The following is a 103048-nucleotide window of genomic DNA, read 5'->3' on the forward strand; positions in this document are numbered from 1 at the left end:
TGAGCTAATCAAGACATAAAAACAGTTCATTACATGAGTCAGTCTGGATGATGAAGCTTTATTGCTTCAGGCACAGCACAGGTAACTGTTACTGGGGGAAAGCAGCCTCACACTGTGGCATCGCAGGGTGCTGATGCTTTGAGATTAAAAGCCTTTAAGGGCATTTGATCCCAAAACAGTCACAAATGGTCTTGAGACAGTTACACATCTCTTACATTGTCTGGTGTTCTGACCCACTATGCACACACATCTTATTTAAAAAGAGTCTTAATGGTTGTAAAAAATAAATGCATCTAGATTAATAGTATTTTTAATTTCAAGCTTCAGAAACATTATAGAGCCAAAAGTATGTGGACTGTAAAACATATGTAAGTGTACTTTGGATCTTTGAGGTGATACAATTAACTGGTTTCCATTTTTCTCATGCTACTTAATATTATAATCTGCTACATTTCAGATGAAAACATGGCACATGGTTTATTTGTCAATTTTAATAATTAGTTATAGTACTTTTCAGATCAAAAGTTTGACAAAAAAGTATATGACCAGATTTAAAAACATGTACTGTTGTAGATTAAACTACCAAAATGTATACGAAACATTTTAACAACTCAGGCAGTTTGCTTCTAGCTTTGTGTCAACAGTTGGGGAAGGCCCTTTCCTGTTACAACGTGACAGTGAATCAATACACAAAACAAAGTGCTTATAAGAAGTGGTTTTCTAGGTTTGGTGTGGAAGAACTTAACTGGCCTTCATAGAGTGAGGACCTAGACCCTATCACACACTTTTAGATGAACTGGAATTCCAAATGTGAGCCAGGCTGTGTCGCTCACCATCAGTGACCCACCTCATTAATGCTGCTCCTGTGGCTGAATGGGAGCAAAGTAACTCTGATACTAGCCCTCAAACAATTTCAACACTGAAAACCTGAATATTAAACAAAACCAGCACCAACATTATTATTCAGTCTAGATGATGGTAGTTCACTGTGACATTGTTTGAACAATGGCCTTTCTTTGTCCTACACCTGAGCCATTTGAAGCTGTACATCTATTTATCTTTACATCCACAATCAATGTCAGTGTGTCATGATCTTGTCCTTGCCACAGTGTGCATAATTTGTTAAAGCTGTCACACAGCCTCTGCCAACACGTGCAAGTCTACAGGATGATAAGGTGCCTATAGAGATAACTTTTCAAATTATGTCAGTTAGAGGAAGATAAACGAGGTGTCCGTGAAGCTGTGTGAGGCCTGTGGAAGTGGATACATGGAGTCAGTATGTCTCCCACCAGGACAAATTACTGCAAAACTAGAAAGCATAGAAAAACCAAGGGAGGTCAAGTCATGGCCAACTAGCAAAAAAATCCTTTCAAGAAAATCTATTGATGAAATTAGAACATCTATCACCTCTGGAAAACCAGTCACACTCACGCACACACACTCTGCTTGACAGTTTCTTATCTCCTTATCTTCCCCATCTAACCATTGATGACAGGAAATATTCCATTCTTGTGTGCACATGAACAACTCAGATCACATCAAGAAAGAGAAAGTTGACATTGTTTATTTCAAACTGAGAGCTAGTAATTTTCATTTTAGTCAGACTGTCTTCTACATTTAAAAGCCCCATGTTTTGTATTGTGTAGTTAAGTATGCGCTAACGATTAATAACTAACATGAGAAAATATACCATTTAGTTTTCCTCAAACATTTGGTTTGTTAGAAATGTTCATTAATATGTTCCTTAATACTACAGAAACAAAATGGTTTGTACCCCACAAAAACATGAGCTTGCATTTTCAATAAAAAGTATAAAAATAGCAACTTTTCTCTGGCAGGCAAACATGCGGTCATGATACACAGCTTCCCCCAGATACCAAAAACGTTGGCAGAATATTTTGCTTGACTGAAATTTGGGGAGATAAGTCAAAACTCCCAAGGTGCACTGCAGTAAGAAACCATCCAATCACAGAATTAAAACTCTGTTGTGTGTGTTTCTAAGCCCTGACGCAAGTTGTAAAAATTATTCCATTATTCTGTGCTGTTAACATGCAACACTTAAAAGTTATTGTTATTTAATGATATTTTTTACTTTTTAGAAACCAGTTTAAACCTTTTAATTTTTGGCTTAAGAGTGAATCCTAGATCAAGTCATCATTTGTGGTGCAATTTATTGTTCTTTAATATAGTTCTCAATTGCACTTGTATCTTCTCTATAAGAATGGCTGCAGAAGTTGCAAATAAATACTTTAGATTTTTCTCAACAATCTGACTGAAGAGACATAATTTCTTACTACACCACAATACTAAGCTAATATATTGTTGTTGTCTAGTTAACACCTGTGTTTCTATGTTAGGGAACATTACAAAAAGATTATCATTAGAGGAAAACTTAAAAATGCCCATTTGCAAAGGAGAACACACTTCCAGAACCCATAACTCAGCCCATTTTGCTACAAGGAGTGAGCAAAAATAATAAAAGCACCTTAAGTTCATAAAGGGTGTAATTTGTCCTGTCATTGAACAAAATGTCCTGCTAGATGTAGTTTATTCAGTGTTTATGAGTGTCTACTTGTGTTCCTCTTTTCTAATGCAGCTTTGTGTTAGGTTGTCACTATCTTTTTTAGAATTCATCCTTCTTCTTGTTACAATAAAGCTACATGTTTTTAAAATCATGATTACAAAGACCTACCCAACTGAGTCATAGTAAGTTGAATTCTAATAAACAGTATGTATCAGCTTTAACAGTGTCTTTAACAGCATCTAATCATCACCATTTATATTGGTGATTTTTTGAGGCAACAACACTTGGCACAGGTCTGCAGGAGCTGCAGAAAACAAACACACAAAGTATTAACATGTAGACAGAAAGAGGCATGCACAATGAAAAATGGGCAGGCTAGGCAAAAAACATCAGACGCAGAGCAGCAGTAAGTACCTACATGGGACTAAAACAAACACTCATGACCACTCAGACCAAAACTAAATCAAAACCAACCTGTTTCTTTCAGTTATTTTACATATCTAAAATGAAAAGAAGACATTAACACTGAACATTACTCTTTGTTTTCTATGTTACTGGAAGCATATTTGCCTCTAAATCAACAGCAGAGCTGGTTTACCTTCCCCTTTCACTTCCCTCTTGGACCTGACCATTCTGGACTTGACTGCTTTCAGAGGTGCAACATTCACTGTTTTCTGAACGTCATCATTATTGGCTGGTTTGTTTTGTTCAACCTCAAATATTTTCTGTGTGAACACATTCGGACACACACACACACACACACACACACACAAACACAAGATACACATGCTTAGAGACCACAGCAAACAGTCAAGACATTCAGTAGAAAAGGAAAAAAGAGAAGAAGACGTTAATGTGATGACAGTGTCACAATCTACACTATCAACATGAAAGCCACAGACTCAGGATGGTGTGTACTTCTTATCAGGCTGAGAAATATGCACAGTAAACACAGTCAGATAATGTTATTGAATGAGCACAAAGTGAAATGCAGACACAATATGAGACACGCTTCTCTAGCACAAATTGAATTATGTACTGTTTGAATAAACCAAATTGAGACATTAGAAAAAAATTGACATGACATCTTCTGTTTCCACTTGTGATAGATAAGTTGGAAGCATATACAGAATATGAATTTAGTTACTGTAAGGGTCACTGTTGGGAGACTAAAATTATATAGTAAGAAATCCCAGTATATGTCAACCTGATTCTTATTCTTATATTTTTGTCCATTGTGATGTGTGATCTTAATAACATTTTACTCCATTAAGAAAAGAGATTAAGAAAACCCACACTCTCATATAGTGTCAAAATAGCCAGTCATATTTAGTCATAAAGTACAAAAACATGATATTAACACTCACGCTGACACATTTTTAAGTTTAAGTCATTTGGTCATTATGAAACTCTTCCTAAACAACTGTGCTCAAACTTGATAGCAAAATTTAATCAATTGAAAAAAGGCACCCAAAACCATAACAGCCAAACTCCCACTGTGTGATTTTAATGTTTGATTAAAGGTATCCTGTGGAGTTATTGAGCACTAACACCTCCATTAAAGAAAATAAACTACTTTCATTATGTGTATTATTATTACTAAATGAGGCAGAGGAATAAATGTACAAACTGAGCGAGGGAGAGACAGAAGTCATCAGTAGCTGCTAAACAAACTAGCAGATCTGAATAGAATGTAAACAACAGAAAATAAGCAACCAGAAATTAGACAATACGGTTACCGCAGCACAGGATTAAAAACCCTTTTAATAACTAAAGGGTTTCTCCCCTCTGAAACGCTAGAGGGCTTTTAATTTGAAATAATTACAGGTGTTGAATTTGTACTAACATGTAATGCAGTAATTTAAACTGGCAAATGGAAAACAAGGCTTTCTACTAAAATATCGCTTCGACCAATTACACATCTCAAGCAGAGGTAGTTAGAAATAAAGACCTTCCTCAAATTCAAGCCTGTATCTGTTACCTTTTGCAGTTGAAGTAAATAAAGGCTATTGTGAATTTTAAACAGAGGCTGGCGGTCCAGCCATATGACCTGGTTTTATTTTTTCTTTACATAGCTATTTCTGTCACTTAAAATGTGGACAACCTAGTGCAACACTATGAATGTCTTCCAGGAGAGACTGTTTGAAAATGAGCGCAATTATCACAACATCTATTTTACAATATTGCATCTCCCCTCTCTCTTTGGCAGCTGGCTTTTCACTTCCTTCGAGTTCCACTGAGGCTGTTTGGAATAAGTACAGAACACTTTTGTAGTTCTGCTTGAGCATAAACTGAACCTTAAGGATATAGATGAAGCAGATTGGTGAGGAACTGAAAATATAAACATGGCTTTGTTTGGTTACAAAAACTCCACATGGTACCTGGTCTCTTTTATTTTGGGAACATATATTTCACTTTCAAGCCAAAAACAGTCAGGTTTTTAAGACAATTCTTTAATTCTGCAAATATTTGTGGGAATAGGCTGGCTTAGAGAGTGCTGTGTGCATCAGAAAATATGACTTTGATGCATGATAGCAATGGACATAATATGAAACACACAGTATCGTCACTATGATTGGCAGGAGGAGTGAAGTAGAACAGTTCATCCAAGGGGTCGTCATAGCCCTTGGTGGAGTAAATGTGTTCAGAGTCTGGGTCATTGGTGTCATTCAGTCTGGGCCATTCAGTGGTACGATTTTTATAAATTGAGCATACCATTCAAAAATTAAATGTGTGAAAGCACCTCCAACTTTGACCTGTCAGTGGCACTAGAGTTCTTAAGGCAAAGACATGAAACTTAGTGAAAAGCATTGCAGGAGTGTCCCCAATCAGGGGACAGAGGAAGTATAAAGAAGAAGCAGGTAAAAACACAATGGGTGTCTGCACAACTTTAATGCTTGGTGCCAAAAAACAACTCAGGCTTGTCTTTACAGACTGAATTATAGTACAACAAGAATTATAGAACATTGTTTTTGTGTGTGTGAATGATCGTGCATTTGAACACATTTGCTTAATGAGGGCAAATACGCTCCATTCTTTGAAAAATACGTAATACATGAGACCAACTGCTCTCACTACAGACTCTGCAGCAGCATATGTGGTACAGTATACTGCTGTGATCCATGCTAAATCACAGCCCTTATGTCCTCCTTTCTCTCCTCTGCTGCAGATGAATGGCTCACTCACCTCCACACGCTGAGGATCAGACAGATGGACCGGAAGAAAGCAGAAAGAGGGAATAATAAAGGTCACTTTAAAGAGTCATGGCAATGCAGTAGTTCTCTACAGCTTTTTTTTGTATTACACAGTGACTCATGTCCTGTGATTACCATGTGAAGTTAAGCATGAGGATAACACCTATGAATAGACAATGCAAGATACATTAAAAACTCACAGTGCTGACTGATCTCTGAGTGAATGAAATCTTTGATTTCATCCTCCTGAATTCAAAATAAAGAGGGAAACAAGAATGCACTTTCAAACATGACCCCAATACCAACTCTGTGCATGTGTCACCGTCTTTAGATTGAGGCCTGCAGTAAGGATCAAGCACTGATCGTCATGCCTGGCTCTCCTCTGTCTCCCTTGGCTCCATCTGGGCCCATGTCTCCCTGCAACATAGATATTAAGATGCACACAACCCACAGAGAGGCTTGCGGCACAGTAATTCATTAAATTGAGACCAGGTGCAGCATCAGGTTTGTCAGTCTTGATATCCTGCGTCTTTGTATGTTGTTCCTATCAGGTCCAAAAATTCAGTTAACGCAGCTTTAATAATATGTGGTTGTCATTTTAAATAACAAGTTTTTGGTGTACACAGATTTAACTGTAGTAATTCAGTGCTGTGTGATGATTTTCAGATATTTTTTTATAAGTGTAACATAATTTTGTCTGACTTCAGAAAGTAGTTTCTCTTCTAAGATGGTTACCAAGAAAACAAAATACAGAAGGAGACTAGTGTGACACCTGATCTCCTCTCTCCTCGGATACCTGGGATACCGCATGGGCCAACCATGGCGGGACCAATTGGTCCTCTCACTCCCTGACACACAAACAAGACAACATGATAATATACAACACATCTATAGTAGATGCATGAAGCATAAAGCTTACACAACAAGTAAATAAAAAAAGTTAGATGTAAAATGTTGAACACAAGGTTTTCACACAGCAACAATGTCCCATGCATATATAATCTCTGTACAGGTGGTATTAACCTGCCTAGTTCAAGTGACAACAAAGGAAGACTTGATAAATTCCTGCTCTTCTGTCACCCACTTTCTTTATTTACTTCATGGTGAAGCAGACAAGCCAGTCAAATGCAGAGCCCATCAAACTGTCAATCATCACGAAGCAATACACAGTAATCACACAAAACTGCCAGGCAGGTGAAGAAGAAAGAAGAGAACAAACTAAGGAGAAATACAAAAAGACTGTGTTCTTTTCATATCAGTCTTACATACACATCATATTTTTTATGTCAAAACTGTCAAAACCAAAAGTTTTATTTTTTGTTGCCATTGTACTGCTCAGACACCTCTGACAGCTGCTATTTTGTGCACTAATTTGTGATGTAATTCATACTTTTGTCTATTCTTGCTTGTATTATACAGAATTTTCCTTCGCAAGATCTACATGAAATCTTTGCACAGTCATAGCTGATGCTGGTGTGGGATTGTTGGGATTGTTGAAATATCACTAAGGCTGCCCCCCGAATAGTCAACCAAATGCTAGTGGGTACTTATCTTGCTTCAGTTCCCATCTTGCTGGACCTACAGTGAACCAGTGCATCCAGCTGCTTGCACTTTCCGACATGGGCATCTCGGACAAAGCAGTTTCTTGGTTTGAACCCTATCCCACTGGATGTTCCTTCAGTGTGTCATGGAAAGGACAAACATCTGTATCCCATCTTCTCCCCACAGGAGTGCCCCAAGGATCTGAGTTGGGACCCCTTCTCTTTGCAATAGACACCCCCCCCCTCCCTGTCCAGTTATCCGCTTGCATGGCCTCTGATATTAATGCTATGCAGATGACACCCAACTATACCTGCTCTTCTTGCCAAATGATCCACTGACTCTGCACAGATCTCGGCATGTCTCTCTGATATATCTGCATGGATGAAGGAATGCCACCTCCAACCAAACCTCTATAAGACCTAACTCTTTGTCATCCCGGCCAATCAGTCTCTCCATCATAATATCAATATCAAAATCACCTCCTCATCTCTTACCCCAAACAAGGTTGTGAGAAATCTGGGTGTCATGTTTGAGGCCAACTTTCCTTCTCTGACTACGTTGCATCTGTCTCCCAGTCATGCCGCTTTGCACTATACAGCATAAGTATTAAAATCAGGCTTTACCTGACTCATAATGCCACCCAACTCTTGGTCCAGGCCATGGTTATCCCTTGCCTCGACTACAGCAGTGCCCCTCTGGCAGGCCTCCCTTCATGCACAGTGAAACCATTACAGGTGGTGCAGAATGCTGCAGCCCATCTGATCTTCCACTCCGCTACTCATCAACCTACACTGGCTACCCATGGCCACCCAAATCAAATGTAAGTCATTAATGCTCGATTTCAGAGTTACTTCTTGGTCTGCACCCATCTACTTGAACTCAATCTTACAGGCTTATGCTCCTTCTTGGCCACTGCGTTTCTCCAAGGAATGTTGTCTGGCATTGCCATTGCTACACACAAGCTAATCGCAGACTAGACTGATACCCAATGGTGGAACAAGCCAAAGAACCAGAGCAAGGACTTCCCTCTCTATCTTCAAGAATCGCTTGAAGGCCCATCTTCTTAAAATGCACCTCCTCTCCTAACACCCTGGACACCCTAACTAGCACTTACTATGCACTTTTGGTGCACTTCTTTAACTGATCTCCTTGCACTTATTGAATGGAAGTAGTACTTACACCATGGTCTCCTACTACACTGAATCTCTAGTGTTATCCCTCACTTGTAATACTGTACTCGCTTTGAATGAAAGCATCTGCCAAATTAGTAAATTTAAATGTAGTCGATGAGAAAAGTTTTGGTCAATTAAGTTTTGACTGGTCAATTGGTCACAGGAAAAAAATGAAATTCCACAGGAACTGGCGACTCTCAGTGAATCACAGAAAGATAATGTTTATACGGCTGGTCCCTGCAGTAATTAGACAGTAATGTAACTGAATGTCTTGACATCGCCTAATTGGGTAGATTTAGTAATAGAATAATAAACTGGACATAGAGACATAGTACAATGAACAGCAGAAACCACTTCTTTATTTTTACTAACACTCGTGTGACAGACGAGACTCCTGCCTTACATTACTCTTTGGGGATTCATTATTTAAAATATTGAAATGAAGTTCTCCTTGCTGATTGTTCCGACACGTTCAGAATCATTTTTGCTTTTGACAGTGTCGTTAACAGGTGGCTCTTTTCGTGCATACACACATACAATTTCACATTCAAAATTTTCATTATTACAATTTCTCTGTAATGTAGCACAATGTTAGCAATGTTACTTATTAACATTCTTTCTCAGCTCTTTACTCAAGCCATTTTCTAATGCCCCCTAAAAATATACATTTAAATAATTAAATGAACATCATAAATATGTGACGGCTAGTTGACTAATGACTGTCAACTGGGAAAAACTTTGGCCAGGGGTACCCTAAATGCCACTGTACCCCATTTTATCTTCCCTTCAATAGACCTCTATCCCCATAGATAAATGTGACCAAAGTATAGAATTATCCATCATCAAGCCAAAGTATGAATAGTCACCTTCTGTCCCTGGAGCCCCTCAGAGCCTTTAGCACTAGCTGGGCAGGGGACCCAATCACTCCTCCTCACTCCACGGTCACCCTACATAAACAAAAGAAAGCATTTAGATTTCACATTCAGAGACTGTTACTGTTTAAAGAAAAGTTTGTTATAATACAGTACACACCTTAGGACCAACTAACCCCTCTCTTCCAGGGATCCCTGGGGCCCCAGGATGTCCAACATTCCCCTGGAAAACACAGAGCACGCCTGATGATGACCAATCTTTAAGAACTGCACAAAGACATAAAGACGTGTAATATACCATGTGATGCCTGTTTTTCTACAGATATGAGTCATACCTTTTCTTCCAGGTTATTGTTATTATTAGTGTTATTATTACTTTACATGTGGAAATTGCATTGTGCTTCTTCCTGTTCTCTTTTTCTCTCCCTCTTTCTCTGTCAACCCAATCACTCAAGGCATATGGCCACCCCCCCTGAGCCGAGGAAAGAGTGTGGCTGGCAATTTTGTACATATCCCCCAAATATCAGTTTGGCTTATATTGCTATGCTGGTGAGGAGATGTTTCATCAGTATTGGTGTGTGATGTCAGAGCCATGGAAATCAGAGTTAAAATGCCTCATCAACCTCAAGGATAAGAAATGATCAAAAACTCCAGTGTCAGAGGAGATTGGGCTTAATTACAGTTGACAATTTAAAATTGAAGGTCTAGAGACTGTAATCACAGCAAAATGGTTCATTAAGGTAAGATTCAATAATTGGACTTGGATTGCTTTAAAATGCATGGTAAAAAAAAGGCAAAACTAAGAATATATTTACTTCACTGTAGGAATTCTGAATAACAGAAATGTCATGCCACCAGAACAGAAGTTTAAGTGGGTTGTGATTACATGAGTAGGATGAGTAAAACTTGCATTTAGGGCTAATTACAGCACATGCCTTTCAAGCGGAAACGTATGAAACATCAATGTGCTGAGCATGATAATCTTAATATCTTAATCTTAATATATAGATAGATAGATAGAATAAATAGAGCTTATCAAGGATGTTACATGAAAATTGTTGAGTAACTCGCTTGTTTTAGCTCTTGAAAAGTTAATTAAAAAGTAAAAGAAACAGTTATTAATATATATATATATATATATATATATATATATATATATATATATATATATATATATATATATATATATATAATAAAAATAATAAATAGCCTTAATAGCTTCCACACCTCTGAATCACCCCCCTCATCTTTATTTGGTTCAAATAGAATTCAACTGTCTTCTATCTGTAGAAAAACTGCCTTCAATTAAGGCTGAGAAAATCCCCATTTTAAGGTATTAAGAATCATACAATAATGTTGAGGTGAAAGCAAGTATTCTGCCTGTATTTTTGTGATAGAATTTGTATTAATCCTCTGCAATCATATCAGTTTTATTCTACTATAGTTTTGTGACTGAATAAACAAGCAAAATAAAACAAACACAGTCTTATGCACACACACAAACACTGAAAATACCTTGATTCCTCTTATTCTTATGAAACCTTTCCCTTCTCCCCCTTGAGTCCTGCCAGCTCATCTTTTCCTCGTAAACCTTGGAAGAAAAAATAGAAATCCTCCACAGTTCTGTCAACTAAAGACAGATAACCGTGATGGAAGTAAAAGCACAGACCGATTCACCAGGTACTCCAGGTTCTCCCTGCAGAGAGGAAACAGAATTTCAGTAATTATGGCGGTGAAATTATTACCTGCACTGATGACTGACTGGCTTTGCTATTAATTATGATACTGATTTAATCACAATTAAATGCAGTGTCACTTGCCTTCTGACCACCGGGGTCATTGATATTATAATATCAGTACAATGACATTTCATGAAGGGTTTTGGTTATTGCAAATCAGAATATCACCTAGATGTCATCTTTCCTGCTTGCATTACAATTAAGTTAAATAGCAAGTCGATGCCTCAGATTGCTTGTTAGTAGACAATAAGTTTAACTGATTGTCGTAGACAAAAGACAATAAGTTGAACTTATTGCTTAAGTCATTGTCTACCAATGTACCATTTCTGTTCTGTCTCTATTCTCTATTATTGTTCTTTATCTTTTGGAGTTGGTGTTGTATTTATGTGTCATGTGTATTTATGTTTTTATGAGTACTAAATGCATATATCGCACTGCTTCATGCACAATTAACCCACTGGTGACAAACAAAGTGACTAATTACTTGGCCATCTGATCCTCATGATATATGATTTTATGTTATGTTATGCCTCCTAATTTCCATTAAATATAATACTAAAAACTATTTGGTGTTGAAACAATTAATCAACTCGCATAAAACAAATCAACAACAATTTTGATATTGAGTTATATGTTTAACAAGACAAAAGTCTTTTCTGGTTTTAGCTTTAAAACATTCACTTTATATACTGTAAAACTTAGTATCTTTGTGGTTTGGACTGCTGGTTGGATAGATGGATGGGTGGATTTTTGTTTAATTTCAGGCAAATTAATAAAACACAGAGCAAAAGCTCACCTTATCTCCTTTTGGCCCAGGAGATCCCTGTTCCCCCTGCATGAGAAATAAATGAATGGAGGTGAAACAAAGATTTTGTGTTTTGGGATTTTTTTTTTTTTATTTGTTTATTTTTTATTTTTCTATTCTGTTATATGCTGAATAAAAAAATCTATTAAAATGCTGATTTTTCTATTTATTTAAATAGTGAGGCAAATTAATTTTAGTACCTAGATAAATTGGTCTAAAAAATGTCTTGAGGTTTCACTGTTATTTCAGTTCCTTAACATGGTTAACATTTTTTTCCAGGTAATCAAATATGATATCATATTTTGGTTCTGCAATGTCACAGAAAAAAAATGATATTCACTGAAGTATATCAGTGAATAATATTTCAGCCGCAGAAATTTGATATTTTATTTAATACAGTTATAGCTATTATTGGTCGCACCACATGGGGCTGGAGCCAATCCTAGCTGACACTGGGCAAGGGTGATGTACACCTCAGACAGGTCGCCAGTCTATCAGAGGGCTGACACACAGGGACAAACAACAATCCCCAACACAACTATGGCAATTTAGCACCACCAGTTAACTTAGGCTGCATGTTTTTGGACTGTGAGGAAGCTGGAGTACCCACGCAAGCATGGGGAGAACATGCAAACTCCACACAGAAAGGTCCGCTTCAAGCCAGGGTTTGAACCCAGAACCTCCACCGCACCATCAAACCGCAACCAACCCAATCCTAAATTTAAGACAATATTTTTGACTCATTCAGCAGCCAAACACACTCATGATGTTCATTCTACAATGGATTTGTTTATGCCTTGATGCCTTGTAAGTCATCGACAAAGGTTGAGGCCAAGTAGGAACTGTTTGCCTTAACCTTCAAGTCTTCATGTACTTCCTTAGTCGTAGGAAAGATGGAAGTTTTCCAATTTCCCAATCCCTGAAAAAAAGAACAGTTTTTCATGATTTTTCAGTTTTTGGTGACCTAAACTTATTTTTTCTTTACCTTAGGCCATAGGTGTCAAACTCTGGCCCGCAGTGTAATTATATTTGGCCTACGAGACAATACCAAATGACTACTAGAGCTGGCCCGCCGGTATTATACAGCGCATGTATCTCTAATACTACTGCCATGCTCTGGGACAAACGAGCGGAGTGCAGTACGACACGATAACTACAAATCCCAGAATGCTCTGCTGGTGTCTTGGCGCGTCAATCAGGACAAGACCCATAAACACCCTCTCCTCTGTTGACAGTAGTCATAGCGACCTCATGCTACTACTGGCACCATGCTACCCCTCCCAAAAATGGCAAAAAGAAAGGCAGAAAACAGGAATAACATTATTATCAGTTAACTGATTTATTGTTGTTATTTTATTTTTAAATTTATTATTAGCCTGTGGAAAAAGGTTACTGTTGAAATCTAAATCAGAAGGCTCCAAATAAAAAAAGAGGCATATGATTTTTATTTAAATTTTATTTAAGAAATGAATGCCATTGATGTGTTTTTTTTATTTGAAATTCAATTTTGCATGTGTGCAATATTAAGTTATATATTGTATAGTATTAAGCTTTGCTTGTTCCATATTCATTGTTTAAGCAAAACTTGTTTGGGTCCATATGAAAAGGTTCATTGTTATATCTGGAGGAAGATTTTTTTCAATAAAATACTGTCAGCCGCACTCAGCTTCTGTGCTCTACTTCTTCATATATGAGATTTTAGTTTTTGGCTGCATTAATTGAATATACTATGCACCTACATTCAATACTTGGATTGCAACAGTCAATGCCACAGCTAAAATGGATAAAAAGGTTGAGGAAGTTATGTCAATATTGCCATTTACAGTGACTCACTTTTTCTCCTTTGGATCCATGGGGTCCAGTCACTGCCTGCAAGAGCAGTTAAATGTCTTTTTAAAGGCCTTTCTAATTCAAATATCATATCAGCCAAACAATGAGCTTTTCCAGCTCTTAAAGATTAAGGGGCTTAATGTCTTTGGCAAGGACGAACAACAAGTGCACAACTCCTACTGCTTAACCATAGCCCTGCACAGACTGCAAATGCTGGAAAAACTTTTCTGCTTCCTTACCTATTGTACTTGAAAATAATTTTAAAAAACACCAGGCTGTGATGATTAAGTCAATGCAGAATTTTATATCGTCACTCAGGAGTTACTTTGTAATGTAAATGCCATTTCTTGGCTTCCCCACACTTTTCTGCAGTGCCTTGGCAGAATGACAGCTCCAAGAAGCGTTGTCAGGGTCAAGAGTGAATGAAAGAAGCAAAGTGGAGGCTGACAAAAAAAATGTATACAGCTGTATTTAAGAAAACTTGTGTGTGTGTGTGTGTGTGTGCGTGTGTGTGTGTGTGTGTGTGTGTGTGTGTGTGTGTCTATGTGTTTGACAGCAAATGGTGGAGCTGCTGAGCAGATGAACATGTGTTACCTGGCTATTTATCAAACTGGTGAACTCACTGACAGTGTCACTGTGGCTCTGTCCAAGGTGCTGAACCTGAGGCCGTCAGCAGTGAGGGAGCTGTTTCAGATGCTCGTAACGATTTGTGTCAGCTTCACGAGGAGCAGGGATGGAAGTGAATACTGAATACTAGCTAGCTCCATCAACCAGAAGCTTCATCAACCAGACTCTTCTAGCAGTGATGAGCTTAAAAAATAAAACAGGATGGGATATATGGTGGCTTAGTGACATATGCTGTGATCCCATCATCCCTTGTTCAATTCAGGCCAGGGACCTTATAATCTAATTTTAATTTAGCAATGTAGAGCCATTTTCACATATGAACTCTGGACAATGTCAGAATGTCAGAATCAGATCCGAAGACATGCTGTGCACAACTGGACATTGTCTGTGTGAGATGTTTTCTCACTTGATGTAAATAGTTTATTTTAGGGGAGTGGCGATGCCTGGGTAGAGCATGCAGAAGAAGTTATTTAAAAGTCATCAACATGCCCACATGCTCGCTGTGAATTGGGCAGCTGGCAGGGTAATGTCAGTTTAATGTCAGGTGCTACCACAAATGTAATCAAATGTGAAAGTTTTTTGTGAAAGATTATAATGACATATTACAAGCAATAAGTTCCTAGATAAAGGGTGCACTTAGACGCGGGGGGATTTCTTGTAACAGTACAGCTACAGCAAATTACACTTAAGTGTGTATCATTTTACAAGATAAGGTCAGGTGCATGCAAAAGTTACTAATAGTTAACAAGATAAAATCAGTCAGTTTGAAAGGCACAGCCAGACCAGCTTGTGCCACCCTATAGGCTGGTAGAGTGCTTTAATACTACACATACATTTATACAAGGATTAAGCTAAAATTCATATTCATGGTTGGCTCCATTGTTATCTTTAGAGTATAAGTACAATGAGCCTCCACAAGATTATTCCTTATTTCACTAAAATTCTACAAAACACAAACTCCAGGGCTGTACTGCACCAGATAATATAGACGTATGAGCGCAGGACAGAGTGATTTGTTATGTTTCAGTCGTGTGAAAACTCATTTTACTGGGTCACCAAGTGCCAGAGAATTTGCTCTTTGAATGTCAATCAATAACAGTCACATAACAGAGAGATATCCCACTGAGACAGCTTGCATGGAGAGATGAAGTTCTTGTATTACTGCCTAATCCCAGCTCAAAAAACAACCAAATGCCTGGGAATTTTTATGCAGAATATCTAATATTACTTTAGGTATCTCACTGATGGACAATTAATTTAACACTGGCAGTTGGGAGAAATGTGTCTTGTGTGTTTGGCTACATAAAGTGGAAGTTAAAATGTCAGAGATTATAGTGACAGCTAGCAGTAGCATATAAATCACAACATTGGGAATCCTGACCAACTTTAAGTTTACCAATTGCAGGGATGTGTGCATGGCACGGCACACCATTTGCAGTACAGGTGGCTCCAGCCCCAGGTGGACACTTAGTGCTGTGCATCAGATGGAAACTCTCACAGTAGGAAGCTAATAATAGCACTACATTTACGTTTTTATCACTTCAGGCAGAAAATCATTCTCCAGCCTGGATCATATCCAATAAAAGCAAAAACACAGTTTCATTGAGGACCGCTGTCTCCCTGCTCTCCCTTTAAGCCGGGCTGGCCTGTAGGTCCAGTAATACCCTAAGAAACAAATTACCCAATGATACTGAGGAGGACCTGATACACAGTACAAACCACATATACACATGATGCAACACCTGCACATACCGAGGCGCGTGCACTACCGCATGCACACACACACACACCTGATTTCCTGGTAATCCATCTTTGCCAGGCACCCCATCTCTTCCAGGATCACCAGGGTTACCTGCTTCACTCTGAGGAGCAGGATGTACTTCAGTATATGTGATATGCATTTAATAACAAGCATGTGCAGTCACATTTCCATTTGGATGTAGTAAAGGAGTTTCAAATCACTGAAAATCGTTGCAACTGTCTTCACTTCTGTGTCCATTATTGCAATAATGACAAAACATGGATTATGAAGATTTCACACAATGTCCATAAAAGGAGATAAGGTTTAAGTCAAGATAAGTTTTTTCCTCATAGGTTTTAAAAAAAGGCAATTTTATTTAACTTTTCTGTTACCATTTGTACTAATTCTCAGGCTTGGACCCCAGAACAGATTCATGCACAGAGAAGCTGGTGTAATAATAAAAGATGTTTATTGTTTAACCACAGCAGTTCACAATAGTCAGAGTCTCTTTTGCATGGAATGAGCAGGGGAGCCAAGGAATCCTGCAGGTGTATGATGTGGCAGGTAATGGCGGCAGAATGTGGAGACAGTGGGCGAGTTGGAGTTGCAGGAAGAGGATTAGTTTCTCAGCAGGAGCAGGCGGCAGCGCTGGAGCAGAGGTTCTCACGTTGGGAACAATCTGGCAGGGAGTGAGCGAGCACCCAGGGCTTTTCAACAGGTTTGACTGAGTGATGAACTGCAGGTGTGTCAGCCTGCCAGTGCTGCGGACACACCCCTGCTGGGAGAGAGAGGGAGAGCACACACGCACACACACACACACATACACAAGGGAGGGGGAGACATGGGGAAAAAAAGAGTCAGGGACATGAAAAACTGGGGATCGGGCTGAGGTCCAAGCAGAACCCTGACATTTTCAGGCCAGATTCTCCAAACAATGCAGCAGCTCACAAGTGAATTTTCTAGTTTGTCAATTATTATTAAGGACATCACTTGTTACTTTGATAGATTCATGTTATAATAGAGATATCTTACAAACAGCCAAGAGTTTACAACAACAATCAGAGTGGAAACAAATAAGTGGTGGTAAAACTGTTGGCTGCAGTGGTCACAAAAAGTGTGCTTTTAATTTTTTTCAGCTGAAGGTACAACAAATCTTATTTATTCATGAAATCTTGGTACATGTTTTGGCATTTCCATTTAATTACCTTCTAATTTTCACTTACAACTGAAATACCTCAGGCTATAAACATTTCCTCAATTTTACACTTCCACTCTGTGCTCCATTGTAGCAACAATAGCTGCCGGATCAGGAATGCATACTCACCACCTGCCCTGGCAGTCCAGGAGGGCCCTGTGGACCCTGCTGGGAGAAACAAATACAGTAGCATGAAGGAATACAATAGCGATACACAACATGAGCTTTCAAATGAATTTCATGAGAAAACATAAAAACTGTTTTTCCCTGAAGAGAAGCAAAGATTAATGGAAACACTTACCACAGCTCCTGGGGGACCTGGTGGTCCTGGCAGACTTGTGCCCCCCTGTGCACCAGGAGGACCCTGCAGAGAGGAGAAACAAACTCACACACTGCTGATTTGTTGAAATGGACAGAGATGAGGAGAGAGAGGAAGTTAGAGAGTGAGGTGTTAGCTGCACAGCTGCAAAAGGTTACTGTCTAAGGATCTATGAAGCCTCAGCCCAAGGAGGTGAAAAGAGAGCTCCATCTGCTTCACACTTGCAGCAAACCCAGTGGTTTTATTCTGCAGGTCAAGCCTAAGAGAAGACCCCTTTGCTGGGTTACTGGTTACTCACTGGTTGCCCTCGAGGACCAGAGGGCCCTGCTCCAACATGGAGGGAAGGAAGACAAAAAATATGAGGAAGTTCCAATATCTCTCCTCTGTTCTCTTCATATTTATTCATGCATCCATACATAACTGTTTGTTCTTCATAATTTCCAACAATATCACTATAATTTCCCAGCAGTGTGTTTGGGCTTTTTAGTAATTACAGTGAAGGGTATGGTAAGGGAAAAGATGAAACCCTAACATGTCCATTGATGAGAACAGGAATCCTGCTGGTTTCATTTTATTTAGAAATGTAAACAGGAGCAGTCAGCATGTCAGTGTCAATGTCATTTAAATAAGAAAGCTTTGTAGTTTCATTTTAGGAGTTTGTGATTATTAAAATATTCTCATCTAGACTACATCTGAGAGCTAGCTCACGATAAGCCATCACATCCTTTTTCTCCAGACTCTCAAGACCTTGAGGTCCCACAGAACCCTTTAAGACATATTACGAAACACATGACTTGAAATATAATAGTTTGGATATGTTATTTTGTATGATTTGTATTATGTGTAAATCTTACACAGTCTATTTGGATCCTGCTGCACCAGGCTCTCCCCTCTGTCCTGCAAGCCCCAGAGGGCCTCTTGCCCCAGACTCACCAGATTCTCCCTTCAGTACATACACACACAAATGTTTGAATCCATTCTATATCCTATATTTCATAAATATTATATATCACCAATGTTTCACTACATCAACATGACATAATATTAGAAGAGTCATGTTTAGTCCAGGATAAACTTTAATTTGTTGATACTCAGCTCTTAACTTCACCTTGTCTCCTGGGCCTCCAGACTCCCCCATTTTCCCAGGAGGCCCTATAGCACCCACAGGTCCTCGTCCCCTTTTTACCCCTTTGCTCCCCTCTCTCCATGAGCACCCTGGAGTTCAACAGGAAAAGGAAAGATGATAAAAAAAAAAATCACAACACTGTGGGAGGGATGCAGTAGCATACAAACACAGATGAAGATAAAGGGCACAGATCAGTAATGACAACCTATTACTCCAACTTTTTCACTGTGTGTACATCAGATTCACATGTCCAGAGGCACCACTGTTACCAGGTGGCCCTGGAGGACCAGAGAGGCCCCGATCTCCTTTCAGCCCATCATGGCCCTGGAAAAGATGCAATTACACACCTGAGACTTTCTCTACACAGTTACTTCCTCCTGTGCTAGAGGCTGAACTATAAAATCAAAGCAGGTGCTGCCACCTCTCCACTGATGTTCTAGAGATAATTAATGTGAATTTGCACATGAAAACAGCGCGCTGACATTTGGTGCGCCTTTGGATTCTCAGAAGTGGCTGACACTTAAATGCTAAGCTTGATCATTAGTGGCTGGTGAATATATGAAGCTGCTTCTGAGAAGCATTTTAATGTCAATACCTTAGCAAGCTACAGTTGTTAAATACATACTTGTCGAGAAAAATGATAAGGAGAAAATGAAGGAGGAAGCTAATGTGTAATACAATAATAAGTCAAGTAAACATAAGTAAATAATAAGTCAAGGATGCTAGGATGCAAACAGGACGGAAGGGGTGAGATAAGGCAGGTTAAGACTGACAGGCTACAGTGTAGAAACAAAGTAACAACAAGAACACATAAGGATTTGCAAAACTGACATCTTTTCCAGCTGCTCCTGCTTCTCCTTTCTCACCCTGTAGATTAAAGAAAATAGTGTCAGAAGTAGAAATACAAACATAATAAATTTATTATGAATATAAACAATCTTCATAATAAATTTTATAATAACGGACTTCAATAAAATGAAGGTAGACATATCTTGCTAAATGATTTTGTCTAACTAAAAGTATCAATTTTGTTTTGCCATGCCCTATAGAATTAAAAGCACCAGTGAGGAATCAAAACAATGTCAATATTTTGTTAAATATGCTGCACTTTAGCAGGTTTGGCACATGACAACATTGAGAAAACACTGAAAAATAACATATCACATGAATAATATTGCAAAATATTTCTGCTGTTAGTCATCAAAATTATCCTTTTTTAAGCCATATCTTAAAACACTTGACTAAAACTGATCCTGCCAGTACAAAGTGATCTTATAGACTGATACTATAGACAACTTCACCTGGAACGCTATCAACACCCAGTCAGTCAGTCAAAAAAAATACAAATGCCATACAGAAACAAATTAATTGACAGTCTACTCTAGGAGCACTCACATAATTCTGTACTCCAAAGGCTCACGTAAGACAGCCATTATACAGCAGACCCTGAAATAAATGTCTGCACTTCTTTTGATCAGTAAGCATAATTTACAGGAAGGGGTATGTGAAGTCCATTACCAATTAAAGAATGATAGAGACACAGTAAGAGAAACAAAAAAACACTACTGACTATCGACATACTGTTACTGAAGGGAATCTATCAAAAATATGTCAGTCAAATCACTAACAAATGTGCAACCTGTCATATTACACTATATCAGAAGAAGAGTATATTATATTCAGGATCTAGGAATATGCCAGCTGATAAAAGTGCTTGTAAGGAACTACAAGCACTTTTATCCAGGCCCAGGTTTGCCATCTTCACCTGCTTTACCCTGAAATATAATGACGATACACAGAGTTATCAGACTGAGAAACAGACCAAAATGTAAAAAAATGAAAGGTTGAGGGTAATATAACAATACCTAAATACAAAAAATAATGTTTTAGGCTATTAACAGTACTAACAGGTACACAACACACCACAGCAAATGGTTTAATTTCACTTTTCGTCCAAGTAAATATCTGGTAAGATAATACTGATTTAAAGTTAGTCATACTTTGCACTGTGTTGTGGGGAGGTTCACTTATTAGTAGTGTTATAATGTAGTTGCAATGAAATGTGTAGCATTTGTTCAACTTCCAATAAAATTTAACATGAATAGCAAAGTAATCTCAAGAATTCTGCAAACTGCAATTGTAAGTTGTGTAGTTGTGGACTTCTAGGATCATTTTTATGGTCAATATTGCATAATAGTCTCCTGTGAAACTGGAACAGCATGGACGCAACTTTCCCTACAGTTGGCTGGTACAACTGACCACAGTAGTGAAGACTGAATTTCAACGTCTCCACAGTGCCCTCTGCAGCATGTATAGTTAATGTGCACATATGTGGTTGCAATTCAGGGGCAGACAATCAATGTGCTTGATACAGATAATGTTATCAAAGCCTGGAAATAAAACAGTTCTAAACAACTAACTAAAGAAATACCAATCTCACTACTCATGTGAACATAACACAAAACCAGCGATCATCTTGTGATGGGATCAAACCGGCTGTGAGGCCCGTCAACATGCTGACGTTCAGACTCATTAATACTCAATGGTGTGTAGTCATCACAAGGCGTGGAGATGATGGCTCATTGCAGAGGGACCAGGGACCTGCAGTGGACTCTAAAGGTACTCACTGTGGTGTACGGTTTTATGTAGCTGTAGATGTAAGACTGATGTAAGGGGAAATTACAGACTTTAAGGCAGAACGAGATAAACGCGGATCGCAATGAGGTGAGAGTGTGTTTCTCAAGGGGGTACAGAGGAGGTGGAATCAGCAACAACACAAACATGACACAGATAGTAACCCCTTGGAGGAGGTGGTTTCTTAAATTGATTATTTTAAAAAACAACACAGTGTATGAGGCGCTCTGCTGCAAATATTTTAACAGCCAAGGACAAATAACTGAACACTATACAGGTTTATCCCTGCATTTGCTGACAATCTGACCCCCTCTTGCTGCTTCAGCTGCAACAGCAGGACTTTTTGAAGCCTGGAAATATGCTATAGTAAATATGCAAAACAAATGAAATGGGTAGCTAATCCGATGGGTCGGACTTTCCCACATGTTCTCAAGTATCTATGTACTCCATTTGGCTGATACCTCTGGTCCAGATTCAATTGCATTGAGGGGGCAAAAATCAGCGCCAGAGTTTACAAGTTTAAGAACTAACATTAACATTGTCCACTTGCAGGAGCAGTCGATATTGACAACCATCCTTCATCACGATTCAGAGTGTGCACGGAGAGGAGGGGCTGTTAACAGACTGGTGCGAGGTACGACGTCAATGTGTTTTGAGAGAGAGAGAGTGAGAGAGAGAGAGAGATGGGTTGGACCACAGCCATCTCAGAACTCTATCCACAGACATATTAAAACCTGCCAAAGTACTCAAACTACCTCTGTGGAAGGTGTCTCCAGGACTACATCTTGAAATAACACACATTCATTTTTTTTTTTTAAACCATACTCAATCTAAAATCACGCAGCATGACAGATAACCTCTTATTTCCTGGGTTCCAAGAGAGAACAATATGACCCAGAACAAATGATACAGCAAATAAAAACCCATCTCACATAAAATTCAAACATTTCAAACAAAAACAACAGGTACAATGTAAAGGCAGACGACTGAAGGGTAAAGGCACCAACTATGAACTTGATGACCAAATCATGCACAGATGCAAAATACAACTTCCCATAAAACAAAATAAGAAAAAAAACTCGATGATGACATACAATCAGACAGTTTCAGTTTCATTATTGCAAGACACATACTGAAACTGTAACAGAACAGTTAAAGTTGCTCACGGAGGCTTTCTGCCAGGCCCTCTGCACTTCTTCTCACCGAGAATCTACTGAATGGGAAACAGAATGAAGGACAGTGAGACCTGCCACTCACCAGAAAATCCTTCCAGTTTATTCTCTTCATACATTCATTCATTTATTCATTCATTCATTCATTCATTCATTCATTATCTATACCGCTTATCCATACAGGGTCACAGGGGGTGCTGGAGCCAATCCCAGCCGACATTGGGCGAGGGTGGGTTACACTCTAGATAGGTCGCCAGTCTATCACAGGGCTGACACATAGAGACAAACAACCAACCACACTTACACTCACACCTACGGGCAATTTAGAGTCAAAAATTAACATAATGTGCATGTCTTCGGACTGTGGGAGGAAGCCGGAGTACCCAGAGGGAACCCACGCAGACACAGCGTGACAGTGCTAACCACTGCACCACCATGCCGACCTTCATAAAATTACATGGGTCATTATAGTACAATAGGTGAGATTATTGGGACCATTTCACACTGATTGATTTCAAACCTTCTCTCCAGGTGCTCCTCTTTCTCCTGTGTCACCCTGGAAATATTAGAAGTGAAAGAGATGTAAATAAATATAAAAGGCAACAAGAAAATGATTCAGATATTTACACAAATCTAGTGAATTGAAGTAGAGATGCAGTGACAGAAAACAAACTTGTCCCTCAGGACCCTTTATAGCCAGCAGGGAAAGAACAAGAAGTCACAAAGGATCATCAGTCACGCGTAGCAAATCAACAGGGAGAGGGGTCAGCGTGTATACAGATGCATATACAGCGGCTTATCAGATGCTCACAGAAGCATTTACAAATTGCAAGAATAGAGCAAACTCACTCGTAGGCCTGGGGCTCTGGGAGTCCCTGCCTCGCCTTTCTAACCTTTGCTGCCATGCTCTCCTGGGTAGCTGGCATTGCCCTGGGAATCATAATGACGTACGCTGTTTTAGCCGTGCTACTTATTTTTTAATCCAATTAATTTTCATTTTATTTTAACTTTGAGGTAATCAGGAGATTAGGATTTTTTTTGGGCACAACAGCTGTGATAAGATTGGATGTGGATACTTAATTGTTACAGGCTACAAATAAACATCTACAAGAACAGTGCATACTTTCTCTCCTCTCTCCCGCTCAGCTGGCCCTGGATGTCAGCCTGTGGAGGAAAATAAACATGAAAGATCACACATATTTCTGCCAATTTTGTATTATCAGAATTGGACTGTAGTTCATTCAGTGTATTTAGAACATGACATGACTGTAGTTTTCCTTACACTTGTTTATTTGAGTCCTTTGAAGCAGAGACATTTTAAATCCACAAACAGTAGATACAGTACAAATTTCGAAAAGCACTTCGTAAAAAAAAAAAAGCAAGACAACAAACCTGTAGGTCCAGGGCTGCCCTATGATCGAACAAAGATCAATAAAGATGCTGAGCAATTGACCTTCCTCACTCTCTCCTCTCTCAAGGCCTCAGTGGAGTAGCACAAGAGCATATTGAAAAGCTGTCTGTATGATGACGCATAAAATGTTTGTCTCACGTTTTGTCCATGCTCTCCAGCGTCTCTCATATCACCTTTTCTCCTGGTCACCCAGGCTGACCAGGCAGTCCCTGAGGACAGTCAATAAAAATGTCTATTCAGTGAACTTTCTATTGAATTAGCTGGATAGTTAGAAAGTTTTAATGACAGAACCTGACTGTAAATTGTATCAAAGACACTTGTTGTACCCTCAGTCCTCTTTCTACTGGTTTCCCTGGAAGGCCAGACTCCTCCTGATGAAAAACAAGTTTGTAACAGAAAGGACATTGACAGGGACATCTACACACCAATGAAAGTATAGAGACAATAGAGAAGCTGGAAGCAGCTTCTCTATTGTTAACACCCCCATACACAGTATGGCAGATTGTTAGCATGCACACTAACAACCATACCCATAAAAATAATTGTACTTACCTGTTCCCCTTTCCTTCCTGGCAAACCTGGAGTCTGCATGATTTGAACGATACAGTAAAGACTGTCACACACAAAGACTGCCATGGACATTAAGTGCATATCCAAAATGAAAGAACAGTTGAAGTATGTCAGTACCTGAGGACTCACACTTCTTCCAGGCTCCCCTCGTGCTCCATCATTTCCCTGGTAATAGACAGGTTCACTTGTTCTTCCATGTTTACTTAGAGATTCATTCCATCAGATTATGAAACTTTCTGTGATGGAATCACGTTGCTATTGCCCTGCTGCCTCTCAGATTGTAACACTTAATTGAATCAGTCTCACCTTTTCTCCTGGCAGTCCACTGGGCCCCGGTAAACCCTGGGGACAAACGGGCAGACTCATTCATGAGACCCCCAATGCATTTATATCAGTCAGATCATGCAACAAATATAAAACCAAAAGGCATACTCATGTCATTAGCCAATACTACATGACAATCTGCCACTCACTCTCAACCCTGGTGTTCCTGGGGGCCTGGCCTCCCTGGGTCCCCCTGAGAAGACAACATTATTCACAAAACAGCACAAAATAATAAAATAATAAAATCTCACTAAAATGAAAAATATGCCAACTGTTTAACAGTCACAGATAATTTAACCTTATCTGTGACTGTTTCTATTGTAAGTGGAATAACAATAATATCTGCATCTCACGAAAAAGGGTTGCAGCAAATGTGAAAGTTGGTGTATATGTGTATATTCATCTCTTAAAATTATCTTACTGTAAATGTGCTCCAGTTACTTGGGACAGGCTGTTACTAGAAATTATTAGAGCTTCTTAATTTGCACCTACAAATAACTATTATGTGGGGAAAATCAAAGGACATAAATATATTTTTCTGATGCAAAGAGGAAGCCTTTACTTTATACCTTTGCTCACAACTCAAGAATGGGGAAAGATAGAAGAATAATTCTTTCATCCTTGTGCTAACATGCATAGACCACTGATTTTATGACATATTTTGCCATTTTATCCAATATTTACCAAATGTAACTGTAAAATCTCCACCTCCAGCCACCTCTTGTAAAACACCCCCTGTAACAGTTTTGTAATTGTTAACCTAATTGACATAAGTCACCATAATTATTGAAGACATTGTGTAATTGCAGCCATATTTTCATGGCATATGCACAAATAAATATTTGTGAGAAATAATTGTGAAATCCTGCAACTATAATTGAGGCAACAGCATTCTGATGAACTCAAGTAACTACAAAACCACTTCCAGTAGTCCCACTTGAAATTTGGCAGAAATCATTCCTTTATGAACTGAGGAGTTCTCAGGATTTTGGAAACATGCAAAAAGCAGTAAGATTGTCAGTAATGTCTTTTAATGTGTGATGCAGCTCTGGATCCAGATGCAGACTTCAAACATTTGAAATAACAAATTTAGAGGATTGTGCAGCCTTAGCAGAGGTGAGTGCTATCAGTCCTGAGAAGTATTTATTGTATTTATACTCTGCAAAAACTGGATTTATTATCATACCATCAGCTATCTACTTCTACTATCTACTATACCCTGTCTCCAGGCTCTCCTTGCCTGCCTGGAGGTCCAGGAAGCCCATCAGCACCGTCGCCCTGAAAAACAACCACAAGCCATTTCATACTCTGAATCAATCTGCAGCTACCTTGTCTCCTTTGCTGCCCTGTGGTCCTGTTGGCCCTCTAGGACCTTAAGCCCCTGTAGGTCCTGGAGTACCCTGATAATAAAAACATAATTAGTAAATGCAAAATACACAGCTGTATACTCATCTGGAAACTGAAAATGTCAGCACATCTAAGGTGTTTGACAGTGCTTACTGAGGAGCCCTTCTCGCCCTTCACGGCCACCCCGCTGCCTACTCCTGGAGGTCCCTGTCAGCAAAGAGAGATAAGAGCTGAGAATCATTATGCTTGCATGCTCCTCCGGATATTTCTGCAGTCAGAGGACAAGCTGGTGATGGTGTGACTCACTCTTTCTCCTGAGCTGCCCTTTTCTCCCTGCAGAAACAGCAGAGAGAGAGACATGGAAGACATAAGAGTCTTTATTGTCATTGTATAGCTGTGCAAAACATTACCACCATGAAATTATAATCACACTTCCGGAGTTTAAAACAATATCAAAAAAATTAAAGACAAAAGAAGTCAGAAAGAGCAAAGGGATGCTGAACACTGTTGTTACAAAAGTATTTGTATGATAATGTGTACAATATATACACATATACTCACAGATCAATTCATACAAAAAACTGGAATAACCACTTCATGTGAATTCAAGTTGCAGTTTACATTAATGACTTTCTAGAGTAATGCAATATATGTAGTGATGACTTTAAAGGAATTTAGTGTATTTCATCATAATAAGTTTTCTTGAGTTATGGTCAAAAACGTGTTTTGTGAGGTCACAGTGAACTTGGCTTTTGACCACCAACATCTAATCAGTTACACCTTAAGTCCAATTGAATGTTTGTGTCCAATTTGAAGAAATTCCCTTGATCCATTCTTAAGCTATTCTGTTTTACAAGAATTGGATGGACAGACGGACGTGAAAACACAATGTCTCTGGCCATGCTTGTATCTGGTGCAGAGCCATAAAAACCCACCTCTCTGATGCTCCATATATTATCTCAAGATTAAGGCAAACAGGAAAACTGATGACAACATAGTATCAGAAGAAAAAATAATTATCTAAATAACAGAAATAAGTAACTGATCTGTCTTTTTAATCCACAGAAACCCTGTTTTCATTCGTAAGGACTTAAAATTGACAAAATGCTAGTTTGATTGAGTTGGTGAAATGAGTCTGAATAAGTTGGTTAATTTGTTCTAACAAGAATCAATATCTCTATTAGAAATACCCTCAGTATCTGTCTCAACTATCACATAGAGACATTGGGTTTTGGATGCACTGGAAAATATAAAACAGTGAAATTCAAAATAATCTTGTGTAAGAAAAATGACCTCTTAAATCTTCAATCAAGCCTCCACTAAAGAAATATGAAAGTGACTCAATGCTACCATCAAGTGTGTGTGTCTGACAATGACAGTTTCATCTTGGAGCACTGGCTGGAAACAAAACACTCCATTCAGAATTGATTAAAAAATCTGAAATATCTCAAGAAGTGAGTGGAAAAGTTTAATACACATTTATTTTGAAATGTATGGAAATTTAAATGAAGGATAGCATTGAGTGAGCATAATGACAGTAATATCCAATAATAGCCAAAGCCAGTTAACAACAATAAGAATAAAGATGACAACACATACATTTTTTTTTTTATTTTCTTAGTATTAAACAATCAAAAAAATGTCTTTGAAACTATAAAATGTTTTCTTGTATACAAATCAGAAACACATGACTCTTTACTCAGTACATCCAAAACATCTTGAAAGCTACACCTGAGCTCTCTGCTGCAGCTGGACATCAGATGAGTGTGGAGGTTTTATGTGTATTAGGCCCACTGTGGGATTAAAGGTTAAATGTGACCATACAAAACACATTTAGAAGTGTGATGATCTGACTTATGGTTGTTTAAAAACATTGTGTGTTAACTTTCCAGTTTGTTTCTTACTAGTATCCCTGGGGTGCCTGGTTTACCTTTCCTCCCTGGAAGACCCCCTCTAGATATAGCTGAGCCTGGTTCACTCTTAAGCATCAGCAAAGAACCATAAAGGGACACACTTCACACATCATCTTGCTCTCTTGTCTCTCTCAAACAACCAGACATGAATTACTTGTGAAATGCAATAGAAATAATAACTTAACTAACCCTAACATCACATACATACAAGTAGGGATGTATTATTACTATGTGCTATAAATATGTACTATAAATATTAATTTTAAAGACCAGTACATTGCCACATAGAACCATCACTGTCAGTGTTAAAGAATGACTCACAGGCTCTCCCTTGCGTCCATCTGCACCATCTCTGCCCCTCTCATCCTGTAGAGTCAAACAACAAGTGACACCTTAACAGATGAAAATACAATTCAAAGAGCAGTGGTAAAAACTGCACCATACCTTCTCTCCATTGAAGATGGGGGAACAGAGGGTAGAGACTGATGACGTTTTCTGTATCAGGCTGAAGTGACTCCAAGGTGAGTGATGTGGAGTCTACAGACAGAGACTGCTCCAATACCTCAATAAGTTCTGTTACTAAGTTCACAAGTGTGTGCGTCTGTCTGTCTGTGTGTGTTTATGTGTGTGTGTGTGTGTGTGTGTGTGTGTGGCTGCAGCTATGTTTGCCACCAGTAGATTATTCTCTACTTTAGATTCTTTTCCTCCTCTGTTTTTACTGTAATCCTTAATTCTGCAAATTCGTTTCTGTGAGTTTTCTGTAAAGGGAATATGTTGCTGATGTCCTGTAACTGTTACAAAAAAAAGAAATTCACAGTTCAGGTGAGAGACACACACAAAGACATTGCAGGTGTGTGCCTATGATAAGTTCGAAATAAAGGGTTCTGTCTTGTTTGAGAAAGGTTGTGTTAGCATTTTGGCAGATGTCTCTCGGCTGACATTTGAGTCCTTCACATTTTACTCACTGGTTTGTTGGTTGACAGAAGCTCCCACATTGTTGGGGTAATGGGCAATGATAGCCACCAGGTAGTCTGTGCCTGACCTCAGCTCTCACAAATTGAAAGAACTCCAGCTAGCACAGTCAGTCTCTGCTAGAGACACAGTTCATCTTTGTTAACATTTCTGCCTAAAACAAGTCTTTGCAAAGTGAGTGACTGAAATAGATGGCTGAGCCATGATATTTTTCTATCTTCATTTCTCTTCATTCCAAACTTTAATCTCTACAGCATCTACAACTTTACTCTCTGCTGGCATCACAATTTAAGAGAGATTGGTGAGAACTGGACTGTGAATGGACAGGAAATGGCAGAAGGAAGTGACGGATCAGGAAGTGAATTAGGAGACATGGAAGTTGATAGCAGGAGTTTTGTAGAGTGGGATATAGCTATAAAAAAATAATGCAAAAACAAACATAAGAACAAATCAGATGAAGTGATTGCAACAGCGCACCCTCAGGACGATAGAATCTGTAGTGGATCATTCAAAACATCTCCAACATCACGGATGTAGGTAGAAATGGGCAAAGTGAATGCACAAGGATCAAAATTGCTGATGCTGGAGCACCTGCTGTTAGTCATGTTCTTTGCCAAGAAAGCAAAACCACAATGCCAAATTAAAAAAGGGAACGAAAGTCAAAGAAAGCAAAGTGAGGGAAAACAGCTTTTGACAAATTTCTTTAATCATACTAATACATTTTAAGAATGATTTCTAATATCTGCAGTCTACATTGAAGGCAGTCTGCCAGGAATCTAGCTTGGAGCATGTAGTTAATCAGAATTATAAATTAATCAGCATGACAGCTACAATGTCATACGACATACTGTATCAATCAACATTACCTAATAATAGCAATAGCTTAACATCATCCCAGCTGGCACTGTAAGGGGTATCATTTGTGCCATGTGACGTCCATTGAACTTTGAACTGTATTTCAGGTGTAACAAAACAATTTCACAAACAGATTACCTGTGTCAATTGCTCTCCTGACAAAACATCTGTCTGTGTCAGTTGAACTTCAAACTATACTTTAGTCGTATTGTTGCAGTCCCTGTCGTTTGACTGTGTTTGGTATGTCGTCCTGATGTGTCATTTGACTGTGTTGTTGAAACGCCACACCAGGATGACGCGCAGCATGACAAGGAACCAACACCACATCTTGGTCGTGTCTGACTCCATCAAACTCCCGCCTAATCTAAAGATGGGCAAGGTGTTAAGGAGAGTGTGGAGCAGAGACTTCAGCGCCTGCCGGTTTAATAACTGTGGCAAGCACACAACATAGCTGGGCGTCTTGCTTGAAGGCTAAACCTAGGTTAATTAAATTAGCTAGTTAACGAGCTAAGCTAACATGTCAGGAATGGTGTGCGCAGACACCGATACCTGCTAATTAGTGCTAACACATAAATAAAATACTAGAATTTCACTCACCTCAAAAACCAGAAGCACACTCCACAGATCAGCTGTTGCATGGGGTGAAGACCTAAATCCTATCATTTAGAGAAACTGGAATTCCAAATGCAAGCCAGGCCATATCACCCATCATGAGTGCCCCACCTCACTAATACCATCCCAGAAGATTGGAAGCTGTACACTTTAAATGTTATAGTTGTGTCACTCAACCTCAAGTCGGAGTTGAGTCTAGAGTACCCAGTGTTCATGTCTGAGTCCAAGGTGGGTTCTGGTGCTCCACTCTGACTGCTTTAATCTTGTTTAAGCTGTCACACAGCCTCTGCCAACACAAGCAAGTCTACAGGATGATAAGGACCTGACTGAGATAACTTTTCAAGTTAAAGGAGCTATTTAAGAAATGCTGCCAGTTCAGCATCAAACTTCACTCCTTAACTTGCCAAGAGCTGACTCCGGTGGTGGAAAGCAACCCTCCTGTGCTGCTTCTATCTCATCACATTTTTTCTTCAACTTAAGTTTGCATGCTAACCAGCTAGTGCTGTCCCAGTCGGCTCATCTCCGCACTTTCCGATACCAAGTCACTGTAGTGTCCAGTCTGCCCTGAAGAAGTAGCTGCTTAGAGGGCGTATTATAACCATTTGTTTTGTAAACACAATGATGGCTGAAGCTCTTGGCAAGAATGTTAAGTAAACAGCTGTTAATGCTGATGTTGGCTATGCAGCAATAGCAAAACTTACAAATAGCTCCTTTAAGTCAGGTAAAGAGGAACAACGTGTCAATGAAGCTGTGTGAGGCCTGTTTAAGTGTGGGGACATGGATATTGAGTCAGTGTGTCTCCCGCCAATCAACTGAGGGCAGAGAGTTTGAAAAAACCAAGGGTGGAGGAGTCATGGAAAACAAGTATTAAGTCCAACTTTGTTTTTCTCAGACATTTAATTTATTAGAAATGCTTGTTAAATGTCCCATAATACTACAGAAATAAAATGATTTGTTCCCCATAAAAAACAAAAACTTCCATATTCAATAAACAGTATAACAATTGTAACTTTTCCCTGGCAGATAAGTATGCAGTCTTGATAAGATACACTTCCCCAAATAAAAAAAATAATATATTTGTGCTTGCATAGTTATTGTGCGGAGAGGTAAGAGGGGTTATTTCCAGCGTTTAACATTCAGGGGGTAAAAGCTTCTCCATAGATAACATTTGATGACTTATACTTAAAGAACTTTCAAGGCATTGGAGTTATCCAGTTGGATTTATTTATTTCAATTCTCTTGAAAAAAATCAGCCTGCTTGATAAAATGTCAAAATGTAAAGGCTTGTGCACATAAAAATACTAGGAAAGCAGTCAATCACAACTCCTAAGGTGCACTGCAGTAAGAAACCAGCCGATCATAGAACTTAAAACTGTTTGTGCTGCTAAGGGCTGATGCTAGTTGTATAAATTATTTATTTTATTTTCTGTTTTTGTTCTATATTTATATAGATTAATCTAGATTTATATACTCTCTGCCCTGTTAACATGTAAAAGTTAAGGTTATTGTTTTTTCAATTCTGTTTTTTTGCTTTGTTGAAACCCGTGAATACATTCAGCAGTTTAAATCTTTTTGGCTTCAGAGTCAATTCAGGATGAATTCATCATTTATGGTGCAGTTTATTTTCTAACTAAAGGCCATTGAAATACTAAGCTAATATGTTGTTGTACAGGTACCTCCTGCGTTTCTATGTTGATGCACATTACCAGAAGATTATTATCAGAAGAAAACTTAAAAATGCTCACTTACAAATGAGAACATACTTCCAGAACCCATAACTCAGCCCATTTTGCTACAAGGACTGAGCAAAATAATAAAGCACCTTATTACATAACATCCTTGTAGTAAGTACCGGTTTGGTAAATTCATAAAGGGTGTAGTTTGACCTGATATTTAACATGTCCTGTTTGATACAGTGTTGCCCATTTGACCCTGTGTGTTCCTCGTTTCCAATGCAGCTTTGTGTTAAGGTAATTTTTTTTTAGATTTTCTACTTCCTCTGGCATGTTACAAGTCAGACAACGGCCACTGTTTAATTGTCATGATTTTATCATGATAATTACACAACTAAGTCATAGTAACTTCCTATAAACAGATGTCAGCTTGAAAAGGCATCTGATCATCACTATTTTTACTGGTGATTTGATTCTATTGGATGGTTTTGAGAACACAAAACAAGGAGGCATATTGGTATCCCCTCTCAACCTGGATTGGTAAAGTTTGGTTGGGTTTAAAAACACAAACAAAAATCAACAAATCCTGACATTTGACTAAATAATAATGTATAAAAGCTATATGAGGGCAAACATTTCTGTGGCTTAGGAAGAAATGGCCACAATCATCGTGCTGTCTTCAAGGGAGGAGGACCTGCACAACAGATCATTTGTTAGAGTGCGTACATTTAATATCTGACATAAACTAGTGTATGTATGATTGGGTACCTTCAGTCTCCCCAAGGCAGACCTCCTCGCACTCCTCCAGGTGGAGGAAGCGGTTGTTGTTTCCTTCACAGCCGCTGTAGATGAAGGGCCTGCAGACCCGAGCCTGACTGTTGTAGTACCAACACAGAGTGTAACGTCCACAGCTCCCCTCCTCCATAGGGAGCTGGCACAGGTCTGCTGGAGCTGCAGAACACAAACACACATCAAGAGTATGGACACGCAGATACAAAGAGGCATGCACAATGAGAAAAGGCCAGGCAAAAAAGGAGCAGAAGCAGAGCATCAGTAAGTAACTACAGGAAACCAAAACCAACCTGTTTATTTCATTTATTTTTAATCTATTTTTAAATTAAAAAAGAAGACATTAGCAGTAATATATTATGTTACTGGAGGCATAATTGCCTCTAAATCAACAGCAGAGCAGCTGAAACCCTGAGACATACAGAGAGGGCCAGACACCAGGAAGGCAGGATGACAGAATTAACCCTTAATAAATCCCAAACCAGGATGATGGCAGATGAGCTGGTTTACCTTCCCCTTTGACTTCCCTCTTGGACCTGACCGTTCTGGACTTGACTGCTTTCAAAGGTGCAACATTGACTGTTTTTTGATCACCAGCTCTTGGCGTTTTCTGAACATCATCACTGACTTTAACTGTTTTCTGTGAGTCCTCTTTGACAGCCTCACCTGTCAACACACACACACACGAAACATACTCAAACAGACACACAGCCAGCAAACAGTATAGATAATTCATTAGAAGCAAGAAAAAGACACAACATTGGTTTAATAACTGTGGTGAGCATGTGTTTCTGATTGCATCGTATAAGCCAGGTATGGTCGACACACTCCTGGTGGTCATCTTTTGAATATCTTTGGGCATGTTTTTAATGTTGCATTTCCCAGCAATACAAGAGGGGTGCTTTCCACTGCTGCACATCAGAGGGCAGATTGGGTTGTGTTGGAGGCTAAAACCAAGGGAGTGGAAACTAATGTTAAGCCTGCTGCATTTGCGGTGCATGTTTAAGACTTTTGTGATTCTGAGGTGCTTATGAACCTGTGAACTGGATGATTGGTAGCTTATGCTCCTTTCATTCGAGATGGGTCTGTGTCACTGGCGGGAAATGATCTGAACATCCAGATAAAAATTCTGAAGGATACACAGACCAACATTATTGATTCTGTCTTCTGTCAGGGAAACTGATACCAGTAACTGTGTTCTCAGTTGTCGGAGGGGTTGAAGATTCTACCTGTTCAATGGCACAGGATGGTTTGTAAACGGCCACTAAATTACTTGAATATTCCCTTATGCAGTGACTGTTTACAGGGGTTGTAATGACAGATGATGCAGTGCTACACTGTCCCCTTGTGGCCTGTTTCACAATTATTTAGGAGACCTCCATGTTTTTCTTTGCTGTTGCATTTGAGAGTCTGGTGCAAGGCTATTATCGATGCATCACGTAAAGTATGGCAAAAGGCATGAAGCCGAGGTGATTGTTTATCCTGTTCATATGTTCGCATCCCGTAAGAAACAAATTTATTTGTGATTTTCCACTTGGTATGTGCCCTTGGTATGCGGAAAAAAGTGGGCACAATGATTTATATTATTTATATATTCATATCAGAGGTGTCATTTATGTTCATGCAACGAAATGGGACATTTATTATTTGATTTCTTCATATGACTAACACATGTCGTCAAGCTTAAAGCTGTGGATTTGTCGAGACTTTGAATGTGAATTTAGTAGGGTTTACTAAAACAATTCATATGGTATTTATGTTGCTACTGCTATGTTTCATGCTCACTGTTGTAATTTAAAGTGGCATATTCATGAGCCCACCATAATGTTTTTTATTATCAGTCAGTCTAATACATGGTTTATATGTGAATTCTGGAACTACAAATAAGTTATTTGTTTATTCCTCAATATTTTTATGGTGCTCCAGTGAAAGGGGAAGAAAAATAAATATAAAGGCACCCATATGAAACTCTCTGTCTCTTGCTTATTTGAGCCAAGGGGCCCCTACATGGTTCTTGATAGCCAGTATTGCCTATCCAAGGTGTACACTTTTGTTTGGGCAACAACTTGGGTAGCAGAATTTGGGCAGGCACTCCTCCGTCTCCTGTGGTCACCTTTTGTTCCTGACATGTCACCTGACAGTAACACTGTTATACTGTCGTCTCTGTCTGAGTAAAAGTAAGGTCTCGACCCTATAAGTGCCATGAGGTAATGTATATTATGATTTTGTGCTATACAAATAAAATTGAATTGATTGAATTGAGTTCCCTTTGTCACTGTAACACAGTGAGGTAGTAAAGGTACAATGTAATGATCCCTCTCTGAAAGAAATATCTGAGTGTGTTTTGCCTGCCTCTGAGTTAAGTAACGCTGCAAGTAGATATTTTTTGCATAATGAGTTGCTGTTTAGAAAATGCATTGTTGTGGGTGAAGATAGTGGGAAAATGATGTTTCCAGATTGTGGTGCCAGCAAAGCTTCATTCCCTGGCCCTGAAAGAGGTGCATGATGAGTGTGGACATTTCGGTGTTCAGAAAACATATCTTCACATTTTGAAATATTTCTGGTATTTTGGCCACATGACAAAAGGGATATGGCTGCATACATTGACACCGTGTCATGTGTGCCAACTAACAGGAAAGCAAAATCAGAGTATCATGCCTAAGCTAATGATAAATATCTGTTTATGTTGCGGTGTCAGCCAACTTGTTGGTTCACCTGCCAGTATCAAAACAGGCCGAACTGTCAGACTTTGTATCCTTGCGTGTTTGATGACATTCCTCAAGGTGGATATTTATTTTAACAAATTGCATCTCCCCCTCTCCATGACCACCTGGCTTTTAACTACCTCCAACTTGCAGTGTGGCAATTTGGAAGAAGTCCATTTTTGAAACACTTTTGATTTTTTGTCAGAAATCAGCCACAGGTGTTTTCCCCAAGGGATTAATAAAGTATCTATCTATCTATCTATCTATCTATCTATCTATCTATCTATCTATCTATCTATCTATCTATCTATCTATCTATCTATCTGTCTATCTACCTACCTACCTAACTACCTACCTATCTAATGAACATTTGTGAGACCAGGCTGGCTTAGATAGTGCTCAGTGCATCAGTAAACGCTCCCTCACTGCATGATAGCAATGAATATAGTATGAAATATACAGTACCGTCACTATGATTAGCAGAAGGAGTGAAGTAGAACAGTTCATCCCACGGGTCGTAGCCATAGTCTGGGTTGTTGGTGTTCACCACCAAATGCAACTCATGACCTGAAAGAAGAACAGGTCAGAGATCTTTCAACTCAGCCTGCCAACCTACTAGTCAGGTACAGAGAAGGCATTTACATAGAGCCTACAGTATACCCTAATATATGTGTTTGTCTGGATATAATCAGAGATATAAAATATATAACGCATCAGTCAGACACATGAAACACAAATGGAGTCCTCTGTTTTCTTGATGAGAAACCCTGCCAGTATTCAGGGGTCTTCAGACATAACACTAACAGCTTGATCCTGTTTGTTAAAGATGAACATGCAGAAAAATAGAGGGAGGCCAACAGGCATAGGGATTGACAGACACACTCACCCTCCTCACCTTCTGGTGCACGGCGAGCCCTGATCAGCCTGTACGGGCCTGAACCTGAGAGAGCCAGATAGGACAGGGAGGAGCAAATAGGGACACCACGGGAGCAGAGACAGAATTCATGGAGCGAGAGGTACCAGGTAAGTGTTACACAGGAGGAGAAAACAGGAAGCCAGAAAGGTAAAATTATTTCAAAAAAAGGAATGAATAAACATTCTGGTAGAAAAACTTAAGACACATGAGCCAATATCGACCTAAACAACAACACAAAAAATCATTCCACATGAGGTAGCTTCCAAAAATTGGTTGTAATCCTTTTAGTCACTGCTGCTTGTGTTGCACTCGAGCCAAACATTATTTGACTTGAGTCCAGGTCAAATCAGCACTCATTCAACTAAAGGCTTTGTTGAAAACTTTTAATTTAAGGAATAGACTCAGTGGATACTGTGGACGATTTGGCAACCTCACATTTGGTTTTAGTTCAGTTTTGACCCGATTGGTTGAACGCACCATTCACACATCAGTATTATGCTTCGACCACAGCTGTTCTGGTGTATTAACATGTCCTCCACCAAGGCGCCTTGGTTTTCCTCAGGTCTGAATGAGCTTTGCATCATTTTTCAAAATGGAATTGTTAGCACTTGTGGTTTTGCTACCATAAATGCACCACACAGAATCTTGATCATAGTCTTGTTGCCTGAAGTAAAAATCAACGGATTATCTGTCTCCTGCCGTTCAGCTTTGGTTGCGGCCAGCATCTTTGGCCCAAGACCTTTTGACTCAAAACTTTTGGGATCTGGACTCTAATAAATTCCTCCCACTTCTTAATGATTTTCGTCACAGGTTCAGCAATATCACCCAACCAGTATAATTCTTCATGCTCAGCTTGAGCATCAGAATCAGAATCAGAATCAGAATCAGAATCAGAATTAGAATCAGAATCAGTTTTATTGCCAAGTATGTTTTCACATTCAGGGAATTTTTTCTGGTGATCGGTGCAATTGAGGATCAGGGGGATCAGCAACAGTGGGGCTCTCTAGCCTTGTTGATAAGGCTAATAGCAGATGGGAAGAAGCTATTTTTGTGGCGAGAGGTTTTGGTCCTGAAGGACCGCAGCCTTCTGCCAGAGGGGAGTGTCACAAAAAGTTTGTGTCCAGGGTGGGAGGAGTCAGCTACAATCTTCTTTGCACGCCTCAGAGTCCTTGAGGCGTACAGGTCCTGGAGGGATGGAAGATTGCAGCCAATCACCTACTCCGCAGAGTGGATGATACGCTGCAGTCTGTTATTGTCCTTCTACATACATTTGGAAATCCAGTCCAGATCTGTCAACATAAATTCCTTGTGGCGAGCACCAAATTTTAACTTTCAGTTTACACAATGCATCTCTTCCTAGTAAATTAACCAGAGTTTGGCTCAACACTAAAATTGGTATTTTGATTTTCCTACCACCAACAATTAGTTTCACTGGAGGCGTTGTTGGAATCAATTGCCACAATCCCGAGAATCCCATCCTCATCGCAAATGTGTTGAAAACTTCTAATTTAAGGAATAGACTCAGACACCAAAACACAACAAGAGAGAGACAGCATTCAGCAGCAGCCTGGTTTTATTGCCAAATTGACACACTTCTTTGACAGCCAAATCACGACCCAGGTCCCTTTCATGACCTATACACACTAACATACATTAGTCTATTATTGTATATATCAGCCCTCCACCAATTTTCCACCACATATTCAGACTCAAACCATTACTGAATTGTTAATTATGAAACATGTACATTTCTTGAGTAAACAACTTGACAAAGAAGAACATCAAGGCAAGAACATCAACAATCACACACAGTAGCAATTATTTCTGGCCAATTTTAAGATTATATTAAGATTATTCAAGATTTATCTGAAAGGGACCTGGTCAAACAGTGCCTTTCATACTGTTGTGTTATGCTATTCAGACAAATGCAAACAAACATGAATTACACTAAATTGTAATCAATTTTTTTGAAAAATATATTATATATGACACTGAATGCTCTCACTATAGATTCTGCAGCAGCATTTGTGGCACAGTATACCACTGTGTCTCATGCTAAATCACAGCTCTTCTGTCCTCCTTTCTCTCTTAGGCTGCAGTCGAATGGCTCACTCACCTCCACAGGCTGATGATCAGACAGATGGACCAGAGAGAAGCAGAAAGAGGGAATAATTAAGGTCAGTTTAAAGAGTCATGGCAATGCAGTAGTTTTCTATGGCTTTTTTTTTGTATTACACTCATGTGTTGTGATTACAGTCTAAAGTTAATCTTGGGGACAGCACTAATAAATTAGCAATGCATGCTGCATTAAACACTCACCACAGTGCTGACTTATCTCTGAGTGAATGAAATCTCTGATCTCATCTTCCTGAAATCAAAATAAATGGAAACCAGACAAAATACACTTACAAACACAAGCCCCATATCAACTCTGCGTATGCGTGTGCTGGTTGCTGTTCAGATTGAGCCCTGTAGTAAGAATTAAGTACTGACCGTCATGCCTGGCTCTCCTCTATCTCCCTTGGCTCCATTTAGACCCATCTCTCCCTGGAACATGAACAGGGGTAAGGACTCGTTATGGTGAAACATTTGCATGTGAGGAAGCAAACACTATAATTCCAATGACTAATTCCCCATAAAGAAAAAAAACACGAAACGCTGTAAGAGACATAAGTTGATTGTGTGATTACATGATCCAAATCTTCATCCAAAGTTTTTTCTTCATGAGTGTCAAGATGTCTTGAGATTTTCCAGAATTATTGATTGTCATTATAAACTTCAAAAAGATTAGATACAGTTCCCTCCATGGAGATTGTCTCGAGCAATGTTTGAAATGACAGTCCCTCTTTTAGCTGACCTGTGTCCTTCCAATTCGTTGCTATCAGTCTTTCAGATGTCTTACATCAGGTTGTTTGAATTTGGACCAGGTTCCTTCAGGGGTGTAATTCAGAAGGCACATTGCTGGATCACAATGAACAGTATAACCAACAATCTTTTCCAGGGATTACGTGACATTTTCCAATTAGGTTTTTACTTTTGTGCAAGTGCAAAACATATAAAAAGTTCCTTAATCTTGTTTATAATGCAAAGATCAGTATCTTTTCAATCTAACAGGGGTGAAATATGTTTTATGTATAAATTATAATTGATCATACTGTTCTTCACTGATTTAAATACTTTGTGAAGTGTTTTCCAGACTTGATCCCATTCTTCAGTTTGTATGGATATCCCCAATTTGCTTCCCATTTTCTTGAACTGCATTCCAATTTTCTCCATATTTTTGTTCATCAATTTGTATAATTTGATGCAATTTTGTCATTTTCTGCCTGGGATGCTAACTCAGAAGTTGTTGTTGATTCCTGTAGTGAAGGGGATTTTGAAAATGGTAACAGGGGAAAAGAATGCCACCTGAAATAGGCACTCAATGACTGGCTAAACCCTCAGCCTACATCCTGTGAGTCAAACTAGTGTGACAATAACCTGCTCTCCTCTCGCTCCTGGGATACCAGGGATACCACGCGGACCAACTATACCAAGACCAACTGGCCCTCTCTCTCCCTGAAAAACAACCAAAACAACATTAATTACAATATACAACATATTTACTGTAGACATATGTAGCATAAAACTTATTCTACAAGTTAAAAAAAAATTAAAACAGTAAAATATTGGGCATAAGGTTTTCACATAGCAACAATGTTCTATAATCACTTGACAGGTGGTGTTTTCCTGAAAACAAAGAAAGACAACAGTTTGTGTTACACCTATTTCCATTGGAATTATTTCTCCAAACAATTTGTTATACACTGTACTTATGCTGCTTCAGTACATGCATAATATCCAAATGTGATTTCATTATGATGTAAACATCAAGGATGCAGAGAATACCACTTTCATACTGTCGCAATGCATTTCTGATGCACACAGTATGGCACTGATGTATTAAATATACCACTTATATGTGTAAAATAACTATTTCTTTTTCTACAAAGCACATCCAGTGCACAGAAGTCATATAAATATCCTCCCCAGGTGCACTGATAAGAAAGACTCATTAAGTTCCTGCTCTCCTTTGACCCACTTTCTCTACTTACTTGACAAGCCAGTCAAACGCAAGACCCATTAACTGTAAATTATCATGAAGCAATACACAGTAATCAAAGAAGAAAGAAAAGAACAAACTAAGAGAAACACAAAAAGTCTGTATTATTTTCATATCAGTCTTACATCATCATCATCTTCCCTTCAATAGACCTCTACAATAATAACAATAACAATAACAATAATAACAAACTTTATTTCTCTAGTGCTTTTTAAAACCAGATAAAGCATGAGCAAAGTTTATAATTATCCATCATAAAGTGTGAATTGTTACCTTCTGTCCCTGGATCCCCTCAGGGCCTTTCGCACCATCCAGTCCCCTGGGACCAGGTACACCAGACAGACCCTACATGAAGCACAGAGACTGTTAATTATTATGAATCTCGCGGTTTTCTTGTGGTTGTGAGGATGAGTGATGCTGTTCTTGTGCTTCTGAAAGCACTTGGAGAATAAGAAGATTAGGTACAATGCATAGTATGATTATCAAGAGGTTACCTGTATGTATGCAGTGCTAAAGAAGTTAAAGTTATACATTCACCCTTTCACCTCTCTCTCCCTGAGCTCCTTTGGGTCCTGTAACCCCAACAAAACCACGGTCACCCTAAGCAGGCAAAGAAAAGCAGTTAGATTTCACATAGAGAGACATTATTGTACAATGTTTGTTATAATACAGTACATACCTTGGGGCCAACTAGCCCCTCTTTTCCAGGGGTTCCAGGGGCCCCAGGATGTCCAACATCCCCCTGGAAAGAGAGCATGTCCGATGATGATCAATATTTGAGAAATGCACAAATACATGTAATACACCATGTGTTCTGCTTCCTGCACATTTAAAAGCAATATTTAGTTCAAGAAGAAAAAAAGGGTTATTTTTGGCAGATAATTTGTAAATGTATATTGTTTTAACTGGAAATGCGTAAGATGTAGAAAGTCAGTGTTTTGCGGTTGTTTGCATCATTTCTGCCACTCATATGATGTATGCAGCTCTCTTTGCTAATGCTGAGCACAGCCTGTGGGTTACAATATCATTAAGATGCACTATAGGTTTTGGGTTTGTGTTGACAGTTTGTTGTAGATGTTTTGCTGTATAAAAATGCTAAATAAGACTCCTTAAGTTTGTTGATAGCATCACAGTGCTAGCTTGGCGTGCTGGCATTAGCGTGCTGGCATTAGCATGCTAGTGTAAGCCTGCTAGCCTGCTACTTAGCTTTGTTGCTCTTGGCAGTGATACACTGACTGATTTTGGTACACAGCTGTACCTCTGAAGTACTTTGTTTACAGACTGTTTGCACTGTTAAAATTGACACTCATGTGTGCAAACATTAAGGATATTTTTACTGCTGCAATTCATTTCTATGTTTCAGTTTTCACTCTGTTGATCAGCATGTGTTGTCAATGGAAGAGTTAGCTATCTGCATAGCTGCATTTGGGAAGCAGTGAGGGCAGAATAGTGAAAAAGGCTCATCAATAAGAAGCAAAGACCACCAAACAACAGCAAAGCAGAGATATTTGCAGAAGCACAATGTCAACCACCAGCATTGCAGTAGAGGAGAGCCGTGCAAAGGCGGGAGCTGCTCGCACCAGGGCCACATTTGCATGCAAAGAAGTTGAGTTCAAGTAAGACAAGCTCAACTGAAAGTTGAAGAAACACACTTAGCAGCCACTGTAGAGGCTCTGAAACAAGAACAAGAGGCAGAAGCAGCACTTGCTGTAGCCAATGTGTTTGAAGCTGCTGCAGCGGAAATAGAACTTCAGAGCGACGTGCCACTCACCACAGCTAATGAAGAGCCAGTAAGTGAGAAACAGCTTATCATTGTATCAGAACAGTTGGAAAAGGACAAAAAATACTTTGCACGGGACAAACCACCCACACAGAGGGGCCCTGCTCCTAGCCCTAGAACGCTTGACAGTCATGGCCCACAGAGAGCAGCTCATCTCAGCGCTGCCATACCCTTGGCTGATAACACACCCACTGGTTTTCAGCGTTCCACAATCACCAACTTTATGAGTCCTAGAGTAGCCCACTAATATAATACTGCTATCGCAGGGATCTCACCACCCCAGCATAGATCACATGCAGCTTCACAGGGGAGTGAGTTTGTTGATCTTGCAAGAAACCTGGCAAAGAGAGATTTAGTCACAGAAGGTCAAACTAAATTCAGTGATAAACCAGAAGATTACTGGGCATGGAGGGCCTCATTCAAAAACACTATTAAAGGATTAAGTTAAGAGCCCTGTGAAGAACTAGATTTGCTGACACGCTGGCTTGGTAATGAGTCTTCCAGGCACGCCAGCGCATTCGTTCAGTCCATATCAATGACCCCATGGTGGGCCTGAACAAAGTCTGGAATGTTACAGTATGCCTCAAGCTATAGAGAAAAGCTCTCTTGGAAGAACTTTAACATTTTCTGAAGGTCTCTAATAGAGATGCATACAAGCTTCGAGAGCTAGAGGGGCCTCCTCTCAGAAGTAGAGGCAGCTAAGGAAGATGGCTTCCTACCAGGCTTACTGTACTGACACTGTTCATGGCATTGCCCTGGTTGTTGAAAAACTGCATATTTACCTTCAAGACAAATAGATGTCAGAGGGGACTAAATATAAACAGAGATATCGTGTCAGCTTTCCACCATTTCCTTTCTTCTGCAGCTTCATCAGGGATGAGGCAAGAATGAGAAATGATCCCAGTTTCAAGGCAGGAAGTCCATCCACATCCACATCTCTCCCAGCTAAGGAAGAAGGCCAGGTAGGCATGGTAGGCCAAAAGCTTTACTTGCAGTACACAAAATAGAAGTAGATAGAACAGCACACAAAGAAAGCTCAAACACCTCTTCTGAAGCTCCTAACAAACAGTGCCCTATCCAGATGAAACCACATCCCCTAAAGAAGTGCAAGGGCTTCAGAGAGAAACCTTTAGATGAACATTACTCAAGGAGAAAAATATTTGCTTCAGGTGTTGTGATTCATCCAGTCACCAAGCAGGGACCTGCAAGGCAGAAATCAAGCGCTCAGAGTGCAACAGTGAAAAGCATAGCACCATGGTTATCACCAAATGTTACCTCCTCAGGCCATGGCAGGGACCAAAGCATGGGCACAGTCACAGAGGACGCCACCACCACATGTACTCAGGTGTGTGGAAATCAAGTTGGGGAGTGCTCCTGCACTAAAATATGCCTAGTTAGTGTATATCCAAAAGGACAGCCTGATAAGAGAATCAAGGCTTATGCTATCATGGACGACCAAAGCAATAGGTTGTTGGCAAGATCTTCCCTTTTAGATGCCATCAACATCTCAATGGACAATTCAGCTCCGTACACACTCAAGACATGAACTGGAGTGTGTCAAACCACAGGTTGCAGAGCAAGTGACTTTATTACAGAGTCAGCTGATGCGCAGTCCAGCTTGCAACTGCCAACTCTTTGAGTGCAACACATTACCAGACAATTGGTCTGAAATTCCAACCTCCAAGTTTGCTCATGCTCACCTCAAGCGTATAGGAGGAAAGATTCCCCCACTCGACCCCAAAGCTGACCCCCTCTTATTACTTGGATGTGATATTATTCAAGCACACAAGGTACAGGAGCAGTTCAATGGTCCTGTCAACACTCCATTCGCCCAGAAGCTAGCCTTAGGATGGTTCATAGTGGGTGAGGTCTGTCTCGGTGGGGCCCACAAGCCCCCATCAGTGGGTGCCTACAGGATGAACGTTTTAGAAAATGGCCGTCCAAGCCGCTTTTCATCTTGTCAGAATAGCTTCAAAGTCAAGGACCCAATTTCAGCCTCACCACCAACCATGGAATATGCATAGCTCTTTACAATCGGAATACAATCCGGAGCTCAATTTTTCAGCAAAGTGAGAATGATGAAAAACTGGCACCATCTCATGAGGACCAGGCCTTCTTACAGATTATGGAGGGAGGCTTCTGTCAGGATGATTCAAATAGTTGGGTGGCTCCACTCCCCTTCCGCTCACCAAGATGTCGACTCCCTAACAACGAAGCACTAGTGGCCTCCTGCTTAAATTCTTTACGTTGCACTCTGAAAAGGCAGCCAGAGATGAACAAACATTTCATGGACTTCATGCAGGGGCTGTTTGAAAGGGGTCACGCAGAGCCAACTCCACCTTTAAAGATGGACGAGGAATGTTGGTACCTTCCGTTCTTTGGTGTGTACCACCCATAGAAGCCAGGCAACGTAAGGGTGGTGTTTGATTCCAGCACAAGATACCAGGGAGTGTAAGTGAAGGACGTGCTGCTCACGGGACCAAACATGAATAACAGTCTGGTAGGGGTGCTTGTCCATTTCAAAGAGGAGACTGTGGCAATAACTGCAAACATCCAACAAATGTTCCACTGCTTTCTCGTATGTGACAAACACAGGAACTTCCTTTGCTTCCCCTGGTACCATGACAATGACCCAGAGAAAGACATAGTGGAATATAGGATAAGAGTTCATGTGTTCGGCAATAGTCCTTCTCCAGCCATCGCACTATTTGGCCTCAGAAAGGCAGCATGTCAGTCAGAGACGAAGAAAAGTCAAGATGCCAGATGTTTTGTGTAGAGACATTTCTATGTCGACAACGGCCTTAAGTCAGTTCCCACCACTGATGAAGCCATCTCTCTTCTTGAAGGGACTCAAGAGTTACTTGCTGCCTTGAAGCTACACAAGATCACCTCCAACAGTCCTGAGGTGAGGACCTTGCAAGTGGTTTGAAGGATTTAGACTTCAGCACTGAGTTTCCACCTATGCAGAGAAGCTTGGGGGTGAGTTGGGACATTACTAATGAGACATTCACATTTCAAGTGTCAAAAACAGAGAAACCATATACTCGAACAGGAGGTTTGTCTACCATCAACAGCCTCTTTGTCCCTCTTGGGTTTGCAGTTCCAGTGAGTATACAGGGTCGAGCATTGTTGAGAGCACTTACCAGTGAATCCTGTGAATAGGACAAACCACTTCCAGAGGCCAAACGCAGAGAATGACAAGAGTGGAAAGACTCTGTGAAACACCTTGAACACATAAAAATCCCAAGACTGTACACCACCTTTTCTCTTTCAGAAGCTCTACACAAGGAGGTTATAGTCTTTGATGCTTCAACAAAGGCCATAGCTGCTGTGGCTTATTTAAAGGTCAACAGTGAAAGCAGGGTCGAGGTCTCATTTGTGTTTGGTCGAGCCAAACTTGTGCCAAAGCCTGAGCCAACCATTCCTAGGCTGTGTTGTGTGCAGCAGTTTTAGATATTGAACCTTCACACTCCACTTGAACAGCAATAACTTGAACAGCTTCACACCAGAGGGGGCCAGTGGCACTTGCAAGGGCTGGCATATGTGTGATGAAGTCTCAGTCTCCGATTTTGAGCAGGCCAAGATGGTGATCATAAGGGCTGTTCAACATGAAACCTTTCCAGAAGCGCTAAAACTCATCAAAGTTGGGAAATATCTCTTTAAAAAGAGTCCTCTTGTGAAACTCTCACTCTACCTTGACAATACAGGCTTACTTAGGGTTAGACCTTCAAAGTGAAGAAAGGAACCCCCTCATCATGTCCCAGCAACATCATGTTACTGACCTGGTGATCTGATACATGAAACAGTTCAGCATCAGGGACGTCACTTTACCGAAGGAGCCTTAAGGTCCGCTGGATTTTGGATCCTCGGTGGGAAACAACAAATATGTAGTCTCATTCATTCATGTGTGAAGTGTCACAGGTTCAGGGGGACAACATGAAATCAGATCATGTTAGACTTACCAGCAGAGCACTTGAGCGCTGAGCCACCTTTCTCCTATGTTGGGGTTGATGTGTTTGGGCCATGGATGGTCACTTCACGCCACACTTGAGGGGGACTCGCAAGCAGTAAAAGGTTGGCGGTGATGTTCAACTGCATGAGCACTAGAGCTGTCCATCTAGAGGTGATAGAGTCTATGGACACATCAGGTTTTATCGACGCTCCTTGCAGATTCTTTTCTGTCAGAGGCCCTGTGAAACAGCTAAGGTCTGACTGCAGCACAAATTTTGTTGGTGCCTGCAAAGTGCTTGGAATCAATACAAAAGACTCCACTGAACCAACCATCAAAGGGTTCCTTAAAGACAGTGGGTGTATCGAGGTGTTCAATCCCCCACACGTTTCACATATGGGGGGAGGTTGGGAGTGAATGATTGGGGTTGCCCAACAAATTTTGGACTCTCTGCTGGCACATGTTGGGTGTCATTGCTTTACTCATGAGGTCCAAACTACATTCATGGCAGAAGTAGCTGCAATCACGAATGCACGCCCACTGGTTCCAGTATCAAGTGATCCGGAATCTCCACTCATTCTCACACCAACAAGTCTTCTTACCCAGAAGATTGGAGTACCTCCTGCCCGTCAATATGAGAGAAAATGAAATTTTATTTTTGCATGCAACAAAAAACATTTTGAACATTTTGAACATTTGAATATCTGTTTGAGTCCTCCTCGTGAACATGAAACAGCAGCAAACTTCGGGTTCCGCCACTGGGCCAGAACGAACCCCAGGTGCATCCAGTGAGTCAGATACAATCTGGCTCTAGGCATCCCCAACCCCTTCCAACCCCAACGCAGGCCTGCAGACAGACGGCAGCAAACGAAAAACACCGTCTGCTTCTGTGTCATCATTGTATCGCACGTATGGAGCATGCAGTCAGCTGTTGACCTGAATAAAAAAAGGTCTGTTTCACTGATCAATGTAAAATATATATTTGCAAAATAATAGCTAATTATTTATTTTACCTGGTTAATGCAACTTTTGCTCCTGAACCTCAGCACACAGTGTCTGGACATCAGGGCGGTAAGACGTCACCTTCATCTTTAGACAAGATTGTACGCTGTCGTCTGTGAGGCGTGAGCGATGTTTTGATGGTCAGGGGAGTGACAGGAAAGGACAATTTGTGTTTTTCCTCTCTAAACTCAGAGAATCGTTCCCCAAACGATGTTTGCATTGCAGTGATTGCAGACTGCAAATACTCCGAATTGATATTGTGAGCTTGCTTGAACTCCTTCAAAGAGGGGAAGTGACACAGTGTACCTCGCTGTAAATCTCTGGCAAACACTGTCAACTTGTGCTCGAATGCCAAAAGCTCCTCCAGCATGTGCAGGGCTGTGCCTCCTTTCCCCTGAAGAGTGGTGGCTTTTCCAGCCACTCTGGCTGTTCCAGCTCAGGAAATGTGAGCCCTTTACTGCCCAGGAAAGTTTTCACCTCTTCTAGACACGACAAAGCGCTTCAGCACCTCCCCTCTGGACAGGCACCAGACTTTGTTGTGCAGCAGGAGATCAGAATACGTGCTGTCCACCTCGTCCAGTAACAAATGTAACTGACAGTGATTTAAACCCTTTGCCATTATTTTGTTGACAATCTGAATGACAATGTTCATTACTTCTGTGCATTCTGGAGGGAAAGTTTGAGTGCATAATGCCTCTTGATGCAGGATGCAGTGAAATGTCAACTCAATCAGTTCTTCGTGTGGCCCAGCAGAGTTCACATATCGGCAGAACAGCGCTATTTGTTCAATATCACCTTTGTCTTTGGACTCATCACAGGCGATTGAGTGCGCCAAAGCCAAATTGATGTCATTAATTTGCTCTCTGGTGATGTTTTCTGCTATTTTTATGGTTCTGTCTTTGACAGTCTTCACAGAAAGAGGCATATCTCTGATTTTCTGCACAATTTCACTCTTGTTTTTGAAGTCCGAGAATAGATGTTCTGAAATCTTAACAAATGATTCTTTTATATATTCGCTATCTGTGAACGGCTTCCCGTGCCTGACTATTTCCTGAGCGGCCACAAAACTAGCATATGTAGTTGAATTTTCAGACTTCATCCACTTCTTGAAATGATTTTGCTCAGATCAGTCTTCTGCATCAGTTCAGAAACGGCCTTTTTTCTCTGATCTCCTTCTGGATATTTTTCAGCAAAGGCTGAATGTTTATTCTGGAAATGTCTTGCAACATTTGACTTTTTGTTGTTTGCCAATTTCTCACCACATATCAAGCATACTGGTAAACCAGTGTCGTCAGCAGTGAACGCAAATTAATCTGCCTAAGTACTGGCTGCGTGGCCCACAATGCAATGGGGCAGGCTCGAGTCAGCAGCGGTAGGTCAAGTTGCATGCCTTCCTATGGAGACAATTATGCTGCCACCCTCGGGGTGAAAGGTGGGCTGAAGGCTGACACCTCCATTGCTGCAATGTTTCTGTATTCTTGTGCAAACCTAAAGCTGCGACACCAGTAAAAGGAGTCCGGTACTCGAGTAAACCTGCAAACGTGTGGTTTTTGTGGCCCCGTCAGTCGCAACACTCATATTTTCGGAAGTCACAGAGAGCCACAGCAAAAGAATGAAAGAGCCACATGCAGCTCTGGAGCCTCGGGTTGCCGACCCCTGTGCTAGACTGTTGCATCTTTTTTGCACTTGATGATTTTTGTCAGCGTGTCCTTTGACTTTCTTCTGCCACATGCTCCCAGTAACTTTTTCTTTGTCTACATGTGTGACCTATTATTTTTTAAGCCAAGTCAAACCAACTGAACCAAGCAGCAGAAGTTTTGTAACTTTCAAATTATGTTCACAATTTCATTTTTTTGGGAAGATTTTTGAAAAAATAGTCATCTGGTTAACGCCACTATTCTCTAAAGTTGGGCCTAAAGTTAAGTTCTGTTATTAGAGTACTTTGTTATCTCACATCAATCTGCAAGAGATGCAGGCAGATAACATGATCTGCCCATGACTGCTGCAAAGAAGCCAACCAAGAAATCACGAGTGAGCATCAGACTTCAGTGAAGCTGAAGCCACTGAGAGACACTGGCAGAACTATCGGTTGATAATGGATGATGCCTCTGCAAAGATCAACCTGAGTCTGGTTGATATTGAGATAAAAGAATATTCAATCATCAGATGTCATTCGTAGTAGTAGTAGTGGTACCTTATCATTTAGTTGTATAGCCGTATTTGTAAATAGCCACAACATATTCTCACCTACCATTGCCCAATTCACTACATCAACATCCTAGTACTAGATCTTGCATGCAGCTCATGAGACAAGACATGCACATTAGGCTGATTGGAAGTTCTAAATTGCCCGTAGGTGTGAATGTGAAGATGACTATTTGTTTGTTTGTCTGTTTCAGCCCTGTGATAGACTGGCAGCCTGTCCAGGGTGTACCTCACCTAATGTCTGCTGAGACTGGCTCCAATCCCCCCGCAAACCTATAAGGATAAGCAGTATAGCTAATGGATGGAGTTCCAAACCGATAATTTGCATCAGTATTGGCTAATCTCCTGTTTAAGGATGGTGCCCTGTGGAACATTAATTCCAAACTAAAACTAAATAATCTTTAATTAATAATCAATAATTTTAATATTACTATTTTGTTAATTTCTGATGCCAATAATTGATAACCTATCAATGCCCAACATGAGTCATACCTGTTCACCTTTTCTTCCTGGTAGACCTGATGTTGCATGAATACCAGCATCCCCCTGAACACAAAGAAATTTGTTTATTTCATTTTACTTACCACGCAAAACATGACTCATACATACAAATTATGACTCACATACCACCAGCTGCTTCTGTTTGTTTGTTCATTAAATAATAGAAACCCCAAAGCATGAAATTTTCACTATACATTTTTTTCATTCTTTTCTTGTCCTGTTCCTCCTTCCATATCCCAATTTTCTCTGTCAAAATCTCACCTTCTTTCCTTTGAGTCCAGTATTTCCACAATCCCCTTTGGATCCTCTGTCCCCCTGGAAACACAAACATTCATCATTGAAAGAGACATGAAGAGGCCTGTGAGTTACAAAGGGACAAAATGCACTAAACCAATTAGACAGAGCTCATCCATATACAGACAGTCCTTTCACCTGCCACTCAGCCTGAATCACCATGTGCATGAACAAGCACTTCCATGCACAGTGAACATGAACCATTTCGTTCCCAACAGCAGCGGATATGACACACCATCAAATCATAATGATGCTGCACCCACTTGCTAGTGTCTTCCTTTCAGCGGACCTCTACCCCCATAGATAAAGCATGACCAAAGACCAAAGAATTACGGGCAGTCCACACCAAAAACTATATAGATAACTATGAATATATTGTTTGAAAAATTGTGATCATTCTACAACACAACTATAACGACAATGAACAATATTGTTGTGATCAAAGTGATTTGAAAAATAACAGGCAGGCAGAACCTGTGCTCTGCTCCTTAATAATAACATCACTGGGTCAATACACCAAGCACCGCTCCTATATGCCAGCCTGCTACAGCAGCTCCAGTAGCAGGCATGGACCTAGTGCCTGACAAGGTAAGAAGACCATCCGGCTGACGTCAACACATCATATTCAACAGGCAAGTGTTTTGTGTTTTACTTTAACATAACTGGAGCACACAGCTCGTACTTGACGTCACTGTTAACAGAACATGATTGTTCACCAGTGTAGATGCTGATATCATCGTCGTTATAGTAGTTGTTATACTTACTGTTCTTTAGCCATCATGAAGCCAAAGTATGAATAGTCACCTTCTGTCCCTGGAGCCCCTTAGGGCCTATTGGACCAGCCATGCCCTGAGTGCCAGTCTGGCCAGTGGGCCCATCCACTCCTCTGGGACCAGGAGGGCCTGGCACAGCAGGAGGACCCTACATTAAGTACAGAGACTGTTAATTGAGACTGTGACTGTTGACTGTGAGGATGAGTGATGCTGTGCTTTTGACAGCACATGCAGAATATGAAGACTAGGTACAGTGCTTAGCCTGATTATCAAGAAGTCAGTTTTAGACCTATTTATACAGTACTAAAGAAGTTAAAGTTATACACTCACCCTTTCACCTTTCTCCCCCTGAGATCCTTTGGGTCCTGCAACCCCATCAAAGCCACGGTCCCCCTACATAGACAAAAAAAGCAGTTAGATTTCACATTCAGAGACATGTGAAAGCACACATTACTTTATCATCAGCAGCTCCACCGACCCTCTCCCCTCGTGGTCCTGAAGGTCCTGGTTGTCCAGTTTCTCCTCTCAGACCAGGCTGCCCAGAGTCACCAGACTTCCCCTGTGGTCCTGGAGGACCAGCTGGACCTTGAGGGCCTGAATCCCCCTGAAATGAAGGCACAGTTAGATTTTGGCCTGTGGCACCCCTGGCCCTTTTCTACCTGCAACACATGTTTTTTCATAACAGTCACATTGATTTGTTTTCATATCAGGCTAAATGATCTAGAATTACCACCTTGCAGTTGTATGCTTCCACCAACCACTCCAGCTGCAGTTAATTAGAGTATGAATTTTTGAGTTATGGTCACAGTGACCTCGACTTTGACCACCATGACCTAATCAGTTGATCTTTGAGTCCAAGTGAACATTTGTGTCAACTGTGTAGAGATACCCTCAAAGCATTTCTGAGATGTTGCATTGATGAGGCAAAAAAATGAGTTATGAGGTCACAGTGACCTTGACCTTTGACCTTTGACCACCACATTCTAATCACTTTATCCTTGAGTTCCTCCTGCTCACAAAACAATAAATCTCTTTTTGTCTCCCTGACAAAAAAAACAAAACACAGATAGCAAAACATTTTAATCAGATGCTTTATATGAGATTAAAGCTAAGGAGACACAACTAGCAGCTGATCTAGGAACTACACAGTGCCACACCTCACAGCCTGTTTGATGACCATGTGTGGACCATGTATTTGAAAAACAAAAACAATAACATGTAAAAATGAAAGAGGACTGGTAGTATTCACCTTCTCTCCTTGAGCACCACGAATCCCTGGAGGGCCCTGAAGAACACACAGACACACACATGCTCCATTATATATGGCATCACAATAAGAAAAACAACCATGCATGTTTCTACCCATTGGCAAGTTTTGCTTTGTCAGACAACAAAACTGAAATTGCATTGATGTCATAACTCATCAGGGTTTAAAGTCTGATTCAACAGTGATCAGAGGTCGATCAGATACTTCTGAGGGAAGACCTCCAGTATAATTAGTCAATAGTCTAAGAAATGAATTTCTCAGAAATCTCCCTAAAAGCAGTCATCAAACAATTATTCACAAGTCCAGAAGGATCAAAAATCAAGGCCTTGTTACTTATCACAGTGTAATAAAAACACAACTTAAACTCACTGCTTGTCCAGGAGGACCAGGAGTTCCATCTTTTCCTGCACGGCCTGCATCGCCTTGAAGTCCCTGAAAATGAAAACTGGCTGAAATCACACCAAAGAGATGGAGGCTGGAAACACATACATTACTGTACCATCAGCAGCTCCACCAACCCTCTCTCCCTGTGGTCCTGAAGGTCCTGGTTGTCCATTTTCTCCTCTTGGACCAGGCTGCCCAGAGTCACCAGACTTCCCCTGTGGTCCTGGAGGACCAGCTGGACCTTGAGGGCCTGAATCCCCCTGAAATGAAGGCACAGTTAGATTTTGCCCTGTGGCACCCCTGGCCCTTTTCTACCTGCAACACATGTTTTTTCATAATGGTCACATTGATTTGTTTTCATTTCAGGCAAAATGATCTAGAATTACCACCTTGCAGTTGTATGCTTCCACCAACCACTCCAGTTGCAGTTAATTAGAGTATATACTTTTGAGTTATGGTCAAAAATGTGTTTTAAGGTCACAGTGATCTTGACCTTTCACCAGCAAATTCGAATCACTTCATCCTTGAGTCCAAGTGAACGTTTGTACCAAATTCAACAAAATCAAAACATCAACACAATATGTTTCACCATGTTGATTTTTTAAAGCTGTGTCACTTCTAGTGTCACAGTTCATTAACACTGTGTGTATTCCTATATTCCTCCTGCTCACAACACAATAAATCTTTTTGTCTTCCTGACAAAAAAAGGAAAAAAAAAACTTAGAGAGAAAAACATTTCAATCAGATGCTTTATATGAGCTTAAAGCTCAGGAGACACAACTAGCAGCTGATCTAGGAACTACACAGTGCAAACCCCACAGCCTGTTTGATGACCATGTGCGGACCATGTATTTGAAACACAAAAACAATAACATGTAAAAATGAAAAAGGACTGGTAGTATTCACCTTCTCTCCTTGAGCACCATGAATCCCTGGAGGACCCTGAAGAACACACAAACACACACATGCTCCATTATATATGGCATCACAATAAGAAAAACAACCATGCATGTTTCTACCCATTGGCAAGATTTGTTTTGTCAGACAACAAAGCTGAAATCGCATTCATGTCATAACTCATCAGGGTTTAAAGTCTGATTCAACAGTGATCAGAGGTTGATCAGATACTTCTTCAGAATTGCTTCGAAATAATACGTTGCAAAACTGTAAGGGAAGACCAACAGTATAATCAGTCAATAGTCTAAGAAATGCGTTGAGTCCTTGTCAAGAATAAGTCTCTATGCCTCCACACAGGCTGCCTCCTGGTGGAGTAGGCATTTTGAAAAAAGAGTCTTGGAAGAGATCCTGAAAGCTTTGGTAGAAAGGCTCTGTTGATGTATGTCGTGTTCCTGAATGAAGGATGAACACTTGATATTTACTGTTGGCCCTTTCTCCCCATTCAAGCCAACATGACCCTTCTCGCCCTGCAACATGACAGACAAAAGAAGACACACAAACATGACAGTGTTAGTTTCTATCCTCCAGAGGCATGTCCATATTAGATCACAACTTCACTGATACAGCAGTGCAACCAATGTCTTACTCTGGGCCCTGGATCTCCTCTCTCTCCTCTTGGACCAGGGACACCAACACCTACTTCTCCCTGGCAACAAAAATGATACATATAACCTCCCAAAAGATCAGTCAACATTTGAGCAGGTAGACTAAAATATGTGTGGGCTGAGATCTTCACCTTGTCCCCTTTGATCCCGTTGGTACCATGAGAACCCTAGAAAACAACATATTGATTATATGAAATATTAAATTATATCTCTTCCTGTTCTTCTCTCTAACTCTCTCTCAGACAGATTACCTTTGTTAAAAACTTGATTTAACCAGGACACACTATTGAAAATACAAATCTTTTATACAGTTGTATGCAAAAGTTCCTTGTATCTGAGTACTGACTTAATACTGCACTGCTCAAACTTTTGGACATCCCACAATTCTTGTCTAATTTTTTTTATGTTTGTTGAGTTCATGAAATTAAAATGAAATAGTGTATTGCCATTTGAAAAAAGGCTAATTATAATGTCTCTTTGCTGTTGGGGTTGTATTTACCTCTTCTAGCATCAAACATCAACAATATGTTTTGACCAAGGGTACTCAAATTGTAAGAGAGATCAAACCTTCAACCCAACTACATAACCCAACTCAGAAAACTCCCTAAAAGCAGTCGTCAAACAACTATTCACAAGTCCAGAAGGATCAAAAATCAAGGCGAAACATATAACTCTTGGTTGAACCTCGCTAGTTACCACAGTGTAATAAAACCACAACTTAAACTCACTGCTTGTCCAGGAGGACCAGGAGAACCAGGAGTTCCATCTTTTCCTGCACGGCCTGCATCGCCTTGAAGTCCCTGAAAATGAAAGTGAAAACTGGCTGAAATCACACCAAAGAGATGGAGGCTGGAAACACATACATTACTGTATCATCAGCAGCTCCACCAACCCTCTCTCCCTGTGGTCCTGAAGGTCCTGGTTGTCCAGTTTCTCCTCTTGGACCAGGCTGCCCAGAGTCACCAGACTTCCCCTGTGGTCCTGGAGGACCAGCTGGACCTTGAGGGCCTGAATCCCCCTGAAATGCAGTCACAGTTAGATTTTGCCCTGTGGCATCCCTGGCCCTTTTCTCCCTGCAACACGTTTTTTCATAACGGTCACATTGATTTGTTTTCATTTCAGGCAAAATGATCTGGAATTTCCACCTTGCAGTTGTATGCTTCAACCAACCACTCCAGTTGCAGGTAATCAGAGTATGAATTTTTGAGTTATGGTCAAAAACATGTTTTGTGCAGTCACAGTGACCTTGACCTTTGATCACCGTGACATAATCAGTTAATCTTTGAGTCCAAGTGAACATTTGTGTCAAATGTGTGGAGATAACCTCAAGACATTTCTGAGATGTTGCATTCATAAGGGAAAGAAAAGTCTTTTGAGGTCACAGTGACCTTGATCTTTGACCTTTCACGTCCAAATTCTAATCACTTTATCCATGAGTCCAAGTGAACGTTTGTACCAAATTCAACAAAAACCAAAACATCAACACAATATGTTTCACCATGCTAAGTTGTTTAAAGCTGTGTCACTTGTAGTATCACAGTGCTTTAACATTGTGTGTATTCATATATTCCTCCTGCTCACAACACAATAAATCTCTTTTTGTCTCCCTGAAAAAAAAAAATAGAAAAGAAAAAAAGAAAAAAAAACAACAGAGATGGCAAAACATTTCAATCAGATGCTTTATATGAGCTTAAAGCTAAGGAGACACAACTAGCAGCTGATATAGGAACTACACAGTGCCACACCCCACAGCCTGTTTGATGACCATGTGCGGACCATGTATTTGAAAAACAAAAACAATAACATGTAAAAATGAAAAAGGACTGGTAGTATTCACCTTCTCTCCTTGAGCACCACGAATCCCTGGAGGACCCTGAAGAACACACAAACACACACATGCTCCATTATATATGGCATCACAATAAGAAAAACAACCATGCATGTTTCTACCCCTTGGCAGGTTTTGCTTTGTCAGACAACAAAACTGAAATCGCATTGATGTCATAACTCATCAGGGTTTAAAGTCTGATTCAACAGTAATCAGAGGTCGATCAGATACTTTTTCAGAAATTGCTTCGAAATAATACGTTGCGAAACCTAAAGGGAAGACCAACAGTATAATCAGTCAATAGTCTGAGAAACGCATTGAGTCCTTGTAAAGAATAGCTCTTCCATAAAAAATACATGGAAATATTACAAATTTTAAATTTTATTCAGCTTCTTTTCTCTCTATGCCTCCACACAGGCTGCCTCCTGGTGGAGTAGGCATTTTGAAAAAAGAGTCTTGGAAGAGATCCTGAAAGCTTTGGTAGAAAGGCTCTGTTGATGTATGCTTCCACCAACCACTCCAGTTGCAGTTAATTAGAGTATGAATTTTTGAGTTATGGTCACAGTGACCTCGACTTTGACCACCATGACCTAATCAGTTGATCTTTGAGTCCAAGTGAACATTTGTGTCAACTGTGTAGAGATACCCTCAAAGCATTTCTGAGATGTTGCATTGATGAGGCAAAAAAATGAGTTATGAGGTCACAGTGACCTTGACCTTTGACCTTTGACCACCACATTCTAATCACTTTATCCTTGAGTTCCTCCTGCTCACAAAACAATAAATCTCTTTTTGTCTCCCTGACAAAAAAAACAAAACACAGATAGCAAAACATTTTAATCAGATGCTTTATATGAGATTAAAGCTAAGGAGACACAACTAGCAGCTGATCTAGGAACTACACAGTGCCACACCTCACAGCCTGTTTGATGACCATGTGTGGACCATGTATTTGAAAAACAAAAACAATAACATGTAAAAATGAAAGAGGACTGGTAGTATTCACCTTCTCTCCTTGAGCACCACGAATCCCTGGAGGGCCCTGAAGAACACACAGACACACACATGCTCCATTATATATGGCATCACAATAAGAAAAACAACCATGCATGTTTCTACCCATTGGCAAGTTTTGCTTTGTCAGACAACAAAACTGAAATTGCATTGATGTCATAACTCATCAGGGTTTAAAGTCTGATTCAACAGTGATCAGAGGTCGATCAGATACTTCTGAGGGAAGACCTCCAGTATAATTAGTCAATAGTCTAAGAAATGAATTTCTCAGAAATCTCCCTAAAAGCAGTCATCAAACAATTATTCACAAGTCCAGAAGGATCAAAAATCAAGGCCTTGTTACTTATCACAGTGTAATAAAAACACAACTTAAACTCACTGCTTGTCCAGGAGGACCAGGAGTTCCATCTTTTCCTGCACGGCCTGCATCGCCTTGAAGTCCCTGAAAATGAAAACTGGCTGAAATCACACCAAAGAGATGGAGGCTGGAAACACATACATTACTGTACCATCAGCAGCTCCACCAACCCTCTCTCCCTGTGGTCCTGAAGGTCCTGGTTGTCCATTTTCTCCTCTTGGACCAGGCTGCCCAGAGTCACCAGACTTCCCCTGTGGTCCTGGAGGACCAGCTGGACCTTGAGGGCCTGAATCCCCCTGAAATGAAGGCACAGTTAGATTTTGCCCTGTGGCACCCCTGGCCCTTTTCTACCTGCAACACATGTTTTTTCATAATGGTCACATTGATTTGTTTTCATTTCAGGCAAAATGATCTAGAATTACCACCTTGCAGTTGTATGCTTCCACCAACCACTCCAGTTGCAGTTAATTAGAGTATATACTTTTGAGTTATGGTCAAAAATGTGTTTTAAGGTCACAGTGATCTTGACCTTTCACCAGCAAATTCGAATCACTTCATCCTTGAGTCCAAGTGAACGTTTGTACCAAATTCAACAAAATCAAAACATCAACACAATATGTTTCACCATGTTGATTTTTTAAAGCTGTGTCACTTCTAGTGTCACAGTTCATTAACACTGTGTGTATTCCTATATTCCTCCTGCTCACAACACAATAAATCTTTTTGTCTTCCTGACAAAAAAAGGAAAAAAAAAACTTAGAGAGAAAAACATTTCAATCAGATGCTTTATATGAGCTTAAAGCTCAGGAGACACAACTAGCAGCTGATCTAGGAACTACACAGTGCAAACCCCACAGCCTGTTTGATGACCATGTGCGGACCATGTATTTGAAACACAAAAACAATAACATGTAAAAATGAAAAAGGACTGGTAGTATTCACCTTCTCTCCTTGAGCACCATGAATCCCTGGAGGACCCTGAAGAACACACAAACACACACATGCTCCATTATATATGGCATCACAATAAGAAAAACAACCATGCATGTTTCTACCCATTGGCAAGATTTGTTTTGTCAGACAACAAAGCTGAAATCGCATTCATGTCATAACTCATCAGGGTTTAAAGTCTGATTCAACAGTGATCAGAGGTTGATCAGATACTTCTTCAGAATTGCTTCGAAATAATACGTTGCAAAACTGTAAGGGAAGACCAACAGTATAATCAGTCAATAGTCTAAGAAATGCGTTGAGTCCTTGTCAAGAATAAGTCTCTATGCCTCCACACAGACTGCCTCCTGGTGGAGTAGGCATTTTGAAAAAAGAGTCTTGGAAGAGATCCTGAAAGCTTTGGTAGAAAGGCTCTGTTGATGTATGTCGTGTTCCTGAATGAAGGATGAACACTTGATATTTACTGTTGGCCCTTTCTCCCCATTCAAGCCAACATGACCCTTCTCGCCCTGCAACATGACAGACAAAAGAAGACACACAAACATGACAGTGTTAGTTTCTATCCTCCAGAGGCATGTCCATATGATTCTGTTGCCATGGCGCCGCGGATGGCTGCCTCGGTGTTTTGGTGCGCATTTTTTTGCCTTATTTTCTTTATAAATCCAGTTTTCTGCTTTGGTTTCCGGAGCTCTTTCACCAGAGAAGAGCTCATTAATATCAGAGAAACAACTCCAGTGGATTTTTTTCCTACTTTTCTCGACTCATCTGTGGGATTATTGGACATTTTGGTCAGAGGTGCTCTGACCGTTGCTCTCGCAGTGAAACGCCGGAGGAGAGGAAAACGTGCCGGTGCGCTTGCGCGTCTCCGCCGGCGCGCACTCCGCACACCTCTCCCAGGTATCTTTCTCTCCAACGTGCGTTCACTGCCCAACAAACTGGATGAACTTCAGCTACTGGTGCAGAAGAACAGAGACTTTTCCTCATCTGCCGTCCTGTGCTTCACGGAGACGTGGCTGTGTGGATCGATTCCGAACTCTGCGCTGGAGCTGGCCGGCTTCCAACTCTTCAGAGCGGATCGCGACACAGAGCTGTCCGGCAAAACCAAAGGTGGAGGAATCTGCTTTTATGCAAACAGTGGCTGGTGCAGAGACGTGACAGTGATCCTGCAGCACTGTTCTCCTGACCTGGAGACTTTCATCATAAACTGCAGGCCCTTCTACTCCCCCCGTGAGTTCACCTCAATCATCCTGGTCGGTGTTTACATCCCACCACAGGCCAACGTGCAGGAGGCACAGCGGGCGCTCGCAGACCAGATACTGTGTGTGGAGCAGACCAACCCGGACTCCGTAGTTATTGTCCTTGGTGACTTTAACAAAGGGAACCTCAGTCATGAACTGCCCAAATATAGACAGTTTGTTAATTGCCCGACCAGAGAGGGGAACACTCTGGACCACTGTTACCCCACAATCAGTGGTGCTTATCACGCCGTCCCCCGGGCTGCACTGGGCCACTCTGACCATGTCATGGTCCACCTGATTCCCACATACAGGCAGAAACTAAAACTGTGTAAACCTGTTGCGAGGACATCAAAGCAGTGGTGCAGTGAAGCCATAGAGGATCTGCGGGCATGTTTGGACTGCACTGACTGGGAGGTGTTCAGGACTGCTTCCAACAGTCTGGATGAGTTCACAGAGGCTGTGACGTCATACATCAGCTTCTGTGAGGACTGCTGTATCCCATCACGCACCAGGGTGAGTTATAACAATGACAAACCCTGGTTCACAGCTAAGCTCAGTCAGCTCAGGAGGCAAAAGGAGGAAGCTTTCAGGAGTGGGGACAGGGACAAGTTTAAAGAGTCCAAGTACAGGTTTAGCAAAGCGGTGAGAGAAGCTAAACGACTGTACTCTGAGAAACTTCAGCTCCAGTTCTCAGCCAATGACTCTGCTTCTGTCTGGAAAGGGCTCAGACAGATCACTAACTACAAACCTAAACCCCCCCACTCCATTAATGACTTCCGTCTGGCCAACGATCTGAATGAGTTCTACTGCCGCTTTGAAAGACAGTGGGACAAGCCTGACACTAACCTCCACATCAGAGCCACATCAGAACCCTCCTCCTCCCCTACCAAAGGAACGTCTCTCTCTATCCTGGAGAGAGATGTCAACAGGCTTTTTAAGAAGCAGAACCCCCGCAAAGCAGCCGGTCCTGACTCTGTCTCTCCATCATCCCTGAAGCACTGTGCTGATCAGCTGTCTCCAGTGTTCACAGACATCTTCAACACCTCACTGGAGATCTGCCACGTGCCAGCCTGCTTCAAATCCTCCACCATCATCCCTGTCCCCAAAAAACCAAGGCCCACAGGACTAAATGACTATAGACCCATTGCCCTGACCTCTGTGGTCATGAAATCATTTGAGCGTCTTGTCCTGTCCCATCTCAAATCCATCACTGACCCACTCCTGGACCCCCTGCAGTTCGCCTACAGAGCCAACAGGTCTGTAGATGACGCCGTCAACATGGCTCTCCACTTCATCCTCCAGCACCTGGACTCCTCAGGGACCTATGCCAGGATCCTGTTTGTGGACTTTAGCTCTGCCTTCAACACCATCATCCCGGCTCTGCTGCAGGACAAGCTCTCCCAGCTGAGCGTGCCTGACTCCACCTGCAGGTGGATCACCGACTTCCTGTCTGACAGGAGGCAGCACGTGAAGCTAGGAAAGCACGTGTCTGACTCCCAGACCATCAGCACTGGATCCCCGCAAGGCTGCGTTCTTTCTCCTCTGCTCTTCTCCCTGTACACCAACACCTGCACCTCCAGCCATCAGTCTGTCAAGCTCCTGAAGTTTGCAGACGACACCACTCTCATTGGACTCATCTCTGATGGCGATGAGTCTGCCTACAGGTGGGAGACTGAGCGTCTGGTGACCTGGTGCAGGCAGAACAACCTAGAGCTAAACGCTCTGAAGACAGTGGAAATGATAGTGGACTTCAGGAAGAGCCCAGCCCCACCCACCCCCATCTCCCTGTGTGACTCCCCCGTGGCTACCGTGGAGCATTTTCGCTTCTTGGGAACCACCATCACACAGGATCTCAAATGGGAGCTAAACATCAGCTCCCTCATCAAAAAAGCTCAGCAGAGGATGTATTTCCTGAGGCAATTGAAGAAGTTCAACCTGCCAAGGACTATGATGGTGAACTTCTACACCTCCATCATTGAGTCCATCCTCACCTCCTCCATCACCATCTGGTACGCTGCTGCCACGGAGAGGGACAATAACAGACTGCAGCGTATCATCCACTCTGCTGAGAAGGTGATTGGCTGCAATCTTCCGTCCCTCCAGGACCTGTACGCCTCAAGGACTCTGAGGCGTGCAGGGAAGATTGTAGCTGACTCCTCCCACCCTGGACACAAACTCTTTGAGTCACTCCCCTCTGGCAGGAGGCTGCGGTCCTTCAGGACCAAAACCTCTCGCCACAAAAATAGCTTCTTCCCATCTGCTATTAGCCTCATCAACAAGGCTAGAGAGCCCCACTGTTGCTGATCAATTGCACCAATCACCAGAAAAAATTCCTTGTATGTGAAAGCATACTTGGCAATAAAACTGATTCTGATTCTGATTCTGATTCTGATTCTGATATTAGATCACAACTTCACTGATACAGCAGTGCAACCAATGTCTTACTCTGGGCCCTGGATCTCCTCTCTCTCCTCTTGGACCAGGGACACCAACACCTACTTCTCCCTGGCAACAAAAATGATACATATAACCTCCCAAAAGATCAGTCAACATTTGAGCAGGTAGACTAAAATATGTGTGGGCTGAGATCTTCACCTTGTCCCCTTTGATCCCGTTGGTACCATGAGAACCCTAGAAAACAACATATTGATTATATGAAATATTAAATTATATCTCTTCCTGTTCTTCTCTCTAACTCTCTCTCAGACAGATTACCTTTGTTAAAAACTTGATTTAACCAGGACACACTATTGAAAATACAAATCTTTTATACAGTTGTATGCAAAAGTTCCTTGTATCTGAGTACTGACTTAATACTGCACTGCTCAAACTTTTGGACATCCCACAATTCTTGTCTAATTTTTTTTATGTTTGTTGAGTTCATGAAATTAAAATGAAATAGTGTATTGCCATTTGAAAAAAGGCTAATTATAATGTCTCTTTGCTGTTGGGGTTGTATTTACCTCTTCTAGCATCAAACATCAACAATATGTTTTGACCAAGGGTACTCAAATTGTAAGAGAGATCAAACCTTCAACCCAACTACATAACCCAACTCAGAAAACTCCCTAAAAGCAGTCGTCAAACAACTATTCACAAGTCCAGAAGGATCAAAAATCAAGGCGAAACATATAACTCTTGGTTGAACCTCGCTAGTTACCACAGTGTAATAAAACCACAACTTAAACTCACTGCTTGTCCAGGAGGACCAGGAGAACCAGGAGTTCCATCTTTTCCTGCACGGCCTGCATCGCCTTGAAGTCCCTGAAAATGAAAGTGAAAACTGGCTGAAATCACACCAAAGAGATGGAGGCTGGAAACACATACATTACTGTATCATCAGCAGCTCCACCAACCCTCTCTCCCTGTGGTCCTGAAGGTCCTGGTTGTCCAGTTTCTCCTCTTGGACCAGGCTGCCCAGAGTCACCAGACTTCCCCTGTGGTCCTGGAGGACCAGCTGGACCTTGAGGGCCTGAATCCCCCTGAAATGCAGTCACAGTTAGATTTTGCCCTGTGGCATCCCTGGCCCTTTTCTCCCTGCAACACGTTTTTTCATAACGGTCACATTGATTTGTTTTCATTTCAGGCAAAATGATCTGGAATTTCCACCTTGCAGTTGTATGCTTCAACCAACCACTCCAGTTGCAGGTAATCAGAGTATGAATTTTTGAGTTATGGTCAAAAACATGTTTTGTGCAGTCACAGTGACCTTGACCTTTGATCACCGTGACATAATCAGTTAATCTTTGAGTCCAAGTGAACATTTGTGTCAAATGTGTGGAGATAACCTCAAGACATTTCTGAGATGTTGCATTCATAAGGGAAAGAAAAGTCTTTTGAGGTCACAGTGACCTTGATCTTTGACCTTTCACGTCCAAATTCTAATCACTTTATCCATGAGTCCAAGTGAACGTTTGTACCAAATTCAACAAAAACCAAAACATCAACACAATATGTTTCACCATGCTAAGTTGTTTAAAGCTGTGTCACTTGTAGTATCACAGTGCTTTAACATTGTGTGTATTCATATATTCCTCCTGCTCACAACACAATAAATCTCTTTTTGTCTCCCTGAAAAAAAAAAATAGAAAAGAAAAAAAGAAAAAAAAACAACAGAGATGGCAAAACATTTCAATCAGATGCTTTATATGAGCTTAAAGCTAAGGAGACACAACTAGCAGCTGATATAGGAACTACACAGTGCCACACCCCACAGCCTGTTTGATGACCATGTGCGGACCATGTATTTGAAAAACAAAAACAATAACATGTAAAAATGAAAAAGGACTGGTAGTATTCACCTTCTCTCCTTGAGCACCACGAATCCCTGGAGGACCCTGAAGAACACACAAACACACACATGCTCCATTATATATGGCATCACAATAAGAAAAACAACCATGCATGTTTCTACCCCTTGGCAGGTTTTGCTTTGTCAGACAACAAAACTGAAATCGCATTGATGTCATAACTCATCAGGGTTTAAAGTCTGATTCAACAGTAATCAGAGGTCGATCAGATACTTTTTCAGAAATTGCTTCGAAATAATACGTTGCGAAACCTAAAGGGAAGACCAACAGTATAATCAGTCAATAGTCTGAGAAACGCATTGAGTCCTTGTAAAGAATAGCTCTTCCATAAAAAATACATGGAAATATTACAAATTTTAAATTTTATTCAGCTTCTTTTCTCTCTATGCCTCCACACAGGCTGCCTCCTGGTGGAGTAGGCATTTTGAAAAAAGAGTCTTGGAAGAGATCCTGAAAGCTTTGGTAGAAAGGCTCTGTTGATGTATGCTTCCACCAACCACTCCAGTTGCAGTTAATTAGAGTATGAATTTTTGAGTTATGGTCACAGTGACCTCGACTTTGACCACCATGACCTAATCAGTTGATCTTTGAGTCCAAGTGAACATTTGTGTCAACTGTGTAGAGATACCCTCAAAGCATTTCTGAGATGTTGCATTGATGAGGCAAAAAAATGAGTTATGAGGTCACAGTGACCTTGACCTTTGACCTTTGACCACCACATTCTAATCACTTTATCCTTGAGTTCCTCCTGCTCACAAAACAATAAATCTCTTTTTGTCTCCCTGACAAAAAAAACAAAACACAGATAGCAAAACATTTTAATCAGATGCTTTATATGAGATTAAAGCTAAGGAGACACAACTAGCAGCTGATCTAGGAACTACACAGTGCCACACCTCACAGCCTGTTTGATGACCATGTGTGGACCATGTATTTGAAAAACAAAAACAATAACATGTAAAAATGAAAGAGGACTGGTAGTATTCACCTTCTCTCCTTGAGCACCACGAATCCCTGGAGGGCCCTGAAGAACACACAGACACACACATGCTCCATTATATATGGCATCACAATAAGAAAAACAACCATGCATGTTTCTACCCATTGGCAAGTTTTGCTTTGTCAGACAACAAAACTGAAATTGCATTGATGTCATAACTCATCAGGGTTTAAAGTCTGATTCAACAGTGATCAGAGGTCGATCAGATACTTCTGAGGGAAGACCTCCAGTATAATTAGTCAATAGTCTAAGAAATGAATTTCTCAGAAATCTCCCTAAAAGCAGTCATCAAACAATTATTCACAAGTCCAGAAGGATCAAAAATCAAGGCCTTGTTACTTATCACAGTGTAATAAAAACACAACTTAAACTCACTGCTTGTCCAGGAGGACCAGGAGTTCCATCTTTTCCTGCACGGCCTGCATCGCCTTGAAGTCCCTGAAAATGAAAACTGGCTGAAATCACACCAAAGAGATGGAGGCTGGAAACACATACATTACTGTACCATCAGCAGCTCCACCAACCCTCTCTCCCTGTGGTCCTGAAGGTCCTGGTTGTCCATTTTCTCCTCTTGGACCAGGCTGCCCAGAGTCACCAGACTTCCCCTGTGGTCCTGGAGGACCAGCTGGACCTTGAGGGCCTGAATCCCCCTGAAATGAAGGCACAGTTAGATTTTGCCCTGTGGCACCCCTGGCCCTTTTCTACCTGCAACACATGTTTTTTCATAATGGTCACATTGATTTGTTTTCATTTCAGGCAAAATGATCTAGAATTACCACCTTGCAGTTGTATGCTTCCACCAACCACTCCAGTTGCAGTTAATTAGAGTATATACTTTTGAGTTATGGTCAAAAATGTGTTTTAAGGTCACAGTGATCTTGACCTTTCACCAGCAAATTCGAATCACTTCATCCTTGAGTCCAAGTGAACGTTTGTACCAAATTCAACAAAATCAAAACATCAACACAATATGTTTCACCATGTTGATTTTTTAAAGCTGTGTCACTTCTAGTGTCACAGTTCATTAACACTGTGTGTATTCCTATATTCCTCCTGCTCACAACACAATAAATCTTTTTGTCTTCCTGACAAAAAAAGGAAAAAAAAAACTTAGAGAGAAAAACATTTCAATCAGATGCTTTATATGAGCTTAAAGCTAAGGAGACACAACTAGCAGCTGATCTAGGAACTACACAGTGCAAACCCCACAGCCTGTTTGATGACCATGTGCGGACCATGTATTTGAAACACAAAAACAATAACATGTAAAAATGAAAAAGGACTGGTAGTATTCACCTTCTCTCCTTGAGCACCATGAATCCCTGGAGGACCCTGAAGAACACACAAACACACACATGCTCCATTATATATGGCATCACAATAAGAAAAACAACCATGCATGTTTCTACCCATTGGCAAGATTTGTTTTGTCAGACAACAAAGCTGAAATCGCATTCATGTCATAACTCATCAGGGTTTAAAGTCTGATTCAACAGTGATCAGAGGTTGATCAGATACTTCTTCAGAATTGCTTCGAAATAATACGTTGCAAAACTGTAAGGGAAGACCAACAGTATAATCAGTCAATAGTCTAAGAAATGCGTTGAGTCCTTGTCAAGAATAAGTCTCTATGCCTCCACACAGGCTGCCTCCTGGTGGAGTAGGCATTTTGAAAAAAGAGTCTTGGAAGAGATCCTGAAAGCTTTGGTAGAAAGGCTCTGTTGATGTATGTCGTGTTCCTGAATGAAGGATGAACACTTGATATTTACTGTTGGCCCTTTCTCCCCATTCAAGCCAACATGACCCTTCTCGCCCTGCAACATGACAGACAAAAGAAGACACACAAACATGACAGTGTTAGTTTCTATCCTCCAGAGGCATGTCCATATTAGATCACAACTTCACTGATACAGCAGTGCAACCAATGTCTTACTCTGGGCCCTGGATCTCCTCTCTCTCCTCTTGGACCAGGGACACCAACACCTACTTCTCCCTGGCAACAAAAATGATACATATAACCTCCCAAAAGATCAGTCAACATTTGAGCAGGTAGACTAAAATATGTGTGGGCTGAGATCTTCACCTTGTCCCCTTTGATCCCGTTGGTACCATGAGAACCCTAGAAAACAACATATTGATTATATGAAATATTAAATTATATCTCTTCCTGTTCTTCTCTCTAACTCTCTCTCAGACAGATTACCTTTGTTAAAAACTTGATTTAACCAGGACACACTATTGAAAATACAAATCTTTTATACAGTTGTATGCAAAAGTTCCTTGTATCTGAGTACTGACTTAATACTGCACTGCTCAAACTTTTGGACATCCCACAATTCTTGTCTAATTTTTTTTATGTTTGTTGAGTTCATGAAATTAAAATGAAATAGTGTATTGCCATTTGAAAAAAGGCTAATTATAATGTCTCTTTGCTGTTGGGGTTGTATTTACCTCTTCTAGCATCAAACATCAACAATATGTTTTGACCAAGGGTACTCAAATTGTAAGAGAGATCAAACCTTCAACCCAACTACATAACCCAACTCAGAAAACTCCCTAAAAGCAGTCGTCAAACAACTATTCACAAGTCCAGAAGGATCAAAAATCAAGGCGAAACATATAACTCTTGGTTGAACCTCGCTAGTTACCACAGTGTAATAAAACCACAACTTAAACTCACTGCTTGTCCAGGAGGACCAGCAGAACCAGGAGTTCCATCTTTTCCTGCACGGCCTGCATCGCCTTGAAGTCCCTGAAAATGAAAGTGAAAACTGGCTGAAATCACACCAAAGAGATGGAGGCTGGAAACACATACATTACTGTATCATCAGCAGCTCCACCAACCCTCTCTCCCTGTGGTCCTGAAGGTCCTGGTTGTCCAGTTTCTCCTCTTGGACCAGGCTGCCCAGAGTCACCAGACTTCCCCTGTGGTCCTGGAGGACCAGCTGGACCTTGAGGGCCTGAATCCCCCTGAAATGCAGTCACAGTTAGATTTTGCCCTGTGGCATCCCTGGCCCTTTTCTCCCTGCAACACGTTTTTTCATAACGGTCACATTGATTTGTTTTCATTTCAGGCAAAATGATCTGGAATTTCCACCTTGCAGTTGTATGCTTCAACCAACCACTCCAGTTGCAGGTAATCAGAGTATGAATTTTTGAGTTATGGTCAAAAACATGTTTTGTGCAGTCACAGTGACCTTGACCTTTGATCACCGTGACATAATCAGTTAATCTTTGAGTCCAAGTGAACATTTGTGTCAAATGTGTGGAGATAACCTCAAGACATTTCTGAGATGTTGCATTCATAAGGGAAAGAAAAGTCTTTTGAGGTCACAGTGACCTTGATCTTTGACCTTTCACGTCCAAATTCTAATCACTTTATCCATGAGTCCAAGTGAACGTTTGTACCAAATTCAACAAAAACCAAAACATCAACACAATATGTTTCACCATGCTAAGTTGTTTAAAGCTGTGTCACTTGTAGTATCACAGTGCTTTAACATTGTGTGTATTCATATATTCCTCCTGCTCACAACACAATAAATCTCTTTTTGTCTCCCTGAAAAAAAAAAATAGAAAAGAAAAAAAGAAAAAAAAACAACAGAGATGGCAAAACATTTCAATCAGATGCTTTATATGAGCTTAAAGCTAAGGAGACACAACTAGCAGCTGATATAGGAACTACACAGTGCCACACCCCACAGCCTGTTTGATGACCATGTGCGGACCATGTATTTGAAAAACAAAAACAATAACATGTAAAAATGAAAAAGGACTGGTAGTATTCACCTTCTCTCCTTGAGCACCACGAATCCCTGGAGGACCCTGAAGAACACACAAACACACACATGCTCCATTATATATGGCATCACAATAAGAAAAACAACCATGCATGTTTCTACCCCTTGGCAGGTTTTGCTTTGTCAGACAACAAAACTGAAATCGCATTGATGTCATAACTCATCAGGGTTTAAAGTCTGATTCAACAGTAATCAGAGGTCGATCAGATACTTTTTCAGAAATTGCTTCGAAATAATACGTTGCGAAACCTAAAGGGAAGACCAACAGTATAATCAGTCAATAGTCTGAGAAACGCATTGAGTCCTTGTAAAGAATAGCTCTTCCATAAAAAATACATGGAAATATTACAAATTTTAAATTTTATTCAGCTTCTTTTCTCTCTATGCCTCCACACAGGCTGCCTCCTGGTGGAGTAGGCATTTTGAAAAAAGAGTCTTGGAAGAGATCCTGAAAGCTTTGGTAGAAAGGCTCTGTTGATGTATGTCGTGTTCCCGAATGAAGGATGAGCACTTGATATTTACTGTTGGCCCTTTCTCCCCATTCAAGCCAACATGACCCTTCTCGCCCTGCAACATGACAAACAAAAGAATACACACAAACATGACAGTGTTAGTTTCTATCCTCCAGAGGCATGTCCATATTAGATCACAACTTCACTGATACAGCAGTGCAACCAATGTCTTACTCTGGGCCCTGGATCTCCTCTCTCTCCTCTTGGACCAGGGACACCAACACCTACTTCTCCCTGGCAACAAAAATGATACATATAACCTCCCAAAAGATCAGTCAACATTTGAGCAGGTAGACTAAAATATGTGTGGGCTGAGATCTTCACCTTGTCCCCTTTGATCCCGTTGGTACCATGAGAACCCTAGAAAACAATATTGATTATATGAAATATTAAATGATATCTCTTCCTGTTCTTCTCTCTCACACTCTCTCAGACAGATTACATTTGTTAAAAACTTGATTTAACCAGGACACGCTATTGAAAAAACAAATCTTTTATACAGTTGTATGCAAAAGTTCCTTGTAACTGAGCACTGACTTAATACTGCACTGCTCAAACGTTTCGACATCCCACAATTCTTGTAAAATTTTTTTGTATGTTTGTTGAGTTCATGAAATAAAATGAAATAGTGTATTGCCATTTGAAGAAAAGTTCATCATAATGTCTCTTTGCTGTTGGGGTTGTATTTACCTTTCTTAGCATAAAAAATCAACAATATGTTTTGAGGGGTGCTCAAATTGTAAGAGAGATTAAACATTCAACCTAACTACAAATCCCAACTCAGAAATCTCCCTAAAAGCAGTCGTCAAACAATTATTCACAAGTCCAGAAAGATCAAACATCAAGGCTAAACAAATAACCCTTGGCTGAAATGCACTACTTATTACAGTGTAATAAAACCACAACTTAAACTCACTGCTTGTCCAGGAGGGCCAGGAGAACCAGGAGTTCCATCTTTTCCTGCTCGGCCTGCATCGCCTTGAAGTCCCTGAAAATGAAAATGAAAACTGGCTGAAATCACACCAAAGAGATTAAGGCTGGAAATACACATATTACTGTATCATCAGCAGCTCCACCGACCCTCTCCCCTCGTGGTCCTGAAGGTCCTGGTTGTCCATTTTCTCCTCTTGGACCAGGCTGCCCAGAGTCACCAGACTTCCCCTGTGGTCCTGGAGGACCAGCTGGACCTTGAGGGCCTGAATCCCCCTGAAATGCAGACACAGTTAGATTTTGCCCTGTGGCACCCCTGGCCCTTTTCTACCTGCAACACATGTTTTTTCATAACGGTCACATTGATTTGTTTTCATTTCAGGCAAAATGATCTGGAATTACCACCTTGCAGTTGTATGCTTCCACCAACCACTCCAGTTGCAGGTAATCAGATAATAAACTTTTGAGTTATGGCCAAAAATGTGTTTGTGCAGTCACAGTGACCTTGACTTTGACCACCATGACATAATCAGTTGATCTTTGAGTCCAAGTGAACATTTGTGTCAAATGTGTAGAGATACCCTCAAGGTATTTCTGAGATGTTGCATTCCTTTCACCACCAAATTCGAATCACTTCATCCTTGAGTCAAAGTGAACGTTTGTACGAAATTCAGCAAAAGCCAAAACATCAACACAATATGTTTCACTGTGTTGATTTCTTTAAAGCTGTCACTTGTAGTGTCACAGTTCATGAACATTGTGTGTATTCATATATTCCTCCTGCTCACAACACAATAAATCTCTTTTTGTCTCCCTGACAAAAAAAGAAAAAAACACAGATAGCAAAATATTACATTCAGATGCTTTATATGAGCTTAAAGCTAAGGAGACACAACTAGCAGCTGATCTAGGAACTACACAGTGCCACACCCCACAGCCTGTTTGATGACCATGTGTGGACCATGTATTTGAAAAACAAAAACAATAACATGTAAAAATGAAAAAGGACTGGTAGTATTCACCTTCTCTCCTTGAGCACCACGAATCCCTGGAGGACCCTGAAGAACACACAGACACACACATGCTCCATTATATATGGCATCACAATAAGAAAAACAACCATCTAACTGAGTACTGACTTACTACTGCACTGCCCAAACTTTTTGACATCCCACAATTCTTGTCTAATTTCTTATGTTTGTTGAGTTCATGAAATTAAAATGAATTAGTTAATTGCCATCTGAAAAAGGCTAATTAAAATGTTTTTACATGTACACATTTTACATAAAATGTTTTGACCAGGGGTGCTCAAATTGTAAGAGAGATCGAACCTTCAACCTAACTACATATTGCAACTCAGAAAACTCCCTAAAAGCAGTCGTCAAACAGTTATTCACAAGTCCAGAAGGATCAAAAATCAAGGCTAAATATATAACTCTTGGCTAAACCACACTACTTATTACAGTGTAATAAAACCACAACTTAAACTCACTGCTTGTCCAGGAGGACCAGGAGTTCCATCTTTTCCTGCACGGCCTGCATCTCCTTGAAGTCCCTGAAAATGAAAATGAAAACTGGCTGAAATCACACCAAAGAGATGGAGGCTGGAAACACATACATTACTGTATCATCAGCAGCTCCACCAACCCTCTCCCCTCGTGGTCCTGAAGGTCCTGGTTGTCCAGTTTCTCCTCTCAGACCAGGCTGCCCAGAGTCACCAGACTTCCCCTGTGGTCCTGGAGGACCAGCTGGACCTTGAGGGCCTGAATCCCCCTGAAATGAAGGCACAGTTAGATTTTGGCCTGTGGCACCCCTGGCCCTTTTCTACCTGCAACACATGTTTTTTCATAACGGTCACATTGATTTGTTTTCATTTCAGGCTAAATGATCTAGAATTACCACCTTGCAGTTGTATGCTTCAACCAACCACTCCAGTTGCAGTTAATCAGAGTATGAATTTTTGAGTTATGGTCAAGAACATGTTTTGTGCAGTCACAGTGACCTTGACCTTTGACCACCGTGACATAATCTGTTGATCTTTGAGTCCAAGTGAACATTTGTGTCAAATAAAATAATACGTTGCAAAACTGTAAGGGAAGACCAACAGTATAATCAGTCAATAGTCTAAGAAATACATTGAGTCCTTGTGAAGAATAGCTCTTCCATAAAAAATACATGGAAATTTTTTGAAAAAATCTAAATTTTATTCAGCTCCTTTTCTCTCTATGCCTCCACACAGGCTGCCTCCTGGTGGAGTAGGCATTTTGAAAAAAGAGTCTTGGAAGAGATCCTGAAAGCTTTGGTAGAAAGGCTCTGTTGATGTATGTCGTGTTCCTGAATGAAGGATGAACACTTGATATTTACTGTTGGCCCTTTCTCCCCATTCAAGCCAACATGACCCTTCTCGCCCTGCAACATGACAGACAAAAGAAGACACACAAACATGACAGTGTTAGTTTCTATCCTCCAGAGGCATGTCCATATTAGATCACAACTTCACTGATACAGCAGTGCAACCAATGTCTTACTCTGGGCCCTGGATCTCCTCTCTCTCCTCTTGGACCAGGGACACCAACACCTACTTCTCCCTGGCAACAAAAATGATACATATAACCTCCCAAAAGATCAGTCAACATTTGAGCAGGTAGACTAAAATATGTGTGGGCTGAGATTTTCACCTTGTCCCCTTTGATCCCGTTGGTACCATGAGAACCCTAGAAAACAATATTGATTATATCAAGTATTAAATTATATATTATATTATCTCTCTCATTCTCTCTCAGACAGATTACCTTTGTTAAAAACTTGATTTAACCAGGACACACTATTGAAAATACAAATCTTTTATACAGTTGTATGCAAAAGTTCCTTGTATCTGAGTACTGACTTAATACTGCACTGCTCAAACTTTTGGACATCCCACAATTCTTTGTCTATTTTTTTTATGTTTGTTGAGTTCATGAAATTAAAATGAAATAGTGTATTGCCATTTGAAGAAAGGCTAATTATAATGTCTCTTTGCTGTTGGGGTTGTATTTACCTCTTTTAACATCAAAAATCAACAATCTGTTTTGACCAGGGGTGCTCAAATTGTAAGACTGTAAAACTCCCTAAAAGCAGTCATCAAACAATTATTCACAGGTCCAGCAGGATCAAAAATCAAGGCTAAATATAACTCTTGGTTGAACTGCGCAACTTATTACAGTGTAATAAAACCACAGCTTAAACGCACTGCTTGTCCAGGAGGACCAGGAGGACCAGGAGTTCCATCTTTTCCTGCTCGGCCTGCATCGCCTTGAAGTCCCTGAAAATGAGAATGAAAACTGGCTGAAATCACACCAAAGAGATTAAGGCCAGAAATACACATATTACTGTATCACCAGTAGCTCCACCGACCCTCTCTCCACTTGGTCCTGAAGGTCCTGGTTGTCCATTTTCTCCTCTTGGACCAGGTTGCCCAGAGTCACCAGACTTCCCCTGTGGTCCTGGAGGACCAGCTGGACCTTGAGGGCCTGAATCCCCCTGAAAAGCAGGCACAGTTAGATTTTGCCCTGTGGCACCCCTGGCCCTTTTCTACCTACTGGTCACCTACTTCTCCCTGGCAGCAAAAATAATGCATATGATCTTCCAAAAAAATCAATTAACATGTGAGCAGGTAGACAAAAATATATTTGGGCTTAGATTGTCACTTGCCCCCTTTAATCCTGTTGGTACCAGGAGAAACCTAGAAAACAACATATCAATTATATGAAACATTAAATTATATCTCTTCCTGTTCTCCTCTCTCACTCTCTCTCCTACAGTTTACCTTTGTTAATAACTTGATTTAACATTGCATTAACATTTGAAGAAAGGCTAATTGTAATGTGTCTTTGCTGTCTTGGTTGTATTTATCCCTTTTAGTGTCAAAAATCAACAAAATATGTAATCTGCCTGGAAGTGCCTAAACATTTGCATAAAACTGTAAAAGAAATCAAAACTCAACCTAACTACATATCCCAACCCAGAAAACTCCCTAAAAGCAATAGAAGCAACTATTCATTCAAAAGTCAAGTCTAAATGTAACCAAACCTCGCTACTTGTCACAGTGTAAGAAAACCACAACTTAAACTCACTGCCTGTCCAGGAGGACCAGGAAGACCAGGAGCTCCAAAATTTCCTGCACGGCCTGCAACACCTTGAAGTCCCTGAAAATGAAACCCAGTAGTTGAAAAACACACCACAGAGATTCAAGCTAAAAGCATACTGCACTGTGTGATCAGCAGCTCCACCGACCCTCTCTCCCATTGGTCCTGGAGGTCCTGGTTGTCCAGTTTCTCCTCTCAGACCAGGCTGCCCAGCATCACCTGACTTCCCCTGTGGTCCTGGAGTACCAGCTGGACCAGGAAGGCCTGGATCCCCCTGTAATGCAGTCATAGTTGGCCTGTGACATGTCTGGTAAACCACACTAACTGATTACAGAGGTAAGTACATAAATCACCCTCTGCTGCACCACATGCTGTTACAAACTTCTAAACCTTGAGGTCCAAGCTTATCAAGAGGACCTGCCAGTCCTATGCCTGTTTCTGCTGGCAACATGCACTTTGTCATCACTGTGACATGGATTTTCTTTCATTTCAGGCAAATTCATTAAAGACATACAAAAAGCTTACCTTGTTCCCTATTGGCCCTGGAGATCCCTCTGCCCCCTACATGAAAAACAAGAAAGGGTAAGTGAAAGAAACTGCAAATGTCAGTAATAAATACTTATGAAAAAGATAAATAATAGATAAGAATATAATCATATATATACAATTACATATCTACATGTGTTACATGTGTATGTGTTAACAGAGCATTTTTTTGGTCATCTTAAGACGTAATTGAAGCTGTCATCTTTAGACTGGCAAATTTGACGTATTAAGACAGAAATTAACACAAACAAATAAAATCTCTGCAAATATTCCCAGCACAAGCAAATATAGAAACATGCTGCAAGTAACACAGATGACAATGGAAGTGTTGGTGACACAAAAAAGTGATAAACCCAATGCTTTCAACTTAATAAGCCACAAAGCATTTATCAACAAGTGTGTCCCAGCTAGGTTCATTATTCTGTGTGTGTGCCTGTACACAAATCGACAGATAGCGAACAAGCTCCAAGAGAAACTGGAGTAAAGTTGAATGGTCTTTACTGTTGTCTTCATTCTCATGAAACAATTTTGTAAAACTGAAATGATACAGAAAGATATAGCACCAATTTCTGAATGGTTACTCCAATAACATAATATATTCACAGACATGATAATGCAAATAGCTGTACATAGCTTGTAAATAATGTAAATAGTTGCAGTTCACTGTTAATTTAGCATTAGCAACATTTACATGCAAATAAACTAAACATTTATGTAACATGTCAAAATGTACCACACCAACACCTGTTTAACAACAGAATTGACTGAAAATGTGAACACAACTCACAAAACACACAAACAGCGGGAGAAAATGAGACGATAGCTGGAGCTACAAGCTGACCACATGGCAATTAGAAGCTAATGCTTTTTCTGATCAGACTCTCTGCACGGCGACATGTGACTAAATCTACCTATCAGAACAAAGGCTGGAATTAAACAAGAAAATAATGCATTCCTCTTAAACGCAAGTAGGGGGAGGAAAAGCAATACAAATACAGGCAAAGCTCACACAGAACATGACACTCCCCACCTGGTATTATTCAAATACCACGATCTTAAGAAGAATCGTCTCAGAGACGGGTCTCAAGAAAGTCTTAGCTGACCCGGATCTTGTGACCTTGAGTTGATCTTCCTGACCTTTCCATCTTGGCCAGGGAATGTTTTCGTGACCAAAGCCATCGGCCACTCATTCTGCTTCACCTGGCTTTCTTTAAGCAGGACCAAGTCACTTTTTTTCAGAATAGGACGCATGCCCTGCCATTTGCTACAGCTTTGAAGTGTTGGTAAGTACGCGCGTCTCCATCTGTTCCAAAAGGTGTTGGCCAGATGTTGGACCTGTCTCCACTGCTGGCGCTGGAGGTCTTTGCTGTCAAAGGTTCCCGGAGGAGGAGGGTAAGTACACAACTTTTGTGTCAGGAGTGAAGCAGGGGTCAAAAGAAAAGGTGAGACTGGGTCTGAAAAAATAGGCACAAGCGGCCTGCCATTAATGATCGCCGTGACCTCTGCCATTAAGGTTGACAACACCTCATGAGTGAGGCGTGAAGGGCTGGTTTGCATGAGCATGGAGTTCAGTATCCGTCTGGAGATGCCAATCATTCGCTCCCAAACTCCCCCCATGTGGGAGGAATGGGGAGGATTGAAAACCCAGGTGCAGCCTTCTTCACTGAAGTACTTCCTGACATTGGGCTATTCAGGATCTGTAAGGAGTATATGCAATTCCTTGCAGGCACCTGTAAAGTTGGTTCCGCAGACGGAGCGGATTTGCCTAGCGGGTCCTTGCAGAGCAAAGAACCGACGCAAGGCGTTAATGCAACTTGATGTGTCCGTTGCCTCGATTAACTCTATGTGCACGGCGTGTGTGCTCATGCATGTGAAAAGTACCGGTTCATCTTGTAGTAATAATCCAGGGACCAAACACGTCAAGTCCCACATAGGTAAAGGGTGGCTCTGTGCTCAGGTAATCGGGGGGCAGATCTGCCATCTTCTGCTCAGCAGTTCTCCCACGAAGCTTGTTACATATAACGCACTTGTAAAGGAACAAGTCCGAGGGGGTCAAAAAGACTGTTCACAGTAGCTAGAACACATTTACAGGTGAAGGGTTTCTCTGTAGCTGCCACTCTCAAAGTAAAGAGGTCATGTTTGAGATCCCAGCTGAGCCCTAAGCTACATTGGATGAGGTCTGAGCTGTCATTGAAATCCAGATTCTGAAGACCCTTTGCTTGGTCTTCTGGAAGGAAGGCCTCCAAGACGTCAGAGTTGTTTGACGCTATCTTATGGAAAAGTTTGAGGTGGCAAGCATCTCTTGTGTTCTTTTGAGTAGGTCGGTGGCCTCAGCAGTTGATGGGAGGGACTTAAGGCCGTCATCGACGTAGAAGTCTCGCTCTACAAAGTGTTTGGCATCCGTGCCGTATTCCCTTGCTCCATGTTGTGCCGCATGACGAAGACCATAGATAGCTACCGCCGGAGACGGGCTATTGCCGAATACATGGACTTTCATCCTGTACTCGACAATCTCATTGCTTTGTTTGTTGTCCTTGAACCAGAGGAACCAAAGAAAGTCTCGATGGTCTTCTCTGATGATGAAGCTGTGTAACATCTGCTTGATGTCCGCTATCACAGCCACTGGCTCCCTTTGGAAACGCAGCAAGACTCTGAGTAAGCTATTGTTCAAATCCAGGCGGGTATGTAGCACGTCATTAAATGAGACGCCACGGTGCTGGGCACTGGAATCAAAGACGACTCTGATTTGAGTTGGCTTACGAGGGTGGTATACACCAAAGCTGGGTAGATACCATCACTCTCAATGGTGGAGCTAACTCTGCCTGGTCGTGATCAAAGATCTTTTGCATTAAGCTCAGAAAGTGAGTTTTCATCTCAGGCTTTCTTTCTAGGGTGTGTCGAAAAGAAGTAAGGCAACTGAGAGTTCCATTTCGATCCAGTTGCCTTCCATTTCCCTTCCATTTCGATCCAAGGGGATCGAAATGGAAGGGGTGCCACCCAACTATTGGTGTTGTCCATAAACATCTCTTTATCAATGAGCTCCAGGAAAATCTTCCTTACCTCTGTCGCAAACTTCTGTGCACCTGGATGTGACCGCTGACTGAGGTGTCTCTCCTTCACTCTCACCGCCTTGCTCTAAGGAGGGGTCTCTAATGTCCCATGGAGCAGGTCCAGGGTGTAGTGCTGCAATATGGCCGTCGCCCTCACATTCTTTGCACTTCAAGGCCACTTCACAGCTCTTAGTGAAGTGAGCAGTAGAAGAGCAACACCTAAAGCAGATGCCGTTCTCTTTAAGAAAAGCCTTGCGCTCTTGCTTCGGCTTGCTTCGAAAACCTCTACACTATTTCAGAGGATGGGGCTTTTTATGGATGGGGCACTGCCTATCAATGTCACTCAGCTTGCTGCTCGAACTGTCTGAGTGAGAAGCTGAGTGTTGCGATGCAACTTCAGTCTTGTGAGCACACGACTTTTGATGTATCATTCAGGCTTTGGTGGACCTGTGGAGAATCTATGGGAACTGTTCAATGAAACCGTAGGGACGGTCGAGAGTGCGTGGCAACTTTTCAACGATAGGGTTGACTCCCCTGGCGATATCCAGGTATGACAGACCAGGTAAGTATCCTTCAGATTTGGTGGACTCTAACTCCCTTAACAGGTCTCACAGCTCCCTGAGCTTTAAAGTGTCTTTGGAACTGATTTTAGGAAAGTTCTCTATCCCCTCAAAAAGAACTCTCTATTACTTCGGGGGAGCCATAACACTCCTCTAAGCGATACCAGGCCATCCTTAAGCCTACGGCAGGGTTAGCGACATGCACAGAACAGATCCTTTTGACATGCTCTGAAGACTGATTTCCTAACCACTTTGTTCAGAGGTCAAGTTCTTCACTTGTGCTTAAGTTAAGTCCTCCTATGGCATTGTGGAACGAGGACTTCCACGCCCAGTAGCTTTCTGGGCGATCGTTGCACTTGATGAGGCCAGAGTTCACAAGCTTGCGACGCACCAAGTACTTTGTGATATCACTCATACCAGTCCTATCGTCAGTATGCGGCTGTAATGAAGCTCTGTTGAAAGAGGAAGTGTCTGGCTGTGCGAAGGGAGGGTTAGCAAGGGGCTGGTGATGAACTGCTGCCGTTGGCCTTTTGGGTTGCTGTGCCTTGTGGTTGCCGTTGTCCGTTGTGGTGCATTGGCGAACCACTGGTGTTGCCCTCTCAGGCTGCTTTGCTGTAGGAACATCATTCTTAGGTAAGACATGAGAAGCGCCACTGTCATCTCCAGGGGTGCGCTCTTTTTTATCTGTTTGGACATCAGGTTTGACAGGTGGCAACAAGGATGGTGTATATAGTTTAAGTTCTCTGCATCACTAAGATGTAGCTTGGAGTGCTGTTCGACAGGGACTCCCACTGCCCTCACTATCTTCCACCTCTGCTGCTGCTTCAAGGACTTCAGCTTCTGCCAAAGGGGCGCTTTTAGCCATTTACAGTGACTCACCTTTTCTCCTTTGGGTCCATGGGGTCCAGTCACTGCCTGCAAGAATGCAGAAAAATTGAGAAATAATAGTAATTAGCAGTGCAGCATAGTATGGGTTCTTGTTTATTAAAAGACGAATATATACTTGTATATCATATTAGCCCAACTATTAGCTTTCAAAGCTCTCAAAGATTAAGACTTAATGTCTTTAGCATAAACAAATGCACAACTCCTACTGTCTTATTCCCTCATTTTGTAGCAGGAACCCAACAAGGTATTTGTTTTAAGTCTTTTTATTTTGTTTTGTAGATTTTATGAGAAGCCTCCAAATATATGAGCAGCAAGAAAACTACTTGTGTCTGTCTGTGCTTCAAGGGAATAATACTGTTATTGGTAAATGTTAAAAATTTCTGCTCTATTTCAGGCCTATGCCTTTTGTTTTGTACTTTACACTATTTGAAAGAAACACCAGGCTGCGATGTTTAATTCAAGGAACAACTTGATATCATTAAGAAGTGACTTTGTTATCAAGTGTTGTTTCTTGGTTTCAGTCAAGATTGAATGAAAGAAGCAAAGTGGAGGCGCAGCTCTTGGACTCTGAAGGACACCAAGAATTATCACAGCTGCATTTTAAAAAGCTTTAAACATTTAAACATTTCCGTTATAACCCTGTCTCTCTGTGTGTGTGTGTGTGTGTCTATACAAATGGTGCAGATAGCTAAACTCCAAGGTTCTGAACCTGAGGCTGTCAGCAGTGAGGGAGCTCTTCAAGACACTTGTCTCAATTCATGTTAGCTTTACAAACAGCAGGGATGGTGGGACACATGTTGAGTACCATACAAGCAAGCTCCTTCTTCCTGTCTTTTTCTCCAGCCACATTTTACCAGCAGAGGGAAACGACACTACTTGATGAATTAAACAAAATGGGATATCTAGTGGCTTAGTGGTTTACACACATACTGTACCATATGGGGTGATCCCAGCATCCCTAAATTCTGCCCTACAATCTCATTTGAATTTAGTAATTTAGTATAGCATGAGAGTGAGAGCAGCTACCTGCTACTACAAACATGATTAAACACATGCAGAGGTATCACGGAAGGGATTATAATGAATTATTACAAGCAATAATTACCAAGAAGAAAAGTGCTCTGGAAAAACAAACATTTCTGGAAACTATAAAGGAATGAGAGAAAATAATGGGATGTTTTGTTGATGTGAATAACCAACTTGTTTCCATGATTTTATAAATGTGTTTTGGAAAAAGTGATGCCCCAGGCTAATATGCTTCAGTATGCATCATTTTACAAGAGAAAGTCAGGTACATGCACAGGTTACTAATGGTTTGGCAGTGGTTTAATAAAAGTGAATATGATAAAATTAGTCTCTTTAGTGTTGGTATCTGCAGCATTGTAAGGATGTTGTGATCACTGCATATGGTACAGTATGTTTGTTAACCCCACAGCCACCTGATATCCCATCCTGTTTTATTTTTCAAACTCATTAAGTAGTGTAGTTTCCCTCTGCTGATAAAATGCGGCTAGAGAAAACCCCGTCAAACACCTCTCCATCATGGATAATGATTTCCACCGTCTACAAACTCTGTTAAAGATAAAGTTGGGAGACCAATATTCCTAAACTATTCCATACAATGAAGTACGATCTTAAAAGTGAGATAACCAAACAAGAGGCTATGGCACAATTACCTTTTGAAAAGGCCAGGGTCTGGTGCTTTTTCAATAGATTTCTAGATCCTCTTCTAAAAATGTTCAGTTATTCAATTGCAAGTACCCATTCACCTGGATATCTAGAGCAGGCCTGTACAATAGTCTTACTAAAACCAGGGAGGGACCCTAAACAGTTTTGGCCTGCGGGCCGCCAGTTGCAGACCACTGGCCTATGTGACTGGCAATATCTTGCCCGCCAGATTATTTTGATAATATGCTTTTTTTAATCCTACAATATTGAACTGACAGTCTCATATTAAGATGTAGCTAGTGGCTCTAATGGCTCTACAATAGATCTCTGTCATAGCAGTAACAGTTACCCACAGAATCACTTCCTCTTTAGTGATTTTGTCAACAAAATAAAAGCACAAGAATGTTTCAGTTTCAATTTTCTTAAAATTAGCCTTTGATTATGTTCTGGCCGCCATGTAATGGGTTAGGAAAAAATTGGCCTGAGGCCAAACTTACTTGCCGATCCCTGATATAGGCCTTTTGCCATCTCAGTATAAAATATTAACAAAATTTAGAGTCACTTCATTCATTAAAGCAACAGACAATCTGAGATTCCTTGAAATAGTGCACTCTGCTATGTCCATGGAAAATCCAGTCATAGCTATTTCACTCAATACAGAGAAGCCTTATGACCATATTATCTCTTTGTGCTTCTATACAGAATGGACTTCTACCAAAATATGCTAAGGATGGTTCATATACTGTAGCTTAAACCTACTGCTACAATACAGACAAATGCTAATTTTTCACCAGATCAGTACCTGGCAATTTTTCTGTCTTTCTCATATACTTTTTGCATTGGGAATTGCACTCTTAGGAGGGCTGGGCAATTTACCAAAAAAGTGTGTGCATTCATGAACTGTCCCCTACCTCATGTTCAGTCGTGGACTCTGCCCTGTCCAACTAACATTAGTTCATATCACTCAAAGTGAAGGTGACAATATGGATGACACAAGCGCAAACACAGCGCCTCAACCTGAGCAGCTTATACCTAAAAATAATGCCATCTCTGTTTTTTGGGGACTTTCTGGCTTTAGTGAAGACAACACAGAACAAAAAGAAGTCAAATATAAACAGTGCAGAAAAACAATTTCAGCCACCAAAGGTAACACCACCAATTTGTTTAATCACTTTGAACCGCTTGGAACACAGTGCTGAATATCAAGCGTGCATCACTCAAAAAAAGAAAGAGAAATAATCATGATATTGATTTGAAGTGATATCACCCAGCCCTAACTCCTAGCTATTGCTGCATTACTACTATTGACTAAGGGCACAGACTTTTATGTCTAGGGTTTGAGTGGGAGGGGTGAACTATGTAATTTCTTTATGTGGATGACATAATTTTGTTCCTCACTAACCTTGACTCATCCATGTATGCCCTCACAGACCTCTTAAAGTATAATGCAATTTCTGGGTATAAGCTTAATGTACAAAAAGTGTGCCCATGTCCCTCAATTCTCTGTCTGAAAAGATCTCTCAGACCAATTTTTCCTTTGGGACACTTAATTCATAACATATTTGTGTTTAAAAAATCCTAATCAACCTAATCAACTGGACTAAATTTTCTCCCTAAATCATAACTTACTGCTTTAAAAGGTGGAGAGGGATTTCTCTGATTGAGCATGTGAATTGCATTAAGATTTAATTTTGTCTAGTTGTTTCAAACCCTCCCCATATCCATACATAAGAACTTCTTCAAGAGGCAGCAAAGGATAGTGTCCACATTCATCTGGAAGAGGAGGAAGTTTCCTAGAATTTAAATTAAAACCCTCTACAATAGTCCCCAGCATGGAGAATTTAAGTTCTTTGGTTGATTTTCTTTTCTCCCTGTGAATGTAATAATATCACTACATACATGTTTTATTACTTCAGACAGCAAATCATTCTGGAGCTGGGATCATAAGCAATAAAAGCAACTAAAAAACCTTTTTGTCAGAGGCTGTGTGAAAGATACAGCATGTTCTCACCTTTCCTGGAGGACCGCTGTCTCCCTGCTCCCCCTTTAAGCCGGGCTGGCCTGGAGGTCCACGAATACCCTGAGAAACAAATTACACAATGACATTGAGAAGGACCTGATACACAGTACACTCCAAACATGATGCAACATAAACACCAGCATATATTGCGGCACACACACACACACACGCACACACACCTGCTTTCCTGGTAATCCTTCTTTGCCAGGCACCCCATCTCCTCCAGGATCTCCAGGTTTACCTGCTTCACCCTGAGGAGCAGCATGTATTTCAGTATATGTCATATGTATAAAGTGTAAAAATGTAGAAGCATGTGCAGTCCCATTTACATTTGGGTGTACTAAAGGGGTTTCAAATTATTCAAAATCTGTGCAACTGTCTTCACTTCTGTGTCCAAGTCCCCTCGAATACTAAAGATGAAGGAAAAACATGAAGATGCAATAATGTTTCCATTATTGCTGCACAATAAAAGGAGTTACAAGTTTTTCTCCTCATAAATTTTGAAAAAAAACACTTTGTTTCTTGTTGAAGGTGGTGTTGCTTCATCCACATAGGTATGTCTGAGAGACAAGCTGAGTCACCTAGCAGGACTGATAGTTGGGTGTTGTCTGCGTAGCATTGATATAAGAAGCCATGTGTTAATTAGACTCAACAAAGTGGTGTATGTCAGAGTGAGAGAACTTTTAATTTAGTTTAGTCACTTGATCCCAGTATTGCATATTTTTATTTATTTAGTGTGGGTTTTATCAATTCTGCAGGCATATATATTCCTTTTTTGTTTTACTGGTTTGGTTTACCAGTTTTATATTATTTATATGATTATATATTTATATCATTATTTGTTTTACTGGATGAGATGTTTTTTTGGCCTGTGGATAAAGTTGATGAGCTGACGAGAAACAGCTGGGACTATTTGCACCATACCCCCATTGGCAGAGAGAGAACTGAGTATCTATTAGCTTGATTGTGGACAGGTGAGCGGGCAGAAAAAAGAGAAAGAAGCAGGAGACAACTGCACGAGGACATGAAGAATTCCAGACACAGAGTGCAGCCTGGAGGTTGCTCCACGACAGACATTTACTGGAGGGGCATAAGAGACAGGCTGAAGAAGTGATAGTGAGGCCTGGACGAGACATCGGACGGATTGCCATGGATGCAATTTGATCCAGCCCCTGCTATATGATACGTAAAGGAAAGACAACCAAGCAAACTATTGTGTGCGTAGGTGGGAGCTGCTGCTGGTGTATATCTACCACTGAGGGTCCAGAGTGGCTGCAAGGAGAGGAGGGTTCAGCAGTGAACTCACCTTCACACCCGGTGGGCCTGGAAGTCCATTGGGACCCACGGGGCCCTGATAAACAGACAAATATTGTCGTTAACTTTTGTTAATTGGAATTGATAATAGTGTGAGTATGTATGCTTCGTCATGTGTGACACTCACAGTTGGCCCCCTTATGCCTGGTTCTCCTGTGTTTCCCTATAAGTGGAACACATTCACTGTATGCTTGCATTATTCACAAATTCTATGCATTTATTAGAAAAATGAATAAATTATCAATCATATTAAAATACACATTTTTATATGTATATTATATGTTTAAAATATACATATAAAAAAAATATTTTAATGGTATATTTTTACATCTTTTTTGTTTCTTAAGAGTTAGATGACAATACCACTCATTTTTGCCATTAAATATAATTGCAACAAGTTGTTCAAGTTACTCAATACTGGACAACATGGAACTATAATATAAGTAACACACAGACTGATTGATTGACATGAACTTCTCTCTAGGACAAACATATATGATATATGAACACATAAACATCTGACTCATCACAACCAAACTGAAAGTCAGTGCTTTGGAAGGGATGAGCACATAACAGACTGCAGGCACAGCTGCATGCACGATAAGCAGACTCAAAAAAATTGACAACACAGTACTTTTTGGAGTCAACCCAATGTAGTATTCCCTCCTACTATTGTACATCGGATCCTGATGAGAGCTTGAGCTCAGGATGTCAGCTTACTAACTTTACTCTCCTCAAAATGTGTGGTGTTTTATACATTTATAATTCAACTTCAAAATGCAACTCTTAAATTTGACTCAGGTGCTTTGGGGACAGGTGGTCTTTATCAATATGTCATAAGGAATCGATCAAGATCTAACTCTTATCCCAGACCTCAGCACCCAGAAATATGTTTCCAATCCAAATAATTAAGTTTTAAATTGTGAAATTTGCCTGGAGGGTTGATGACAGTGTGAGCATTGTGATGATAGGTTGTTCTAGTCTCCTGTTGTTAAATGCAAATACATCTTTTGTGTTACGAGCTGTGTAAGCTGAAACACAGGTATCTCCTCATCTTTGGTGCAAACCCACTTGTATCTGATACCACAGGGACATGTTCTCCCAGTCCTCATTCCTCCAGAGCTCAAGCATGCCAGCCAGCAGCAGGGAACCTGACGAGAGGAAACAAACAACACAGGAAAGGAAATGGACAGAGATGAGGAGAGAGAGGAAGTTAGAGAGTGAGGTGTTAGCTGCACAGCTGCAAAGGGTTACTGTCTAAGGATCTAACCCCTGGAAAAGCCTCAGCCCAAGGAGGTGAAAAGAGAGTGCCATCAGCTGGGTTGCAGCAAACCCAGCAGTTTTACTCTGCAGGTCAAGCCTAAGAGAAGGTCCTTTGCTGGGTTATTGGTTACTCACTGGTTGCCCTCGAGGACCAGCGGGCCCTGTTGGGCCCTGCTCCAACATGGAGGAAAGGAAAACAAAAATGTGAGGAAGTTCCAATATCTCTCCTCTGTTCACTTCATATTTATTCGTGCATCTACACAAACATAATTCTTTGTTCTATATAATTTCCAACAATATCATAATAATTTCCCAGCAGCGTGTTTGGGCTTTTAGTAATTACTGTGAATGGTATGATCAAGGAAAAGATGAAACCCTAACATGTCAATTGATGGATTCACTGATGGATTCATATTTTTAAAAATGTAAGCAGGAACAGGTCTTTTGTATGCATTAATACAATTCATCTTAAATAGCACAACACTGTAAGTTAATGAGTAGATTATTACTATATAATAAACTGTATATGGTTGCTTTCGTGAAAAAAACACTTACCAAGCCAGTTGAAAGAAATATTCACTACATATGTACACAAGAAATTCATCACTATTTATCATCAGTATCAGTTTCACCCCAGAAGTATCTTAGCCACCCAGTACTCTACTCACCAGTTTCCCATCCTGACCAGGTTTTCCTGGTTCTCCTGGTGTTCCCTGAAATTACAAACCACATATAAATATAAGAAATATCATAATTTTACATGAGGTCTTGAGAGTCTGAGTAAGACATTACAGGTATAGTTGACCTTTTGGAAAATATGCTTATCATCATTCTTGAGTTAGATGAAAAGACTTGGCATCTAACCCTTTCTAAAACTACAACTTTTTATTTTTTCACTTAACTTTTTGAACAAACAACACATAATGTGTTAATTAATGAGCTTTAAAAGTGCTAGTAGGAAAACTATTCATTTCAGACAGGCTCTCAGTTTTTCTTCTTATACTAAGCTAAACTAACCAGCTGCTGGCTGCAGTGTAATATTTGGTGGACAGAATTCATTTCAAAAGTGAAGGGTTTGTAGTGAAAATAGGAAATAGTAATAACAAAAAATGAACTTTTCACACTAGGAGTTTGTGATTATTAAAATATTCTAATCTAGACTACATCTGAGAGCTAGCTCACCGACGAGCCATCACGTCCCTTTTCTCCAGACTCTCCTCTGTCTCCTTTATCACCTTGAGGTCCCACAGAACCCTTTAAGACATATTATGAAACACGTGACTTGAAATATAATAGTTTGGATATGTTATTTTGTAGGATTTGTATTATGTGTAAATCTTACGTGGTCTCCTTTGGGTCCTGCTGCACCAGGCTCTCCCCTCTGTCCTGCAAGCCCCAGAGGGCCTCTTGCCCCAGACACACCAGATTCTCCCTTCAGTACATACACACACAAATGTCTCTGAAATCCATTCACCAGGGTTTCACTACATCAGCAGCAAGGATGAAAGGCTGTTTACCTTTTGACCTGGTGGGCCGGCTGGCCCTGTTAGCCCTATTTTTCCCTGACAAAAAGAAAGAAATTCTCAGTTGATTCTGAAGATGTGTCGACTGCATCAATCTAATATGCACACTTACAGCTTCTCCTGTGCCACCTTTGTCACCTCTCTCCCCCTGAAACACATAGAGACGTAATATTAGAAGAGTCGTGTTTAGTCCAGGATAAACTTTAATTTGTTTACACTCAGCTCTTAACTTCACCTTATCTCCTGGGCTTCCAGCCTCCCCTATTTCCCCAGGACGCCCTCTGGCACCCATGGGTCCTTGTTCCCCTTGTTCCCCTTTTGCTCCTCTCTCTCCTGGAAAACCACGAGCACCCTAACATTCAAAAGGAAATGAAAAGACAATGATAAAAACAACACTGTGGGAGGGATGCAGTAGTATACAGACACAGATGAAGATAAAACAGACATCATTACAGGGGACAATGCTGCTGATATAACATCACAACACAAGGGCTACATAGACACAAGTAATATCATAGAAATATTTACTCTGCTCCTTTTTTGATGTTTCCCTAAAATTATCTTTGGACATATACAAAAGAAAAAAAACACATAACAGAGTTCTATGAAAAACATAATTACATGCAGAGGAATTGTTTTGTGCAAATGGCGATATTCTCTTTCGTTAATGCACATTAAGCCTTAGAGGTCCATGTTATTCTTAGCAAACCACACTGCAGGAAAAGCAGTGATGTGTGTAATAAACTGTATTTAAGGATTGTTATCGACAATGTCAGATTGCTGCAAAGTCATACACACTCACAGGGGTTCCTGGAGGGCCATGTGGGCCTGGTGTCCCTTTATCTCCTTTCACAACCTGAGAGAGAGGGCAAGGATCAGTAATGACAAACTATCATTTCCATTCATAATACTTTTTAAGTGTGTCTACATCAGATTCACCTGTCCAGAAGCACCAATGATGCCAGGTGCCCCAGGTGGCCCTGGAGGACCAGAAAGGCCCCGATCTCCTTTCAGCCCATCACGGCCCTGGAAAACATGCGATTACACAATTGAGACTTTCTCTACACAGGGCTACTTCCTTCTGTGCTATAGTAGAGGCTGAACTATAAAATCAAAGCAGAGGTAACTGTTATGAATTTGCACATGAAAACAGCACACTGACATTTGCCCCTCCTTTGGATTCCTCTCAGAAGTGGCTGATACTTAAATGCTAAGCTTGATCAGGCTTGTGAATTTATACAGCAGCTTCTGAGAAACATTTTGATTCAGCAGTGAGACTGAGATGGTAACGTCAATGTCAGAGCAACCTACAGTTGATAAATACACACTTGTGGGGAAAAGTGATGAAAAGAAAAGAAAGGAGGAAAGCTAATGTGTGATACAATAAAGTCAAGGAGGTCAGGATCAATACCAGGAAGAGGGGGTAGACAGGGCAGGTTAAGATAGACAGTGTAGAAAAAAACTAACAACAGAAACATGTTAGAAGAACTGACATCTCTTCCAGCTGCTCCTGCTTCTCCTTTGTCGCCCTGTAGATTAAAGAAAACAGTGTCAGATTACAAGTAGAAATACAGGCATACTAAACATAATCTTCATAATAAATTGTCTAATGATTTACTTAAATAAAATGGGGCTAGTTGTACAGTATCTTCCTTAATGATTTTGTTGTCTAAAAGTATCAATTTTGTTATGCCAATAACAGCCACAACCTTTTTTTCCATCTTCACCTGTCACTCCATCAACACCCAGTAAGTCAAAACAAAATGCTTTTATCCAAAGTGACCTAAAAGTGAGGGACAAAGCTAAAGCTTCAGAGCTCATGAGTCACGTATTGGACTTGTGTACTTTGTCCACCTCTGTATACTAGGGTGTGAGAGGTGTTATAGGAGGAGGTTGAGAAGAGATGAGTCTTCAAGAGATTCTTCAAGCTTGAGAAGGGCAATCTTGCTCTGATTTGTTGGCTTGTTCCACCATCGGGGAACCAAAGATGAGAATAGTCTCAAATGCAATTGCCATATGTACAGTGATGGCGATGCCACACGACAATCCCTGGAGGGACACAGTGGCTGAGAAGGAGCATAAGTTTATATTTTTGAGTTCACGTAGATGGGTGCAGACCCAGAAGTCACTGAAGGCAAGCATTAGTTATTTGAATTTGATTCAGGCAGCCATGGGTAACCAGTGTGAGTCAGTGACTAGTGGAGTGACATGTGCCTTTTTGGGCTGATCAAAGACACACAGATGGGCTGCTGCATTCTGGATCATCTGTTAGCAGTTTCACTGTGCGTGACGGGAGGTCTGCCAAAGAGGCTTTGCAGTAGTCAAGGCAAGACATAAAGATAGCCTGAGCTAAAAGCTTAGTTGTATACTGAGTCAGGTAAAGCCTGAATTAACTTACGTTGTATAGTGCGAAGCGGCACAACCTGAAGATAGATGAACCATTGTCAGAGGATAGCTGGTTATCAAACATGACACCCAGGTTTCTCACGATCTCGGTTGGGGTAAAAGATGAAGAGGAGATTTTGATATTGATATCGTGATGGTGAGACTGATTGGCCGGAATGACTACGAGTTGAGTCGAGGTTTAGTTGAAGGTGACGTTCCTTCATCCCTGGAAATACATCAGAGAGACAAGCCCAGATCCATGCAGAGACCATGGGCTGATCCTTGGGGCACTCCTGTGGGGAGGGGATGGGATAACGACCTTTGTCCTCACCATGACACACTGAAGGAGTACCCAGTGAGATAGGATCCAAACCAAGAAAGCACTTTACCCAAGATGCCCATGTCAGTAAAGACGGGTGGATGCAATGGTTTACTGTAGCAAAGGCTGCTGATAGGTCCAGCAGGATAAGAACTGAGAAGGCAGCTATTATACCGTACAGCCTGAAATAAATGCCTGCACAGTTTTTGATCAGTAAATATAATTCACAGAAAGGGTATGTCAAGTCCATTACCAACTAGAGAATGATAGAGAGACACAGTGAAAGGAAAAACACACACTACTGACAATGTTCAAACTCTTCCTGAACAGAATCAATATCAAAACATTAAATTATATTACATTATATCAGAAGAAGAGTATATTATAGTCAGGATTTAGGAATATGCCAGCTCAGAAAAGCGCTTGTAAGGAACTACCATTTGGCCAGGAAGCCCAGGTTTGCCATCTTCACCTGCTTTACCCTGAAATATAACAAGGATGACGATACACAACATTAATCAGTTTTTTTTCAAAATAGACGAAGATGTGAAACAAATGAAAGGACGAGGCTAATGGAACATTATGTAAATCAAAAAATAAAGGTTTGTGTGTCTAAGTGTGTGTGTGTGTGTGTGTGTGTGTGTGTGTGTGTGTGTGTGTATTCACAGATGTCCCTGGAGTTCCTGGACGACCAATAGGCCCTGGGGGGCCCTGTTCTCCTGAAAGTCCCAGTAAACCCTGGTAAAACAGACAGATAATGTTATCTGTTATGTTAGATGTTATAATGTTACAGATAATGTTATCAAAGTCTGGAAATAAAACAGTTCTAAGCAACTAATTAAAGTAATACCAATCTCACTCCTCATGTGAACAACACCAGGGATCATCTTGTGATGGGATCAAACCAGCTGTGAGGCCCGTCAACATGCTGACGTTCAGACTCATTTACACTCAACAGTCAGTGATAAAGGCGCAGGGACCGGGGACCTGCAGTGGGCTCTAAAGCTATTTAAGGCGGTGTACGGCTGTGTGTTGCTGTAAATGCAAGACGGATCCAGTGAGTAGGAAAAACGCTCTGATCTGGGCTTTAAAAAACATACGGGCAGGTCCTATTATAAGGGGTTACTGAGGGGGTGGAATCAGCGACACTGTAAACAGACCACAATTGCTGTTTGCTGCACACTGATTAAACCCCCTTGGCCCCTTTATCATTTAATAAATAATCCCATGTGTAAGGTGCTCTGCTCCATATATTTTAATAAGTACCTTGGGACAAATACTTGAACATCACATACAGCTTTATCTCGTCTCCTGTCAATCTGACCTGTTGCTTCTGATCTAGCTGGCTCTCCCACAGCAGCTGCCCCCCTCCCCCTCTCCCACATCTACATCTCTCTCATCAGCTCCATCTATCTCTCCCTGACCCTGTTTTGCTGCACCAGCTGCCACAGCAGCGCCGTTTGCAGCCTGGTGGGTTTGTTTTCTCAAGTTTCCATTTACTCTGTTTGGCTGAAACCTCTGGTCCAAACTGTCTTTGCGCCTCCTCAGAATGAAGCTTTTTGCGTCTTTGAAAAGATTTTTTTCACAATTCATGTGGATCGAGGGAGAAAAAAATCAGCGTCAGAGAGTTTAAGAGTTTAAGAAGTAACATTAACGTTGTTCATCTGCAGCAGACAAATAGTCCATCCCGTTTCAGAGTGTGCACGGAGAGGAGGGGCTGTTCACAGACTGGTCCGACGTCACCGTGTTTGAGTGAGGGGGAGGGAGAGAGAGAGAGAGAGAGAGAGAGAGAGAGAGTAGGAGAGGGAGGGAGAGGTGGGTCGGAGTACAGCTATGTCTGAACTCGGCCTGAACAGCACACACCCAAGTTTCCTGCAGGTCGTGGTGACAAAAATCAGTCCACAGACATTTGAACACCTGCCATAGTACTCAGAACCACCTCTGCGGTATTTTTGAATACAAAAGGTTTCTCAAGGGCCACATTATGCAATAATACACACACACACACACAGGGTGAAAACAGTAGCCTTGTATCCACGTTGGCGCAGCTGGTTGCCATAATAGAGCTACAATAACGCAGCATGGAAGATAACCTCGTTTTTTCTGGCTGCCCAGAGAGAAGATCATGACCCAGAACAGCTGATGCACAACGTTATTGACCACTCACCTTAATTCTTGCCGGGTAACAGATTTCGTATTCACTCTCCACCGAGTACACGGTGTAGGGCCAAAAAACCCCGCAAATAAACACCCACCTCACATAAAATGTCAGCATTTCAAACAACTGATAAAACGAAAAGGCGCACAACTGAAGGGCAGAGGCACAAACTATGAACTTAAAGAGCACTTTCTCCGAGAAATCATGGATAGACGCAAAATTTGGTCGGCTACTCCAAATCAAACCACGTAAGAAGGAAAACCAGATGGTGACAAAAATGTGAAACAGTCTAAGTTTCGTTATTGCAAAATAAGTTCTTCAGTGACATCGTCGCTGAATCTTTAAACCACCTGGTTCAGAGGATAAATCAAATGGCGAATTTTGAATGAAACTGTGGTTTTATTGCCAACATCATATTTCTTATTAAAATTCCAAACTGACTTCAATTTAGAGTTCCAAAATAAATTGTCAAGATATGTGTACCCTGCATGGTGTTTAAACTGTCTCTATGACTATTCACAAACATCAAGGTGCGTAAAACACAATGCAAGAATAAATGTCGATATTTGTAGGCTATCTATCATATAATCTATAATTCTTTATCAATATCTGTGCCTCTAATTTTAATTCGTATATCATCATTTCTAAATCAACCTAGAATTTTTCAATTGAAATCTATTTGTGAATCACAACTTATTGAGACTGTTCCCCTGCGCCAATGTGACACACCAAATCAAAACAAAGCAGTTCCCAGCACTGAAGTAAATAGAAGAAGTGTTTTGTCTTCTATGATTGCCATCGAAAAGTCAAAAATAATCTCATTTTCTGACCACTTTTCCTTTACTTCGATAGAAAACGTCACAAGGTCAAGGAAAGGTGAATCTGAAGAAGAGAGTTAATCAGTGAGGTAGTCAGTGACAGACATTCACTTTCATATGGTTGGCTTCGCTGGTATGGTCCAGCCAAAACAAGGGAAGCCTATATGTCTTAAATGAAATACTCTTGTATGAATGCGCCACAAATTAAACTGCAGTCTGGTTGTGGGTCTGTTTCTAACATAATTTAACCTTCTAAAAGTGTAAAATAGAACCAGCTGGCAACAGCCATTGGCACATGAATCAGTTACCAAGCATGTTATGCTAGCTAACAGGTAAAAATAGATAAATATTGCTCCAAATTTGAACTGTCTTTACCGTCAGATCCATGACACCCTAGTGTAAAATGTTTGCTTATAACTTAGAAATATGTGTTTGATTAACGAGAACTTTCACTGTTATTACTTTTCAATGTCCTTTAAGTGTAATGTAAACACAGAAAATCTCCTTATGATTTTTAATTTTTTTTAATTCTTTCATAGATTTCTGTTGATATTTTCCATATTTGAAAAAATTTACTTCTTTTTGCTTTAATTAGTTACTGTTTTTATTCTAACATTTATGTTCTCATTCTTTTACGAATTCATTCTTTTTTATGGCACTCCTATGACTCTATAGATCTGCATCACTGATGTAGGATGAGCTGGTTGGAGAGCAATTTCATGAGGCCTGAAGCCATATTTCCGCTGGGACTTTCATCTCATTTGGAGGCATCTCTAACATTAATTGTTTGCATTGATCAAGGTCACTGACTGTTGAAAATGTTACCTTGAACACAGTAAGTATAAGGGACACATTTTGTGTGCTAAAAATCGTAATCCTTTGCCTAGTTGCTAAATAAATGTACCCCACTGTATTTTAGTAACATTTTGAGGTACTCATACTTTACTCATGTTTACATTTTTTTGCCAATTAATATTGTTCTAAACATTTCAGATGAAAATACTTTACATTTTATTCCACCACACCTGGCAACTTCAGATACTAGTTCCAATACTATTTAGATCAAAAGTTTGACCAGCTTCAAACAGACAATGTATTGTTATAGATCAAACTACCCAAATCTATATGAAATATTTAAATGCACAGTATGTAACTTCTGCCACTAGGGATGTCTCAATCAAAACAATAACAAAAGACATCATTGGGTAATGTCAAGATATAGCGTGGGATCATGGGAAACTCCCATGATCCCACCATTATTGAAGGCTTCTCCCAGTTTGGATGTCTTCAGTGTCAGTCGATCAGGAGGTTCTTTACCTAGAGCTGAATTATCTACAGACGTCTCCTCCTCTTCAAAATAAACAGACCCGGTGATTATAACCATTGAATTGTCACTTTAAAAATCAGCGATTCACTGGCGCTGTACAGCCACCATAGGACATCGTGGAAGAGTTGGGAGCTTAGAATACTCTAACTAACCAACTGCTGATGTATTAACCAGGCGTGCAGTAGTTTTTACTGGCAGCCAAATTATCCACGGAGGTGTCCTCCTCTCTGTAACAAATGGACCAGGGTTTGAAACCAGTATGAATGCCGATTCAAGCGGTGTCACTCTAAAAATCAATGATTCGTCAACGCTTTTCGGTGGACATGACGTCTTGGAATAGCTGCAAACTGAGACTCATTTCCTTTGTTTCTTTGATAATGCTTAAAGAAGAAGAAAAGTACATTTTGTGACTTCTGGCTCTTTATCTTTATCTATCTTAAATCTTTGTTGAAAAACATTTAGGGGAAACACAAACGCTAACACATGCGCATAGGCAATATAGAATTATTGAAACAGAGCGTTATTACGATTAAAATCTCTATTTCTCAGGTTTGGGAATTGCTAGAAATATTTGGGATATTGTACATAACTCAAAGAACTGAATATGTTGTTTAATATAATACTTTGAAAGGGGCCATTCTGGATAATATGTTGCAAGTAGTATTCGTAGTTTTAGTAAGAGTAAATTATCTCAGTATTTCTTCCTTTATCAGCTACAGCATAAAGTGACAGTGGATTTCTTCCAGCTCTCTCTCAACAGTTGGGGAAGGCCCTTTCCTGTTACGGCATATGACAATGAATCAGTACACAAAAGGTTTTCTGACTTTGGTGTGGAGGAACTTACCTGGCCTGCACGGAGTGAGGACCTATGCAAGCCAGGCTATATCACTCATCATCAGTGCCCCAGCCATAGACTGTAAATACAGATGGAGGTAGCCCTCATGACAACACCCATAAGTTTTTGAAGAGTGGTTCTGAAGCTCAGAGTGGGCTACTCCTCCGTCGCCATCTTGGCAGTGCATGACTCTGCCTAATTCCTGGCTAATCTATCAATGGACAAAGAGGTGGGTTAGACTTTCAGCGCATGTCAGTTTGTGACAAACATACACTTACCCATCTGTCACTCAAAGCGGTACGCCCTTCATGCATAACTTTAAGCTTTTTAAAATTTGAAGTGGTGAGTTATAAAACAAATTCACCCCCTGTACAGTTGCCACTAAGGGGGAAATTAGCCATGGAGACCAAAACCGTTTTCTGTACGAGGCTGTAAACATGTTTATTTTAACTGTTAAATTGGGCATTTTAACATGAGTCTCTTGGCATTGACTCATGTTTGGAGCAATTCAAGGAACTGCAGTTTTTGGCACTTCCGTGTTGGCTTCAACTTTCAGCCCCGGAGGTTGCTGCTTGTTCCCACCTCACTAATGCTCTTGTGCCTGAATGGGAGCAAGTCTCAGTAGCTGGGTGCTAAAATCTTGTAGAAAGCCTTCCCACAAGATTGTCAGTTGTACAATCGCATACAGTTGCAAAGTACCTTTGATATAACCAACTTTACACTGAAAACCTGAATATTAAAGAAGTCTTCAATTAAAATGCCAACACAATTTCTTTAAAATTCAGTATTCCAGATGATGGTAGTTTAGTGTGACATTCTAGCAGTTTGCAGAATGTCCTGTCCATCACCTGTGCCATTTGAAGCCATTTGAAGCCGTTTCCATCTATTTGATGGATATTTTGTTAAAGATGTCACACAGACTCTGCCATCACAAGGAAGTCTACAGCATGATTAAGTGCTGACTGAACTAATTTTTCATTAATTATTAAGTCAGGTAGAGGAAGGGTAACAAGGTGTTGATGAAGCTGTGTGAGGCCTGTGGAAGTGTAGTGAAATGGATATTGAGTCTGTATCTCCCACCAGGGCAATTGAGGGCAGAGAGCATGAAAAAACAAAGGGAGGAGGAGTCAGGGCAACAAGCAGAAAATTCAACTTTGTTTTTCTCAGTCTTTTGGTTTATTAGAAATGCTGATGAAAATGAATGATGAAACAAAATGGTATGTACCCCATAAAAAAGTTTCCATATTCAATTAACAGTACAAAAATACCTTTAAAAATAGCACCTTTTCTCTGGCAGGTAAACATGCGGTTGTGATACACAACTTCCCCCATATAATAAAAACATTATGTACAAAATATTTGCAGAATATTGTGCTTGATTCTTCATATTTAATAAAAATGATAAACATATTTTGATAATAATGACCTAATATATTTGTGGTACATAGATATTATTATGAGGATAAGTAAGAGGACTCATTTCCAGCATCTAGGGTTCTAGAGGTAAAAAGGAAGAACTTTCAAGTCATGGGAGTCATCTGGTTGGATTAATTAGTTGCAATTGTGCATATCATAAAAATGCAAAACGTAGAGGCCTATGTACATAAAGATGATGGGTGAGAAGTCAATTTCACCTCCCAAGCTGCACTGCAGTAAGAAACCGGCCAATCATATAACTTAAAACTCTGTCATGTGTTTTGGTAGGGGCTGAGGCTAATTGTATAAACTATTATCTACTATTATCATTTATTTTATTTTATATTTTGGGTCTAAATTTATATAGATTGACCTAGATTTATATATGCTGTTGATGATGATGATTTTTTTTTTTTTACTTTGTAGAAACATTTTGCAGTTTAAATTGATTCATTTTTGGAGTTTATTGTTCTTAACTGAAGCTCTCATTTGCACCTGTGGGTTTTGTGTTCTCTATAGGAATGGCTTCGTAAGTTGCTACTAAATACATTTTTTTACTAAGTACTTTGATTTTAGAGGCATTTTCTAATCAAACTGACTGAAGAGACATGATTTCTTACAATGTTGAAATACTAAGTTAAAATACAGTTATCTGGGTGACTTGTGTTTCTACCCACAACTCAACCCATTTTGCCACAAGGAGTGAGCAAGAATAATAAAAGAAAATAATTGCACATCATCCTCGTAGCAACTAGCAGTTTGGTAAATTCATAAAGTGTGTAGTTTTGTCCTGTCATTGAACAAAATGTCCTGTTAGATGTAGTTCATTCAGTGTTGCTGAGATGTCTACTTGTGTTCCTCTTTTCTAATGCAACTTTGTGTTAAGTTGTCATTATTCTTTAAAACTTTTCCTTCCTCTTGGACACATTACAATTCAGACAACAGCTAGTTAAAATCATGTTTACAAAGGCAGCTACACTGAGTCATGGTAAGTTGAATTACAATTAGCAGTATGTGTCAGCTTTGACAGATGTGTGATCATCACCATTTTAGTAGTGACTTTTTTAAGGCAACAAGACGCACAAGAGTCAAAACAGGCAGATTGTTTTCTAAATTTTTTTTTTTCCATGATTTTGACAACATAAACCAGGGAGGTACTTTGGTATCCCCTCTCAACCCAAGGTAAAGTTTGGTTGGATTTAAAGAAACAATAAATAAACAAAAACAAATCTTGACCATGAACATTTGACAAAATAATGATGTATAAAAGCTATATGAAGACAAACATTCCCGTGGCTTAGGAAGAAATGGCCACAATCATCGTGCTGTCTTCAATGGATGAGAACCTGCACAACAGATCATTTGTTAGAGTGCCTGCATTCAATATCTGACATAAACTAGCGTATGTGTGATTGGTTACCTTCAGTCTCCCCAAGGCAGACCTCCTCGCACTCCTCCAGGTGGAGGAAGCGGTTGTCGTTTCCTTCACAGCCGCTGTAGATGAAGGGCCTGCAGGCCCGAGCCTGACTGTTGTAGTACCAACGCAGAGTGTAACGTCCACAGCTCCCCTCCTCCATAGGGAGCTGGCACAGGTCTGCTGGAGCTGCAGAACACAAACACACATCAAGAGTATAAACACGTACACCCAAAGAGGAATGCACAATGAGAAAAGGGCAGGCCACGCAAAAAGAGGCAAAAGCAGAGCAGCAGCAGTAACTACAGGGAACCAAAACAAGCACTCATGACCACTGAGATCAAAACTCAGTCAAAACCAACCTGTTCATTTCAGTTACTTTTCACATTTTTCAATGAAAAGGAAGACAATTAGCACTGATATATTACCCTTTGTATTTTATTTTATTGGAAGCACAATTGGCTTAAAGCCACACATGATTGATTTAGAATCAACAGCAGAACAGCCGGCAGCCTGAGACATACAGAGCGGGCCAAACACCAGGAAGGCAGAATTAACCCTAAATGAATCCCGAAGCAGGACGACGATTTACCTTCCCCTTTGACTCCCCTCTTGGACCTGACTGTTCTGGACTTGACTGCTTTCAGAGGTGCAACTTTGACTGCTTTCTGACCACCAGCTCTTGGTGTTTTCTGAACGTCAGCACTGGCTGATTTGTTTGGTTCAACTTTAACTGTTTTCTCTGATTCCTCTTTGACAGCCTCACCTGTCCACCCACCCACACACACACACACACACACACACACAGAAACACAAGATACACATAGAGACACACAGCAAACAGTAAAGACACATTCAGTGGAAAAGAGAAAAAGACGTTAATGTGATGACAGTGTCACAATCTATGCTATCAACATTAAAGGACACAGACTCAGCATGGTGTGTGCTTGTAGCAGGCTGTGTGAGAAATATGCAAAGGCAACACAGTCACGTAATGTTACAGAATGAGCACAAAGTGAAATGCAGACACAATATGAGACAAGCTACTCCAGCACTAATTGGATTATGTACTAATTGAATAAACCAAATTATGAGACATGACTACAAAAGGTGCCAAGAATTACAATATCAAAACTACCATTGTGTAATTTTAATGTTTGATTAAAGGTACCCTGTGGAGTTTTTGATCACTAGTGATAAGGTGAGAGAAGACAGCCATGACAGCTGGCTTTCAACTTCCTCTGGCTTCCAGTGTTGCTGTTTGGGACATGTGCAAGACCCCTGACAGTTGGTCAGACAACAAACTGTACGAGGTAGTTCAGCTTGAGCATAACCCAAACCTTAAGGATATAGACAAAGCATTTGATGAGGAACAGTGAATGTAACATGGCTTTGGTTACAAAAACTCCACAGGGTAACTAATATATTTTATTTGGGAACATATATTCCTTTCACTTTGAAGCAGAAAACACCAGTCATTTGTGAGAATAGCCTGGCTTAGATAGTGTTCACTGTGTTGGACAGTGCTACTTCACTGCATGATAGCAATGGACACAGTATGAAACACACAGTACCGCCACTATGATTGGCAGAAGGCGTGAAGTAGAGTAGTTCATCCAATGGGTCATCATAGGCCTCGATGGAGTAAATGTGCTCGTAGTCTGGGTCATTGGTGTTCACCACAACACGCACCTCACGGCCTGAAAGAAGAGCAGCACCACACAGGTCGGAGATCTTTCTTACTCAGTCTGCCAACCTCAAAGCTTCAGATAGAGGGACCACTTTTTACTTACTAACTTTGCCTCTAAGGTACAGTATGGTCAGTTAAATAGAACCTACAGTATACCCTAGTATATGTATTTGTCTGGATGTAATCAGAGATATAAATATGTAACGCATCAGTCAGACACATGATACGCAAATGGAGTCCTCTGTTTTCTTGATGAGAAAACCACCCAGTATACAGAGGTCTCAAGACATAGCACCACCATCCTGTTTGTTAGACACGCAGACACAGACCAAGGCCGACAGGCAGAGCGACGGACGGACAAACTCACCCTCCTCACCCTTCAGGACCAGTTGTTGCTCTGGTGCAGGCCGAGCCCTGACCGTGGGCCGGGACCGAGTGTCCGGGCCTGAACCTGAGAGAGCCAGACAGGACAAGAGGAGCAAACAGGGACACCAAGGGAACAGAAACGGAAGCAAGAGGAACCAGGTAAGTGTTACACAGGAGGGACAAAATGGGGGGCCAGAAAGGCAATATGATGAAAAAAGGGAAGGACAAAACATTCTGGTAGTCAAAGCTTTAGACACATGAGACAACAACAATCCCAAAGCACCACAAAAAAAATCATTCCACCGCTCCAACATACACACCAACTAAAAGGATTTACCAAGTTTTTGCAAGACTGGTCAACATGACGTATCTTCCAAAAACTGGTTGCAATCCTTTTAGGACTCAAGTCACTGCCATATGGACGTTGCATTGAGTCAAATATTTTTTGACTTGAGTCCAAGTCAAATCAGTGCTGATTCAACTTAAGACTGCAGACTCACACCATTACTGAGTTGTTCATTCTGAAACGTAACAATTTTTAGGTAATAATACATACATGAAATGTAGGTGAAATATTTGTTCTGGCTTATTCTTATCAACACTCACGTGTTGATACAAATAAGCACTCAAGTGCACCTACATGATCTTCCACTGATTAATAGCTTCAACAACAAACACGTTTTATTAAAACATCTGAGAAAGTTTTGAGGTTCTCTTTTAAACCTTGCTTGGTATATCACTATGGGTTATGGCAGAACCTCCACTACCACTACGTTTGTCAGGGGACAGAACAATAGTCTGAGCTGACAGGGACACTTTAATAACAACCTGGATCTCTTACTTGGTATTCCTGCTTTCCTTTATCAGTGAGGATCACTTTAGCTCTTCAGCTGTGCTGACTCTGGATTTCCACTTAAATGTTCACCGACATAGCCGTAAAGGTGGTCGGTGAATGTGGACATCTGTTGCTGGGATTGTAGTGTTCTTAGGGTTTACATCTTTTGTCAACAAAAGTTGGCTGTGTTCAGGTGGTGGCTACTGCATCATGGCGGACCCACACCTGTTCTCACCCTTTCCTGGCTGCCTGCAGTTTCACCATCTCAGGGAGGGACCCCTAACTCATTTGTATGGGTGTGAAGCATGCCCACGATTCGCTGTAGATGGATCATGCAAGCAGTGCAGTATCATGCCAATCATTGCATTGCTTGCATGTGTTGGCAGCTGCAAGGGATGATCCCTGCCTTTCCGACGCACTGTTTAGCAAGTTACTCAGGAAGAGTAATAAGTTACTTTTTTACTTATTACTCTTTTACACATTATCATATTATTATATTACTTTACTTATTTATTTTTTCATATAAAAAAATAAGCAGTTACATTACTTATTACCTTCGCTTTACAAAAATATTAAACATTGCACATTTAGGATGATACTGTAGCTTCTTGTTTTTTTATTTCAGCCCCAACATGTAAAACAAGATCCCAATGTTCAGAAGTAAAATAAAGATTATATCTCACAGCAGCTTAACTAAAAAGCCGCTCCTTGGTTCATTACTTCTTTTTCTGCTGAGTAGCTGTCCTTGGACTCTGTTTCAAATGGATAAAAGTCCATGGCAGGCTGATGAGACCAGCTCCTCTGCAGGGGTGCAACACTGCTGTCAGAAGCTCCCTCACAGGCTCTCTCATGCCCTCATCTCACAGCCATTGCAGTTTGAACTTTGGACAACTAGCAGCTGCAATACGTGCATCTTTGCTATCCAAGACATCAGCAGAATTACCTCATAAGATAGCCTAGGTAACCTAGGACAAAAAACAAATTGCGTTCTAATACTATTACTTTCTCATCCTGTTCAGTCATTGTGGACTGGCTGCTCCTTCAGTGGGGAAACTCATACTCCCCCCCCACATCCACAAGGTCATGGGGGAAGGTTAAGGGTAAGGCATGAGGTATGCAAGTGGATGGCTATTGATTAGCCTCCATTACAGGATGATAAAACATGAGAGATTCATGTAATGGAAAGATTCTGCCCTCTTGTCATGTGCCTGCTTAGAAGCTCAGCCCCACATGTATGAAGGAGATGACTGGCTATTGGGATAAGGCTTTAAGGCACAGAGTTTCCGTAAAGGGCTACTCTGGCCTGGAGATTGCAAACGGTTAGGTTCTGGATCTTGCTATCCCCCCAGAAGTAGAGTGTGGCATACCATCTCCATCCCAACTGCTGATCCACCCTCGCCTTGGCGGGACCTGGGACCTGCCCTCTCAGTTAAGATGGAGCCCTTCACTGCCTCCATTTACCAAACAGTGTACAAGTCAGCAGCCCAAGCTTTTCAGGAGATGGGTCTCCTTTTGGATAAGGTGTTCTCTAAGTCCAGCCATTTGGAAGGAAATATGTGTTGTGACAGATCTCGTCCTCCATTTTTCTAGAGGTGCAGTTCAGGGCTGTGGCCATGTCATGGGCCACCGCAGCCAACTTCACATCAAACTCCCCCTCTACCAGAGGGAAAGAAGAGACAGTCAACTTAGGAACTGTGTTTAGTGGAAACAGAGGCCCGGCAGTCAGCACTCAGAGATATCTCTGTTTTGAGCCTTTCTGGGACACTTCGTCATGCATAGCTCATGCCTTTCTTGCCACTTTTCAGTGTCTCACAGGCTACAGTTTGCAAATAAATCATCAAGTTTACATGGTGTGGTGTCTACAAAGGCAATAATTTTGGCATATGGAAGTACAGGGGTTACAGTCACTGGAGGGTCTTCAGGCTTATTCTATTAGGGAACTGGCCACCACATGGGCCCTGGGTGTGACAGCGCCTTCATTGCTGTACAGTGTCTTTAGTGTTGGTCCATCTTAACTGTGTGCTAGCCCATGGGGAGGGTGTGAGTGTTGTTGCCCTTTCTGGGTTGAGGTGTTATGGGCTTCAGAGGATGCAATCCAGGAATGGGCGATATAGCTCTCATAGTGAGATATCAAGCAAGGATTGAAAGAGACTGTTTGGTTATCAGGATAACCCCAGTTCTCTGAAA

At 40.8% G+C, this 103048-nt stretch overlaps 3 protein-coding genes and 3 long non-coding RNA genes across 8 annotated transcripts; all 6 read right to left on the reverse strand.

The window, feature by feature from the left end:
- Positions 1-4993: 4993 nt before the first annotated feature.
- Positions 4994-9518, reverse strand: LOC139631235 (uncharacterized). Its single transcript, XR_011693330.1, has 5 exons — positions 9465-9518; positions 9299-9379; positions 6491-6566; positions 6025-6176; positions 4994-5719 (listed from the first exon to the last, which is right to left on the reverse strand). It is a non-coding gene; the product is annotated as an uncharacterized lncRNA (long non-coding RNA).
- A 7014-nt stretch (positions 9519-16532) lies between these two features.
- On the reverse strand, positions 16533-18503 carry LOC139631379 (uncharacterized). 2 transcript variants are annotated; one of them, XR_011693366.1, is made up of 4 exons: positions 18415-18503; positions 17543-17605; positions 17371-17409; positions 16533-16821 (listed from the first exon to the last, which is right to left on the reverse strand). It is a non-coding gene; the product is annotated as an uncharacterized lncRNA (long non-coding RNA). The 2 variants fall into 2 exon arrangements; XR_011693365.1 differs by lacking the exon at positions 18415-18503 and having other exon boundaries at positions 17543-17640.
- Positions 18504-22235: 3732 nt separating this feature from the next.
- LOC139631201 (uncharacterized) lies at positions 22236-28623 on the reverse strand. The gene is made up of 13 exons (XR_011693324.1): positions 28502-28623; positions 28379-28423; positions 26451-26477; positions 26298-26351; positions 26126-26197; positions 24947-24990; positions 24780-24815; positions 24591-24638; positions 24456-24488; positions 24230-24274; positions 23616-24112; positions 23342-23422; positions 22236-23048 (listed from the first exon to the last, which is right to left on the reverse strand). It is a non-coding gene; the product is annotated as an uncharacterized lncRNA (long non-coding RNA).
- Positions 28624-31414: 2791 nt separating this feature from the next.
- Positions 31415-37304, reverse strand: LOC139631397 (uncharacterized). Its single transcript, XM_071495630.1, has 6 exons — positions 37214-37304; positions 36550-36603; positions 36129-36230; positions 33469-33624; positions 32938-33120; positions 31415-32863 (listed from the first exon to the last, which is right to left on the reverse strand). The coding sequence occupies exons 1-6, from the start codon at positions 37302-37304 to the stop codon at positions 32835-32837; spliced, it is 615 nt and encodes a 204-aa protein (XP_071351731.1). The 3' UTR covers positions 31415-32834.
- Positions 37305-38193: 889 nt separating this feature from the next.
- LOC139630313 (collagen alpha-1(VII) chain-like) lies at positions 38194-92434 on the reverse strand. Its single transcript, XM_071493620.1, has 69 exons — positions 92170-92434; positions 90669-90740; positions 90440-90484; positions 88792-88827; positions 88238-88324; positions 88101-88154; positions 87534-87650; positions 87411-87446; positions 87293-87337; positions 87118-87207; positions 86958-87029; positions 86444-86488; positions 85911-85946; positions 84640-84675; positions 84505-84549; positions 83378-83449; positions 83190-83258; positions 79502-79537; positions 74992-75027; positions 74615-74740; positions 74455-74526; positions 73736-73861; positions 73572-73643; positions 73018-73053; positions 72868-72927; positions 72704-72748; positions 71987-72112; positions 71832-71894; positions 71362-71397; positions 70490-70615; positions 70326-70397; positions 69734-69769; positions 69584-69643; positions 69420-69464; positions 68887-68922; positions 67942-68067; positions 67778-67849; positions 67181-67216; positions 67031-67090; positions 66867-66911; positions 64089-64124; positions 63144-63269; positions 62980-63051; positions 62383-62418; positions 62233-62292; positions 59014-59058; positions 57769-57894; positions 57620-57682; positions 56236-56271; positions 55291-55416; positions 55127-55198; positions 54530-54565; positions 54380-54439; positions 54216-54260; positions 52971-53096; positions 52822-52884; positions 52435-52470; positions 51664-51789; positions 51516-51578; positions 51217-51333; positions 50380-50433; positions 50110-50163; positions 41361-41423; positions 41219-41281; positions 40955-41026; positions 40060-40137; positions 39073-39126; positions 38899-38947; positions 38194-38704 (listed from the first exon to the last, which is right to left on the reverse strand). Exons 1-69 carry the CDS (start codon positions 92275-92277, stop codon positions 38688-38690), a joined length of 4587 nt encoding a protein of 1528 aa, XP_071349721.1. The 5' UTR covers positions 92278-92434; the 3' UTR covers positions 38194-38687.
- Positions 92435-96293: 3859 nt separating this feature from the next.
- LOC139630314 (collagen alpha-1(VII) chain-like) lies at positions 96294-100488 on the reverse strand. Of its 2 annotated transcripts, XM_071493621.1 has the most exons (5): positions 100028-100488; positions 99545-99670; positions 98563-98736; positions 97977-98159; positions 96294-97902 (listed from the first exon to the last, which is right to left on the reverse strand). In XM_071493621.1, exons 1-5 carry the CDS (start codon positions 100338-100340, stop codon positions 97874-97876), a joined length of 825 nt encoding a protein of 274 aa, XP_071349722.1. In that variant the 5' UTR covers positions 100341-100488; the 3' UTR covers positions 96294-97873. The 2 variants fall into 2 exon arrangements, with proteins under 2 accessions (XP_071349722.1, XP_071349723.1); XM_071493622.1 differs by lacking the exon at positions 98563-98736.
- Positions 100489-103048: the final 2560 nt, after the last annotated feature.

The sequence above is a fragment of the Trachinotus anak genome, unplaced genomic scaffold (genome assembly GCF_046630095.1).
Source record: "Trachinotus anak isolate AG129_WGS33_773 ecotype Australia unplaced genomic scaffold, CSIRO_AGI_Tana_v1 ptg000013l, whole genome shotgun sequence".
In the NCBI taxonomy this organism is placed as follows: domain Eukaryota; kingdom Metazoa; phylum Chordata; class Actinopteri; order Carangiformes; family Carangidae; genus Trachinotus; species Trachinotus anak.

Bases quoted from the DNA above. Each gene is read 5' to 3' on its own strand.
- LOC139630314 (XM_071493621.1), bottom strand. From the start codon at position 100,340: ATGTTGGAGCGGTGGAATGATTTTTTTTGTGGTGCTTTGGGATTGTTG. The intron at 99,671-100,027 runs GTGAGTTTGTCC...CTCTTCTTTCAG, and splicing joins GGTCCTGAAGGGTGAGGAGG to GCCGTGAGGTGCGTGTTGTG. The intron at 98,160-98,562 runs GTAAATCGTCGT...TGTGTTCTGCAG, and splicing joins GAGGGGAGTCAAAGGGGAAG to CTCCAGCAGACCTGTGCCAG.
- LOC139630313 (XM_071493620.1), bottom strand. From the start codon at position 92,277: ATGCTGACATTTTATGTGAGGTGGGTGTTTATTTGCGGGGTTTTTTGG. The intron at 87,338-87,410 runs GTAAGTGTGCAT...TCTTTTTGTCAG, and splicing joins AAGGTGGCACAGGAGAAGCT to GGAAAAATAGGGCTAACAGG. The intron at 69,770-70,325 runs GTGAGTTTAAGT...ATTGTTTTCTAG, and splicing joins CTGGCCCTCCTGGACAAGCA to GGTTCTCATGGTACCAACGG.
- LOC139631397 (XM_071495630.1), bottom strand. From the start codon at position 37,304: ATGCTGGCCGCAACCAAAGCTGAACGGCAGGAGACAGATAATCCGTTG. The intron at 36,231-36,549 runs GTGAGTGTGTCT...TTCTTCTTTCAG, and splicing joins TGCACCAGAAGGTGAGGAGG to GTCATGAGTTGCATTTGGTG. The intron at 33,625-36,128 runs GTACTGTATATT...GTGTGTTGACAG, and splicing joins TTCTGCTAATCATAGTGACG to GTGAGGCTGTCAAAGAGGAC.